The sequence below is a fragment of the Rattus norvegicus genome, chromosome 20, assembly GCF_021556685.1.
Source record: "Rattus norvegicus strain SHRSP/BbbUtx chromosome 20, alternate assembly SHRSP_T2T, whole genome shotgun sequence".
Classification (NCBI taxonomy): Eukaryota; Metazoa; Chordata; class Mammalia; order Rodentia; family Muridae; genus Rattus; species Rattus norvegicus.
Window position 1 is genome coordinate 17,532,221 of NC_141553.1, and position 144,179 is coordinate 17,676,399.

Sequence of the window (144,179 nt, forward strand, 5' to 3'; positions counted from 1 at the left end):
AGTGAAAGGCTGGAAAACAACTTTCCAAGCAAATGGTCAGAAGAAGCAAGCTGGAGTAGCCATTCTAATATCAAATAAAATCAATTTCCAACTAAAAGTCATCAAAAAAGATAAGGAAGGACACTTCATATTCATCAAAGGAAAAATCCACCAAGATGAACTCTCAATCCTAAATATCTATGCCCCAAATACAAGAGCACCTACATATGTAAAAGAAACCTTACTAAAGCTCAGAAACACACATTGCACCTCACACAATAATAGTGGGAGATTTCAACACCCCACTCTCATCAATGGACAGATCATGGAAACAGAAATTAAACAGTGATGTCGACAGACTAAGAGAAGTCATGAGCCAAATGGACTTAACGGATATTTATAGAACATTCTATCCTAAAGCAATAGGATATACCTTCTTCTCAGCTCCTCATGGTACTTTCTCCAAAATTGACCATATAATTGGTCAAAAAACGGGCCTCAACAGGTACAGAAAGATAGAAATAATCCCATGCGTGCTATCGGACCACCACGGCCTAAAACTGGTCTTCAATAACAATAAGGGAAGAATGCCCACATATACGTGGAAATTGAACAATGCTCTACTCAATGATAACCTGGTCAAGGAAGAAATAAAGAAAGAAATTAAAAACTTTTTAGAATTTAATGAAAATGAAGATACAACATACTCAAACTTATGGGACACAATGAAAGCTGTGCTAAGAGGAAAACTCATAGCGCTGAGTGCCTGCAGAAAGAAACAGGAAAGAGCATATGTCAGCAGCTTGACAGCACACCTAAAAGCTCTAGAACAAAAAGAAGCAAATACACCCAGGAGGAGTAGAAGGCAGGAAATAATCAAACTCAGAGCTGAAATCAACCAAGTAGAAACAAAAAGGACCATAGAAGGAATCAACAGGACCAAAAGTTGGTTCTTTGAGAAAATCAACAAGATAGATAAACCCTTAGCCAGACTAACGAGAGGACACAGAGAGTGCGTCCAAATTAACAAAATCAGAAATGAAAAGGGAGACATAACTACAGATTCAGAGGAAATTCAAAAAATCATCAGATCTTACTATAAAAACCTATATTCAACAAAATTTGAAAATCTTCAGGAAATGGACTATTTCCTAGACAGATACCAGGTATCAAAGTTAAATCAGGAACAGATAAACCAGTTAAACAACCCCATAACTCCTAAGGAAATAGAAGCAGTCATTAAAGGTCTCCCAACCAAAAAGAGCCCAGGTCCAGATGGGTTTAGTGCAGAATTCTATCAAACCTTCATAGAAGACCTCATACCAATATTATCCAAACTATTCCACAAAATTGAAACAGATGGAGCCCTACCGAATTCCTTCTACGAATCTACAATTACTCTTATACCTAAACCACACAAAGACACAACAAAGAAAGAGAACTTCAGACCAATTTCCCTTATGAATATCGACGCAAAAATACTCAATAAAATTCTGGCAAACCGAATTCAAGAGCACATCAAAACAATCATCCACCATGATCAAGTAGGCTTCATCCCAGGCATGCAGGGATGGTTTAATATACGGAAAACCATCAACGTGATCCATTATATAAACAAACTGAAAGAACAGAACCACATGATCATTTCATTAGATGCTGAGAAAGCATTTGACAAAATTCAACACCCCTTCATGATAAAAGTCCTGGAAAGAATAGGAATTCAAGGCCCATACCTAAACATAGTAAAAGCCATATACAGCAAACCAGTTGCTAACATTAAACTAAATGGAGAGAAACTTGAAGCAATCCCACTAAAATCAGGGACTAGACAAGGCTGCCCACTCTCTCCCTACTTATTCAATATAGTTCTTGAAGTTCTAGCCAGAGCAATCAGACAACAAAAGGAGGTCAAGGGGATACAGATCGGAAAAGAAGAAGTCAAAATATCACTATTTGCAGATGATATGATAGTATATTTAAGTGATCCCAAAAGTTCCACCAGAGAACTACTAAAGCTGATAAACAACTTCAGCAAAGTGGCTGGGTATAAAATTAACTCAAATAAGTCAGTTGCCTTCCTCTATACAAAAGAGAAACAAGCCGAGAAAGAAATTAGGGAAACGACACCCTTCATAATAGACCCAAATAATATAAAGTACCTCGGTGTGACTTTAACCAAGCAAGTAAAAGATCTGTACAATAAGAACTTCAAGTCACTGAAGAAAGAAATTGAAGAAGACCTCAGAAGATGGAAAGATCTCCCATGCTCATGGATTGGCAGGATTAATATAGTAAAAATGGCCATTTTACCAAAAGCAATCTACAGATTCAATGCAATCCCCATCAAAATACCAATCCAATTCTTCAAAGAGTTAGACAGAACAATTTGCAAATTCATCTGGAATAACAAAAAACCCAGGATAGCTAAAGCTATCCTCAACAATAAAAGGACTTCAGGGGGAATCACTATCCCTGAACTCAAGCAGTATTACAGAGCAATAGTGATAAAAAACTGCATGGTATTGGTACAGAGACAGACAGATAGACCAATGGAATAGAATTGAAGACCCAGAAATGAACCCACACACCTATGGTCACTTGATTTTTGACAAAGGAGCCAAAACCATCCAACGGAAAAAAGATAGCATTTTCAGCAAATGGTGCTGGTTCAACTGGAGGGCAACATGTAGAAGAATGCAGATCGATCCATGCTTATCACCCTGTACAAAGCTTAAGTCGAAGTGGATCAAGGACCTCCACATCAAACCAGACACACTCAAACTAATAGAAGAAAAACTAGGGAAGCATCTGGAACACATGGGCACTGGAAAAAATTTCCTGAACAAAACACCAATGGCTTATGCTCTAAGATCAAGAATTGACAAATGGGATCTCATAAAACTGCAAAGCTTCTGTAAGGCAAAGGACACTGTGGTTAGGACAAAACGGCAACCAACAGATTGGGAAAAGATCTTTACCAACCCTACAACAGATAGAGGCCTTATATCCAAAATATACAAAGAACTCAAGAAGTTAGACCGCAGGGAAACAAATAACCCTATTAAAAAATGGGGTTCAGAGCTAAAGAAAGAATTCACAGCTGAGGAATGCCGAATGGCTGAGAAACACCTAAAGAAATGTTCAACATCTTTAGTCATAAGGGAAATGCAAATCAAAACAACCCTGAGATTTCACCTCACACCAGTGCGATTGGCTAAGATCAAAAACTCAGGTGACAGCAGATGCTGGCGAGGTTGTGGAGAAAGAGGAACACTCCTCCATTGTTGGTGGGATTGCAGACTGGTAAAACCATTCTGGAAATCAGTCTGGAGGTTCCTCAGAAAATTGGACATTGAACTGCCTGAGGATCCAGCTATACCTCTCTTGGGCATATACCCAAAAGATGCCTCAACATATAAAAGAGACACGTGCTCCACTATGTTCATCGCAGCCTTATTTATAATAGCCAGAAAATGGAAAGAACCCAGATGCCCTTCAACAGAGGAATGGATACAGAAAATGTGGTACATCTACACAATGGAATACTACTCAGCTATCAAAAACAACGAGTTTATGAAATTCGTAGGCAAATGGTTGGAACTGGAAAATATCATCCTGAGTGAACTAACCCAATCACAGAAAGACATACATGGTATGCACTCATTGATAAGTGGCTATTAGCCCAAATGCTTGAATTACCCTAGATCCCTAGAACAAACGAAACTCAAGACGGATGATCAAAATGTGAATGCTTCACTCCTTCTTTAAATGAGGAAAAAGAATACCCTTGGCAGGGAAGGGAGAGGCAAAGATTAAAACAGAGACTGAAGGAACACCCATTCAGAGCCTGTCCCACATTTGGCCCATACATATACAGCCACCCAATTGGACTAGATGGATGAAGCAAAGAAGTGCAGACCGACAGGAGCCGGATGTAGATCGCTCCTGAGAGACACAGCCAGAATACAGCAAATATAGAGGCGAATGCCAGCAGCAAACCACTGAACTGAGAATAGGTCCCCTATTGAAGGAATCAGAGAAAGAACTGGAAGAGCTTGAAGGGGCTCGAGACCCCAAAAGTACAACAATGCCAAGCAACCAGAGCTTCCAGGGACTAAGCCACTACCTAAAGACTATACATGGACTGACCCTGGACTCTGACCCCATAGGTAGCAATGAATATCCTAGTAAGAGCACCAGTGGAAGGGGAAGCCCTGGGTCCTGCTAAGACTGAACCCACAGTGAACTAGTCTATAGGGGGAGGGCGGCAATGGTGGGAGGGTTGGGAGGGGAACACCCATAAGGAAGGGGAGGGGGGAGGGGGATGTTTGCCCGGAAACCGGGAAAGGGAATAACACTCGAAATGTATATAAGAAATACTCAAGTTAATAAAAAAAAAAAAAAAAAGAAATTCAGGGACAAAAATGGAGCAGAGACTGAGGGAATGCCCAATCAATGACTGGCCCAACTTGAGACCCATCCCATAAGCAAGAGCCAATCCCTGACACTGTTAATAATATTCTGTAATGCTTACAAACAGGAGCCTAGCATAACGTTCCTCTAAGAGGCTCCATCTAGCAACTGATCCAAACAGACTCAGTGCCTCAGAGCCAAACGTTAGGCATAGCTCAGGGACTCTTGTAGAAGAGTTAGGGGAAAGGATCGAGGGTCCAGAAGAGGAAAGGAACTCTACAAGAAGACCTACATAGTCAACTCACCTGTACCTTGGGGGCTCCCAGAGACTGAACCATCAACCAAATAGCATATATGATCTGGACCTAGGCCATGCCTCCACCCCTGCACATACACAGCAGAAGTACAGCTTAGTCTTCATGTGAGTCCCCCAACAATGGAGGAGGGCTGTCCCTGATTCTGTTGCCCACCTCTGAACCCTGTTCCCCTAACTTGGCTACCCTGTCTGGCCTCAGTGGGAAAAGATGTGCATACTCCTGCAGTGACTTGAAGTGCCAGGATAGTTTGGTACCCATGGGGCTCTTCCCCTTCTCAGATGAGAAAGAGAGTAGGGATGGAGGAATAGGCAATACATATGTGTGTTCGGGGGCAGACTGGGAAGGGAGCAGGACTGCAGTTGGAATGTAAACTGAATAAGTAAATAAACAAATAGGAAATGTTAAAAAGAAAACAAAAGAATGAACAAAAGAAAGGCAGAAAGGAAAGAAGGAAGGAGGGAAGAAAGGAAAGAAGGGAAGAAGCAAGCAAACAAGCTTGCCTCTGAATTGAACTGCTTCAAATTCAACTGTTCTGCTCTGAACTGAATTGAATTTAATTGACTCTCTCCATAGGTGCTCTTTAGGAACCTCTCTTTCCTCGCCTCCTGAGAGTTAGGCATATCCTATCTCTGACTCATTCTGTCAAATCTTTCTCTGATTCATCACTTTGTCTGTCCCTCATTAGATGTTGCTGTTTGTGGTTAAAGGTGTACACTAAAGGGGTGTCTGTATTCCAGCCACAGGGAGTAAAGGTATATGTTGCAGCTGGATCATGTCTTTGGATGTGATCCGTTTCCATAGCAGCCATGTTGCTGGATTAAAATTTCTCTACAATGAAGAAAGGTTTTTACAAATTCCTTTTAGGTTTACTCAGAGAACTGAGAGGAAGCATAAAATGTCCAGTATACAGATAAGCTGTCAAAAATATTACCAAAAAAAGGGGGGCTGCCTGCCCCCTCCTCCTCCTCTTACTCTTTGTTCATCACTGTTCTTGCCCCATTTCCCCCTCCCTTCCACATGCCCATGGCCAACCACCTTTCCGCTCTTCTACTCTTCTCTCATTAAACCTTTCCACGTGGAAAAAAAATATTACCTGCTATTTATATTACTACTACTACTGTCCACAAGATCTTCCTTCTAGAGAAGCCAAGCTTACTTCTCCTCAGCTTGTCTCCAGAGCAGTGATTCTGGTTTTAATACATCTGTAGACACATCCTCAAACACTCTACCATGGAGAAAAAGTAGATCCAGGGGACTTTAGAATAGCAAAAGAGTTGTAGAATTACAAGAAAATTAAAACAAACTTTCAGACATGGAAAAGAAAAATTGAGCAAAATACTGAAAAATGGAAAGACTCCTCTTTGTATGAATTGGAAGAATCAATTCTGTGAAATAATTATCCTTCTGACCTAAAATACTACAAACTCAGTCCTCTTTAACAACTCAATAAAAATTCGAAGGCAGTTTTTCCTAGACATAGGAAAATAATACTAAAAAGTTTATAGAACCACAAAGGACCAAAGATAACCTTGTTGGAGCCCTAACCTAATAGCCATTTTAGTTCATGCCTGCCAGCTATTTCACATTATTGCTGAAGTTGACCACACTCTGTAACGTTCTGAGGTTTTCTTAAGAAATTTCACAACCATAAGCTCCATTTAGAACCAATCGAAATAAAGGTCAGTTAGAACGGTTTTGTCAAGCCAGCCAAAGAGTTTGAGTCAGATCCAATCACTGGGCGGCACTTCCTGTACCTGTACATGAACTCATTGTGAGTTTTGACTTTACAAACTGTCCCTGGAAAACATTCAGTGACATAGCCTTAGCTCTGGGTCTAAGGCTGTATCAATCATTCTCGGTGTGTGCTCAATAAACTATGCTTGCTTAACTGAAAATAAAAATAGATTTTAAGGAAATAACTTGGAACCTAGGGATGTAGCTCAGTTGGTACAGTACTGGCCTAGCTCAAATGAAGTCTCCCAACTCCTAGAACCCTGTAAATCCAAAAGAAGGATTCATGCCTGCAAACTAAACACTTAGGAGGTGGAGGCAAGAGGGTTACTTGAAACCCTGTCTCAAAAAGAACGAACGAAGGGTTGGGGATTTAGCTCAGTGGTAGAGCGCTTGCCTAGCAACCGCAAGGCCCTGGGTTCGGTCCCCAGCTCCGAAAAAAAAAGAAAAAAAAATAGCATTTGAACAAAATGAATGAACGAAATTGCTCAGCACTTCAGAACAGTAGTTTTAAATCAAGTGCAAAATTTAAAGAGAGTTGACCGTGTTTCCCCGTTGCCTCTCTTTCAACCCTAATATTCAACCACAGACCCTGCACTGCATTTACACACGTCTCCTTTATCTCCAATCTCTGACAGCCTTAGTCTCCTCTGACCTCATCAATAACTTATTACTTTGCACACAGTTTTTTTTTTCCATTTCAGGTTTATCTAATTCCTTTTCATCGTTTCATCGATTGTGTGGTAGTAGAAAAAATACCCTCTTCTCAGAGACACTCACCATGAGGCACACTCTGATTCACATTGTCATCGTCTGGGGTGCTGACTTCAATCATTCAGTAAAGGTGGCCTTAGCTAGGGCTCTCCTTTTACTCGTTTTATTACTAAACATTTCAGGGAAGAAAATATAAGCTGCGGGCTTAGGGTTTTTTTTTTTAATCTACTTTAATAAGGGCTCTTAAATGCTTCAACCTCCCTTATAGCCCACCTACCAAAGGTAGGGGAGGAAGATGGATAAAAGGGTAAGGGAGTGTGGACCTGTTTAGAAGTGATTCCTTGGAGAGATCTCAGTCTTCATTATTAGCATTTCCATTCAATAGGAAACATCAAACATGAATCAGCAGCTGCGGCTCGATCCAGAAGAAACCACAAAGCTCTAACAATTGGCTCAAGTCCATAGAAGCAGCAAGAAGCTTCTAGAATATCACTAGAAGTTCTTTGGTGCATTTCTCTCTATGAAGTCATGACAAGTAAAGCTCAGCCAAGAGAGCAAGGTGAACCATTGCAAGAGCATTGTCAGTGAAGACCAGCATCAGCGAAGTCTGACGAAGACTAGCAAAGAGTAGTAAGAGAAACCAATGCAAGAGCATGGTCCACTGTCTGTTGGGTTATACTTATACCCTTTCTAAACATCACATGTCCTCTCAAGGATCTGCTCCAGCAAAACATCACACGCCCTTTCACCGGACAGCTTCCAGAAAAACAGCCTATGCCTGTTCTCGGAAAAACAGCCTCTCACATGTCTGCTTTAGCAAAACATTCTCTCATAAGACAGCATCCAGAAAAACATCACATGACACAACTGAGTGTCCAAAGAACCAGAAATTTCTACTTCAACAAGCCTCTTCCTATAGTCTGTTTCCTTTTACTTCCCCCTTCTATCCCTTTGTAGATTGTGCTTGTGGCAATACAGAGTACTAAGAGTTTTCTTATACTTACTCATTACTTCTACATAGAGCAGTCAGAGTTTCATTAAAGGATTATATTTTTAACTTCTGTGACAATGCAGTCATCGACATTCCTATGATCTTGGGTACATTAATTTTATTTTTGCTTATATAATACTCTAGTTACTTTATTGCTAATGTTCCTTCAGCTTTGACTCCTGGGAACTCTTTCAGGTTAACTCTTGTACCCTTTAGACATGTCTACACGTTTTAAGCACTTCCTTATGTTCTAGTATTATGAGATGCTTCAAGAACATGCTTGTGTTCCGTGTGGTATCTAGCGTGTATATTGCTGCAGGTAAGTCATTGTTTAAGCCTGTCTCAAAATTCAGTGCCTAGAAGTGTATGTGTGCATCCAAGTTGGTGCATAGATGCATGAATATACTTATTTCCAAGCTGTTTCTACATAACTATTCATTTACTGCCTATAATCTTTTCAAAGACTGTATATGGATCTCTCTAAGTTTGTTCTAATTCTTTCCATAACTTCTTTCTCTAGCAGTGAAAATGTTCTTATTGTCATCTGTATTTATTAATTTGTTCAATTCCTGCATAGAAATGAACTTTTATATCCCCTTTCCTATAGTTCTGAGAAAAAATCAACCTGTACACTTTAATTCATCATTTATATACATTTTTCTATGTCTTTAGCCATGTAGTGCCCAATCAAAGAATTCCTTTCCAAAGTCACTTAAGTTGGTTTCTTTCTGTTTATTTTAATGAGACAATGCAAGTAATTTATAGTGAAATCAGGTCCATTTGTCACAGTCTGACCTCTCCCTTGTCTTTCCTGTGCACATATATCTTAGCTTTATCTTGCATTCTTTTTCCAATTACGGAAATTCATATTTGGTCTTGGACAGGTTTGTTAGCTTTAACAAATATACAGAGTCACATACCAACCAGCTAGACCTATCATCCTCTCCAAATTTTTCAGTGACATATTACCATAGCAACTGGTATAGCAAGCCTTGGAAGCCAAATATCTGTATTTCTGTCCATGGCTTTCCTAACACAGTATTTTCAGAAATGGAATTAGGCCATAGGTAATCTTGTCAAACTGGCAGATACTAAGAAAAGAAATGTCAGTTTATAATGCATGAAATAGAACTACATGTTCTATTTTTCTTCTAAGTCTTCATTGGTGGTTTAGATACAAGCCTGTTTATTCTGAGAAAGAGAAAAGGCATCTCCTGATCTACTGTGCACAGCTGGTCCTTAAGGCTATTACCAATGGAACTTGTTTATAGATGTAAGCCATAGTACCAAAATTTCACTTCATGCCAACTATAATATCTACAAATTTCGCTGTCTCAGTAAGTGAGGAAACAATATTTATTAATTTTAATGTAAGACATGCTTATGGGTGTCCATATATATTTAAGATTTTTGAGATACCCAAATCGCAAAATTTTTTTCCACCTCCCTGCTACATCTATTCCTCTTTAATAGCCTTTCCTCCAAATTACCCAACCAAGTACCAGATTTACATAGATCTTTGTAACGCTCTCTGCTAAGATACCTTTAAGGTCCTCAGAGTGAGCTTCTTCTGACCCGACTTCAATGAACAGACAATATGATTTGTTCATCCACAGGCATATCCACGATAGTCTTAGGTTAAAGGGCATTGACAGCCAGTCACTGGTTGAAAATTACCTGGATCTACAGATACTTTAGAGTGTAGGCAATCTACCAGGGTCCTCCACTCCTAAGAAAAAGGACACTTGTTCCCCTATTATCTGTCAACTGTCAATAGATCTTCAGTTTTGGGTGGGACCTTGTGAGCCCCTCCACCATTCATGGTGGAATATTGACTGGCTTGACCCTCTGCAAATTTTATATAGACAACTGTCGCGCCCACCTCGACCAGCAAGGAAGACACGACACCATTGGATCCTTCTCTAACAGCCTTTATTGCAGGGACACCTTATTGATGATACGGGGACCCCGAGCAACAAAGGCACTTGCCTTATATACAAAACAGACTGTGGCTGTAAATTTGTCCACTGGGGATTGGTGGAGTATGAAATACCTATTTAGCATGAATATCACCCTGGCCTTGTAGGTGCTGGGGGTATGCCAACACATGCGCTGTAGGTGTTTACCACAAACGACCACCGGATGTCGGCGCCATCTTTAGCCGCTCCCTACAGACAACCACCACTTCGATGAGTCCATGAGTATGACAGTCCTGTTACATTTAGAAAACAGCATTGAACAGCTCTTTCCCCCTTTTCCTAGGTCTTTGATCCTTTCTCCCTCATCTTTCGTGATGTTTCCTGATCAATGGGCCATTATATAGATGTCCCACTTAGAGCTGAGCCTTCCACAATCACCTCTCTGCTCTTTGACCAGTTGTGAGTCTCTCCATTAACCTCTACCTAGTGTGAAAAAAGAAGCTTCTTTGATGAGGACTGAGAGCTACACTAATGTGTGGATATAAGAGTAAGGATTCATAAGGAAGTTTGTTATTATTTCTGTTTAGCAAGATAATAGAAGTAGGTTCTCCCTTAGGGCAATAACTTCCTCACCCACTGGTCCTCTGCTGGGTTTATGGTATCAGACACAAGTTCCCTCTTGTGGAATGAGTCTTAAATATGATCATGTAGGGGTTAGTTACTCCCCAAAACATTCATGTCACTTTTTCACCAGTGGTCACACCTTGGTTGTTGAAGATTATGATTAATCTATTTCAATGCCTGAGACTCAAGTACAAAAAGAGGCATTACCAGTACAGCAGAACATCCCAATTACCCCCAATGGCTATTTGTTGCTCTTAAAACACACCAACTCAAATGTTACTGAGATCCTACCCACCATGCTGTCCTAGGTCATGATGTACAAACTTTAGCTCTGATCTGTCATCCATAAATCCCAAGGACACCTTTAATTTTGCCTAGTCCATGTCCCATGGTGGCTTCTTTTTCCCAGACACGGTTTTGATGACCCAGCAAGAAGCACCAGCGTTTCTTCATGTTCATACTGCTTTGCATGTTAATGTCACAGCCCATGGCATCATCCAAAATGACCTCGGTCCTGAAAACTTATCAGTGATTTTCTATGTTCTCTTTTACTCCAGTGAAAAGTTCTCAGGGGAAACATGCCTCCTGATTATTGTGGTGACACCCACACATGACTTGGCACTTGACAAGGTTTACTGAATATGTGATTTAAATGAGATGAAAAAGATATATCCATGTGAATATAGGCTACTCTATCTAATTCTATGAACAGAATTCTAGTTAATAGATACTAGAACACGTGTGGTGTGACCCTTGGTCATAAGAGGTGAGCATCCACATTCCTAGATTTCTTCTATTCAATATGTTTTGTTGTAAAGTAGTAAATTATTCTATAACCAATTAAATGTTAGAACAACAGTCAACACCAACCTAAAGAATGCTGGCACAGACATTTAGCAATGTCTCGGTATGTATAGAGTATTTGAGTATATTTTACTTCCCTTGAACCATGGTTACACTATTCCTCCTAGGTTCTGTAGCTGTCCTAGTAAGAAGCCACAGAATTACAGACAGATGACGTAGTTCATGGACAGCATAACAAGGTTGAGATTCAATTTATTCTTTTGTATAAAAAGATTAAAACATTATCTGTACTACCATGAAAACTTCGTTTAGAAAATGATTATTTAAGGTGCTGGCAAAATAGCATAATGGGTAAATGGATTTCCCACCAAGCCTGAGACCTAACTTCCAGTTCAATATTCAGAGCCAAAACAGTGGAAGGAGAAAAACATCTCCAGTAAATTATCCTCTAACCTCCACATACACATCGTGGTGTAGGTAGCGTGATAGAAAGACAGAACATAGACATAGAAACACAAACACACACACACACACACACACACACACACTAATCAATTTAAACAAATATTATAAATTCTGTTAGAAGTCAACAGACTTATTTTATAAAATTGGCATTTTGTCAATGTTTGTCTCAAGAAACATCTTTGCAACTATACATATATGAGTATATGTGAAGATAATGTGTGTAGTGATAGACATAGTATGTCATATATTCTCTATATGTGTAGTAAACTTTTATTGCATTCTGATTATTGGTGCTGGTCCTAGGAGTAAATAGAACAGTGGACACATTACACAGTAATGTGTATTTATGTACACAGGGTTTGGGGCAAATAGTACCACACCAATTTGTTTGACGTATATCCTAACAATGACCACTATTCAGTCCAGGGTGAATAGCACGGTAAGTGTGGTATCTGAGTTCTATAGGAATATAGAACAGGCTACCATGAGCCATGCTAGGCAGATAACAGCTGAGGCAGAGACTCACTGCTATAGCTATGGGTATGGGCAGGGTAGATGAGGATTCAGAAGTTGATCATACTTAATGAGAAAATGAAGGGTGGGTGCGAGAAGTCTGTCTGTCAATGAGAGAGAAGCTACAGGATCCAAGCGCCCTGAACACATTAGTGTGTACATCGTTTGAGTTCAACTGCTCAGATTTACAGAAACGCTATTTTATGTGCAAACACTTACCTCCACGTCATTCTCTGAGAACTGCTAAGGGGTCAGTTTGCCTATCTCACATCGTTGATCACTACATGCCTAAGAAGTTCAGTGCTCATTAACTAAATTAAATCCTAACGTCATTAGCCTTGACACCCTTACCGTATTTTGCCAACTGCTGAATTTTGTAAGAAGGGGAGCTTTGAGGCTTGTTGCAATAGATAACTTAATCATTCGGGAAAGAAAAACACATCGTCTGCAAGAGAAAAATATGACTCATATTGAACCTCGCCGACAGAATACATCAAACCTTCCTTTAGAGACACAGGTTATCAACAGCATTTAAGGGCTACTCAATGCATAAAACATATTAACAGAGCTCTGAACTAGATAACTTAAGAAATTGAAAAGATGGGAGAAAGTGTTCAATTATTGCTGGGAGTGGTAAGACCAGAACTGCTGCGCCCACCCTGACCCTGTCATTATATTAAAAGGGAGGCAATGACCATTTGCTAAAGGCTACGGGGAGTGGAGGAAGGAAATGGATTTAATACAGAAAAAGAACAGTGCTCAAATGGATTTGTCCTTTTCTTGACTCAGTACAGTGTTCTGCTTTGGTCTCTCTTTGTGGTAAGCATGTAGAACAACTGGAGCCCCCAAACCCCATAAGTGGTAAGAGAAGAGAGGGCCTGTGGGCCTTCCTTGGTAATGAGAGATAATGACATAGGAAGGCCGAGTCGAGCCTCTGGGTCTCCAGCAAGATATTTTAAGTAAAAAGAGATTTTAAAGGGAAGCGAGAGCATGATTATGTAATCTGGATATATTTCTCCTAAGACATATAGAACACACTCGGCATCAGAGGTAGAAAATGCAGGCTGCTTCCACTAGAAACCTTGCTTCTATTTCTTTCCAGGAGATTGCTAAAAATGAGGTGGGGTACTGGGCTCTGGTGTTTGAGTTCAAGCCAGGTCAGCATCCCCTGGCTGTAACTGGTATTGGATGGATATGCTAGATCTTGCTGCTACAGTGGCTGGGCTATTCCCAGCAGGTGCTCTAAAGAGGTGTCATTATGGATGGGCATGGTGACACTAGACTGTGAAAAAGGAGAGAGATTCTAACTATACCCCAGATGAGCTATTTGTCCTGGGGTAAGCCACCTCACTTCTGACATTTGCTGAGACACTGAAATGCAAAACGCCCATCTGGAGCTACAAGTCTATTATTAGATTTGAGGCCATTGACTGTACCTCTTGGCTACCAATCATTAAGGCAGAAGTCCTGGTTAAAACCCCAGACTACAACAACGGGTTTCCACATGGCTCTTTGTTAAGGTCTTCTGTGTTAGTAACCCCCATTCCAGTATTCAGCCTGCCTCACTTGCTGTTAGACCCTTCCTACACCATTATTCTCCTTAAACCCTTCACACCACCATGCTCTATCTCCCTTCCCTCGAATCCTCTCCCTGTGGCCCCTTAGTATTGCCTGACCTCTGAGGATATTCCAAAAGAAACATGTAGATCTGAAGACTTAAATGGAATGTTCACAAATAGAAGGAAACAGGTCTGGGTTACCTCACTCAGGATGGTTGCTTCCAGATCCCTTCTGTGAATGTCTAAATTTTGTTTTGCTTTACAAGTTGAGAACCATATCTGGCACCATTCTCCAGATGAGGAACCTGTGGCTAAACAGGTCATAGATGCTAGAGGAGAGCCTACTACTACCCTATTAAATGAGTGTAATATTAAACCAATGCCTGGATGACTTATCCTTATATTAAAGATTGCTGGATCGCTCAACCTTCATCGTATTTGCTATTTTGTTGCAGTAGATGTCAATTTAAAACAGAAACTCACACCTGGTAAAGGTGCAAATACTAAGAAACCACAGGACTCTTGGCCCTAAATGGAACACCTGTATCACACCTATTCCTTGCAATGCTCAGTAGAAGACGGAAAGGAAAGGTTGTAAGAGCCAAAGTCAGTGGGTGGCTATGAGGAAACAGTGATTTCAGGACATGGTAGGACATGAATATCAATTCCATCATTGCTGAAGCCGCAGTCACAAAACCTGCAGAGACTCAGGCCAGACCATAGTACAGCATAGAGACTGGAGGATAGCTAAGTCCCACCCCTAGCTAGGGAGCTATTGACAGTGAATAATTCTAGAATGATAGTCAGTTTTCTAAAGGCACATGCTTTCTAATGCTCCTTTAGAATGCTCCTTTAGAAGGCCATGCATTCAAAAATTTGGGCAATATCAACTCCATTTGATATATTTTAAGAAAAAGAGGAGACCAAGTTGGGTGAGTAGGTGTATTAGCCAGGGTTCTCTAGAGGATCAGAACAGCAAGAATGAATGAATGAATATATATATGTAAACATACACACAAAGATATACACATATAACATACATACACACACACAAACACACACACACACACACACACACACACACACACACACACACTGGATTATGGTCTGCTTAGTCCTGTCTCCTGACAGAAAGTCCAAGTGTCTAACAATTTTTCAGTCTGCAAGGTTGGATATCTCGGCTAGTCTTCAGAATATATTGGAATTCCAAAACAGTAAGTTCTGCTACCAATGAAGGAATGCCTCAACAATAGGATCAATGAACTTTAAACCACAGAGGAGGGCAAGCAGGTGAAAAATGCTTCCTTCTTCCTTGCCATTTTCCATAGGTTAAGATCAAAAGATGTAAAAAAAAAAAAAAAAGACAGGCTGGAGAGATGGCTCAGTGGTTAAGGGCACTGACTCTCCCAGGGGTCCTGGGTTCAAATCCCAGCAACCACAACCATCCATAATGGGATCCAATGACCTCTGAAAATAGCTACAGTGTACTCATGTAAATAAAATAAATAAATCTTTTAATCCAATCAGGAAAAAAATCTCTCCTGAGTGTGTACATCTACTTGGGTTTTAGTTAACTTCAATGTACTCATGTCGACAACCAAGGCAAGTCTAACCCTTGTCGATCCCATATACAACCATATCACTTATGTCATGCTTTATTTCCAAATGGAAACAATAACCAAGTCATAATTACACCTAATGAGAAACCAGAAACTCATTATGTTTTCACATTCCAAGTGATTTGCACATTAGGCAAAGGAAAGAATCCAGGAGGAATGGGAACAGGGTGAATATGATCAATATGTGGTGAATGAAATTCTCAAAGAAGTAATAAAAGAGAAAAATTAAAACTGCAGACTAATTTTTTTAGAAGACATCACATTCCCTTTTTCTATTAAATAGATCGTCAGAGAAGAGAGTTGAAGGGAGGATGAACATTCTGACTCGTGATTTGATATAGCAAAGCTGCCTTGTGGCAAATGATTTAATTGTCAGCGGGGCTGTCTGACAGGCTGAGGAGAAGAATAATGAAAGCCCTCTGGTTCCAAAATTCCATCATCTCAAAAGATGGGGTTTTCAGTGTTCAGTGAATTGAGCCCAGTTACAATTGAACAAGGATGCAAAGACTGGTCCATCACCGGAGAGGTAACCTCTCTGCTCATAGCCACCTAGCACGGAGGTAAAGACAAGTAGGGAGCCCAGAATAAACAGGAACCTTTGGTTTAGATGGTCAGATAGAACATCTTTTGTCTGACAGCTTGTCCTTCATACAGGATGACTGTTGCCTTCTCTCTCTCTCTCTCTCTCTCTCTCTCTCTCTCTCTCTCTCTCTCTCCCTCTCTCTCCCTCTCTCTCCCTCTCTCTCCCTCTCTCTCCCTCTCGCTCTCTCGCTCTCTCTCCCTCTCGCTCTCTCGCTCTCTCGCTCTCGCTCTCATTCTTACCTTCTTCCAATCCATTGATTACCCTCTCTAGGTAAAGCCAACTATTTTATGTCATCATTTTTATTTCACCACATATTGTCCCTATTTCTCCTCCCTTTCCTTCCAAGATTGCAAGATTGTTCACTCTAAATGTTAAATGTCTAAATACATTTCACAATTAATCTGTGGCAATAGGATAGAGTTAGAGCCTTGATTTTAGATCAGAACTTAAGGATGTTCTAGACAGTTTGAGTGCCTATCACATTAGGTAGCATGTGTGCTTGTGTGCATGAACACACACACACACACACACACACACACACACACACACACATCTTCCTGCTTACAAGGGTAACAAGGGAAAAGAGGGGTAAGAGAGGGAGAAAGAAATGGAAAAGGTAAAAAAGCAGCCATGTGGCTTCGCTCAAGATAAATAAGATAAATCTAAGGCCCAATCTATATTAAAGTCACTTCCTATATCGCTTTGGACCAATTAACGCTCAGCATTTTAAACTTCATAGCAACAGCTTCATAACCTGTCTATAAATCCACTTTAAATGACAATTTCTATTGAATGCATTCCATAGCCTAGTCATTCCCCATTTAAGACTCTACTCAGAGGATATAATACAATTTATGAAGAAGCCTTTACATAAAAGTATGTTCATTTTAGCATTGTGTTTGTTAGCGCAGTAAGTTAGATTTAAAAAAAAAAGTCTATCTTTCCATGAGCAAAATAAAATCAAGTGATGAAATTATATTTTCAAAAAAGGTTAATGGCATAAAAGATACTCATGGGGTTTAAACTGAATTAGTAACTTAGGGAAAAATTATAAATAAAAAATAGGCAGTGGGGGTTAGGGCAGCCCAGCACTCTGGAAGTAGACAATGGCCACTCATTCCTAGCCAAGGTTGTTCTTGAACTCCTGGCTATGTAGCGAGCTTCAGGCCAGTCTATGCTAATGAGACTCTATCTCAAGAAAACAGAAAGAGAGGAAACCAGAAACCAGAAAGCCCACCCCAACATAATGGACAAGTTTTTTTTTTTAAATTGCATTCTTATTACATTAGAATTGGATTTGTATTGCATCCCTGGGGATATTTTAAAGATAAGGAGTATATTGGGCTTCCTCAATAAAGGATGGGTGAAGGATGAGGGGGGTAGGTTTGGGGATGGATATCAAAGCCTTACCACTGGAAAGTGTGTACACTTCCCATGGAAGGTGGCTCTCCCATAACAGATATATGTAATTCCCGCCTCTCAGTCTTCCTCAGTCTATACATTCTGGTCCTTCCAAAGACCACATATGTCATTAGGAGAGAATTCCATACAGCTTGCCTGGGAGGAGGGGTGACATAACTCATAAGAAAGTTCCATGGCCCTTTCTTCCCTACCCTTCTATGAGGTAAAGTCAACACTCAACAAACCCAGCTGGGATGATCAGGTAAAAGCAAACTGATCTGATCTTATGAAGAGGGCAGATGCCCATGAATGAAACCACAGCACTGGAAATCCAACATAGCCACTTCTCATATTATAATGACTGAGTACCACTGCCTACCCTAGTCAAACGTCGCTGTCTTCTAGGAACTGAGCCCTTCTTTCAAAGGAACTTGAGACTTTGTTAGAGGTTAATTACAAAATACCTTAAAATGAATTTAAAAGATTTAATATCGGGTTGGGGATTTAGCTCAGTGGTAGAGCGCTTGCCTAGCAAGCGCAAGGCCCTGGGTTCGGTCCCCAGCTCCGAAAAAAAAAAAAAAAGAAAAAAGAAAAAAAAGATTTAATATTTCTATTGTCATATATACTTTGAGAAAATGAAAACCTCTATCAAAGGTAAAATTTTCAAATACTCCTATGTGGTTTAACCTCTAAAAATGAACTTACAGCACTGTAAACACGGGAGTTTTCCTAGAGCCATGGAGAGTCTCACTTTGACTACTCACTGTGTCTAATGTCTCAGTGTAGGACTTCTAGAAAACAGAAGAAAAAAGCTGAAGTTTTCTCACTAGGAACTCAAGAACCAACCTGGCAGAAAGATGGGATCGTAAAAGAGGAGTTTCCAGTCTCCTGCGGGGACACTCCCAAACACTCTGTAGTTAACTATTCATATGATATGCCCATGTCGAACACAAGGAGAAATATGAAATCCTGATGTTTGCTCTCCAAGGCAGAGTGCCGACAAATTCCATTCAGGAAAAAAACAAATTAGATGTTCCAGGTATTCTGTTATCTGTTATCTTCTTCCCATGAGTTTCCCATATTTAATATTGTATTAAAATACAGTGTTCAGGCACAGAGCTAATAAAGCACATAGCTGATGAACACACCAGGTGTATATATTCCTAATCACTGTATCTTCATGAAGAATATTCATGAAGAAAGTTTTTAATCCTGGACAATATCTCTGTGCCTCACTTGACACTATTTGGAGTTGAAATCTATTTTATACAGCCACATACTCAGAACCGAATTGTGCTGACATTGTGAACTTCATTTTCCAGGCCCCAGAACTGTGGCAAAATACACGTGTAACGTAAGACACCCAGAAGATCCCCGATGTTCTATTTCATGTGATAAGCCAGTGGATCCTTTTTCTATTAAATCTGGTAACCTGAGAAGGATAGCATAATGGTTGAAACCACTTAGTTAATATTAGAACAGTATAGATGATATGTAATTCCCAACGCAAAAAAAAAAAAAGAAAAGAAAAAGAAACAAACAGCTTGCCAGCATCCATAGACTCTACCCAATCCTTTATCTGACTGTCAGTTTAAATGCTGAAGTGTCTAACATGCATCACACTAATTGAGAGAGCTGTGGCCTCAGCTGGAATGCTCTTACAGTGCAGCGAGATACAGAAGGCTTGCAATTAAAATGATATGTTAAGTTAAAGTAGAGAATACGTACATACAAAAGGAGTAGCTGACCTTGACCTACAAGTGACATCAGTTAATGACTAATAGCAGAAATGGAAGAGATAGGGGTGGGCGAATTGAAAGCAAAAACTGCAGAATCATAGAAAAGGAGAGAGACTAGATCAAGTATTACTCTGAGAAGAAATACAAGGAGTACCTTGAGCCGTGATATCTCAACATATACACGAGTTTAGACTTACATGTGAGTGGATAGGAAATAGCAAGGAGGTGAAGAGAAGGTGCTTGAATTTTATTAGAGAGATCCATCTAGTTAAGGTGGCAGAATACTCCACATGTCACCAACATGAGAGATAAGGAAGCTGAACCAGAGGGCAAAGAGACAGCGGAAGGCTTTCAACAGACTTAGGAAGGCTCATTTTTAATTTTTCAGCTTACTTAGTTACTGGTTTTTATGGACTATGTGTATTGAGTGACTTCTGTGAGCCAGTAGTGGAGTGTTGAAGATGACCAGAGATTTCACACAAGTAGAATAGGATCTGAACTTTGACTTGAAATTTAAGTAGCTGTTTTTGACATCTAGATGATGGGGAGTTCTGAGCTCAAAACTGGTGACCACTGTGACTCTAATTTTGCCAGAAAATAATTTGAAAAGGTTTCCCTGATGAGCACATGCTAGTATTAACATACTTTAATAATATGTTAATATTATGTTAATAATATATTAAACTACATCCATCTCCCATCATCACGGAAGATTGTTTTAGCTGCATACAGTCCAATATTTTAGATATAAATTATCCTCCCATATTCCTCACGATTTTGGCCATTTGGCCTCAGAAGTAGCTTACCATCATGGCATAAATGTAATTGTATTGTGAACACCCATATGGAGACCCAATAAGAAAACTCAACAGGAAGGGCAATTAAAGGAGACATAAAATTTTATATGTTTATCCTCCCCTTCAGTGCACATGAGAACACTAAGCCACAATAAAATGGTACTCTGTTCACCTCTGCCCCAGATAACAACAATTCATTTCTTTTAAAGCCATGCACAAGACTTTGGTAGCACTTACAGTATGACCAACATTAGGGTAGTATTGAAGGGAAGAAAAAACCTTTATATTTTATCTAGGCAGCAGACAACTGGACAACTCAGGTTCTAAAGAATTGTTATCTTAGTGACTTCTCAAGTAGGAGCCACACCTGGATGCAGTCAAAACCACATACATGGTAAACAGTCCTGATAAATTGTTGCATCAAAAAGAATAGGGTGATACCCTGGGGGACAGTTGGGTGATATGCCTGAAGGATGTCTAGCAGGTGTGGGCTCATGCTCTGCTTCCACAGACTCTTTGATATCAAATTAAATTGGCCTGGCCCATCCTTGTAGTGAAGGAAAACAGAAAGCAGGAAGCAAATTAGAGTCTCAAGTGTCTTAGCTTCTTGACCTCTCACTTAAACTTTCAGGGCACAGAAAACCCAAGTTGTGGGAAAAATAAGGATATTTCCATTTTGGTCATTTGTCTGACTTATTTTAATTTTATACAATAAATGCATGCTCCTTCCATAAGTGGAATACACTAATTCATTGAAGGCACCCTCTTTCAATTTGGATACATCAGTATTTCAACTGACTCAAATTCATTCACAAGTCTTTTCAGAATATTGTAATGATAGTAAAAAAAATATCATAAGAAACCATACTTTACTTGTTTCTGATGTTTCTTTTTATTTACCTAATTTTAGTTATTTCATTTACTTATGAGATTTTGATATAATTACACAATTTCCCCTTCCCTGTCTCGCTCCAAATCCCTCCTTACCATTCTCCTTTAAATTCATGGCCTCTCTTTTCATTCATAACCACCACATCTGCATGTTATTCATATGAATGTTTCTGGGGCTTATCACTTTGTATTAGATAAATAGTGTGCTGGCCCCTGGGGAAGTCCATTTCTCCCACTCTCGGTATTCTTTAGTCGCCTGTAGCTCTCTCTGCAGGCTTGACATCTTCAAAGATTTTTTTCCCAAGCCACCAGCTTAGCATGTCTATTGTTGTCGTTACTCAACTCATATTTGGACAGTCCTGTTGGTAAGACTTTATAAGTAGAGCTTCTGACACAGTCTCACAGCAAACAGCCTTAGCCTCGGGTTCTTACAATCCTCATATGCTTGTATATATACAGGTGTATGTGTGTGTGTGTGTGTGTGTGTGTGCATATGTGTATGCATTTATGTATTTTTAACACTTCCACATATGTTGCCTTTACTTACTAATCACTCTAATACCTCACCTTCATGTTTGTCTTCCCCCTCCTACTCCCTCAAGTTTGTCTCATACCCATCCCCTACTCATTTCTTCCTTGACCCACCAAGATTGGCCAGGGTCATCTGTGTGACTGTGGGTTGGTAGCGGTCTTTCGGAACCGGGCAGGCTCATCAGAAAGAACGCAACTAAAGACAGCGATTCCCCACTCCTACCCGTTCCCTGACTGTTAATAGGGCCACTCTTATGTGGGTCCAATTCAGGTATCCATGGTTAGTGTCAGTTAATGATTACAGTAACTGTACTAAGTCTGGGCTGAGGACAGCAGCAGTGGCATTTTGAAGCCCTTCACCCTGTCTCCAGGCTCTTAAACTTCAAATTGTACTCTAGACAGAGTTGATCATGACTAATGGAGGTGAAATTAAAAGTGCTTTGGAAGCATTATGAGCGCATCTTTTATCTGAGGGAGAAAAAAATGTCTCACAAAAAAAATAATTGACATCATCCTAGAATTATTGAAACTAGAACTCTCCATGTGATTTAACATTCTGAAATTTTATTGTGCTCTGACATATGATACATTATCTTAATGTACAGAGCCCAGGCAAACCGTGCCATAAAACAGTCACTAGACAATAATCTCGACGACTGAATAGGATAAATGATGTATTTTCAGATGCTCAATGGAAAAAAGAAATGGTAACAGCAGTCTTTACATTCATAATGAAAAAAGTATTAAAATCTAACATTGGGTTGAGTTCATGATTGACGCGTGAGTTGTCAAAGACACAGCTTCTCCAGGGCGTCTCATTTTATTTCTCCTGCAACCATTTGAAAAAAAGATTAGCCTGCTTCCTAGCTCACAAACATAGAAGCTGAAGCCTGGGGAAGGAGGGTAACTTATTCAAGCTTTAAAGGAGCTCAACCAGTCCTGCATATCCTTGACCCTGGTAGCAGTCAAGTTTATACAAGATGTTGACAATTCACATCTAGGCTTGATTTGCTACTGGCTGTGATAAGGAAAAGGAATAAATTCATAACTACATTGGTAAGATTTCAATGGCTAGTTCATTGAATGTCTAAAAATCTCATGTCGATGAGACTCTTAGCAACATATATACCCCCACGCGAACGAGTCGGTTGCCGCATTAGACATTTACCACACTCCTTCCTACTAGTCATAGTTCCCAGGTGATCTTCTCTGCTATTTGCCTACGTCTCTTGATCACAGAGTAGCCCAAGACAAGAGCTCTTATCCTCCCCTTGGAAACGTACTGATTTGCCAAACTACACAAAGAGCTGGCTCATCTCCGCTGACCTTAAATGCGGGTGCCAGCATAGAGCGCGTTGGAGTTTGGAAGGCTGGAAGAGGGCACTAGGACCCAAGGGCTGCAGTGTATCCTGTCTGAAACATAAATTAAAGGACTGCTGGAGGCAGGGTGCTTGCTGCTCTTGTGTCAGACCTGGGTCTAGGTCCTACTATCCCTGTCAAGTAGCTTACAGTCACCTGTAAGTCTAGCTCTAGGGAGCTCAAGCCCTTTTCTGGCTTCTGCAGACACCAGGATGCATGAGTACACACACACACACACACACACACACACACACACACACACATACACACATACACATACACACACACATAAACACACACATACATACACACACATACACACACAAACACACACACATACACACACACAAACACACACACATACATACACACACACATACACACACACATACATACACACACAAACACACATACACATACATACACACACACAAACACACACACATACATACACACATACATACACACACACATACACACACACACACAAACCCAAACACACACTAAAAGTTAGAACAAAATCAAAGCATTAAAACAATAGATTATATAGGTTCTTTCCCAGAAAACTCTTGTTGTTTAAAATATGGGAGTCCACGGTGCGTTTTGTTTCCCTTCTTAGTAAAGATTGTGTGTTTTCCATGTTATCATCGACCATCGATGCAAGGCAATGACATTAATAGTGAGCAAACATCGGTGAGTCAAAAGCTGAACAGCTAAAATCAATTCCTTTGTTACCAGACTCTTTTTTAGATTGGTGCCGCACCCCACTGATTTTATAAATGTCTTAATACTATGGGCTGTATTGTCCATCTCCAAAACTCATGTGCTGCCTCCGAAACTCCAGTAGCTCCACTAGGAGAAAGAAGTCATTTGCTGTTCAACATTAGTGCTGAAATGTAAAATTTCACCACTTTAATATTATAACTCTAATAATATACTATATAACAGTATATATTTAATACATTAACTCTACTAAACCTCACTATATGTTATATATAATATACTAACTCTACCTAACTTCATACATTATATATAATACATATTATATATTATATATATATATCTCCCTAGTAAATCTCACTCTAATATTACTAGATAGTTCTACAACAAATGCCTATTATGTGTTGACTGCTCAACACTGTATGAAGTTGTGTGATCATGTGCGCTAATTAACAAAATAGTGCTGTCTACACATGGTTTGCCTAAGTTTGATTAGACAGTGTTGTCTGTATGTGCATGTGTATGAGATCATTTCCTGTGTCATGGGCAGCCCCTAAATTCCCACACTCTTGTAAACACTGGCCCTTTCTCCACAATAGTCATCTGTTACCACTCTTGAAGGCAAAGAGTTTGCTCAACCAAGGTTTTAATTGTCTGATTCTCTATGCAAATTAAAAGAAACTGAGGTAACAGAGTTTTGTCGAGCGCGTAATACTAATTACAAAATAATAATGATTATCCCTACATCAGATTTTATATCCCATGCTATATTCAAAGTATTTATGATACTGCCCTGCCTAAACCTCCCAACAGGCATGATGAATAACTGTCACTATCCTTTTCAAAATGAGGAACCCGAGGCCCAGAATGGCTAAAGAGCTAAAGACGCTCGCCCACGTTCACAGAGCTAATGAACACAGAAGCAAAGCTCATCCCTGCTCTAAAATCACCTATCACCCAGTCCTCTGCTGATCTGAACGAGGCCTGCGGTGAAACTCACCCAGCAGGACCTCAGGATCCCCGTGTTATTAAAGCAGCCTCAATCATAGGATGAACCCATGAAGCTTGTAGGAAGCTTGTGGGAAAATGGAGAACACAGACCGCAGGTGTTTGATGCAGATATTTAAATACTTATTTTAGTTTAAAGTGTGTGTGTGTTTGTGTGTGTGTGTGTGTGTGTGTGTGTTCGCGTGTGTGCATTCGTGTGCGCACATGTATGTGTGCACAAGTGTAAATGCCAAGGAGTCCAGAGACATTGGATACATGCTGGAGCTGGACTTACAGGTTGTTGTGACCCACCCAGTGTGGGTACGAAAGCTGAACTTGAGTCCTCTGCAAGAACAGCTGGGCACCAACTTCTGAGCCATCTCTCTCGCCCACCCCACCCCAAGCTGCTATTTGTAACAAATCATGGTTTTAGAAACTTCTAGATCCACAAAAATAAAGTGGAAAAAAAAATGGTGTTACACACACATTTCCGAGTTCTTTAAAAAAAAAGACGACGACCACAGAATTATTGTTCTAGCAGTGACTTGAATTAAGCTGCCACCTTACTTACCGGTGAAAGCTCAAAAATCATTCTAGTTTGCTTAGGTCTACCAAAGGCAGAGAAGACAAATCATGAAAGAGAAAGAAGAGAATGGAGAGAGATGACAGCTAAAAAACGCTTTTGTTTCTGAGAAGTGTTACATTTTCAAATTATAGTATCCCATCTTCACAACAAACCTTGAGGACAGCAATGGCGTCTAGGGACTATTGTAGATATGTTCAAAACGGGAACGACATAAAAAAAAAAAAAATCTGTCACACAACTTCAATGTGGCTAAATAAATCCTCGAGCTGTTAAAAAATTTGTCGTTATGTGCTCGGATCTGTTTACAATTAAGCCGATATTTTCCTGTGAATTTTCCAAGTTCTCGGAGCTGTGACTTCACCATCACTGACACATAATGTTGCTGAATTGTGTTGAAACCTCACGTTGCCTGGGGAGCCAACTTGGAGAGCCTGAAGTGGATGTCAGCATCCGTGGACGAGAAACATCTCAGAAAGATCAGTTATTGCTTTGCCCAAGGATTGTTTTTTCATTGTACAGATGAACTTCATCTAAACAGGCCTCTACTCAATGCTTGTCGCTTATAAACAAAAAGGTTTTTACCTCTTATTAAAAGGCTTCATAAATAACGGAGGACCAACCAAAAATCCTGTCAAGTCCTTGTCCTTTCATTTTATTATTATTTGATTTGCATCAGAGGAATGAGAGAGGACCTTCCCTTCCCGCCCCACCCCCCACCCCACCCCCAAAGATTCTCAAGAAGACAGATGAAGGTTAGAAAACAATCACACCAAGTTCTAGCAAGACCTAGCACATATCCTGGCAAAGCCAAAGGTCGCCACCTAGCGGTGAAGGATGTGCACTGTCACCTATTTGCCGAAAAAAAAAATTGTAATGGGGGCATTTGGTAAGCATTACCATGAGAGGAATTGATCACTGAGAAGCTGGTACCGTGCCCAGTTCTGCAAACCGGTGTGAACTCTCACCCTGCTCTGAGGCATTTTAATATCGCGTGAGTACGCTAAGCAAACACTGCTCAATTTATCCACATTTACTTCTTTCTATAGGGTTTCCCAAGACAGCGGAATGGAAGGCTCCAGATCTCCCACCACCGAGCTGTAGACGATAAAAGGCGTTTGTTTATTCTCTAACCTGTGCATCTCTTAACAGGAGACGGACGGAGTGGCTTAACAGAAATATCGTGGGGTCCAGGTCAAATGCAACCTGTGGCTTCGCCAATTACCCTGGAAGAGGTATTCCCCTTCAAACTAAATCTTTGTTTGCTCAGCTGGAAGATTAAAAGATGAAGGTGGCCATAACATCTCCCTCAAGGAGTTGTTAGAGATTAAATGAGAGACCGGTGTGCCGCCCTAACCACGGCAGCTGCCTAATGGAACCCATGCTTGACGGCTGATTGCCTTCTGTTTGTTTGATCCCTCCCAGTCATAACCTTCTAACTGCTCAAATAATCTGCCTAAAACATTACACATGGGTTCTACCCAGCTCTTTTAAATCTATATGGCAATTAGCCGAACAAGTCTACCTTCAGAAATTTGGAATTTTTACTCATTTTCTCCCCTTCGTTGGCTAATTTGAAGTCATGGAAATCCTACCACTACACCTCTTGGGGGACCTATTTAGCTTTGAAGCAAACCTAATTATAAGAACTAAGCTCAACGAAGATGTTCAAGGAAAAGTCCACGTACCTCCAAAGGACCCTGCCCCTTAATTCCATGCAGATTGAGATTTGCATTGGAGATGAGATCAGCGCCCTGTATGTTTTCAGTCCCCAGTACTCAAATTGTGTGTTTCTGTAGATTCCATGTATGCAGCATTTTTAAACAATGATTGTTTGACTATAATAAAAAAGACTCCAAAGTCATTCTCTATGCAGATGTTGCTTTCAATGTTTTTGAATACAAATTCTAACTATGTGGTGAAATATTTTCCTCTCACATTCCTTGGAAAGACTCGTAATCCACCAGTCATCTGTTTTTGTACCTTTATATCTCTAGTCTCATTATTGAAGAAATATTTAGAACCCAATACAAATTGGATAGCTTAAAATATACTAAATCTTTTTGGATCAAAAAAGAGAGAGATGGAGAGGAAGGAGAGAGAGAGACAGAGAGAGAGAGAGAGAGAGAGAGAGAGAGAGAGAAGGGAGAGAGGGGGAGGGAGGGAGGGAGGGAGAAAGGGGGAGGGAGGGAGGGATGGGGAGAGAAAGAAGGGAGAGAGAGGGGGGAGGGAGGGAGGGGGAGGGAGGGAAGGAGGGAGGGAAGAAGGGAGGGAAGGAGAAGGAGAGGGGGGGAGAGAGAGAGAGAGAGAGAATATTCAGGAACTCCTTCTGAGCTATTTGGACATTCTGTGTATCAAGAATATCTTGTGCACTATATGGATGTATCACCTGTCAATTAAAAAAAATCTATGTGCTGCAGGAAAAGATCGAAGAGAAGGAGAGACCTCTGTGGGGCAGAAAGAATTGTGAGATAGAACCAGACAGGAGATGTGCCCTGAATGATGCAAGGAGACGGCACATGGTACCCAAGCACAGGTGTCATGGTTTGAATAGGCTTGGCCCAGTGAATGGCACTATTTGGAGATGTGGCCTTGTTGGAGTGGGTGTGTCACTGTGGGCATGGGCCTTAAGACCCCCATCCTAGCTTCCTGGAAGTCAGTCTTCCACAAGCAGCCTTCAGATGAAGACGTAGAACTCTCATTCTGCCTGCACCCTGCCGGCCTGGATGCTGCCAGGCTCTTGCCTTGACAATACTGGATAGAACTTCTGAACCTGTCAGCCAGCCCAATTAAATACTGTCCTTATAAAATGTGCCTTGGTCATGGTGTCTGTTCACAGCAGTAAAACCCTAACTAAAACAACAGGTAATCTGCCACATGGCAGAATGTAGGCTAAAATAAGTGGGTTATTTTAGTTATGATGGCCAAAGTCTTTGTAAATATATTTTGAGTCTGAGTCTTATTTCTGGGAGCATGGGGCTGGGAGGGAAAACCGGATTCATCTTCTACAATGCTGTCCTTTTGTTTCAGCCCACACAACTGTATGAACTCAGCCTTGACTGAGCAAGGGCTGAACTGAGGTGCAGGGATCTAGGCAAGGATAACTGTTCATAAGCATAGATTTCCTTTAAAAGGCAAAGAAGTGAAAACCAACAGGAAATGTTGCTATTTTTTCTTTCCCGTTGAACTTGCTATTTAAAGCAGACTTTATGATCACAATTTACTCAGAAACCTGGAGACCTCCTGTCATCTTTCAAAGTACATAAGAAAAAACTGTTCTTGCTTTTGTTTTGTTTTTAATGAATTAAAAACAGAGACAAAAGGACAGTGTGTCTGTTAGAAGACAAGGGCTCTGTGAATCTGTAAGGCTGATGAACTATACCCAATTTCAGACCCTACATAAAGAAAAAAAATTGACAAGATCTAAAACACTGAAAACATCAGAGATACAGGGGTTGTTTGTTTTCAATGAATTATTTCATATCTTTTTCCCAAAATAGTCCTCTGAACTAAGTGTACAGCAAAGACGTGAGACCAGATGAAACCATTATCTGGCAAGGAATCCTGAGATCTAGGAAGTGATTGCATACACGTGTGATCTCAGAGAGGCAGAGGACCAGGAATTCAAGGCCAGTGTCTGCTACACAGAAAGCTTTAGGCCAAGAGAGGGAGAAGGGGAGGGAGTGGAGACAGAAAATGAGAGAGAGAGAGAGAGAGAGAGAGAGAGAGAGAGAGAGAGAGAGAGAGAGAGAGAGAGGGAGGGAGGGAGGGAGAGAGAGCAAGAAATTAAAAATACTAACCATAGCTTGATAGAAAACATATGTAGAAACAACACAGGCTCCTAAGAGCTTCAAGGCAATAATGTGATTGTAGATTGAGAGTCAATAGCTGACTTTTAGGAGACCAGTGGATATCACAAGGGCATCAATCTTAAAATCATGTTAGTAGGGCTGCAATTTTTCACACCCTACTGTAGCTTGCTTTCTGTGACTATGGCAAAACACACTGACCAAACAAAGACCCAGCAAAGGAACCTTTAAAAAAAATTTTTTTTGGTTCTTTCAATTCTCTTATTTTTATGAGTTTCTTTTATACTTTTATATATTTTTATGATCTTCTTTTCCTAATTTATTTTCTGCGGACAGGCTTATATTGCCACAAATGCTATTAAAACCCCATGCAATTGCCCCCATTTGGAACTTCAGAGTGAATATAATTACTTAATCTCAGTGATGTTTATTGCCCTGTTCCAGGCTCCCACTTACCTGAATGACTTTTGTGCCTGAGGTTTTGGGGAGTGATTAGGCTACACCAGTGTAAGTCAACAAATGGTATTCAACCAACGATTACAGAATACAGTAATTTCTCCAGGAAATTTAACGACCCTTAGGTCATCAGGGGAACTTAGTCATCCCCAGAAAGGAAAGCCATGGGCTTCTACACTCAAGTCACACAGGGCAAGGGATATAAATGTATTAGCATGGACTTAGAGGAAACCACTCATTGTAACACAGCCGAGCTGAGAAAAATAACTGTAAGATCTGTGGCTTTTGAAATGGGAACATTAAATCTCCATAAAACACACTGAATTTTACTATGAAATATGAGAATGAGTTACATGGGGGAATAATCTCAAATCGGGTTTGCTTGAAATTATGAACATCCATTTTCTGTCTAAAAAGATCTTTTCTTTATATTATGCACAAAATTAACCACCGGGGGGGAAAAAAGCCCTGTCTTTCTTATCATTAAGGAAACCATAATTTAAGGAGAGACACACAAGTGTTAGTGATACTGTTGCTGTGGTTATTTTGTTTCCTTCCTTTCAGAATAGAAATGTCATACTTCTGGGTGGGGAGACCCCAATACATGCAGCAGCAACAACAACGTGGTTGAATACCAAATGCTCTTAGCCAGTCTGTTACCATGGCAACAAGCACAACAACTGGGACTGGTGTTGCCTTGTTCTCTTGTCCACATTCTTTTATCTTAAGATAAAATATGAGGTCATATTATCTATTTAAAGACCACCAGCAAATGGAACTATTCCCTGAAACCATATTACACACAGTGAAAGCAATGTGGACACAACTGTGTATCTTCCTTTTTCCATCAAGAATTGTCAAAGCTACGTCTTAGCTTGGGTTATACTGCTGTGAACAGACACCATGACCAAGACAACTCTTATAAAGGACAACATTTCATTGGGGCTGGCTTACAGGTTCTGAGATTCAGTCCATTATCATCAAGGCAGGAACATGGCAACATCCAAGCAGGCACGGTACAGGAGGAGCTGAGAGTTCTACATCTTCATCTGAAGGCTGCTAGTAGAATACAGGCTTCCAAGCAGCTAGGATGAGGGTCTTAAAGCCCATGCCCACAGTGACACACCTACTCCAACAAGGTCACGCCCACTCCAACAAGGCCACACCTCCTAAATGTGCCACTCCCTTGGGCCAAGCATAGTCAACCAGCACATTTACCATGTCGACGACAACAAGAACTGCACCCAAGCCATTGCTCCTAAAGTGCACCCCCACAAGACCCTGGGAATTGTTAGCAGCTACAATAGAATCGAAGAATTCAAAGCACGTGTCGGTTTCTTTTTCACACAGTCACATTTATCCTTCCTTGACTGTCACTCACAGAAGACTGAAAAGGCCTTTCAGTTTTAGCGTACACCGTGAAGCAAAAGGTACTTTACACAATCATTTTCATTCCCCCGAGAGCTGTGGGAATAAGTGCTGGATTCATCACACAAATATCGTAAGGACTGTCAGGAATGCCTCGTAATCACAGAGACAGGAAGTGTTCCTCTCAGGAAGGTGTTGGTGAGCAAGAAGTATTCCTCTCGAGGAAGGTGTTGGTGAGCAGGAAGTGTTCCTCTCGAGGAAGGTGTTAGTGAGGCCACTTTTACGGGTAGTCTAGAAGTTATACACTATGTGTATGGAAAGTATTGGTGAGCCTTAGAGAGCTGAGACCCAGTGAGTTTCCTGAGGACATTCAGAAGCACCATGGGGTGTCAGCAGATCCTAGGCTGTCATTTCTCCTGACTGCTAAATTGGAGAGAGAGGGCATCACTACCCATAAAAAATACAATAAAGAACCAGGCTGCACTTGCTCCTGATTTTCCTGAAGACACCAGGCTTGCCTACTCACCTCAGTATCTGTTGAATTCAGCATTCCCTTCTAGCAAGGTACAGACATATTTCTTCTGAGTGTGTCCCAAGCCTCTGCTAAGTCTGTTTCCTATCACCCACATGATAGCTCATAATTATCTATAACTCCTGTTCCAGGGCCTTTTTATGAACTCTGTGGTCACCAGGTATGGGCCAGACATACATGTATGCAAAACACGATTCCGAATAAAATAAAATAAGCAAATCTAAAACAGAATGTTAAACACACATGTGTGCATACACATTTGCACATGCACATAGGCACAAACATACACACATCTATACACCTACATGAGCACTTACCGCATACACACACACACACACACACACACACACACACACACACACACGCACATACACACATTCAAATAAAATATTTTTTCTTTCAAGAGAAAATCAGAAAAAAGGCTCACATCTGTATCATAGAACTCTCCAGAAAATGAGTGTAAGAAGCTAAACCTTCTTAGAGTCAGGCACCACTCAGTCCACCACTGACAAGCTAACCGATGGCGAAGCAACCCTCACTAAGTGTGTCCCTATGAGCCTCTTCTCCCTGACCTTAATTTCTACTCACTTGAAAAAAAATTAACTTTTTCCTCCTATCCACTTTATCCCCAGAAATAATGACCCTGAGACTATTTATTAATAAATGCCTAGGACATAAGCTTCAGCCCGTTCTCCGACTTGCTCTTAACTCATTATCCTTTTTATTCTAACCTGAGTTCAGCTGTGTGACTGGTTTCCTCTCTTCAGCTTCTTCTGTTTTTCTCCTCCGCATCCTGATTGAGTCTACTCTTTATTCCGACGTGAATCCAGCTATCTGCTGGTTCACATCGGTCTCCTCAGCACTCCAGGTGAATCTCCCGTATTTCTATTACCCAGAATCCTCCATCCCTGCCGGATGTACCACCTCCTGTTTCCTACCTCAGCTCATTGGCCATAGGCGTCTTTATTGACAGGTGATGTTTGTAAGAGATTCTCTCTACACTCACTTGTGACTCATTCAACCATCAGACCATCTACATCCATCCACTCAAAGTAAACTGCAGTCTAAACTCAGGGTAGATTATATTGATTCTGAGTTCTGATTCAGTATCAGTTTGTTGTAGAAAATCCCTTTATTGGTAAGGTTTTTTCTTCTTGGAATGACATACTCTCATAACAAATTATTTAGGTCATATCAAAAATGAAGGTAATGACAGTGACGATGACGACGACAATGACGATGATGATGATACTTTTTTCTCATATTCCAGCAACAAAACAAGGACATCGGGTCTCCATGCATAAACTTCCATTTCATTTTAAAGATATTAGGTGCACCTTCAATTCTGCCCTCCAACCCCCAGTTTGGAGCCCTTCTATAGACCTCAGATAATAAACCTGGACCATGGCAGGCTCAGAGAGATCAGATCCCAACATCTCAGAGTATTGAGAGATTACAAATCCAATTTTTTTTGTAAACACACCTTGAAATAATCCTCTTAATATCGGCCTCACCATGACCCTCCATAAAGCTCCCAAAGTTTACTAATTTCTAACTTTGGAGGAGGCGTTGATGGAAAGTTTGCCTTTACCACCAATTGCTCATCATTCCTCTTTTTCTGAATATCCAAGCTTAGGTTCTATTTCCTTTCCCTAATATATCGCTGTCTTTGTCTAAAAACATTCCTAAAATCCTCTGCACATTTCATGTAGTTTCCAATGGAACTGGCATGAATGTGTCTGTTGAAACTACTGTCTATAACCCAAAAGTGTCAACTGTCAAAAAAAAAAAAAAAGGAAAAATAAAAGTCCCACATTGGCCAAAACAGTCAAGGGCTTAAGCTAGGAGAAATGGTAAGACACCAGGCCACTAGACATTTCCCAAGATGCTCAGTTCAAACATCAGCAAATAGAATCAGCTGACAGGAGCCTGATATGGATGTCTTCTGAGAGGCTCTGCCAGAGCCTTACTGATACAGATGAGGATGCTTACAGCCAACCATCGGACTGAGCACGGGGACCCCAATGGAGGAGTTAGAGGAAGGACTGAAGGAGCTAAAGGAGTTTGCAACCCTATAGGAAGAATGACAATATCAACCAACCAGACCCCCACCGGAGCTCCTGGGGCTAAACCACCAACCAATGAGTACACATAGAGGGACCCATGACTCCAGCCACGTATGTGGTAGAGGATGGCATTGTCCAGCATCAATAGGAAGAAAAGCCCTTGGTCCTGGGAAGGCTCATTTCTCCAGTGTAGGGGAATGCCAGGGTATTGACGTGGGAGTGGGTGGGTGGGAGTGGGAGCATCTTCATAGAAGGAAGGGGAGGAGGAATGGGAGGGGAGAAAGCAATGACATTTGAAATGTAAATAATAAAGTATCCAATAAAAAACAGAATCAGCTGAAGGCTGAACCTAAGGACCCACCAGAAGTCCACTCATAGAATCTCTCGGTCAATTTGCCGTATTTCCCAGAAGCCCTAGCAACTGCGAAATCCACACACTAGAAAACGTAAGCTTGGAGAGGGGAGGGGAACAAAACAGCACTAATCATGAACACAGAAACGATGAAGCACTCTATGTTGGCTCTGACTTTATTTCTCCGGAGTTCAAAAGTGTACGTTCATATCCCTGCTTTAAAGAATGCTACAAGTTCTGGCCCAGCGAGGCCTGTGAATATGGATGCATCATCTTAATGTTTTTTCATTTTATCCGCATACATCCTACGAAGTGCATTTGACACATTGCCTAAATAACTTTATGTTGTGGCCAAAGGAATGCTTTGAAGTCACGGGTTTTAGGTAAATTTTCAATATTTCATTAATAGGATTTCTTAGCACGGAACCGAGAAGGGAAACTGGATTCTAGCCGTGTGATCTTTGAAATGTACTTCAGTTCTCTCAAATAGCAGCAGCCACTCGCACAGAACACAGCCCCCAACTTGGCTTGCTGCGCTCAAGCCTGCACCCGTTTGAACTTTTAAATTTTCATTTTGAATCCGTTCCTCTGGCTCTTCGAGAACACCAACCTGCACTTGTTTAAAACCTAGTCCACAGCAGTCAGATTTTGTTAGATGTGTTCTCAGCTACCAGTGAGCAGCCTTCAGGAAAAAGCCGAGAGATGACAGTTGAGGAGTAGGGACGTGACGTTAGACCACTCTTTTCCAGTACGATCCCCTCTTCATAAAAACACATGCTAAGAGAAAAATGCACAGGGATTAGACATAACTTCTGCACCCCTTTAAACAGACTCGGGGAATAAAAGTATAAAGTCTATAAAACACCGGAGATCTGGTAACAGCTGTGATTACAATAAAATTAATGTCAGAAAATTTAGACCCAAATTTAGACTAAAGAGAAGAACTGCAGCTGCAGGATCTGAGAGAGACCCAGGACAGTGAGCGCTTCAGTCCCTGTGAGGGTCACAACAAATCAGGTTCAACTCGATCCAGGATACAGGCAAACGTATCAAACGTTAGTCATTCCTATCATCCAAAACTGTGGCAAAACCATGTCAAGTTCCTATTGTGGATAATACGTTTTAAGGGGGATATTTTTCGACTCTTTAACCACATCAACCTTTCTAGCTCTTCTTGGTCCAGATAGTACCAAGTTCTTTGTGATCTCTTCTGTACTACCCTTTGCTTGGTCCTTGTCTTAGTCTGGGTTACTACTGCTGTGACGAAACACCATGACCAAAGCAACTTGAGGAGGAAAGGGGTTGTCCTACGATTCCCCATCCAAGCCCATCACTGAAGGAAGTCAGGGCGGGAATTCAGAGCAGGATCCTAGAGCCAGGAGCTGAAGCAAGGGTCCTGGAGAAGTGCTACTTAGCCCGATTTCTTATAGGAACAGGACCACCAGCCAAGGGGTGACCCCACCCACAATGGGCTGGGTCTTCTCTCATCAATCGCCAATTAAGAGAATTCCTCACAGGCTTGCACACAGCCGGATCTTATGGAGGTATCTTCTCAATTGAGATTCCCTCCTCTCTGATGACTTTGGCTTGTGTCAAGATGGCATAGAACATAAAACGGTCCTAATATTCACCTTTATAAATTTTATACTGAACTAGTATGTTCTGGACCAAGTACAACTTATGGCCTCATAATCATTTATGGCCTCCCAAATGTTCATATTACCAGCTGGTTTTCCCTATTCTAATTCTTAACCAAAGCAACTAAACAATGGCAATGTTGGATACATGGTGTGTAGAAATCTCAAGACCTATATTCCAAGTGACAAAGGAAAAGAAAGGTTGCCTCATAAAAGAATAGCAGTAAACCATCTCCTTTTTCCTTCTCAAAGGAAAGAGAATGCACCAGTTTCCATGGATGCAAAGCATACCAAAACCTTGTTGATAACTCCTGGCATACACACACTTGCGTGTCCAATGGCATAGAAGCCAATGTTTCCGATGTGGCCCATAAAGGTCTTCAGGACAGAGGTCTGTGAATGCCTCAAAAGTGGGAAAAATATGTCTGACCTGTTCTTGGTGCTGCAGTCACAAACTTGACCAGCCCTGGCTTGTTCTTGCTCCTACAGCCTATGTTTGGTGTGTGGTATTAGAACAGTCCCAACTCCACAGAAACAGAAGTATTTCCTCTGCATCCTCCCCACTGGGTAGCTTCAGTTCTTGACGCTGTGGAGACACTGAGAATCACTGTTAATCAGCCTCAGACAACCCAGGCCTTTCCATATGTCATGAACATCAAATCCTTAACAAAGGATATCTTAATCTAATCAATGAAGGCATCTATTTCTCTAATGCAAGCTCCAGAGTTTAGAAATGAATTTCTAGAAGCAACCAATGAGGCTGCTGAAGAACGTTTCAGACGTCTGCTAGCATGTCAACATCTCCTCGATACTTCTGAATCAAGAAATGTCTTCCTTTCATATTAACTTGACGGTGGCGTGCTTTTCCTTTCCTTTCCTTTTATTACAATTCGCTTATTTCTGATTTTTGTCATAGCTATGACATTTCCATAGCTAACATACCTTCTCTCTAATTAAGACTTGAAGGATTATTTCTGTTCTTGTAGCAGTTCATTTCGTCCTTTTTTTTTTTTTTTGAATTTCTGTGTGTCAAAAAATTGTATTTTCTAAGCTTCATAAAACGTAATTTGCATTTAAATATGATTCATTTTCCTGGGAAAAGACAATCCTTTAAAAGAATGGCTTAGTCCTGCTTCACTGTGGAGACAGAGGCCTGTGTCAGCCACATAAAATGGAGCATTCATATTAAAGGCAATGTATTTCTACACGATGCACTCTACATGCTAATTGAGAGTGATTACTGCTAATTCATAATGTGTCAAACTAAGCCAGATTAATGTTTGAAAAAGACTCTGTGCCAACAATAAAAACCAGTCATATCATTTGTCAAAAGTGTTATATTCCATGTAACAGAGACAATGCTAAATTATAAAAAAAAAATATGGAGAACAATAAATTTTTGGCCTATGATTTGTAAAATTTAATCTATCATAATTTAATTTTTTTGCTTTCTGATTCGGCATTCGAAAACAAGTAAGCCTTAGTGTGAGTTGAATTTGTCTGATCCTCATTCCTTATAAATTAAAATAGTTTAGAGTAAGTTCCGTTATCTAGCCAGGGCGCAAAATCAGAGCAAAAACTATGAGCCCATGGACTGAAGAGATAGATCAATGGTTAATAGTGTTTGATGCTCTGCCAGAGCACCTGGAGTTTGGTTCCCAGCACCCATATGACTGCCCCCAAACATCTATAACTCCTGTTCCAAGGAATCTGGCACCCTCTTCTGACCTCTCTGGGTACTACATGTCATGGTGCATGGACATTCAGGCAGGCAAAACATCCAAACACATAAAAGAAAACAACACGGGCAATCAGAAATCATACCACCCAAAATGAATCCAATGTTAGCATTTGCTATTTTCTCCTAAATCAATGCAGCAGCCCTGTCATTTATAACACTGTGATGGTATCACAATCTCCCGTCCAACACTTGTGTCATAAAATACCCTGACAAAAGCCACTTAAGGGAGAAAGTGCATATTGTGTCTCATACTTTCAGGGTACTATCCACGATGATGGGAAAGTCCTGGCCATAGAGGTTTGAAGCAGCTGATCATGTGATATACCCTGTCAAAAAGGAGAGACCCACAAGTCCTCCTGCTGAGTTAACTTCCTCCTTTGTATCCAGCCCAAGATCCATTCAATTAACCTAGTTACAATAATCCCTCTAAAGCTAGCCCAGAGACAAACCTATCAAAACAACCCTCATATGCGTGCCTGGGAGTTTGTCTTTTAATAGATACCATCAAGTTGGCAAACTATTAACCATTCAGTTTGCTAGGAGGGCATGCGTACGCATGCCTTGGGATAAATGGAGATTATGTGGTGTAGGTCTTGGCTGTTGAGATACAAGGGAGACGAGTCTGTGTCTCTCGGGAAAATAGAAGTGTTTATAGACACATCAGACCTACAATCTCTGCCATCCTGTAACTGTGGTGGGTCAGTAACACCCGGGAGGCTGCCCTCCTCACACAATACCCCACTGCTCCCTGGGCACTCGGTTTGCTAACAAGTCAGTTTGCATCTCAATGAAACCGATTCTTCAATGCTTCTCTCCTTCTCTAAAAGGGGAACAAGAATACCCTTGGCAGGGAATAGGGAGGCAAAGATTAAAACAGAGACAGAAGGAACACCCATTCAGAGCCTGCCCCACATGTGGCCCATACATATACAGCCACCCAATTGGACAAGATGGATGAAGCAAAGAAGTGCAGGCCGACAGGAGCCGGATGTAGATCTCTCCTGAGAGACACAGCCAGAATACAGCAAATACAGAGGCGAATGCCAGCAGCAAACCACTGAACTGAGAACGGGACCCCCGTTGAATCAGAGAAAAGGACTGGAAGAGCTTGAAGGGGCTTAAGACCTCATATGAACAACAGTGCCAACCAACCAGAGCTTCCAGGGACTAAGCCACTACCCAAAGACTCTACATGGACTGACCCTGGACTCTGACCTCATAGGTAACAATGAATAGCCTAGTAAGAGCACCAGTGGAAGGGGAAGCCCTTGGTCCTGCCAAGACTGAATCCTCAGTGAACGTGATTTTTGGGGGGAGGGTGGTAATGGGGGGAGGATGGGGAGGGGAACTCCCATATAGAAGGGGACGGGGAGGGGTTAGGGGGATGTTGGCCCGGAAACTGGGAAAGGGTATAACAATCGAAATGTAAATAAGAAATACTCAAGTTAATAAAGAAAAAAATAAATTAAAATTAAAATTAAAATTAAAAAAAAAAAACCTGTTCTCTGGCCATCAAATGTCGGTGTAAGTTACTTCAGAGCCCTGACAGCTACAATAAACCTTCCAAACCATCAAGGGCAGGCTCATCACCCAACATTTCAGTCTCAACTCACACCAGCCATTTGCTGTAAACCTCTGTACATCTCGAGCACGTGCAGATTCGCTTCACAAATGTCAGCCTTAGGACTGGGATGTTTGGGTAGATCTCCATTCCTAATTCTCCCACAAACAAACCAAAGCACTTTCCAGCTTGGAGCTTTGTTCCTGTCGCCCCAGAACATTCTTGTGCTCGCTCTTCATGAACTCGAAAGTCCCTGTTCCCAAGGCTGCACTCCACACGCCGAGGCATCACTTCCCATAGAATGTCAGGAGGGTTACATATCTTACTCCCTGGAGAACGTAAAATTCTATACCTTTTCTGATTGAGTTTGCCTGCTGAAATCATATACAATAAGGAGAAACTAAATAAGAGTAGGTATGTGTTGATCTAGATTCTAGCAAAGAGCGTACAGCTATGGCCGCTTTCTACAGTGTCTCCAGCTGCCATCAATGGTATCTGCTATATGCTCACAAAGAATAACAAAGCAGCGCCCAGGCTGCATCTCCACATTCCCTGGTTCCACCTCAGCTGTCCTTTCTCTAAGAACCTTTCAATACGGGGCTGGAGAGATGTCTCAGCGTCTAAGGGCACTATCAATACCCACTTGTGATCTTAAGTTCTGTTGCTTGTCCCTACTCCATACAACTTACTTTTTAAACGTTTTCCCCATGCTTTTTTTTTGTCATAATCATTAAGGCACTTCAATGACTTGCTTGTGTACAGTCTGAGAGATTTGAAGTCATTGTGTCCAGTATCACACTCCTTAGATAATGCAATTAGATAGTCCATTTATGAAAGTATTCTAGAAGATATACAATGATCAGACACAATGCTTTAATCTGTACTTTAATTAAACTTTTTACTTTGTGATTCTTAGGGATCCGTGGGTGCTAACACTTGTTTCCTATGAATATTTTTCCACTCCCATTAAACACACTCTCATATGAACACACACACACACACACACACACACATACACTTAATAAAATATCTCTAGACATACAGCAAAACATCAGAACTCAAGAAGAAATAACCAAGTTACATAAGCTACAGAGATATTGTTTGAATGGTGGCCCTGCACTAAGCCCCAACCGAAGAGTCTAAACATCAAGGTGGAGTTACTCATGCTAACATTGCATACAAGAGAGTTGAAGCTAAACTGTTTTTCTGGCTTTTGAAAAACCAAGATTAAAGAGATAAGACCTAAATTCCCTAAATATCCAGTTGTAATGGGCAGTATGACTAAGCTCCTTCTGTTGCACTCAGTACACAAACTGTTTGCCTGATGGGATATTTTCCTATCCATCTGTCTCCTTGCCTCTGCCTTGCAAGAGCAACAACCAACGAGTTTTCCATTTCTTCTTTCTGCTTTCTCCAATAATTTCTCTTCCCTTAACAGAACTTGTTATTTCTTGGGATCATAATACCCTTCTGTATAAGGATATATTTTTTCTTAAAATTATTATAGTCTTTCTGAGTACCAAGTAAGTATATGTGTCAATTAAATTCCCATTACTATAACAAACAAAAATATCTTTAAGAACATCCATGAGTTTTTGCTTTCCATATTTTACCCACTTATTTTCTCATTCACCAAAGACATCTGTTTAAGGATGGAGCTAAGCCAGGGAATTATTCAAGCAGAAGCATAAACAGTCACAGACTGAATAACAAAATTCTAATACACAACATAACGTTGGACTCCTCCGCAAAGCAATGGGCCTGATATTTTTAATCCCCTTCTATCACCTCTGAATCAAGATAGACACAGGAAAGTTAATTTAGAAGTTCTACTCTAGCTCCAGAATCTATGAAGACCACAGAAGTCAGAGGTAGAAAACCTAAAAGCCTCCCCTTGTCTCTCTTTTAGTGAGAAGAATGAGCCAAGACCCCAGGGTCTCTGGTGCTGGTGTGGAGGACAGAGGAGGGGATGAGGTGGTGTTTGATCTGTAGGAAAAATATGTATAGGGAAATCAAGAACAGTGGGTCTGATATCATACTTCTGGATCTAACAGGCAAGCCTATTACCTTTTGGTCCCATATGCCCATTTCCCATAAGGCACTGTTCCAGTATGCAATTGCTGGTAAAGAATCCATTTTTAACTCTCAGTTGCCATAGGGAGAAAGACCAACAAGTGACTAAGTACATTGCCAAAGACCATTTGAAACTGTCATATAGCCATCCTCAACAGGAAAAAAGGTGAATACTGACATAACACCTGTAACGAGACTTTAAAAGCTTGACAGTCACCCTCAGAATTACAATAGCAAAGCTAGAGGGCTGCCTGGATTCAGCCTTTATGTTTATCATTAAAGACCTTAAACTGCCTCCTGGTTCACTATTTAATCACAACCTGAAGCTACACTGTAGAATTTGACCATCCTCAAGCTGAAGGCATGGGAGCTTGAGCCCCTGCCTTCAGAACACGACACTGAATGGAAATTCAAAAGCCATAGGTGCACCCACTGAAGCTTCCTTGTGATAAAAAGATGTCCAGGTTCCAGGAAGGAAACAGGTTGCTAGACTAGAAAACCAGGATCCATATTTAACCTACATTTTCTCCACTCAGTGAGGCAGAGCACACACTGCACTGAGCTCACACAGAATTCTTCAGCCTCTCAGTCCTAGCAAGCAGTGAGAAACTTGTGCAAACCCCATGTGACTCAGGCCCTTAAGTCATGAGAGACAGAAAGAGAACCTGCGTCAGGAAAGGTCTGTGTCTTGCCCACTGCCTTCCTGTGTAAGAGAAACCACAGCTAGGGGAGAACATGGAAGAGCCCAGAGAATAATGTAAGCTTTGTGCTTTTGAGAGAACTCTCAGTGTAAAGGGAAAGCCGAAGGAGAAGTTTGAACTCGCTGCCTTCAGAGGTGTGGGGTGTTATCTTTGAAAGGCTTGCATAATGGGGTAGAGTAAAAACTGACATACAATGTTATCTCAGGACAAAAAGACACTAAGAATTGAATGTGTGGAAAGGCATGTGTATGTATGTGTTTCATGTGCTTGTGCTTCATGAATGAGTATATGCTTGTGTATATTTGTGTGTGCGTAGTCACAAATGTCTATTTCCACTGTAGGCCTTGTCATTGTCCCCATCTTATATCAGATTCAATATAGAGTTATCAGCAGAACTTGTGTTTGTATAGCCTTCAGAATATATTTTTCTCATCCTTCTCTTTCAATGGGTGATATTTGTTTTCCTTTTACAGCAAACAGGTTCTTTTCTCACACAATATATCTGTTTAGAGTTTCCCCTCCCTCTACTCCTCCCACTTTCTGCCCACCTCCTATGCCTCCAAAGCCACTTCCTCTTCTGTCTCTCACTAGAAAATAAAAGGCTTCTGAGAGATAACAACAAAGCATGACAAAACAAAATATAATAAGACTAAAAAAAAATCACATTGAGGCTGGATCAAGCAAGCCAACAGAAGGGAAAAAAGCCCCCGAGATCAAGCACATCATTCAGAGATCCACTCAGTCATCTACTCAAGTCCTGTAAATATACTGAGCTGAAAGCTATAATGTACACACGGAGACCTGGTGCAAACATTCGCAGGCCCTGTGACTACTGCTGCAGTTTCTATGACTTCATATGAGCTGTGCTCAGCTGATTTAGAGGCCCTTCTCCTCCTGGTGTCCTCCATCCCCTATGGCTCTTCCTCTCCTCTCTCTCCTCTTCCATGGGTTACCAGAGCTCTGAGGGGAAGGATTTGATGGACACATCCAACTTAGAGCTGTATGTTCCAAAGACACCCTCTCTCCACATAAGGTCTAGCCATGGGTCTCTGTGTCTTTTCCCCTCTCCTGGAGGAAGAAGCTTCTCTGACAATGGCTGAATAAGGTCTATAGGTCCATGATTCACCTAAGAATGATAGCCCAACTCAAAATAGTATGTAAACACAAAGAGTTTTATTTTGAAGAAGTCCAGCACGCTGGGGTCTCCCATTACCAAGAAAGAGAGACAACCAAGAGAGCTTTCAGGCCTGACTTAAAGCATGGCAGAGCAATTCCAGAAGTAGGTAGGTTTTGTCTTATTCTATCTCTAGGCATTCCAGAACTATTGCCAGGGTGTGGTGGCTGGAAACTGTTGCTAAGGAATCCTTGTCTATATGGGCTTTGTCTTACTATCTCTAAGGACATTCCGTTACTGTGATGGGGGTGATGCCTAAAAACTGCTGACCCATTGTCCTTGCTTCGGGACAGGTGGTGGGGCAATTTCCGACTAACTGCCTGAAGCCTGGGTTTTTAGGCCTAATCTGAACTGCCAACTTGAAGCCTGTCATGGAGTCAGCCTATCTCATCAAAGGAAGGTGACAAAGCCTACGAAGGTAGTATATGGCTGCTGGTGTTATGGGCTAGGATACTCGGATGGGGAGAGGGGTTCTGGAGAAGATCCTTGTGAACCCTTGGGGATAAGATCAGAGAAGAAAGGGAGACTGCAACCTGTTTTCTGTTGCTGAGTTGGGAAGGAGGCTGGGTGGTCATGGCAGGGGTGGACCTAGAGGATCAAAAGGAAAGATTTGAATCCTCAGCCAGCCTACTTGTTGCTGTGTCAGGAGCAACCTGTGTGTTAGTAGTTGGGGAGAAGGGGGGCAGTGAGATAAGGCAGAGTTGGGGGATGGAGGTTAGAAAGGAAGATCTGGGGGGTGGGGATTTAGCTCAGTGGTAGAGTGCTTGGCTAGCAAACGCAAGGCCCTGGGTTCGGTTCTCAGCTCTGGGGGGAAAAAAAAAGGAAGATCTATGTGATCCATAGGAGACTTGAACAGGGGGGCAGGGAAGACTGCGACAGATGTTCTGCTACAGAGTTGGGGATGAGACTGGGTTCAATGGATGAAATTTAAAGTATTAGTAGTGAAAAAAAGTGTAAGCACAGAATGGAAAAGAAAACTGTGAAATAAGATTAACAGTCTGCTTGTTATCCCATCCATTCTTTGACCAGTCAACAGCTGCTCTCTGTTCTGGCCCATCAGCTCCAAGCACCATCTCCTGCATGAACAGGTTTTACCTCTCAAATGGTTTAATCCTATCTGTACATGTCTAGTGGTTTCAAATACATCATTTCATGTAAACATCTAATAAACTATACTGGGGGTTTATGGATTAAATTGCAATGAAGAACAGTGGTGCATAATAAAGAGCAGTGTCTAAGGCTAAAATCATAGCCAAGCATGTTTTGAGTGCTCAGAATCCCAGAATTCAGGGAGCTGGGGTAGAAGGCACTTTGTGGGTTAGAAGCCAGCCTAGACTACAGAGTAAGACCCTGTCTCCAAAAATCCAAGTAAGGGTGCTTGAGAATGTGTACATGTATGTGTTTGTTTTTACATTGGCTAATGTTCTTTAATTGATCAGTTTAAGCTGAGGATATGGTTGAGGGGCAGAGTCCTAGCTCACCATGTGACCTAGGGGCACAGTCCTGGCTTAGAATATGCAAACTCTTGGTTTGAGCTCCAGCATCATAGATACATGCTAACATACTTGGTACAGAACTGCTCTTCAGAATTTTCTTATCTCTATTTCTGTCATTGTGATACCTTCCCAGGCTATTTATTTCTTGAGTTGCCTTTCCAGTTGTGTTTACTTAGAATTACAGACCATGTATTAACCGCAGTCCATAGCCCTCACGATCCTGTCGATTTCCTAACCCCACCCCAGCTTCACTCAAAGCTTTACCATAGGAGCATTTGGGGAATACATTGGATTCACATTCTAACCGATTAAGACCAATACACACAATCCTAAAATCCAGCCATGACCAGATTGAACAGTAGTTAACTCGAAGCACCTACAATGGAGGTCCTGAAGTCTGTATCCATGACAGTCAGGGATACTGGTACAGAAAGACCAACCTTGGGAGAAAGCAAGATAAACTTTGCTTGCTGAGGAAACCCAGGCAATGCAACAGGGAAGCAGCAACCTTAAACTCGAACTGCACGCCAAGCATGATACAGCATAGATGGCCTTTTCAAGACAGAAGAAATAACTGCCCAGGCCATGGAGAAGAAAAAGTGTGAAAACAACACAGAGCTCGCTTCCCAATTTGTTAACGATTCGAAGCAGTGATGGAGCTGTTCCTACAAAACACAAATAGGTAAGAAATCCTCCTTTTAGAAAGCTGTCCTCTGAGCTCATGCAAAGGAAGGGTAGATATAAATGCAGAGCATGATGCTAAGAGCCAGAGCCTAGTCACCAACACCTCTGTCTATATCACCACTACCTCAGCCTGTGTCACCAACATGTCAGTCTTTGCCACCAAGACCTCCATGTTCTGTCACAATATAAAAAATAAGTAACTAAGACACTGACTGATGTTATGGATCTGGGCTCTCCTCATGAGAACCTAAGCCACTGTGACGGAGGTATTTCCTCCCCGGGGCTCACTATTCTATGCCATGACCTCACAAGTAAAGGGGATGCTTCCTATTTCTTAGCTGTGTAATCATGGTAAATCACCCTTACCTGTTGACATCTGTCAACTATGTTTCGAAGAGAGTAGATCCCATGGGTGTAACCCCAGGGTTGTCACAGCCTGTTCTCTCGTTCCCACCTCCTAGGCATCATTCTGTCCTTCTGACCACCCTCACCCACACAGGTGGAAAGTATGAAGGCCTACCACCCACCCCCAGCCTCTTTTAACTAATCTCCTCTCATGTCAGAATGTTTCCCTTTGTCATCTACTTTATCCAGTTGATTGGCTGACAGTGGAAACTGCCTACCTTTTGTCCCCATCAATCAAGTCTAAGTTTTCCCAGTTTGATCCATTGTCTTCTCAGAAGTACCTCCCTTCTGACATCTCACAACCTTTCTCACAGAAATACTCTCACCCACATAAATTCAGGAATTAAGACATAATAAATGCTAGACATAATCTGCAGAGCAAGCATTCTTCACTTCGTGCACAGAGGAAAAAATTATAATCCACGAAAATACTTTCGTTTGGAAAAGACCTTGCTTTGCTGACCCAATGAATTAAATCCAGTGTATTAATCTGTGCTCGGCTCATGGTGCCAGTGTCAGCATGATTCTAACTCAACACTGGTTCCCTGGTAACTGTTCCCTCTGACTAACTTCAAGTTCTTTAGCATGGTTTACAAAAGGTTTAGGTTTTCTGGCACCAGTCTGAGTCGTTTGGCTTCCAGGCTCACTCTCTGTGTGAAATTTGACTGTGACCTGTTCTTTCATACTCAGTGGCTCTGAGGGCAACACTGGTGCTGGCAGGGACTGAACTAAAAGCAGCATTAATTGAGCGTTATACAGTTGGGACCTGGTGTTGAGTGCTAGGACAAAAGAAAAATGACTAGAACCCAAATATATTTATTCCTGTCAGGGACATATCTCACAGTCTACTGGGAAAAATAAGTATCCTGAATATACTATAGAAAGCAATCTGTGTATAAAAATTCTGAGTTTATGAAGGTATGTAGGAAGAGAAGAACTATATTGGTTATGAAAAATATACAAGGAGGTATATATTTAATTCAATGATACAATGCTTACCTAGAAAAATACAAGACCCTGATTTCAGTCCCCAGAACAGGAAGGAAAGATAGGAAGGGAAGAAGAAAGGACAAAGAGAAGGAGATGGGAAAGGAGGTAGGAAGAAAAGAAAAGGAGGCAGAAAGAGAAAAGGAGAGAAGAAAAGGAAAGAAAAGAGGGGAAGAAGAAGAGAGGAAGGGAGGGATGAATAGATGGATGGAAGGAGGGAGGGACTATGATATCCTAATCAGGCCTCCATGGGCACCCAAGCTCACATGTGTATACCCCCCATACACACATTACTTACAAAATACACACACATATAATAAAAAGTAAAAATAAAACTTTAAGTGTTATTTACCTGCTATCAATAAGTGTTTTTCTTTCATAAACTGACTTCTTTGACCCATAGAGGAAGTAGCTAGTAGATTGATCTTACATTAATAGTTTACCACCATCAAATAGTAGAGCAAAATAAGAAAAAAGAGAATTCAATGTATATAGATAGATATGCCTGTTTAGGCTTTAGGCAAAAATATTTTGTCTTAAAACAGAAAATTTGGAGGAAGCGAAATCCAACTCTAGCTCTTACTAGCCATGCAATTTATGAAAAATTTAATACTAACTGAATCTCTTTATAAAATGGGATTAGCTCAAACCACTTTATACAGTTCCTGGGCATATGGGATGCAAAAGACACCTCGCCATGTCTGCCTTAGACAATATTCAGTAATTGCACACTCATTTAATTATCCTCTCTGGGTTTTATTTCTTCTCGTGTCTATAATTTAGAAAGCTGAGCTAAATGGCTCCCTAGGTGGGCACCCCTTCAATTTGTACATTCTAATCACTACTGATAAACTCATTGAGACTGAATAGTCTGCTCCATGGAGTCTCTGAGTTGCCTTGACATCTCTGAAGAGAAGACCTGGGATTAGGTCATTGCTGTTCCACCAGCCTTCTTTCTAGAATTTTCTCACTGGGATAGGGTACTAGGGAGGACAATTGCTGTTTTATTTATGAGAGGGAAAAACGACTGCCTCAATTAGTCTTCAATCATCTGCAAAACATAACTTCCAGCTCTCATCCTTGAGGATTCTTACATCTGGAGGCAGCCAGAGTTGACTCTAACCAGAGACCCTCAACATTCTTTATGATTTCTAATTCCTTACCAGTTTTCTCTATAGGCAGGGGAATAGGGGCTGGATTGACCATTTAACCATATACCTCAAGGATAAATGAGCTGGATCTTTGGCAATGACAGAAAGGTGCAAAATTTATCAGCATGAATCTCTGATTATGGTCATGTCAAACTGAGGAACCCTGGTAAAACAAATGAACCAAAAAATCACCTTCATTGAACTCTTATTTATATAACTTTCTAAGTCCACTTCTGCAGTTAGCCTTGATTTGGCCCAAAGAAGGAAGAATCTTGACTTACAAAAAACTCCTTTGAATCTGTTTTTCCCAGATTTATGTTCTATCACCACAACAAAATACCATGACCAGAAAGCAAGTTGTATGTCTGTGTGTGCACAGGGGTGGGGATATTTGAATTACACTCTACACTGCTGTTCATCACTGAAGGAAGTCAGGACAAGAGCTCAAATATGGCAGCACCTGAGCTGCAGAGGTCATGAAGGGTGATGCTTACTGGATGATTCCCAGGGCTTGCTCAGTCTGACTTCTTATAGAACAGAAGACTACCAAGCCCAGGGAGGCACCACCTACAATGGGCTAAGCCCTCCCACACTGATCACTAATTTGAAAAATGCCTTACAACTGGATCTCACTGAAGTATTTCCTCAACTGAGGCTTCTTCCTCTCCAATTATCCTAGCTTGTGTTCAGTTGACACACAAAACCAGCCACTACAGCTCTTTTAAGTAGTTTATTTCCAGTAGTTGATCAAAGTGATGGGGAAAGTAGCCAGTTCACAAACATTTAGAGTCCTTTCAGAGCCTAGCATATAATACATAAAGCAAAGATTTTCAAGTGTTCCCAAGTGCTACACACTATAAATGTAATTTGAGCTGATACTGCATGAAGTGTTTATAAAAAACAAACAAAAAAGTTGATGAGAATCATGCAAGTTATGATTGTAAGTAGCAGAGAAGGTATTGGGGTTTGGGTGACTGGATATCAGGCTTGCACACTCAGACATTTAACCACACAGATCTCACAGTGTGGAGCTAAGAAAATTAGATGTACCTGGTGCCTTTGCACACTTGCTAATGAGTTAGTATTTAACATTAATTCCTCATCTTTCAAGGTCAAATAATAATGATCAGATTCCTCCCAGAATAAAAATTGTTTGTAGTAGAATTAGAGATAGATAGATAGATAGATAGATAGATAGATAGATAGATAGATAGATAGATAGATGAGGAACAGATGGAGTGATAAGTCTGTAAGTAGGTAGCTACATAGATGACAGGTATTTATAGAAATGCCATACATTGTCAGGAAATTTCCATAAATTCTGCTTATTGTTGCTATTTTCTTTTCTATTGCAATTTATGTTCAGATTGAAGGTTTAGATAGTGTGCAAACTGTCTCCACCAACGAGAAGACTTTACAAGCAGAAAAGGACAATTGTGACTAGGTATTCAAAGCACGTCTTAGAACTTTGGAGTGAGTCCACATGATCCACAGATATAAGCTACACTAAGTAAACGGATAACTGGTCTACCTCAGAACAGCAGTCGCTGACAGGCAGACCTCATTCTCCCCTTTCCTTCTGCTTTTTAACCACTTGACTACTTCTAATAAATGTGGTCAGGGAGAAATATAATAAGAAATTAAATGAGTCAACTCGAGAGTATGATAACTAAAAGATCAAAGCAAAATAAATTATGAATCTGATATAGAAAACCTAATCTCTTAAAATTGAAAATGATCTCAGATAAAAATTAAAGACTGATACTTTTTTTCTGATTGCATTATCTGGTCAATGACAAAGCAGGGACAGAATGTATTCTCTGGACCTCCTTTGGTGTGGTGACACACAAATGTAAGATACAGTTGTTCATAAAATGTTCAGAATATAAGGAAAGAGTAAAGTTTAAGAATCACAGGATCATAAATTAGCAAACTAGTCTCAAAGAAAAATTGGAATCCATTTAGGCTTTAATGCTCTCCATGTCCTGCCCTAGCAGCTCCTTACTAACACACAAATTAACAATTAGATTTCAGGTCAGTGTCTCTCTGTCATTCTGGTTTATGTCCAAGGTAGACATAATTTCCATGTATTTCCCATAAATATTATAGAAAATCACTATTTTTCCCAGAGTTAGTAAGCAAACTATCTTTCTCATTCTAAAAGAGGCCAACTAAATAAAGAGAAAAAAATAGAGGATATTGAGAATATTGAAAAAAAGAGGCCAAATGGAAAGGAAACTGGCAGGAAGTGCAATTAAATAAGGAACGGAAATGTTATTCCATTTCTTAAAAATGAGCTCACATGTTCCTGTTAGGGATTCGGGCTTTCAAAAATCACACTCTGTGAAGCAGCTGAAGTTGGAGACTCTGCAGAAATGACCACCTTTTACCCCATGCACATTAGAGGACTCTGTAGTACAGGCAAGGTCTCAGGGGCATTCTCTTCATCCAGAACATCTGCAGTACTCTATAAAGCAACAGAAGCTTATTAATCATAAACATTCCATCCATACCTCTAGAACTGCCATCTCCAGGACAGAAGGTAGACAGGCCCAGCCTGGGATCCATTCTTGAGCTACAGACTATAGACCTGAATGTGAACATTGCCCATGACCCTAGTCTTTCCTGGTGAAAATCAGCCCTGATCCTAACTGTTGATACTGTGGACTACCACATAACCTGAACATCCAACATTACCAGCCAATCTTTTAGGGAAAAAAATCATATCTCTGTTCATGGCCTCTGCCTGACTTAAATAAATGAAAACAGTTACAATTCAGTGTTCTTCAGTAATGCATATGTTGAGGCTTACTCCTCGACAGTGTCTCAACTGAGAGGTGACATGGACATGAGGCCATTGATTTAATGCATGGATCAATTCATTGATGGATTCATGACTGGAATGCATCATTGGATGGCGGTGGTCACTAGGTTCTGAGTCTTATGTATGAGAGAGTCTTAATTCACTAAAGCAGATGAATCGATCCAATTCTACAGATGGTAGATCTATTCACAGCAAATGTTTCAAGATGTAGTTTTCTCCAAATCCACCAGAAATACTGGTGGAAATACATTTGGAAATGACCCTCCCAGCCACTGTTCACCTCTTTACTTCTTTCCTGTCATGGCAGCTCCAGTCCAGCTTCCTCATCCCCAACTGGTCCATGGTTGTATTGCTTTGTCCACAACTAAGTGCAATGTCTATCTCCATAAATGCTCCCCCAGAGAGTCTGCTGCCTTCAGTGCCACATCCAGTGCCAGGCTATTCAGAAGGAAAGCACTACCTGGTCACTCACTACCCCAACGTTCCTTCCAGTTTGTCTCTGCTTACTATTCTATTGCATATCTAAACCCTTTGCTACTTGATTCTGATGTGTTTGCTGTAGTTTGAGAACCAAGATTATTTTTCTATTGATGATGTCTTTTTTAAATAAAGTCTCCTTTTATTCAGACCCCATGTATTTTTTCTCTTTGGTCATCCTTGGTTACATTGTACTTCCAAAAAAATAAAAGCTTGTCCAACTGGATCCCACACTCCCCAGTATGGTTAAGTTTAGTAACAATAGGTTCATTCTTTCCCACTATATTAAAATAGCCATAGCTTTTCCCTAAGTTGTACAATCACCCTGGAGAATCTGGTCATGGCCTGGCCCAAGGCAAATCAATATGCCAAATATATGGCTGCACTTGTTCCATGGTAATACCCTGAGGTGCTCATACCCTGTGGTTCAGTACAGAATCCACCTCACTACTCCTTATATCTCCTTTCCTCTCCTCCCTCTTATACTTCACTTCTCACCTCTCCTCTTTCCCTCTCCCCTGTCCTCTATATCCCCCCAACTCCCACACTCATACACATTGTGATGATAATATTTACTGAGTTCCGGTTCTCTACAGAAGCCACCTCCCTCCTGGGGCTCTCTACGGAGCTCCAACATGCCATACATCACTGATTCAGACCTTCCTTCATTCAACACTCAACTTGTGTCCAGCGTCCTGATAGGAAACTGCAGATACCATGACAGGTGAGGCAGAGGTTGTGTGGAAGTCCATAATTGCAGCGAGACCTACAGTCTTCATGTTATTCTCTATCTCCTGTATAGCATTTTTTTGAACTTAAGTTTTATTCTTATAGCGATGAAATTACTGAAGTTTCAGAAATGTAAGAAAAAGAACATAGTCAAACTGGTAAATTATTGCCTCACATTCAAACACAGTGCTAACACTGAAGGCATGGGCATTTGCCTTAATGTCTGTTTTCATTTTCTCTGCAACCCCATTTCAAAGACAGAAGTAATCAAAAGCAGAAAACAGGAAGCACAAATAACCTCAAATACATAAAGCTAGTGCACTTACCATAAAAAGATTAACTTTCGGGGCTGGGGATTTAGCTCAGTGGTAGAGCGCTTACCTAGGAAGTGCAAGGCCCTGGGTTCGGTCCCCAGCTCCGAAAAAAAAAGAACCAAAAAAAAAAAAGATTAACTTTCCAACCATAATACTTGGTCTCCTGGGCCCCACCCACATCACCTTAAAAGGTATGTTCCTCCTGTTGGAGAAGTCTAGACCAAGTGATGTAATGTTGAGCTGAGTAGATTATCGGCATGTTAGAGCTGCATAGATTCCATGTGGGAGAAAGATGATTTTCATTAGAAATCTATATTGTTATTAGAAGAGAAAATAAATGCCCAACAACCAACCTTACATTTAATGGAATGAAAATCACTAAGCCAACCACAAATATAGGAACTGGGTATTGTCTGTGTCATGGCAATATGGGGCCAGTCATTCAATAGCATAGAGAGAAACATTAAAAATGTGACAAGTATTTTTCTGCTATGCCAACATAAGGTTTGCACAGATATTGATGATGGAATCTTCATAGAGTGTAACAATGTTGGAAATTGCTGGAGACACGCTCTCTTACATGACTGGAATATGATTTTGTCACAGTTTCAATGCACAGGAAAACTCTGCTGGAAAAGCAAGGTACACCTCTCTTCTCTCCACCTGCCTTTTTATTCACTACCCCTTCCTGGCTTCTTGGCCTCAGTGAACACTGCTTAGATCCTGCAAAGAAAAGGCAGGGCACAGCTACAGCTGCATGCATGCTCACAAGTGTGTGTGCATACACACGTCTGCATATAGATGGATGCTAGCATAGCTTCTTGTCCCAATGGAGCCAGCAATTTGTTCTAAGAGATTTACAGATACATTGAGAGTACATCTAAGAGGTGTAATTCAGTCTACAAATGAATTTTACAGGATTCATTTTAGTTTTAGTTAGGGTTTTACTGCTGTGAAAAGACACCATGACCAAGGCTACTCTTATAAGGATATCATTTAATTGGGGCTGACTTAGAGATTTAGCCCATTATCATCAAGGCAGGAACATGGCAGCATCCAGGCAGACACAGCACAGGAGGAACCGAGAGTTTGACATCTTCATCTGAAGGCTACTAAGAGAAAATTGCCTCCCACGTGGTTAGGAGGAGGTTCTCATTGCCCACCCCCACAGTGACACACTTCCTCCAACAAGGCCACACCTAATAGTACCACACCCTGGGCCAAACATATTCAAACCTCCACAGATAGAGGTCAGGGCAAGGTAGAGACCAAAAGTCAGTCAGAAATGAACTGACCAAAGTAGTCACATTTTGCTTTGGCTGTTTCTGTTTTGCATGCTTTCCCCAAGTGCTCTCCAAACACTGCATGCTGCTGAGCAGAACATTATGGTCCAGCCACCTATCCAGCTCTAGAAAATTCACTGTTAGAATCAACTATTGCTTTTGAAACTTTCCTTAACAGAAACTTGGGGAAAGTCTACCACACAGCCTGCCCGGGTATGATGTAAGTGTTTGAGGACTTTACAAACCCTACCCAGCCTCTCTCCAAGAGTGAGAGAATCTTTTGTTGTTAGGCCCATCTTACCCATTGGCAATAAAGAACTCTTAACCTGACCATTACTGAATGGCATTCTTCCATCCGTAGTGTGGGTATGACAGAAGTACCTAGCAAGTGGGAATATTTGGAAAGTATGTCAAATTTCTAAAATATAAAATTGAACTCAGTATAAAAACAAAGATAGGGAGACAGTATCCACATTAACTGAGTGGAAAAGATAACATGATTTTGCTTGCCCAGAAGTTTTATGCAAGACACTACTAAAGACAATTCTGGAAAAGCAATGTAGGGGAAAATCTGAGGAGATTCTCAAATGGTATTAAGAAGACAAAGTTGGCTTCTGTTGGGTAGAAAGAGTCGCTGACAAGCTCTGACAAGAAGCAACTGTGAGTTGGTGGTAACGGGAAAGTGTGAGCTCAAAGCCAATTAACAGTTTACTGCATCGCTGAGGCCACAGCCAGGGCAGAACAAAAATAGACTGGTTGACAGGGGAATTTTGAAGGCAAATATTAAATACATAGAGAGAAACCTCTGAAGAATTTCAGAACACTCTCTCCTTTTTTTTAAGTAGACGCTTTGCAAAAGAATTTTCTAGTTGGCGCACCCTTTGGGATCTGCAGTGCCTTTATCCACTATAGCTTTGTTGTCATTCATTCTGACTTTATCTATAACTGTTCTTCATTCTGACTTTATCTATAACTGTTCTGTGCTTCACGTCTTGACCTTTCTAATCATATTCACAAAGCTTGTTCACACAGAATGAAGCCCCTACTCCAAATGGTGGAAGAGAGTTCACTTTGAGCTAAATAATGAGTGGCCAGAGTTTGGAAACGTGGTAGTTAGGTTGGCACAGATCCTGTGAGATTCCCCTCTTCTTCTTTAGCATGACTATTAGTGATGCTGTTGTTCAGGTCCTGTTTAATCAGCCACACCACTGAGGTATCATGGGTCTAGCTTCCCCATCATTTCTCAGTTGAGGATCAGTAGACTCCTGATCCTCTGGCTCTTACGACACTTCTGAACCATCTTTCCCAGTGATCCCTGGAACTAAGGTGCAGACATTGCATTATAGATGTATCCACCAGTGCATGGGTTTCTCTTGATCTGTTGATCTCTGAACTATGACTACTTGTTGTTTCTGTTAGGCCCCAGAAAGCAATACCACTGACAGTTGTCTCAAGGTGGCAGTCTGAGCTCAGCCCAGACTGAGCACAAGAGAAACTGCAGGGCAGAGAAATAAAAGTGTACACTCAGTGTTGCTCAGGAACCTAGAAAACGGGTTTCTCTCTGCCAAGAAGAGCTGCTTCTCTTATCTCTCCTTACTTCAGACAGATGGGCCAACTGACTCTCTATTGGCATACACCCATCGCAAATATCAAGGCCCATGCTATCCCCCATGCTTCTTTGCTAACATGTACCTGCGGTACATATCAAAGTCACCATGATGGCCCTAAACTTCTAGGCTGTTCTAGCTTGCAACTTTCTCCATTCCATAACTATACCACTTACTCTTCTCTCTGCCCCCCAAGAGGTAGCCATGGGAGCTTGGGACTCTCCCCAAATGCCTTTGGCTATTCTCTCTCCTCAGGAGAGATAGCCTCATGGTACTTTTATATTTACAATAAACTATGGATCAGCCCTTTGCCTCACCACTGAGGTGTCGGATGCCACTGAGATGCAGTTTGGGGAGGTGAAACACAGGGGCACAGGGACACTAAGCTATATTCCTTCCTCACCACTAGGGTGCCTGGTTCAAGGGATACCAACACACCACTCAGGGGAGACAAAATGCAGCATAGGGCATCCAAGCCCATGTTTCTCTAGGTGAGAAAGAGCAGGGACTGGAACGAAGGCTGTGGTTCTCAAAGCCCTGGGCACACAGGCACCGCTGGGAACTGCAAAGAGTTGAGAATGTGACTCCCATTCTCCTGGGCGCCCAGATGCCAATGCAAACATCGAAGAGTTGGAAATGGGAGGGGAGGTTGAGATGAGCCTGGAGTAGCAGAGGGGCCTTCTGTTGAAAACTTAGGCAAGGCTCTATGTAAGGAAGGCTCCTCCCTCCCACATAGTGGTCCTTGATGAAGGAGACAGTCCCTGCTTGTCCAAACAGTTTATTCATAGTGGATAAGGATGCATACAATTACTTAGTGTAAACCAGAAATTAAGTAAGGATTCCAAGGAAGGGACACTCAGGGCCCATCTAGAGACCTCACTACCATGGAGAACTCTCAGTTTCTATGCTACGTGACCAGTTGTCATGGTCCTCTTAGTGGGGTGTCATGGTCACTTGATCCAGGGCAGGAACCTGGTTGTGAGCCAATTCAAATACCTACCATTCTCAATGATGAGAGTTGCTGAGGGAAGGGAGGGGTTGAATACACTCCATGTTACCAGGTCTTCTGTCTGGTGGCACAGTTGCGCTTGCTCCATGATAAACCTTTTCTTTCTGAGTAAGCATGGAGTGGTCCAGTTCAGTGGTTTCTCTGAACCTTCACTTACACTTTCCTTAATGATCTTTTTTTGCTGTTAAGAGAAACTTCTTGATGATAGGTAAAATCTACACTTGTCTGTGGTTATGGAGATATGTTTTAAAGTGCAGTTAGGAAATATTGGAGTCTAGCAAAATGGAAGCATAGTAGGTTCTTACCTAAGACCCATACCTTCATTATCCCTGAGTAGGCATCTAGGTTTCTAATGTTGGCATGATTTCTCTCCTGTTGGAAGGGCCTTGTGTCCACTTAGACACTTGACTTTGCTCAAGTCAACTTACTCAAGGTTACTATTGCTGTGATGAACACCATGACAAAAAGCAACTTGAGGAAGAAAGGGCCTTTTTGGCTTACTTACACTCCCATAGTCAGGACAGGAACTCAAACAGGGCAGGCACCCGGAGGCAGGAACTGATGCAGAAACTATGGTGGGGTGCTGCTTACTGGCTTGCCCTCTCTGCTCCCATGACTTGCTCAGCTTGCTTTCAAGTAGAACCCAGTATCAACAGCCAAGGAATGGCACCACCCAGAGTGGGCTGGGCCCTTCCCCATCAATTGCTCATTAAGAAAAGGCTCTATGACTGTGTCCTATGGAAACTTCCTTTTCTCAGTTGAGATTCTTTCCTTTCAGATAACTCCAGTTTGTGTCGAATTAAAACAAAAACAAAAAACTATCCAGCACAGTTATTGGTTATTTCCGTGATATGAGTGCCGCTACTGCATTTCTAGATATAGTATGCCATGCTAACATCTACTTCTGTGCTTGAATTCTGAATATTCTCTAAGTTAGAGCCAAAAATTTACTACTACCCAAATCAATTGGTTGTTTTGTACATACTCAAGCTCAAAATTCCATATGGCTAAAAGCACATTTTCATCTTTAAATCAACTTTTAATTAATAAGTTGCTAAATATTTTGTCAACCAGGGGTCAGCATTTCCTTTGGCTGACCTAAAATAAATAAACATATTATATACATAAACATATTACATATTATATATATAAAGAAATGTTCAGGAAGTAAATAAGTACATATAAAATATGTGTAATGTATATAAATATATCTATCATATATTTATTATATAATATATAAATATAATATATTTCAATAATAAATATAAAAATATAGATGTCTTTTATATATTTAATATAACATGTAAATATAAATTGTATAAAACATGTTGTATGTAAATATATTTATGATATATCATAAATATATAACATAAATTATATATACTATATAACATAATGTGTATAAAATATATTATATGTAACATATTACATATAACATTGTATATTTATTTTTATATAATTTATAAATACATAAATTTATATAATTTATAGCTATATAGTATATGTGCATATATGATATGTAAAAAATAATATGAATTATATGAAATTTGTATAAAATATTTTATATTTATATATAAATATTTGTTTTATATGACTATATTATATATATTTACTTTTTGAGAATTTCTTTACATGATATATATATGTGTGTGTGTATATATATATATATATATGTATATATATATATATATATTCTGAGCATTTCTCTAGAATTATCATCCCTATAACGTTTTAACCTGTATCCCAGCACAACCCAGACCAGTACCCTAGAATTGTATTATAGGCTCACCGAACCTTTTTTTTCACACTGATGCCAACTTTATCAATACGGTATCTGTTCATGTGTCCCCTCTGTCTAAACTGTTCGAAGACATGTCACTTCTTTCAGAATAAAAGCCCAAGATCCTTAGTTGAAGGCATACAATCTCTCAGTTCAGTGGTGATTTCTCCATACTCTTGCATTAAAGGCTTATCACTTGAAATTAATGAGATACTAGATGGTCATGAATGGAGGAAGAGCTCACAAAGCCCCAGCTCCAGCTGAGAAACTCTTGGCAGATGGTGGCAGCTGAATGATGGAGTGATTTTATCCTTAGGGTGCGGCACTAGTAGATTGTCCATGCTCCAGTGGCTGGCACCAACGCATACAGGCAGTACCAATTAGACACAGTAGGATATAATTAAAATGTAGAAAGGACATGAAATTGGGCCTAAGACCCATCGTATGGGTCTAAGGAGACTTATATTGGAAAGTAAATGGGGTGATATGATTATAATACATTGTGTGTATGCACATACATATATATATATACATACATACATATGACATACATGCATATATATAGGAAATTCTCAATAAATAATTTTTTAAAAAGTATAAAGCTATTCTTCTGTATCATGTGTATACTGCTTAATATATTAATAGACCATGCAGCTTAAATTTACAATCGCGATATAAATTAGTCTCTTGGTTACTGTCTAGTTTTAAGTTTCGATAAATCCTGCACTGCCAGCTCAAGGAGGTATTTCTCATAAACTTATCCTTCTAATGTGCTTTATCTTGACAGTCGTAATAAAAATACACAACTAATAATTATTCTGAACATAAAATGCACCAATTTCATAATCACCGTCAATTATTGCAGAATTAGACTCTTGTGATTAAACCTATTTTTACTTTAACAAACATAGCTTTTTTATTTATTGTGTGACTCTGAGTGAATCATCAGACTCACAACTGATTGCAGCGGCTCGCTGTGCTCACAATATTATGCTCGCTGTCTACTCACTTGAGTTTGATGCTGCACACTCCGCTCCTGTCCTCCTTTACCGTTTGCAAGGCCAACGAGAGCAGAAACATGGCAACCATCAAGTAATCCAGCCTTCTTTGAGTCTGAAGCTCGAAGAGGCCAAAACTGAAGCCATGTTTAAGACTTCAGCAAAAAAAATAAAATAAAATAAAAATCCTGAGGCTCAATGTTAGGGCATCTATAATATCTTATCAACTCTGGTCAACTCTGCCCACTATTTCTGTGTAATAAGCACTCAGAGATTCTGCCCTGATGGAATCCACGGTGTGATGGAGTAGGTGCCTACAAAAAGCAAATTCCAATTTTGTGTGTCCCATTTTTTTCAGGCTCTCCCTTGTACCGCAATTTCCTCACAATATGTGGTGATAGAGAGATGAAGTGATGGGTAATCAAGAGGCACCTGTAGCTCCAGAGAGCCTGCCAATGAGTCAGAAGACTTCCCATCAAAGAAGTTGTCTTTCAAAGTTAGTACAGCAGATGGAAATGCCAACAGCATTGTGTGCAAAGCCCTAAAGTTAGCCCCATGATGAACCTACTGCTGGCTACGAAGGAACTTACATAACCATCAAATCATCATCATCATCATCATTATCAGCATCATCATCATCATCATCATCACACCACCACCACCACCATCATCATCATATTTATTATTGTTATTGTTGCTGTATTCTTTTTTTTTCTTTTCTTTTTTTTTCTGGTGCTGGGGACCGAACCCAGGGCCTTGCGCTTGCTAGGCAAGTGCTCTACCACTGAGCTAAATCCCCAACCCCTGTTGCTGTATTCTAAAATACAACTGAGTGGTTCTTTTGTCTTTTGAATTGCAGACATGGCTTTGTCAGAGTTTCTATTATAATGAAACAAGACCAAAAGCAACCTGGGGAGGAAGGGATTTATTTCAGGTTATAGCTCCCAGGTCACACTCCTCCACTAAAATAATTGTGACAGGAACTGAAGGAGAGGCCATGGAGGAGTAGCGCTTACAGACTTGTTCCTTTTCCTTGTGGCTTGCTCAGCCTGCTTTCTTTCTTTTTATATTTATTGCGTTTTTTATTTACATTTCAAATGTCATCCCCTTTCCTGGTTTCCCATCCATAAACCCACTATCCCATCCCCCTCCTTCTATGAGGGTGTTCCCCCACCCCAACCACTCCTTCCAGTCTCCTAGCCCTGACTTTCCCCTATGCAGGGGGAGGAGGAGGAGTCCAGCCATGGCAGGACCAAGGGTTTCTCCTCCGATTAGTGCCCAACAAGGCCATCCTCTGCTGCATATGCAGCTGAAACCATAGGTCTGTCCATGTGCAGTCTTTGGATGGTAGTTTAGTCCCTGGGAGTTCTGGCTGGTTGGTATTGTTGTTCTTATGGGGTTACAAACCCCTTCAGCTCCTTCAATTCTTTCTCTAACTCCTCTAATGGGGAACCCGTTCTCAGTTCAATGGTTGACTGCAAGCATCTGCCTCTGTATTTGTCATGCTCTGGCAGAGCCTCTCAGGAGACAGTTATATCAGGTGCTTGTCAGCATGCACTTCTTGGCATCAGCAATAGTGCTGGGTTTGGTGGCTGTATGTGTATAGGCTAAAATCCTCAGGTGGATCAGGCTCTGAATGGCCATTCCTTCAGTCTCTGCTCCAAACTTTGTCTCCATATTTCTTCCTATTAATATGCTTTCTTATACAACTAAGGACCACTTGCCCAAGATGGCACCACACATAATGAGCTGGGAGGTCCCACACCAAACTGTAATAAAGAAAATGCTCACAGGCTTGCCCAAAAGCCAACCTGGTAGAAGCATTTTCTCTCTTGAGGTTCCTTCCCTCTTCCCAGGTAACTCTAGTTTATATGAAGTTATCAAAAACTAACCAGGGCTGAGCTGTTATTAACCTTTGTAGATTTATTTTTTCTTTCCATCCTTTCTTCTTCTACTCCTCCCTTCCCTTCTCCCCCGCTCTCCTCTTCCTCCTCCTCTTCCTCCTCTTCTTTGGACTCAGCAATGGATCAGTGAAAAGGCAGAACTGCTACTGGAGAAAGATGCACAGTGATTCTTTTCATCAACTAGTGACCACACAAACGCCACAATACCTATGTCAAGTACTGTAAAGCACAGCCAACTCCTTTATTTAGAAGAAGCTCCAGGGGCTAAACTCCAATTCCAGGAAGAAAACCACAAAGTCCACTTAAGCAAATATCCTATAGCAAAGCCCCCACCCCCGCAACAGTCAGGCTACAAAAGCAGGGTCAAGGGACACATAGGTAACCTAAGCCATGCTGCAGAAAATAGGTAACGTAGTCATCCTGTTTGTCAGGTGGGTTTGCCTCCATGTTTGGTTCCTGCAGAATACAGCAGAAATGCAGTTTTTAAGATATTAACTTTCTGACCCATATGGACATTCTCCAAGCTTGCTATAACTACACTAAATACCCTGCACCCCTACACTTGAAGCCCTTACTTCTGACCTGCTTCCACAGTGTCTGTGAGAGTTCTTGCTCTTGAGCTCACAATAAAGACCTCTGTGCATTTGCATCAGAATTGGCTTCTTGGTGGTCTTCCGAGTCCCTGCGACTTGGGCATAAAAGTGCATCATCCAAAACCAAACATTGTTAGGAACCCAAATTAGCTGCTATTGATAGAGACTCTTTTTATTGTTTTTATGTTATTATTAATGTCTGTGTGAGTCGCCTATGGACCTCAGAGGTCAATTTTCTGAAGTCAGTTCTCTCCTTGCACCTTGCTGAGGCAGGGTCTCTCTTGGTTTTGCCACTCTGACTAACCCAGTCTGGCTGGGCCATGAGCTTACAGTGGCTCTCCCATCTCCCTCCCATCTCCCTCCTATCTCCTGGCAGGAGTTACAGATGCCTGTCCCCCACACCTGGCATTTTGTAGGTTCCAAGAATAAAACTCAAGTGGCCAGGCTTCCCCAGCAAGGACCTTTGCCATCTCCCTGGCCCGTTATAAACTAAATAAATCTCATATTTAAAACACTAATAGGAAAATATAATTGAAATAATTTTATTACTGGAAAAAACGCATTTAACCCAAACATAAGGTCTTTGATAGCAAATCTTGTAAGGGAATACAAAATCAGGAAGAAGTCATGAAAATACAAACACGGATGCCAATATCCTCAACACAGACAACTTCAGCACTGAACACACCTCCTACCTCCCAGGAGCTGGCAGTTCATTCCAATTCAAATAGGAGTGACCATAGCCTGGGAAGATAGATTCAAACTGCCCCAAGTAGCATGCTTGGAACTGAGCTGTTACAGGGATTTCTCTTCACTTTTGGATTATCTTTGAGAGAATGCACTTCCAAGGTCCTCAGCAGGCACAGGAGAAAAATAGGTCACAAATAAAGTCTTTCTTTAAATTCACTGGTGAGAGCATTACTAGCTGACTTATGGCAAAGTAGAGTATTAAGATGAGCCTTTGCCCTACTCCAGGATATTCCATATTGTATGAAAAAGAGACTCAGCTCATTTCTAAGTTCTCTTGATGCCTGCTGTAGCCTCTTTAACTTATATTCATCCTGTAAACACACACGTGCCTACAGATATAGACACATTTACCATATGCTGTGTGCTGTGAGAGTTAATGTCACCTATTAAAATTGGAATAAGAACTTCATTTGCCATAGCCAGGTGAGCAAGATTATCTGGCAAATTGCTGGCACTGAAACTTGAAGTTTTCCTTTTAAATTCAACCAGTTCAGATAGTATGGAAAGACACAAACATCTTAGATATCATAGGAATTATCTGGCTACAGTTTTAGCCTTAGAGGTGGAGAAAGCCAGTGTTCACCAAATATATACCAAAGGTTTGACCTGAGAGTGGAGAGGCTCTTCCACCAGACACAGAAGTGGGCAAGCTTCAGTTCATTGCTTAAAAGATCACCTGAAATAATTTGACTGTGTATCCACAGCATTCCAACTCTCCAGTCGGAAGTTCTGATCAGTTAACAAGTCTTGCAGAATCTGGAATACAGGCTCTTTTTATGGGAACTCCAATTCACAACCATAACTTTGCCCTACAAGAGGGACCTTGTGGTGCTGTTTGTCACACTTGTCTCACCCTCAAGTCACCAGGCAATGGAATGTGAAACTCTCTGAATGGGCTGATTGGCTTTATCCAAGTGAAAAATCCATTTTTTTCTGTCTTTCTACGAAAATTGTTTGCGATAACATACTTATACAATGGGCTAGGTACAGGGAGAACTACTAAAAGTCACTTCCTTAAGTTTGTATATATATCGTCTCTAATCAGAACTGACTATTCTAAAGCAAAAGAGACTGATTAATGTATATTTAGTTAATATATAAATTATGAAAACAGCACTCAGAAAACAAATGACAACAAATACTGGTGAGGATATGGGAAGAGAAAAACCCTTATTCAATGCTGGTGGGATACTCCTGTAGCTGTCAGTGACTACAGACCCCAAGCTCAAGGCGCATGTCCACACTGTCCCCTGAGCATCCCCTAGAGTTCTCGTCTCTCCACTCAGGCAAAGCCAGGATCGCCAACTTCACCACAGAAAAGAAGTGTAGGATGAGCCAATACGAAGCTGATCTGTAATTTATTAAGGAGAGATTTTTAACTAGGTTTAAGCACAGGGATTATCAGAAAGAAGTGACCTGGGGAAAAAAGAACACCACACATACAACCATGGGTGTGGGTGTCTCAATACTGAACTAAACTTAAGTGTCTCAGCCACAGCCATGGGTACAGTGCCAATGGCCCTTGGAATTACATTATCAAGAAGGGTTTTAAGGGAATTTTCTTTGCCTTGGGGGTAAAGGAGAGCATAGGAGTGGTGGTTCCTAAGGTGCACTGGGAAGGATTACGATCTTATAAAGAAAAACCATGGGCTACAGAAATGGCACAACCCACCTTCCTCTAGAAATGGTGCCTCTTGAGAGATACATAAAAAGTTACAGATTATAGTTGGCAAAGGAGAGAGGCCATAGTTGGCCATATATAAAAGAATAAGGTCATAACGTAGACCATTACGGCCAATTTTGTTCATTGTGCTTCCAATTTCCTCTTCATTTTCCCTTTTCTCTTTCCTGTCTCACAGTGCCTATGGAAATTAGGATAAAGGCTTCTCAAAAAATCAAAAGCAGAATTGCTCTAAATATGGCTCTATTGCTTCTGGGTATATGCTCAAAGAGCTGTTAGTCCTACCACAGAGATACACTGTGGTTACTGCTGCAGAATTGACAACAGCTACAAAATGGGATCAGTCTAGCCATCCAGAAAGGTAAAGAAAATGTATGTAATGGAATGTTATTCAGCTATTTTTTTAGAGACCACGACATTTGCCTGAAAATTATTGGAAGGGGAAGATATTGTTAGATACAATAAGTTAGATTCAGAGAGGCAAATATTGCATAATTGCTCTTGAGAGACCAGAGCTCTTGGGTTCAGACTCCATCTTGGAGACCCTGAGCTAAGGTTGAACTCAAGTTAACTAACAGGCCAGTAACTGGCACCAGTTTCCAGGCTACCCCTCAATAAGACCTGCATCTAACACCAGCTCCCAGGCTACCCCCAACAAAACCTACATCTTGCACCAAGTTTCCAAGTTATTCCCCAACAAATCTGCACCACCAGGTTATAAGTCTGTCCCTAACACTTCGCTTCCTAACAATCACCAATCGGGAGGAAAGCAGAAGTTAAGTTCATGGTTTGGCTCCCAGCACTAACCACTTATCTTAAAGGCCATAATGGCCCCCCAATCAGATGTGTACCTAGCTAGAAACCCCCTTCTTGCCTCTGTAAATGCTTGCCTGAAACTGGGCTCAGAGCCCCTTCCCATTCTCCTGCATCATAGGCAGTGATGTGGCCCAAGCTTGAGCTTGAATAAAGAGATCCTAATGGGATTGTGTCAGGATAGGCTCCTTGGTATCTTTTGGGGTTCATGAACATTTCCTGGTTCAACACTCATATATTTATGAAGTACCATGTGGCATTTCCCTGCATCTAAATATGTAGATACCACAGAGCCAAAGTCAAGATAAACCTGTGTCTTATATTAAGCACATTTACTATCCTTTGTAGTGTTTTGGAATTATCAGCACAAAACCGGTAATGTATGTAAGCAATCCATCACTTTAATCATTTTTAATGCTATACCATAACAACGTATCTGACACCCCTCTGAGCTATAACTTGGTACCTGACACTCATCAACCTCTCCTGTTCCCCCACTCCATCCCCAGGCTCCAGTCACTATGGCAACTACCACTCCACCCATAACTTTCTACAAGATCAACTTCTTTACATCCACGTATGAGTGAAACCGCATGGCACTTGTATTAGCTTTTTTCACTTAACGCAGCAATCTCCAACTGCATAAAATCTAATGTCACAAACAGTAGGAATTTGTCTGAAAAGATACATATTATTTCTTATGTTGCACCTACCATGTTTTCTTCATCCTCTAGCCCTACTCCCTGAATGAATATAGGTGTTTCCATCTCCCGCTTGTTGTAATGGTGCAATGGTGAACATAAGCCTGCCAAGGCCTTGTTAACATACATACCCATTTAATTCCTCTGGATCTAAGTCTAGAAGTGGGATTACCAGATCACGCGGCACTATCTTTGAAGTTTTGAAATTTCCACACTGGGTTTAATAATAGTTGGGCTAGTCTACATTGCAACCAACCATGCTTAAGGGTCCCCTTCTGTACACATCCTCACGGGCACTTGCTAATGTCACCCTTGCAGAAACGCAGTGCTAGTTCATTGTGGTTTTGATTTGCATTTAGGAAAAGTTGCATTTAGAGTTATTTCTCCAGTCCGTTGGATACTTGTATTTTTTCCTTTTCCTTGTGTAGCTGGAATATTAATATTTGTCCTCTATATGTATATATGTCAAGTACTTTCTTCTGTTTTGTAACTGCCTTTCTCACTCTGTTGGTTGTTTCCTTTGTTGAGCAGATTTGTAGTTGGATAAAATCCTGTTTATCTATTTCTTATTTTATTTTTTCTGTCACTTCTCATCCCCGCCCCCCCCAAAAAAATATGCCCTCGCCAGTTATAATTTCCTCAAGTACTCCCACAGCTTTTCTTTTTTATCAGTTTTATAGTTTCTGGCTTCACACTGTCTTCTAACAATTCTGAGTTTATTTTTGTAACTGTAAGAGATAGGATCTAGTTCCTCTCTCCGGAATGTAACATCCAATTTTGCAGGCATTATCCCCAACTGTCTTTTCTCCGACACATGATCTTACCAGTTCCATGGACAGCCAGAGAGATGGGGATAAACACAAAGGTTTATGCCTAGATCACTTCGGGTCACCCAGTTTATGTCAGGTGTTGTTGTTGTTGTTGCTGCTGCTGCTGCTGCTGCTGCTGCTGCTGCTGCTGCTGCTGCTGCTGCTGCTGCTGCTGCTGCTGCTGGGTTATTCTTGCTTGGCTGGTGAGAGATCCTTTAAGCTGCATCCTGTGTCTCTTCAACCTCCACTCACTACTTTTTGGGGACTTCTCACTTCCTTGGTGTGAGATGTATCCAGGTTCCCCTAAATTCCCTGTGCCTCAACCCCAAATTACCCATTTCTCTACGAAAATTTGAGAGTATTTGTTAGAAAGCAGAATTCAGAAAAGAAACTATGAACTCTACCTGTACTCATCAGTCCAAGGATCTGACTATCTATAGGCCTTCCCAGGGCTAAGAGGGGCATATTTACTTACATATTACTATATACTGTACATGAATATTCAAACACATCTATCAATCTACTATATACATGAAACTATTATTTTACCTGGTACATGTAATTTTGATCAGACTCCACAGGATTTATTCAAGCACTTCCATTTTCCTTACTAATTACCATTCATTCATTTGTCCCTCCTCTCCCCATCCCTACTCGCTTCATAGATGAAGAGACTAAAGTATTAAAAAACTGTCCAGTCTCATCTGGCTGTTAAGTGATTTAAAAAAAAAAACAAGCTTCAGATCCAAACTGTATCTCAAATCTCAAGCTCTTCATCACTAGATGAAGCAAATAGAAGCAAAATCAGGATTATTCATACCCAAACTATAATAGAAACAATTTTGCAAACACACATAACTGGCACCAAGTGTCCATCTCAGAGCCCACAGAGAAGCCGCTTGTTAAAAAAATTTTTTTCTCTCCATACATGACTTAGTTATTAGAGAGGATAAGTGAGTTCAAGCACCTTCAGAGCATCTACAGCTCCTTGGAGGGCCACTCAACAGGGACTGGTAGTGTCTCGGTAGGTAGAATGTTTGCTGGGCACATTTGAGAGCCCGAGTTTGCATCTCCAGGATCCATGTAAAACTGGACAAGGTACCATAGGTCTACAACCCCAGTATTTCTACAAAGAAATGGAGACAGTGGTGGGGCAATCACTGAAGTTCACAGGCCAGTGAGAATGCTACCGTGGAGGCAGACAGAAATCCCTGTTTAACACCAAGTAGGGCTTTAACACCTAGTGTGGATGCTACAGGGTACACGCTGTGTTTGAACTAGTGAGAATGCTATGTCCTGTGGTTCCCACACCAGTTTCAACCTTCACATTACTATTCTCTCTCCCGAGGGTCAACTCCACCATGCTTTTAAGAATAGCTTTTAAGGCTATTAACCAGGGTGGACTTACATCTGTCGCTGTCAGAGGAAAGGGCCGTGCAGTTATCGTCACACAGAAGAGAGCACCTGTCAAATTACTGGATTCCAGCACGGTGACTCATTTGTTCAAGATGACTGAAAGCATTGGCTGTGTGGTGACAGGAGTGACAGCTGACGGCAGATCCCAGGTACAGAGGGCACACTATGAGGCAGGTAATTGGAAATACAAATATGGTTATGATATTTCTGTGGATATGCCATGTAAAAGAATTGCTGATACTTCTCAAGTCTACACACAGAATGCTGAAATGAGGCCACTTGGCTGCTGGATGATTTTAATTGGTATCATGAAGAACAAGGCCCTCAGGTGTACGATTGTGATCCCGCAGGCTACGACTTGTGGCTTTAAAGCCACGGCGCCGGGAGTTAGACAAAGTCAGCTTCCTTGAAAAAAAGAAGTGAAGAAGAAATTTGATTGGACATTTGGACAGTGGAAACTGCATTTCTATGCCTGTCTGGTGCTCTGTTGATTGATTTCAAACCTTCAGAAGTAGAAGTTGGAGTAGTTACAGTTGAAAATCCTAAATCCAGGATTCTTACAGAAGCAGAGATAGACGCTCGCCTCGTTGCTCTAGCAGAGAGAGACTGAACACTCTCGTCACCTTACCAGATTCAGGAGGCCACATGCCTGTGTGTTTGATAACAGTAAACTGACATCATAGAGGCCCTGGATTGGAGATGGAACCTCCCCCATTCCTCCTGCCACTGGCTGGTTAGGGCTCTATAAATAAAAATGGTGTTTTTGAAGAAAAAGACAAAGAGCAAATAGAAAGCCTACACGTGTGTGCTGTGTTGTGTTATGTTAAGGCACACTCAAAAGCATGCATGCATATACTGTACACCCATATGCATACATGTACATACACACTAATACCCCTAAATGCAACAGGGTCTCATGTAATTTTTGCATGCCAGTCAGGGAGAGATGGTTGTGTATTTCTGTTTGGTCCTTGGCTGTAAAAGTCTGTAGGGAATAAAGCCAGGCAATGCCAGAAGGTTCCAGTCTAATATCTTAGCTCTTCATGTCTTTCCTCTTCTGATATTTCAGAAAACTATCTCAGGCTAGTAAGTAAAATGAGAAGCTGCCAGGAGTACCCATACCACTCTGTGCCCTTTGGCCTAAAGCAGTGAGGGTTTTGTTGTTGTTTTGGTTTTGGCTGATTTGTTTTGTTTTTAACTAGTAAGATTCTCTCCATTTTTTAAGTAATAAATAAAACCCCCTCTGTTTGGGGTTTTTTGTTTTGCTTTTTAATATATTTTGATAGGCTCTATAACATTTCAAGAAATGTTTTGTCAGGCTGAAGAGATGGCTCAGAGGTTAAGTGCATTGGCTGCTCTTCCAGAGGTCCTGAGTTCAATTCCCAACAACCACATGGTGGCTCACAACCATCTGTAATGAGATCTGGTACCCTCTTCTGGCCTACAGATATATATGCAAGCAGAACACTGTATACATAATAAATAAATCTTTAAAAAAAGAAAGGAAGGAAGGAAGAAAATAAGAAAGAATAATGTTTATCAATGGAAACTGAAAATGTTGACAGAGGAAAAACCTGGGAAATGTCATTTATTTGCTCCAAATGTACATGAAAGTATGTATAAGGCTTACCTAAAACGTGCAGGAAACCATACACTGCACATTCATGAGAGATACACTGCTATGTGACTAAGACAGTAACCCCAAAATGACTTTCAAGAGCAATCCAGTTTCTGACATTCAAACATTCATTGGTGCTAATAAACAACGACAAGTCACTAATCCATTAAAACCACCACTTAAAAAGAAACAATTAAGGTCGTCAAAGCCAACACCGAAACGTAAAAGGGATTATGAAGAGACTGACTTACAACCCTTGACACAATTAATTCTTCATAGAGACACTTCATAAGGAAATGTCAGCCCCGAATCTTCCCACTTTGGAGGAAAAAGAGTATAATTATACCTATTCTCAACAGGGGTTACAGTTATTTTGTCAAAAATTGTTAATAACTGACAAGAAAAGTGGACATAGCCCCCTTAAAGTCTTCAATTTTCTTACATTTAGCTTTAACCAAGTCTTCAGAGAAATATAAAGGGTAGTTTCTCTTCAGATAAGTAAATTCCTGTTATATATATATATATATACATATATATATATATATATATATATATTACATGCTAACTAGAATACAAAATAGAAGGACTTTATAATTCACTATAATAACCAAATCGAAAGTTGACTATGCTAAGCCTTTACTATCCCCCACCCCTAAACAACCACAAACCCACTTTTGTTTACACATCCCCAGAAAAGTCTCCTTCCTCCATACTTTTGTTGATGTAGCCTTTGGAGACTTTTGGTGCCCAAACAGAATTCCAAAAGTGTGAGGCAAACACACAACACCAGAGACCCAGGACTTGAAAGGGAGATCTCTTACTACAGCTTTATTCAATGGTTGATAGTCTTGGAAGGATTTGAAGCTTGAAGGGACCAAATCAAATGTCCGTGTTGGTAAAGAGGGAGAAGAGACACTTCCCTTTGACTTCCCTCTGAGTGATGACATCGATATATCTCAGAGCAAGACTTACTGGAACCAATCTGGTCAATCTGTCAACTCAATACTGAGCCCAGACCAGCTGTTCCGCTGCTAACACAGGAAGGACTCTATAGAAAGCAGACTCTCTTATGGAGGGGTGTGTCAACCCTAATGCATCTCCTTTCCTAAGAGTAGCAAAAGAGTAGAGGCTTTCCACAGCCCACCTCTTCTACTAGGTCAGCAGCTGAATACACTCATGGCTCCTGACTTGTAGTTCTGAAAGAAGAGAGACACACATGCACGCACATGCTATAACTTTGTATCCAAGTCATTAAGATTTGTTGCTAAGGTGAGCAGACTCTCTAACACATATTAACCTGAAAGAATATTGTTTTACCTGTAGATCCTCATTCTCTTTTTGGAAAGGTTCATACATAGGCAATTGACAATTATATAATAGTATATCTTATTATATTCACCATTTATCACTATCTAGTACCCCCTTCTTTTGCCTCTGACCCCTTCTTCTTCAACTACTCCACCAGTGGTGACATCATTAGAGGAAATGACATCCCCTCACCAGCAGAATTATCATTAATAGTCATTAGCTTCTATGGCATTTGGCAGAGCTTCGGGGGTATCTCCTCCAGCCATGGTGGAAAAATGGATGCTAAGTCCTGTGCAGGTACCATGGTTACTTTGTGTTTGTGGTTGCAATGTCAATGCCACATCTGTGTAGCAGCTTTTCATGACCTCCTTCTCTGTCCTTTGACTTTTAAAACACATCCATTCTTCTGTGCTATTCCTGGGGCCTTGCAGAATGTCTTACTTCTGCTTCACTACCTATAAAATGGGGTATCATTTGCTCACTCCCTCCAAAGACGTTTTGAGTAGAAACAGAATCCAAAGATCTTGGGAAAATCCGTATTAACAATCACAGTATTTTATTACCTTCATGGGTTTATTTTTTTCATCTGATACAATGAACATTAATTTTTCAGCCACCCAAACTATTCACTTGGAAAAATCTTGTTTAAAATGATCTGGGATTAGCAAATCTTTCTCTTCAAATAATTACAGAGCTGTGCACAGAGCAATTATTATATACTTCCAGTACCGGCCTTTGGTTCATGCTTCCTATGTCATGTCTTGTCTGTCAGTCACTGTTGGGATTCACTCTGCTCCTGCATTTCTTTTGTCTTTGTTCCAACTAAAACCCAAGGAACTACTTAGCTGTCCCAAGGCCTTTATAGACTGGTACTCGTTTGCTGGAACATGTTATGCTGTCCCTCTGCTTACCTCAGACTAAATAAAATGATTCCATATGAACACAAGTCCATATTCATTGTCAGTAGAGAAAGTAAAATGTATTTCATGAGTTTTGTCTTGTCATCTTCTGTGGCTATCCCCTCACTTTGGAGTAAAATTCAAGATCGTTTACGAAACCATTTTCTCAAAGGAAAGTGGGCAATGTGTATTCATTGAGTAATAAATGATAAAAGTTCTAAGTAATATAGTATGTAAATAAAGTTACAATTAGAAGTGACCTTAGGAGAGGTACAAATATGGCAATAGTATAATGGAGATGAACAATTGGTTGAAATATCTAGGTGTCACCAGAAAGACTGTAGACAAATAAATCATGTCTTCAAGTCTAGTCAATGCCTAGAGAAGACATGGAGGAAGAGGAGATGAGCCTTCAGTCTAGACATTTCTTGCTTATAGAAATTGAACTTCAAAGATCTAGCTATCAGATCAGGATTCAGAAGAAGGGAATAACCATGGACAGAGATATGAAACCAGACCTGGTGTCTCTAGCCCAATATACAGAAGCCCAAATAGTTCTCTACACGTCAAGAATCACCATCCCAATCAGACATGACCTCTGAGATTGGCAAAGGACTAAAGAAACGAGAAAGGGAAAATTCCTTGGCAACTACCCAGATTTGGAAGCCAGATTTGAAAAAAGGGAATCTTTTCCAAAGCACATCATGCTCATGAGTGTGACTATGACAGCAAGAGATGACATCACATGGTGCTCCTAGTAAGTAACTTAAGGTTGGAGAGATCAGTTAGAAAGGGATAGGAAAGCCATAGTAAGAAGCTTGGAGAAAGTAGAAGATATCAATGAAGTTTAGCTCATGGTGGGGACTGTAGGCAAGAGGAGTTTATGAAAAAAAAAATGTGGCTTGATTTCAAGTGTTCTTCTACCTAGATATAGTACAGACCATTTTCCTCAACTGTACACACCAAACCAATATTTGGATTAAAATGCCATTGTAAAAGCTGTCAGAAGACAAATGTGATCATAATCAGTACGGAGCAGTGACCTTCATGTTACAGGAACTCAGTGCAAAGATAAATATTGCAAAGGCTGGCAGCGCTCAATCCTTTGGCAAGGCCCCAACCCCTGTACATAGCTAAGCTTCATATTTTAAAAAGTAATACCCTTTTGAACACAGATTGTGGCTAAGATTTTGTTGTGTCAAACTTAGAGGCTAGTTTGAAACATTTTGTGTGTTTTCCTTTTAATTTGTAACGTACGTCGTAAGAGCTTCACTTGGAATCTATGAAGTAGGCAAGCCACTTTAGAATGAATGTGAAGGAAAGTATATTTTGTTTCTGAACTGGTCATTCAATAAGAAGTTAATATAATTTTGAAGAAAGTATTTTGTCAGTAGCTATAGCTACTGATAAATGAAAATAAAGTTGGTGCATCTTGCCATGAATCTTCTTCCAATCATACTTAGTACTTTTGGATCTACCATTTTTTTTGAGAAATTAAGACACTGTAATTTGAGTCAATCCTATTTAAACTGTGTTCCAAGATAACACAAAATATAATTACATCTATTTCCTTAAACTTCACAATATTTACAAATGTTATCCCTGTCGGTGGAATTGTATCAACACGCTATAATTGCTCCTTAACACATCAGAAATTTATTTTTTTCACCCTGACACGAGGGAACCGCGTCTCATTCTAGGTTCTAGAATAAACTTTAATTGACATTTTCTCTTAGACAAAGAAAACAAATAGTAATTTTCATTTGCTATCTGAAATATGTTTAATTAAAGAGCTCACTTGATTTTTATATGCTGAATATCAAATTATAAGACTTTCCAGCTCCCAAAGATAGTAATTATATCTCAGTAAAAAGTAATAATAAAGACTCTTCTTTTTCCTTTTTTCTTTTTTTTTTTTTTTTTTTTTTTTTTTTTTTTGGAGCTGGGGACCGAACCCAGGGCCTTCCGCTTGCTAGGCAAGCGCTCTACCACTGAGCTAAATCCCCAACCCCAATAATAAAGACTCTTGACTTGGCCACATTTCAATCAGGATTCTGAGACTGAAATAATTAAATGTGCGTACTTTGCTAAATTTGGCTTTAGAATGTAATGGTGCAAAATTAACTCGTCACAACCCTCCCCCAATACTCAAGGTCAAAATAAGTCTCTCATTAATTAATCTTGCCATCTAGTCACCGTGGCCTGCCTTTACTGGGAGCCCTATTAGGTTGCTGCAGCTACACTCATCCCCCTGATCTGACATCTCATTTGAACAATTTTCTATCCACCATCTCCTTGGCCTTAAAGCCCCATTATCCCTAGTATATTGAGACTGGATTCTATTCTATATCACAGTCCGCATTCCCCTATTGCAATAGGACCCAATAAAATTTGTCTCTGCCATTTTAACTTCTGCCTGGCTCTGGTGTTCTTTGTCATGAACAATACTTTCTAGAAAATGGCTATTTTTCACAAAGAAATAGACTTCTAACCACTCTCTGCGCTATCAAGTCAAGTGTTATTGCCTTGATCTTGGGGATGTTTCAAAGAAATATTCATCAAAAAAAGGAGAACAAAAGCCAAGATAAAATAGAATAGATAATCTGAAACAAAACTAATAAAAGGGAGAAAATTGAAATCGTAAGTCAAAGCAAGAAGAATCAAATAATTGGGAATTGACAATTGAAGTATAAAACATGGTGTGAAGTAAGGAAGTTCACACACTATCTACCATCGTACAAAGGGCACCCTCCAGAACTGAGCAGACCAGCAGCATTTTAAGCAATTGCCAAGATGAGCTTTTACATGAAAATATCAAAAACACTACTCAAAAATGGATTAGCTATATTTAAACAAAATTGGCTTTTAAGATGACCTCAAAACTAATTTCCTCCAATTTTGAATGGGGATTTTAAGTACACTAGTCCCAGTTCCAAACACATAAATTGTCTATACCTAGTGGGTGTCTTAGTCAGGGTTTCTATTCCTGCACAAAACATTATGACTAAGAAGCAAGTTGAGAGGAAAGGGTTTATTCAGCTTACACTTCCACATGGCTGTTCATCACCAAAGGAAGTCATGAATGGAACTCAAGCAGGTCAGGAAGCAGGAGCTGATGCAGAGGCCATGGAGGGATGTTTCTTACTGGCTTGCTCCCCCTGACTTGCTCAGCTTGCTCTCTTATAGAACCCAAGACTACCAGCCCAGGGTTGGCAACACCCACAATTGGCCCTTCCACTCTTGGTCGCTAATTGAGAAAATGCCTTACAGCTGGATCTCATGGAGGTATTTCTTCAAGGGAGGCTTCTTTCTCTGTGATGACTCCAGTTTGTGTTAAGTTGACACACAAAACCGGCTAGTACAGCGGGTGATTAATAAATGTGAGATTAGAAAATAACTTTAGATGACAGTTATGTTTTCCACACGTGTTTGAGTAACGAGAGAGCTGTTATCTTCAATCTCCTGATAATACAAGAATCTAAACTTGTGATCTTGAATATGTATTAAATTCTCTTAGGGTTTGATGTAGGCGCTCAAGGAAACACCAACTCACAGTGTCTGTGATAAACCATTTAAAAAGATTTGTTTATTCTTTAAGTGAATGAGGATTTTGCCTGCATGTATGTGTGTGCACTACATCCATGCAGGAGCCTATGGGAGCCAGAAAAAGGTATTATCACTGGAGTTACAGATAATTACGGGCCATGTGGGTGCTGGGAACCAAAGAGGGGTCCTCTACAAGAGCATCCAGTGTTCATGAAGGCTGAGCCATCTCTCCAGTCTGACTGATGATGTAATTAAAGTGTTATATAAGCCATTGTTTCTCTGTGTAGTCACAGGTGAAGTCCCTTCATAGCCTCCTGTTCCTTACTTCATCAAAATGACAATGAGCAAAGCTTTGCTACATAGATAATATTTTGAACAACAACAACAGCAACAAAGAAATACGCAAAACTTTTATAAACATCACACCATGTTTCTGGCATTTATAATTCCATCGTAGTTAAATGAGAATTAGAAAAATAATGCCATAAAAAATAAGCATCAGCTCTAAAGGGTAGTTAATAAATTGTATTAAGTTTATAAAAACAAAAACATTTGTGAAAAGCCCCATTTTTACATGACGACTAAGAGGGGAGCGATAAACTTCAAAGCCTTTAAAATGTTTTAATAAAGAATTTCCTTTTAAAAGAAAAGAATCCTGGTTTTTATGTCACAGTGGCTATCGAATGAAGATGTCACAGTACTGAGTTTTGTGTCCATGGGATAGCTGGAGGTCCTGAGCCTGATCCTCTTCAAGAAACGTGCTGAAATTCTGTGTTCTAACAATGGGTCATGCAAGACCAATGGCTAGAGCTACCTGTAAGGGTTTGTTTGAAACTAAAGGGAGAAAATCATGCAGACATCTCGGTTTGTGAACAAGATAGAATACTGACAAGACCAGTTGTCTCTCTCAGGTGCCTCTCAAATTATATTTTGGCCCAAGCAAGGATTATGCCAGTGTCGTATCCTTGAAGCCTTTGAATCGAGAAGAAGGAACACAGAAAAAAATGGTTAAGAGACGTAGCTCTGCTCCCAAACCCCGTGGGAGAGAGACCTCACCGCCTGGTCAGGTGGGCACTCCTGAGGCTGCAGAGCAGAATAGACCAACAACACTGCCCACCCCTGCCCACATCCCTGCCCAAGAGGAAACTGTATACGGCCTCTGGGTTCCTGTAGAGGAGGGCCCAGGAGCAGCAGGACTGCTGCATCTGAGACACCACCAGAACCTGAAAGGATCTACCGGATAAACAGTTCTCTGCACCCAAATCCCATGGGAGGGAGAGCTAAAACTTCAGAGAGGCAGACACGCCTGGGAAATCAGAAGAGACTGCACTCTGCACACATCTCTGACGCCACAGGAAAACACCAAACGCCATCTGGAACCCTGGTGCACGGAAGCTCGCGGAAAGGGCAGCACAGATCTTCCTGGCTGCTGCCGCTGCGGAGAGCTCGTAAGCAACACCCCACGAGCAAACTTGAGCCTCGGGACCACAGGTAAGACCAACTTTTCTGCTGCAAGTGACCTGCCTAGTAAACTCCAGACACAGGCCCTCAGGAACAGCTGAAGACCTGTAGAGAGGAAAAACTACACGCCCAAAAGCAGAACACTCTGTCCCCATAACTGGCTGGAAAAAAAAGGAAAACAGGTCTACAGCACTCCTGACACACAGGCTTATAGGACAGTCTAGACACTGTCAGAAATAGCAGAACAAAGTAACACTAGAGAAAATCTGATGGCGAGAGGCAAGCAGAGGAACCCAAGCAACAGAAACCAAGACTACATGGCATCATCGCAGCCCAATTCTCCCACCAAAGCAAAAACTGAATATCCAAACACACCAGAAAAGCAGGACCTAGATTTAAAATCATATTTGATCATGATGCTGGAGGACTTCAAGAAAGACGTGAAGAACTCCCTTAGAGAAACACGGGAAAACATTAATAAACAAGTAGAAGCCTACAGGGAGGAAACGCAACAATCCCTGAAAGAATTCCAGGAAATCATAAATAAACAAGTAGAAGCCCATAGAGAAGAGTCACAAAAATCCCTGAAAGAATTCCAGGAAAACACAATCAAACAGTTGAAGGAATTAAAAATGGAAATAGAAGCAAACAAGAAAGAACACATGGAAACAACCCGGGATATAGAAAACCAAAAGAAGAGACAAGAAGCTGTAGATACGAGCTTCACCAACAGAATACAAGAGATGGAAGAGAGAATCTCAGGAGCAGAAGATTCCATAGAAATCATCGACTCAACTATCAAAGATAATGTAAAGCAGAAAAAGCTACTGGTCCAAAACATACAGGAAATCCAGGACTCAATGAGAAGATCAAACCTAAGGATAATAGGTATAGAAGAGAGTGAAGACTCCCAGCTCAAAGGACCAGTAAATATCTTCAACAAAATCATAGAAGAAAACTTCCCTAACCTAAAAAAAAAGAGATACCCATAGGCATACAAGTAGCCTACAGAACTCCAAATAGATTGGACCAGAAAAGAAACACCTCCCGTCACATAAGTCAAAACACCAAACGCACAAAATAAAGAAAGAATATTAAAAGCAGTAAGGGAAAAAGGTCAAGTAACATATAAAGGCAGACCTATCAGAATCACACCAGACTTTTCGCCAGAAACTATGAAAGCCAGAAGATCCTGGACAGATGTCATACAGACCCTAAGAGAACACAAATGCCAGCCCAGATTACTGTATCCTGCAAAACTCTCAATTAACATAGATGGAGAAACCAAGATATCCCATGACAAAACCAAATTTACACAATATCTTTCTACAAATCCAGCACTACAAAGGATAGTAAATGGTAAAGCCCAACATAAGGAGGCAAGCTATACCCTAGAAGAAGCAAGAAACTAATCGTCTTGGCAACAAAACAAAGAGAAGAAAAGCACACAAACATAACCTCACATCCAAATATGAATATAACAGGAAGCAATAATCACTATTCCTTAATATCTCTCAACATCAATGGCCTCAACTCCCCAATAAAAAGACATAGATTAACAAACTGGATATGCAACGAGGACCCTGCATTCTGCTGCCTACAGGAAATACACCTCAGAGACAAATACAGACACTACCTCAGAGTGAAAGGCTGGAAAACAACTTTCCAAGCAAATGGTCAGAAGAAGCAAGCTGGAGTAGCCATTCTAATATCAAATAAAATCAATTTTCAACTAAAAGTCATCAAAAAAGATAAGGAAGGACACTTCATATTCATCAAAGGAAAAATCCACCAAGATGAACTCTCAATCCTAAATATCTATGCCCCAAATACAAGGGCACCTACATACGTAAAAGAAACTTATTAAAGCTCAAAACACACATTGCACCTCACACAATAATAGTAGGAGATTTCAACACCCCACTCTCATCAATGGACAGATCATGGAAACAGAAATTAAACAGAGACGTAGACAGACTAAGAGAAGTCATGAGCCAAATGGACTTAACGGATATTTATAGAACATTCTATCCTAAAGCAAAAGGATATACCTTCTTCTCAGCTCCTCATGGTACTTTCTCCAAAATTGACCATATAATTGGTCAAAAAACGGGCCTCAACAGGTACAAAAAGATAGAAATAATCCCATGTGTGCTATCAGACCACCACGGCCTAAAACTGGTCGTCAATAACAATAAGGGAAGAATGCCCACATATACGTGGAAATTGAACAATGCTCTACTCAATGATAACCTGGTCAAGGAAGAAATAAAGAAAGAAATTAAAGACTTTTTAGAATTTAATGAAAATGAAGGTACAACATACCCAAACTTATGGGACACAATGAAAGCTGTGCTAAGAGGAAAACTCATAGCGCTGAGTGCCTGCAGAAAGAAACAGGAAAGAGCATATGTCAGCAGCTTGACAGCACACCTAAAAGCTCTAGAACAAAAAGACGCAAATACACCCAGGAGGAGTAGAAGGAAGGAAATAATCAAACTCAGAGATGAAATCAACCAAGTAGAAACAAAAAGGACCATAGAAAGAATCAACAGAACCAAAACTTGGTTCTTTGAGAAAATCAACAAGATAGATAAACCCTTAGCCAGACTAACGAGAGGACACAGAGAGTGTGTCCAAATTAACAAAATCAGAAATGAAAAGGGAGACATAACTACAGATTCAGAGGAAATTCAAAAAATCATCAGATCTTACTATAAAAGCCTATATTCAACAAAACTTGAAAATCTGCAGGAAATGGGCAATTTCCTAGACAGATACCAGGTACCGAAGTTAAATCAGGAACAGATAAACCAGTTAAACAACCCCATAACTCCTAAGGAAGTAGAAGCAGTCATTAAAGGTCTCCCAACCAAAAAGATCCCAGGTCCAGACGGGTTTAGTGCAGAATTCTATCAGACCTTCATAGAAGACCTCATACCAATATTATCCAAACTATTCCACAAAATTGAAACAGATGGAGCACTACCGAATTCCTTCTATGAAGCCACAATTACTCTTTTTTTTTGCATATTTTTTTTATTAACTTGAGTATTTCTTATATACATTTCGAGTGTTATTCCCTTTCCCGGTTTCCGGGCAAACATCCCCCTCCCTCCTCCCCTTCCTTATGGGTGTTCCCCTCCCAACCCTCCCCCCATTGCCGCCCTCCCCCCATAGACTAGTTCACTGGGGGTTCAGTCTTAGCAGGACCCAGGGCTTCCCCTTCCACTGGTGCTCTTACTAGGATATTCATTGCTACCTATGGAGTCAGAGTCCAGGGTCAGTCCATGTATAGTCTTTAGGTAGTGGCTTAGTCCCTGGAAGCTCTGGTTGCTTGGCATTGTTGTACTTTTGGGGTCTCGAGCCCCTTCAAGCTCTTCCAGTTCTTTCTCTGATTCCTTCAATAGGGGACCTATTCTCAGTTCAGTGGTTTGCTGCTGGCATTCGCCTCTGTATTTGCTGTATTCTGGCTGTGTCTCTCAGGAGCGATCTACATCCGGCTCCTGTCGGTCTGCACTTCTTTGCTTCATCCATCTTGTCTAATTGGGTGGCTGTATATGTATGGGCCACATGTGGGGCAGGCTCTAAATGGGTGTTCCTTAAGTCTCTGTTTTAATCTCTGCCTCTCCCTTCCCTGCCAAGGGTATTCTTTTTCCTCATTTAAAGAAGGAGTGAAGCATTCACATTTTGATCATCCGTCTTGAGTTTCATTTGTTCTAGGCATCTAGGGTAATTCAAGCATTTGGGCTAATAGCCACTTATCAATGAGTGCATACCATGTATGTCTTTCTGTGATTGGGTTAGCTCACTCAGGATGATATTTTCCAGTTCCAACCATTTGCCTACGAATTTCATAAACTCGTTGTTTTTGATAGCTGAGTAATATTCCATTGTGTAGATGTACCACATTTTCTGTATCCATTCCTCTGTTGAAGGGCATCTGGGTTCTTTCCATTTTATGGCTATTATAAATAAGGCTGCGATGAACATAGTGGAGGACGTGTCTCTTTTATATGTTGAGGCATCTTTTGGGTATATGCCCAAGAGAGGTATAGCTGGATCTCAGGCAGTTCAATGTCCAATTTTCTGAGGAACCTCCAGACTGATTTCCATAATGGTTTTACCAGTCTGCAATCCCACCAACAATGGAGGAGTGTTCCTCTTTCTCCACATCCTCGCCAGCATCTGCTGTCACCTGAGTTTTTGATCTTAGCCAATCGCACTGGTGTGAGGTGAAATCTCAGGGTTGTTTTGATTTGCATTTCCCTTATGACTAAAGATGTTGAACATTTCTTTAGGTGTTTCTCAGCCATTCGGCATTCCTCAGCTGTGAATTCTTTGTTTAGCTCTGAACCCCATTTTTAATAGGGTTATTTGTTTCCCTGCGGTCTAACTTCTTGAGTTCTTTGTATATTTTGGATATAAGGCCTCTATCTGTTGTAGGATTGGTAAAGATCTTTTCCCAATCTGTTGGTTGCCGTTTTGTCCTAACCACAGTGTCCTTTGCCTTACAGAAGCTTTGCAGTTTTATGAGATCCCATTTGTCGATTCTTGATCTTAGAGCATAAGCCATTGGTGTTTTGTTCAGGAAATTTTTTCCAGTGCCCATGTGTTCCAGATGTTTCCCTAGTTTTTCTTCTATTAGTTTGAGTGTGTCTGGTTTGATGTGGAGGTCCTTGATCCACTTGGACTTAAGCTTTGTACAGGGTGATAAGCATGGATCGATCTGCATTCTTCTACATGTTGCCCTCCAGTTGAACCAGCACCATTTGCTGAAAATGCTATCTTTTTTCCATTGGATGGTTTTGGCTCCTTTGTCAAAAATCAAGTGACCATAGGTGTGTGGGTTCATTTCTGGGTCTTCAATTCTATTCCATTGGTCTATCTGTCTGTCCCTGTACCAATACCATGCAGTTTTTATCACTATTGCTCTGTAATACTGCTTGAGTTCAGGGATAGTGATTCCCCCTGAAGTCCTTTTATTGTTGAGGATAGCTTTAGCTATCCTGGGTTTTTTGTTATTCCAGATGAATTTGCAAATTGTTCTGTCTAACTCTTTGAAGAATTGGATTGGTATTTTGATGGGGATTGCATTGAATCTGTAGATTGCTTTTGGTAAAATGGCCATTTTTACTATATTAATCCTGCCAATCCATGAGCATGGGAGATCTTTCCATCTTCTGAGGTCTCCTTCAATTTCTTTCCTCAGTGTCTTGAAGTTCTTATTGTACAGATCTTTTACTTGATTGGTTAAAGTCACACCGAGGTACTTTATATTATTTGGGTCTATTATGAAGGGTGTCGTTTCCCTAATTTCTTTCTCGGCTTGTTTCTCTTTTGTATAGAGGAAGGCAACTGATTTATTTGAGTTAATTTTATACCCAGCCACTTTGCTGAAGTTGTTTATCAGCTTTAGTAGTTCTCTGGTGGAACTTTTGGGATCACTTAAATATACTATCATGTCATCTGCAAATAGTGATATTTTGACCTCTTCTTTTCCGATCTGTATCCCTTTGATCTCCTTTTGTTGTCTGATTGCTCTGGCTAGAACTTCAAGAACTATATTGAATAAGTAGGGAGAGAGTGGGCAGCCTTGTCTAGTCCCTGATTTTAGTGGGATTGCTTCAAGTTTCTCTCCATTTAGTTTAATGTTAGAAACTGGTTTGCTGTATATGGCTTTTACTATGTTTAGGTATGGGCCTTGAATCCCTATTCTTTCCAGGACTTTTATCATGAAGGGGTGTTGAATTTTGTCAAATGCTTTCTCAGCATCTAATGAAATGATCATGTGGTTCTGTTCTTTCAGTTTGTTTATATAATGGATCACGTTGATGGTTTTCCATATATTAAACCATCCCTGCATGCCTGGGATGAAGCCTACTTGATCATGGTGGATGATTGTTTTGATGTGCTCTTGGATTCGGTTTGCCAGAATTTCATTGAGTATTTTTGCGTCGATATTCATAAGGGAAATTGGTCTGAAGTTCTCTTTCTTTGTTGTGTCTTTGTGTGGTTTAGGTATAAGAGTAATTGTGGCTTCGTAGAAGGAATTCGGTAGGGCTCCGTCTGTTTCAATTTTGTGGAATAGTTTGGATAATATTGGTATGAGGTCTTCTATGAAGGTTTGATAGAATTCTGCACTAAACCCGTCTGGACCTGGGCTCTTTTTGGTTGGGAGACCTTTAATGACTGCTTCTATTTCCTTAGGAGTTATGGGGTTGTTTAACTGGTTTATATGTTCCTGATTTAACTGCGATACCTGGTATCTGTCTAGGAAATTGTCCATTTCCTGAAGATTTTCAAATTTTGTTGAATATAGGTTTTTATAGTAAGATCTGATGATTTTTTGAATTTCCTCTGAATCTGTAGTTATGTCTCCCTTTTCATTTCTGATTTGGTTAATTTGGACGCACTCTCTGTGTCCTCTCGTTAGTCTGTCTAAGGGTTTATCTATCTTGTTGATTTTCTCAAAGAACCAACTTTTGGTTCTGTTGATTCTTTCTATGGTCCTTTTTGTTTCTACTTGGTTGATTTCAGCTCTGAGTTTGATTATTTCCTTCCTTCTACTCCTCCTGGGTGTATTTGCTTCTTTTTGTTCTAGAGCTTTTAGGTGTGCTGTCAAGCTGATGACATATGCTCTTTCCTGTTTCTTTCTGCAGGCACTCAGCGCTATGAGTTTTCCTCTTAGCACAGCTTTCATTGTGTCCCATAAGTTTGGGTATGTTGTACCTTCATTTTCATTAAATTCTAAAAAGTTTTTAATTTCTTTCTTTATTTCTTCCTTGACCAGGTTATCATTGAGTAGAGCATTGTTCAATTTCCACGTATATGTGGGCATTCTTCCCTTATTGTTATTGAACACCAGTTTTAGGCCGTGGTGGTCCGATAGCACGCATGGGATTATTTCTATCTTTCTGTACCTGTTGAGGCCCGTTTTTTGACCAATTATATGGTCAATTTTGGAGAAAGTGCCAGGAGGAGCTGAGAAGAAGGTATATCCTTTAGCTTTAGGGTAGAATGTTCTATAAATATCTGTTAAGTCCATTTGGCTCATGACTTCTCTTAGTCTGTCGACATCACTGTTTAATTTCTGTTTCCATGATCTGTCCATTGATGAGAGTGGTGTGTTTAAATCTCCCACTATTATTGTGTGAGGTGCAATGTGTGCTTTGAGCTTTAGTAAGGTTTCTTTTACGTATGTAGGTGCCCTTGTATTTGGGGCATAGATATTTAGGATTGAGAGTTCATCTTGGTGGATTTTTCCTTTGATGAATATGAAGTGTCCTTCCTTATCTTTTTTGATGACTTTTAGTTGGAAATTGATTTTATTTGATATTAGAATGGCTACTCCAGCTTGCTTCTTCTGACCATTTGCTTGGAAAGTTGTTTTCCAGCCTTTCACTCTGAGGTAGTGTCTGTCTTTGTCTCTGAGGTGTGTTTCCTGTAGGCAGCAGAATGCAGGGTCCTCGTTGCGTATCCAGTTTGTTAATCTATGTCTTTTTATTGGGGAGTTGAGGCCATTGATATTGAGAGATATTAAGGAATAGTGATTATTGTTTCCCTTTATATTCATATTTGGATGTGAGGTTATGTTTGTGTGCTTTCATTCTCTTTGTTTTGTTGCCAAGACGATTAGTTTCTTGCTTCTTCTAGGGTATAGCTTGCCTCCTTATGTTGGGCTTTACCATTTATTATCCTTTGTAGTGCTGGATTTGTAGAAAGATATTGTGTAAATTTGGTTTTGTCATGGAATATCTTGGTTTCTCCATCAATGTTAATTGAGAGTTTTGCTGGATACAGTAACCTGGGCTGGCATTTGTGTTCTCTTAGGGTCTGTATGACATCAGTCCAGGATCTTCTGGCCTTAATAGTTTCTGGCGAGAAGTCTGGTGTGATTCTGATAGGTCTCCCTTTATATGTTACTTGACCTTTTTCCCTTACTGCTTTTAATATTCTTTCTTTATTTTGTGCGTTTGGTGTTTTGACAATTATGTGACGGGAGGTGTTTCTTTTCTGGTCCAATCTATTTGGAGTTCTGTAGGCTTCTTGTATGTCTATGGGTATCTCTTTTTTTAGGTTAGGGAAGTTTTCTTCTATGATTTTGTTGAAGATATTTACTGGTCCTTTGAGCTGGGAGTCTTCACTCTCTTCTATACCTATTATCCTTAGGTTTGATCTTCTCATTGAGTCGTGGATTTCCTGTATGTTTTGGACCCGTAGCTTTTTCTGCTTTACATTATCATTGACAGTTGAGTCAATGATTTCTATGGAATCTTCTGCTCCTGAGATTCTCTCTTCCATCTCTTGTATTCTGTTGGTGAAGCTTGTATCTACAGCTCCTTGTCTCTTCTTTTGGTTTTCTATATCCAGGGTTGTTTCCATGTGTTCTTTCTTGATTGCTTCTATTTCCATTTTTAATTCCTTCAACTGTTTGATTGTGTTTTCCTGGAATTCTTTCAGGGATTTTTGCGATTCCTCTCTGTAGGCTTCTACTTGTTTATTAATGTTTTCCTGTGTTTCCCTAAGTGTGTTCATGTCTTACTTGAAGTCCTCCAGCATCATGATCAAATATTATTTTGAAACTAGATCTTGCTTTTCTGGTGTGTTTGAATATTCCATGTGTGTTTTGGTGGGAGAATTGGGCTCCGATGATGGCATGTAGTCTTGGTTTCTGTTGCTTGGGTTCCTGCGCTTGCCTCTCGCCATCAGATTATCTCTAGTGTTACTTTGTTCTGCTATTTCTGACAGTGGCTAGACTGTCCTATAAGCCTGTGTGTCAGGAGTGCTGTAGACCTGTTTTCCTCTCTTTCAGTCAGTTATGGGGACAGAGTGTTCTGCTTTCGGGCGTGTAGTTTTTCCTCTCTACAGGTCTTCAGCTGTTCCTGTGGGCCTGTGTCTTGAGTTCACCAGGCAACTTTCTTGCAGCAGAAAATTTGGTCTTACCTGTGGTCCCGAGGCTCAGGTTCGCTCGTGGGGTGCTGCCCAGGGGCTCTCTGCAGCGGCAGCAACCAGGAAGACCTGTGCCGCCCCTTCCGGGAGCTTCAATGCACCAGGGTTCCAGATGGTCTTTGGCTTTTTCCTCTGGCGTCTGAGATGTGTGTGCAGGGAGCAGTCTCTTCTGGTTTCCCAGGCTTGTCTGCCTCTCTGAAGGTTTAGCTCTCCCTCCCACGGGATTTGGGTGCAGAGAACTGTTTATCCAGTCTGTTTCTTTCCGGTTCCGGTGGTGTCTCAGGCAGGTGTCCTGCTGCTCCTGGGCCCTCCTCCACGGGAGCCCAGAGGCCTTATACAGTTTCCTCTTGGGCCAGGGATGTGGGCAGGGGTGAGCAGTGTTGTTGGTCTCTTCTGCTCTGCAGCCTCAGGAGTGCCCACCTGACCAGGCGGTTGGGTCTCTCTCTCACCGGGTCTGGGAGCAGAGAGCTGCTGCGGGCCGGGATCCGCGGGTGTGGGACTTCCGGTAAACACAGAACGTGCCCGGTCCTAGAGAAATTCTGCTTCCGTGTGTCCCAAGCTCACCAGGCAGCTTTCTTGCAGCAGAAAATTTGGTCTTACCTGTGGTCCCGAGGCTCAGGTTCGCTCGTGGGGTGCTGCCCAGGGGCTCTCTGCAGCGGCAGCAACCAGGAAAACCTGTGCCGCCCCTTCCGGGAGCTTCAGTGCACCAGGGTTCCAGATGGTCTTTGGCTTTTTCCTCTGGCGTCCGAGATGTGTATGCAGGGAGCAGTCTCTTCTGGTTTCCCAGGCTTGTCTGCCTCTCTCCACAATTACTCTTATACCTAAACCACACAAAGACCCAACAAAGAAAGAAAACTTCAGACCAATTTCCCTTATGAATATCGATGTAAAAATACTCAATAAAATTCTGGCAAACCGAATACAAGAGCACATCAGAACAATCATCCACCATGACCAAGTAGGCTTCGTCCCAGGCATGCAGGGATGGTTTAATATATGGAAAACCATCAACATGATCCATTATATAAACAAACTGAAAGAACAAAACCACATGATCATTTCATTAGATGCTGAGAAAGCATTTGACAAAATTCAACACCCCTTCATGATAAAAGTCCTGGAAAGAATAGGAATTCAAGGGCCATACCTAAACATAGTAAAAGCCATATACAGCAAACCAGTTGCTAACATTAAACTAAATGGAGAAAAACTTAAAGCAATCCCACTAAAATCAGGGACTAGACAAGGCTGCCCACTCTCTCCCTAATTATTCAATATAGTTCTTAAAGTTCTAGCCAGAGCAATCAGACAACAAAAGGAGGTCAAGGGGATAGAGATCGGAAAAGAAGAAGTCAAAATATCACTATTTGCAGATGATATGATAGTATATTTAAGTGATCCCAAAAGTTCCACCAGAGAACTACTAAAGCTGATAAACAACTTCAGCAAAGTGGCTGGGTATAAAATTAACTCAAATAAATCAGTAGCCTTCCTCTACACAAAAGAGAAACAAGCCGAGAAAGAAATTAGGGAAACGACACCCTTCATAATAGACCCAAATAATATAAAGTACCTCGGTGTGACTTTAACCAAGCAAGTAAAAGATCTGTACAGTAAGAACTTCAAGACACTGAAGAAAGAAATTGAAGAAGACCTCAGAAGGTGGAAAGATCTCCCATGCTCATGGATTGGCAGGATTAATATAGTAAAAATGGCCATTTTGCCAAAAGCAATCTACAGATTCAATGCAATCCCCATCAAAATACCAATCCAATTCTTCAACGAGTTAGACAGAACAATTTGCAAATTCATCTGGAATAACAAAAAACCCAGGATAGCTAAAACTGTCCTCAACAATAAAAGGACTTCAGGGGGAATCACTATCCCTGAACTCAAGCAGTATTACAGAGCAATAGTGATAAAAACTGCATGGTATTGGTACAGAGACAGACAGATAGACCAATGGAATAGAATTGAAGACCCAGAAATGAACCCACACACCTATGGTCACTTGATTTTTGACAAAGGAGCCAAAACCATCCAATGGAAAAAAGATAGCATTTTCAGCAAATGGTGCTGGTTCAACTGGAGGGCAACATGTAGAAGAATGCAGATCGATCCATGCTTATCACCCTGTACAAAGCTTAAGTCCAAGTGGATCAAGGACCTCCACATCAAACCAGACACACTCAAATTAATAGAAGAAAAACTAGGGAAGCATCTGGAACACATGGGCACTGGAAAAAATTTCCTGAACAAAACACCAATGGCTTATTCTCTAAGATCAAGAATCGACAAATGGGATCTCATAAAACTGCAAAGCTTCTGTAAGGCAAAGGACACTGTGGTTAGGACAAAACGGCAACCAACAGATTGGGAAAAGATCTTTACCAATCCTACAACAGATAGAGGCCTTATATCCAAAATATACAAAGAACTCAGGAAGTTAGACCGCAGGGAGACAAATAACCCTATTAAAAAATGGGGTTCAGAGCTAAACAAAGAATTCACAGCTGAGGAATGCCGAATGGCTGAGAAACACCTAAAGAAATGTTCAACATCTTTAGTCATAAGGGAAATGCAAATCAAAACAACCCTGTGATTTCACCTCACACCAGTGAGAATGGCTAAGATCAAAAACTCAGGTGACAGCAGATGCTGGCGAGGATGTGGAGAAAGAGGAACACTCCTCCATTGTTGGTGGGATTGCAGACTGGTACAACCATTCTGGAAATCAGTCTGGAGGTTCCTCAGAAAATTGGACATTGAACTGCCTGAGGATCCAGCTATACCTCTCTTGGGCATATACCCAAAAGATGCCTCAACATATAAAAAAGACACGTGCTCCACTATGTTCATAGCAGCCTTATTTATAATAGCCAGAAGCTGGAAAGAACCCAGATGCCCTTCAACAGAGGAATGGATACAGAAAATGTGGTACATCTACACAATGGAATATTACTCAGCTATCAAAAACAATGACTTTATGAAATTCGTAGGCAAATGGTTGGAACTGGAAAATATCATCCTGAGTGAGGTAACCCAATCACAGAAAAACACACATGGTATGCACTCATTGATAAGTGGCTATTAGCCCAAATGCTTGAATTACCCTAGATGCCTAGAACAAATGAAACTCAAGACGGATGATCAAAATGTGAATGCTTCACTCCTTCTTTAAAAGGGGAACAAGAATACCCTTGGCAGGGAATAGAGAGGCAAAGATTAAAACAGACACAGAAGGAACACCCATTCAGAGCCTGCCCCACATGTGGCCCATACATATACAGCCATCCAATTAGACAAGATGGATGAAGCAAAGAAGTGCAGGCCGACAGGAGCCAGATGTAGATCGCTCCTGAGAGACACAGCCAGAATACAGCAAACACAGAGGCGAATGCCAGCAGCAAACCACTGAACTGTCAATAGGACCCCCGTTGAAGGAATCAGAGAAAGAACTGGAAGAGCTTTAAGGGGCTCAAGACCCCATATGAACAACAATGCCAAGCAACCAGAGCTTCCAGGGACTAAGCCACTACCTAAAGACTATACATGGACTGACCCTGGACTCTGACCTCATAGGTAGCAATGAATATCCTAGTAAGCGCACCAGTGGAAGGGGCAGCCCTGGGTCCTGCTAAGACTGAATCCCCAGTGAACTAGATTGTTGGGAGGAGGGCGGCAATGGGGGGAGGGGGGGGAGGGGAACACCCATAAAGAAGCGGAAGGGGAGGGATTAGGGGGATGTTTGCCCGGAAACCGGGAAAGGGAATAACACTCGAAATGTAAATAAGAAATACTCAAGTTAATAAAAAAAAAAAGCTCTGCTCCCAGACCCGGTGAGAGAGAGACCCAACCGCCTGGTCAGGTGGGCACTCCTGAGGCTGCAGAGCAGAAGAGACCACCAACACTGCTCACCCCTGCCCACATCCCTGGCCCAAGAGGAAACTGTATAAGGCCTCTGGGCTCCCGTGGGGGAGGGCCCAGGAGCGGCAGGACCCCTGCCAGAGACACCGCTGGAACCTGAAAGAAACAGACCGGATAAACAGTTCTCTGCACCCAAATCCCGTGGGAGGGAGAGCTAAACCTTCAGAGAGGCAGACAAGCCTGGGAAACCAGAAGAGACTTCTCCCTGCACACACATCTCGGACGCCAGAGGAAAAAGCCAAAGACCATCTGGAACCCTGGTGCACTGAAGCTCCCGGAAGGGGCGGCACAGGTTTTCCTGGTTGCTGCCGCTGCAGAGAGCCCCTGGGCAGCACCCCACGAGCGAACCTGAGCCTCGGGACCACAGGTAAGACCAAATTTTCTGCTGCAAGAAAGCTGCCTGGTGAACTCAAGACACAGGCCCACAGGAACAGCTGAAGACCTGTAGAGAGGAAAAACTACACACCCGAAAGCAGAACACTCTGTCCCCATAACGGACTGAAAGAGAGGAAAACAGGTCTACAGCACTCCTGACACACAGGCTTATAGGACAGTCTAGCCACTGTCAGAAATAGCAGAACAAAGTAACACTAGAGATAATCTGATGGCGAGAGGCAAGCGCAGGAACCCAAGCAACAGAAACCAAGACTACATGCCATCATCGGAGCCCAATTCTCCCACCAAAACAAACATGGAATATCCAAACACACCAGAAAAGCAAGATCTAGTTTCAAAATCATATTTGATCATGATGCTGGAGGACTTCAAGAAAGACATGAACACACTTAGGGAAGCACAGGAAAACATTAATAAACAAGTAAAAGCCTACAGAGAGGAATCGCAAAAATCCCTGAAAGAATTCCAGGAAAACACAATCAAACAGTTGAACGAATTAAAAATGGAAATAGAAGCAATCAAGAAAGAACACATGGAAACAACCCTGAATATAGAAAACCAAAAGAAGAGACAAGGAGCTGTAGATACAAGCTTCACCAACAGAATACAAGAGATGGAAGAGAGAATCTCAGGAGCAGAAGATTCCATAGAAATCATTGACTCAACTGTCAAAGATAATATAAAGCGGAAAAAGCTACTGGTCCAAAACATACAGGAAATCCAGGACTCAATGAGAAGATCAAACCTAAGGATAATAGGTATAGAAGAGAGTGAAGACTCCCAGCTCAAAGGACCAGTAAATATCTTCAACAAAATCATAGAAGAAAACTTCCCTAACCTAAAAAAAGAGATACCCATAGACATACAAGAAGCCTATAGAACTCCAAATAGATTGGACCAGAAAAGAAACACCTCCCGTCACATAAGTCAAAACACCAAACGCACAAAATAAAGAAAGAATATTAAAAGCAGTAAGGGAAAAAGGTCAAGTAACATATAAAGGGAGACCTATCAGAATCACACCAGACTTCTCGCCAGAAACTATGAAGGCCAGAAGATCCTGGACTGATGTTATACAGACCCTAAGAGAACACAAATGCCAGCCCAGGTTACTGTATCCAGCAAAACTCTCAATTAACATTGATGGAGAAACCAAGATATTCCATGACAAAACCAAATTTACACAATATCTTTCTACAAATCCAGCACTACAAAGGATAATAAATGGTAAAGCCCAACATAAGGAGGCAAGCTATACCCTAGAAGAAGCAAGAAACTAATCGTCTTGGCAACAAAACAAAGAGAATGAAAGCACACAAACATAACCTCACATCCAAATATGAATATAACAGGAAGCAATAATCACTATTCCTTAATATCTCTCAATATCAATGGCCTCAACTCCCCAATAAAAAGACATAGATTAACAAACTGGATACGCAACGAGGACCCTGCATTCTGCTGCCTACAGGAAACACACCTCAGAGACAAAGACAGACACTACCTCAGAGTGAAAGGCTGGAAAACAACTTTCCAAGCAAATGGTCAGAAGAAGCAAGCTGGAGTAGCCATTCTAATATCAAATAAAATCAATTTCCAACTAAAAGTCATCAAAAAAGATAAGGAAGGACACTTCATATTCATCAAAGGAAAAATCCACCAAGATGAACTCTCAATCCTAAATATCTATGCCCCAAATACAAGGGCACCTACATACGTAAAAGAAACCTTACTAAAGCTCAAAACACACATTGCACCTCACACAATAATAGTGGGAGATTTCAACACCCCACTCTCATCAATGGACAGATCATGGAAACAGAAAATTAACAGTGATGTAGACAGACTAAGAGAAGTCATGAGCCAAATGGACTTAACGGATATTTATAGAACATTCTATCCTAAAGCAAAAGGATATAACTTCTTCTCAGCTCCTCATGGTACTTTCTCCAAAATTGACCATATACTTGGTCAAAAAACGGGCCTCAACAGGTACAGAAAGATAGAAATAATCCCATGCGTGCTATCGGACCACCACGGCCTAAAACTGGTCTTCAATAACAATAAGGGAAGAATGCCCACATATACGTGGAAATTGAACAATGCTCTACTCAATGATAACCTGGTCAAGGAAGAAATAAAGAAAGAAATTAAAAACTTTTTAGAATTTAATGAAAATGAAGATACAACATACTCAAACTTATGGGACACAATGAAAGCTGTGCTAAGAGGAAAACTCATAGCGCTGAGTGCCTGCAGAAAGAAACAGGAAAGAGCATATGTCAGCAGCTTGACAGCACACCTAAAAGCTCTAGAACAAAAAGAAGCAAATACACCCAGGAGGAGTAGAAGGCAGGAAATAATCAAACTCAGAGCTGAAATCAACCAAGTAGAAACAAAAAGGGCCATAGAAAGAATCAACAGAACCAAAAGTTGGTTCTTTGAGAAAATCAACAAGATAGATAAACCCTTAGCCAGACTAACGAGAGGACACAGAGAGTGTGTCCAAATTAACAAAATCAGAAATGAAAAGGGAGACATAACTACAGATTCGGAGGAAATTCAAAAAATCATCAGATCTTACTATAAAAACCTATATTCAACAAAATTTGAAAATCTTCAGGAAATGGACAGTTTCCTAGACAGATACCAGGTATCGAAGTTAAATCAGGAACAGATAAACCAGTTAAACAACCCCATAACTCCTAAGGAAATAGAAGCAGTCATTAAAGGTCTCCCAACCAAAAAGAGCCCAGGTCCAGACGGGTTTAGTGCAGAATTCTATCAAACCTTCATAGAAGACCTCATACCAATATTATCCAAACTATTCCACAAAATTGAAACAGATGGAGCACTACCGAATTCCTTCTACGAATCCACAATTACTCTTATACCTAAACCACACAAAGACACAACAAAGAAAGAGAACTTCAGACCAATTTCCCTTATGAATATCGATGCAAAAATACTCAATAAAATTCTGGCAAACCGAATTCAAGAGCACATCAAAACAATCATCCACCATGATCAAGTAGGCTTCATCCCAGGCATGCAGGGATGGTTTAATATACGGAAAACCATCAACGTTATCCATTATATAAACAAACTGAAAGAACAGAACCACATGATCATTTCATTAGATGCTGAGAAAGCACTTGACAAAATTCAACACCCCTTCATGATAAAAGTCCTGGAAAGAATAGGAATTCAAGGCCCATACCTAAACATAGTAAAAGCCATATACAGCAAACCAGTTGCTAACATTAAACTAAATGGAGAGAAACTTGAAGCAATCCCACTAAAATCAGGGACTAGACAAGGCTGCCCACTCTCTCCCTACTTATTCAATATAGTTCTTGAAGTTCTAGCCAGAGCAATCAGACAACAAAAGGAGATCAAAGGGATACAGATCGGAAAAGAAGAGGTCAAAATATCACTATTTGCAGATGACATGATAGTATATTTAAGTGATCCCAAAAGTTCCACCAGAGAACTACTAAAGCTGATAAACAACTTCAGCAAAGTGGCTGGGTATAAAATTAACTCAAATAAATCAGTTGCCTTCCTCTATACAAAAGAGAAACAAGCCGAGAAAGAAATTAGGGAAACGACACCCTTCATAATAGACCCAAATAATATAAAGTACCTCGGTGTGACTTTAACCAAGCAAGTAAAAGATCTGTACAATAAGAACTTCAAGACACTGAGGAAAGAAATTGAAGAAGACCTCAGAAGATGGAAAGATCTCCCATGCTCATGGATTGGCAGGATTAATATAGTAAAAATGGCCATTTTACCAAAAGCTATCTACAGATTCAATGCAATCCCCATCAAAATACCAATCCAATTCTTCAAAGAGTTAGACAGAACAATTTGCAAATTCATCTGGAATAACAAAAAACCCAGGATAGCTAAAGCTATCCTCAACAATAAAAGGACTTCAGGGGGAATCACTATCCCTGAACTCAAGCAGTATTACAGAGCAATAGTGATAAAAACTGCATGGTATTGGTACAGAGACAGACAGATAGACCAATGGAATAGAATTGAAGACCCAGAAATGAACCCACACACCTATGGTCACTTGATTTTTGACAAAGGAGCCAAAACCATCCAATGGAAAAAAGATAGCATTTTCAGCAAATGGTGCTGGTTCAACTGGAGGGCAACATGTAGAAGAATGCAGATCGATCCATGCCTATCACCCTGTACAAAGCTTAAGTCCAAGTGGATCAAGGACCTCCACATCAAACCAGACACACTCAAACTAATAGAAGAAAAACTAGGGAAGCATCTGGAACACATGGGCACTGGAAAAAATTTCCTGAACAAAACACCAATGGCTTATGCTCTAAGATCAAGAATCGACAAATGGGATCTCATAAAACTGCAAAGCTTCTGTAAGGCAAAGGACACTGTGGTTAGGACAAAACGGCAACCAACAGATTGGGAAAAGATCTTTACCAATCCTACAACAGATAGAGGCCTGATATCCAAAATATACAAAGAACTCAAGAAGTTAGACCGCAGGGAAACAAATAACCCTATTAAAAAATGGGGTTCAGAGCTAAACAAAGAATTCACAGCTGAGGAATGCCGAATGGCTGAGAAACACCTAAAGAAATGTTCAACATCTTTAGTCATAAGGGAAATGCAAATCAAAACAACCCTGAGATTTCACCTCATACCAGTGCGATTGGCTAAGATCAAAAACTCAGGTGACAGCAGATGCTGGCGAGGATGTGGAGAAAGAGGAACACTCCTCCATTGTTGGTGGGATTGCAGACTGGTAAAACCATTCTGGAAATCAGTCTGGAGGTTCCTCAGAAAATTGGACATTGAACTGCCTGAGGATCCAGCTATACCTCTCTTGGGCATATACCCAAAAGATGCCTCAACATATAAAAGAGACACGTGCTCCACTATGTTCATCGCAGCCTTATTTATAATAGCCAGAAACTGGAAAGAACCCAGATGCCCTTCAACAGAGGAATGGATACAGAAAATGTGGTACATCTACACAATGGAATATTACTCAGCTATCAAAAACAACGAGTTTATGAAATTCGTAGGCAAATGGTTGGAACTGGAAAATATCATCCTGAGTGAGCTAACCCAATCACAGAAAGACATACATGGTATGCACTCATTGATAAGTGGCTATTAGCCCAAATGCTTGAATTACCCTAGATCCCTAGAACAAACGAAACTCAAGACGGATGATCAAAATGTGAATGCTTCACTCCTTCTTTAAATGAGGAAAAAGAATACCCTTGGCAGGGAAGGGAGAGGCAAAGATTAAAACAGAGACTGAAGGAACACCCATTCAGAGCCTGCCCCACATGTGGCCCATACATATACAGCCACCCAATTAGACAAGATGGATGAAGCAAAGAAGTGCAGACCGACAGGAGCCGGATGTAGATCGCTCCTGAGAGACACAGCCAGAATACAGCAAATATAGAGGCGAATGCCAGCAGCAAACCACTGAACTGAGAATAGGTCCCCTATTGAAGGAATCAGAGAAAGAACTGGAAGAGCTCGAAGGGGCACGAGACCCCAAAAGTACAACAATGCCAAGCAACCAGAGCTTCCAGGGACTAAGCCACTACCTAAAGACTATACATGGACTGACCCTGAACTCTGACCCCATAGGTAGCAATGAATATCCTAGTAAGAGCACCAGTGGAAGGGGAAGCCCTGGGTCCTGCTAAGACTGAACCCCCAGTGAACTAGTCTATGGGGGGAGGGCGGCAATGGGGGGAGGGTTGGGAAGGGAACACCCATAAGGAAGGGGAGGGGGGAGGGGGATGTTTGCCCGGAAACCGGGAAAGGGAATAACACTCGAAATGTATATAAGAAATACTCAAGTTAATAAAAAAAAAATATTTTAGACAAAAAAAAAAAAAAAAGAGACGTACCTTGATGCCCGTCATGGGCAGCAGCAGAATCCGTTTCCCAGAAACATATTTTCAGGACTGACTGAATCTGGGGGGCCTAGAGACCTATGAGGAGCCACCAACTCCTGGAAATGAGGATGAGACCAGAGATCAGGTGGGGGGGGATGGGGGTTCATAGTGTAAGCAGAGAAGACAAGACCAACAGGGGAGAAAGTGATACCAACGTTGGTTGTAAATGATATACCTTTTGAGATATTCCCAGGCCAAGAAAACAAAATTCAACTCAGATTCTTGAAAAGGGGTGGAAGGTCCAATGTATTCTGTGAAAAGAAGCTGGAGGAAATTGGGCACAGACTTATGCTTCATTTTGACATTCTTCCCAGAGTCACACCTTCATATTCCACGTATTGAAACAGAACAAACCATGTTTTCTTGGGCTCCGGCTGCCAAGAACAGGTTTTGTAATCCACAGACTGGTTTTGTTGTTGTTGTTGTTAGCTCTTGTTTTTGTTTGTTTGTTTGTTTACATTTGTAAAGTACTTGCTTTGACTTTGGAAACTGAAAATAAAACAAACTTGCTTGCGACTTCTCACAGGTCCATTTAGCTATGCCATCTACTTCTCCAAACTAATTGTCTTGACACATAAAGCCCAACTTCTCTCATGCCTGGCAATTCAACGTAATTAATGAATCATTCTTCTACTTCAGCCATTGCCTCATTCCTTTGAGAGAGAACAATTTAGCGTGAGCGATGGAGCCTTTTCTTGGGTGGTTCTTCTTAATATCTGTGCCTGGGTCTGGGCTCTTGCACTTGTCATTTCCACTACAGTAGTCAAATATCTGCAGAAATCTGGTTCCTCTTATGAATTTAACAGGGAGAGAGCTCAGAAAATAAATCAGTCCAGCGAACACATCTTTATTGGATTTTATGACCGGATCCATAACTCTTTCGTGAGACACTCTTCAGGAGATAGAAGAAGTAAGCTGAGAATAAATACACCATTAAAATTCAAAATGCTAGGTGCTGGGTGTATATAAAACATCTAAAGGGCTGCGCGAGTTGCAGAGAAGATGAGAAAAGTCCTCAGAGCAGCACAAGAACAATAAACAATCCGCCAAGGAGACAAGAGAGGGTAGGCAGCAGGGTTAGGAGGACGTTGCCTTTCAACATGCCAAGTTTAAATTTAATGAGACAAGCCAGTGCCTCTGTATAACCTCTGCCTGGAGCTGAAGGAGGATGGTACCCAATCTGGAATATATATAACATGTCTAAAGGGGAAAGGGCTTACATTTGCATACAGATGGTGACGAACATCACACTGGCAGTTTACTTGTAGATTGGAAGAAAGAGGACTGGAGTGCGTGTACCTTTCATTGTGACATGCTCTCGTGCTGTAACAGCTAGGACTTCCTTTCCCAGCTGAGGTGACAGAACAAACTCTGACTGATTGTGCCTGGGGAGTTCCCACTCCAAGCGACAGCTGCAGCTTTCCGACAGGCTCTGATTCCTAGAGAGCTTGGCACTGTCATGTCTCCTGCAGAGTCTGCTCTCCCAAGTAGAAGAAGAGCAACATTTAAATGAAAAATAGCCAGCCTTTCGATGAGCCGAGAGTCATCTTTGCTAGGATTTGTAGTATTCATCTCATGGTGTCCTTTTCAATGCCAGCAAAAGTCACGCCAAGTCCTGTCTACTAACTTCATAACATTAGTTCCTTGAAGCCCATGGTTATAGATCAAGAGTTCTGGACCTGCCTAATGCTGCAACCCTTTACAGTTTCTCTTGTTGTGGTGACCCACAAACACAAAATTTATTTTTATTGCTACTTTACAACTGCAATTTTGCTACTGCTAGTAATTGTGATGTAAATATCTGAAATGCAGGATAGCTGATATGAGACACCTGTGAAAGAGTCTTTTGACCCCTCCCAAAGGGGTCTTGACCCACTGGTTGAGAATCGCTGTTCTAGATGGTATTTCCATCTAGCAGAAGACCAAGTACTCCCTAACTGAAGGTAACCACAGCAAGTTCTCCCATTACTTTGAGTCTCTTCTTCTAGTGTGGTCTTGCTTTCTTTCCCCACCCTGAGTAAGAACTCTCCAGTAAAGAGCAGTAGGCAACTTTCCAGGCTCTGTCACCAAAGTTGCAGAGAGCTAGCCTGTTGACAGTTTCTGTCAAATGTCAGTCTAGTTCACTCAATGCACACATCACTAACTACCTGGTTTCCGGACTGACTCTTACTTTGCCTCTTCTACTGGAGGTGGATATCCTCTTCCACTCAGAAAAGAACACAACATACCTTGAGGGTTTTAGGAGGACCAAATCAGAAGCATAGAACTAAGCTCTAGGAAAAGCTTCCAAAATCTCCAAAAGTCTAATAATCCAATATATATATATATATATATATATATATATATATATATATATATGTATATTCCAATATATAGTGCATGCTTATAATTCTAGAACTTGGGAGGCAGGGACTAGAGGATCAGAAGTTCAAGCTATTGGCACCACTTTGGAGGCCTACAATAGCTCCATGAGAGAGCTCTGTCTTGGAAAAGTTCTCTTCAAATCTCCATATATTTAAAGAGCATAAAATTGAAGCTGTTCCAAGATTGTCTATCTGATAAGGGGATTTTGGTAAATTAGATTTTTTTTTTGCCACCTGAGTTTTAAGCAGACTAAGGATTTGGGGGCGAGCAGCCAGCCTTCCGGGAGTCATAGGAATGTGGGAGAAGCTAATGTGGAGAGAATATTTCTATTCAGAATATATTTATACGCTGTTCTTGGTATCAGACAAAGAGCTCTCATTTCTCCCCAAGTGGAAAAGGGAGCCGACCAATAAGGAGAGAGGAAAGTACTTATCTGGGGAAACACATGAGCCCTACTTACAGCAGAAAAACTGAAGGTGAATGAAAGAGAACATTCATTTAATATATGTTGCTTTTTTATGCATATGAATGCTCTCTCTGCCTACATGGTTGTATGTATCAAGTGGGTACCAAAGTCCTTGTTACCAGAGCTATCGATGGTTGTGAGGCACCAGGTGCATGCTAGAAACCATATCTGCAAGAGTAATAAACACTATTAACCACTAACCCATCTCTCAAATCTCCTTCCATTTTCCCTATAACTTGGTACACAACGTGTTAGCCTCCAAGATCTCCCTTTGTCTTTCAAAATCAAGCAGAGTTCGTTAGACAGTGCCTTCAGCTGGAAGGCAGAAAACCTAACCATCACTCGTAGAACTGTCCTGAGCTGACACACTGTCTGTCTGACCAAGTTGCTCCTTGATCTCTCTATTATCCATGCCCAACTGAATGGCATCTGCAAAGTATCCGGCCAAGGGGACTAAGTGCCTTTTTCAACATTAGATCTTATCTCCAGATGACTTCTATTGTCCTTAGTCAGAAACATGGACGGTAAAACTTGAAACTGAACAATACCTTAAAGGCTGTGAGTGAGGCAACTGTGAAGACATTGTGTCTATGGAAAGGAGAGATTGTAAATAAATAAATAAATAAATAAATAAATAAATAAATAAATAAATGGAGCATCAACGTTTGGAAGCTCTAAACAATACCTTATAAAAGGAAATTTCAGCTACAAACCCTGCTGACAGTTACTAAATAGAAAGAAGACTTAGTTTCCGGTGTTATACATATTAGCAAGAAAAAGAAATACAGGCACTTGTGAAAATTCATCTTCGTTTCCTTTCTACCAGAAGCTCTTGAGGACAATAGGCCAGAGGAGTAGAAACAGAAAGGTAAACAGTGGATATCAAACCATCACTCTAAACTTCAGCTTACGTCAGTGTTTAACTGTGGTTGGCACGTCTAAGCACCATTCATGTGTGCCGTATTTTGAACCTGAGGAGTCTCTATTCCTGCCAAAACTGTCTGACATAAGCACAAAGAAGAGGCAGATGTTCCCTCAATATTCAGCTCATTGGGACCAAGACTCAGTCAGGAAGTACACCTAATCCACTTCAATGAATAGATCTCCAGAATGAGGTCATGGGTGACAGGAGGGCCTGATTTGATTGATCCCAGAACTTGATTTTTGAGGGGCGCAATCAAGACCCTTTTACTCCCGGGACAACTATGCCTTTTGGTACCTGGAACGGGGAGTTCAAGTATCGACACTACCTCCTAGAAAGCTGCAGGTCAGCATATCTGTAGTCTAACAGCGACAGCAAAGGAGCAAATAACAACCCTGAAAGGTCAATATGACAAAAAAAAAAATCGGGCTTCCACATGGAAGTTAGTGAGTAAGAATATGCTGAGAGAAAAACAGACGCAAAAGCAACTACAAACATCATTTTGGTTTGCATAGGGCTGGTAAAGATGGCATCCTCTGAAGTCATCCTTCTACACTCACTACTGCCTCTCCTAAGCCACGGGACACCACTCAACCTTATCACTTTCCCCATAGGATGACTGAGGAGAAACCAAGGAAAAGTCCAAAGATAGGAACAGATGCTATATTAAAATTTAGTCTTCAGTGCGACCCCATGATGCCCTGTAAGTATTCTCTAAGTAAAAAGACAGTAACTGAAGTTAGGGAACACGTGGCTCTGGCCGCACAGTGAATAAGAGCTAGAGTGTGGGTCATGACATGGGTGTGTCTTTCAGTCCAAAGCCTGTGACCTAAGCCCCATTTTTACCAAATCCTCCAACACTGTAAAGCCAATATAGTTTTACTATTGCTCACTAAACAGTGTAAGTAACCATAGGCCCCACAACCTTTTGACATGATTTTTTTTTTTTGTTCTCCAAGATGGTTTGCTTGTGATGGAGGTCTACCTTTCCAGCAAACCCATCACATCCCATCACCATCCAAGACGCGTCTGCTGCCGGGAGCTACAGATTCTGTGGAAACAGAATCGCAGCTGAGCATTTCATCTTCTGAGGAAGACTTACTCCCCACTGCAGTCTTGGCGGTAGTACACCCGACTGTATTTGACTCTAAGAAAACGTCTCCCGCATCTCTTTTCTGGGGAAGGTAGTTAGCACCTCCACCATGGAAAACGACCACCCAGGGAGAAAAGGCAGCTATTTGATCTCCATCTCCAGCAAGAGCTTGCAATCTCAAAGCCCATTACAGACGTCATTTTCTGATCACTTTCTGAGACATTCCTACAGAGGGTTTCCATTTTGGAGCTTTCGATTTTTCCCTTGAAAATCATGGCATGAAGATGGACTTCTGTTCCTAAAAAGATAATAGGAAAATGAAGGAGAGCTGGTACACGGTAAGTTGTTAAAAAAAAATGATTTGGGGTCTTCAACTTTCTGTTTCAGGTCATAAAAGTTTGCTCCTTACCACCAATCGTAGCGCTCAGTTAAGGCGAAAACGAGTGCGCCCTCTCCTGAACATAGCTATTCAAACAGCATTAGAACAAGTCATGTAAACACTGGTACTCTTGCCTCAAGGGTGTGGGCTTTGTTTCTCCTTGATCATACCAGTCCATTCAGATATGGAAAAGATTGGTGAAGAAGATCATATCTGAGTAGACTATGATAAAACCCACAACTCACAATTCAGTCTTGCCAATGCCATTACATCAACAGAAACATAATTTAAATGGACATGATCATTTTTTTTTTTAAAAATCTCCAAGAGATTAGGCCAGGGACTAGGAAAAATCCAACAAGTGGCTACCTGGTTGCCTGATTGGCTGACTGAGTGAGTGATTTGTGCATGCATCTCTTGGGAGGGAGCACATGTGTGTTCATGTGCATGTTTGCATATTCTGGAGATGTCCTAAATACAGAAGCCAAAAGATGATGTCTTCCTCTACGAAGCTTACAATATTCCTTTAAGGCAAGCTCTCCAGGAACCCAAGGCTTATGTTTCTTGGCCAGCCTGGAAGCCAGCAAACCTCAGTGATCTCCCTCCCTAAGATCCAAACATCCATCCCTCTCGCTGCTGCCGAGTAAATGCTCAACCCCAGAGCCATCTCTCTAGACCCTGTAAAACTTTTCCACCATTTTTAGTTTTGCTCAAAGTTTCTTACATCCAGTGTTTGTGGTTAGAACTGTCAGACATGGATTTTTAAAAAATCTCTCATCAGGTTATCTAAAAGCAATTCACAAACCAGGCTGGTCTGAAGTGCTGGTAGTTCCAGATTCCACAAAATAGACATCAGGATGGGGATGATTTAAAGGGACAAATGACGAGCAGCACAGAGTCAATACTCAAGTGAAGGGCTCTTTATTTATACCAACTCAGTGGGAAACCCCTACTTAAATGTAAGCTGCTCCTCTCTAGTTTGTTTAGACAGTTCCCATTGAGCTGGGTCTCCCTGTGCAGACATACAAATACATTGTACATGAGCTCCCTCAGACTACGGGCCGAATTCATCATGTAAAAGACACAAAGGCACAACACACATAAAACCGAATCACTCATCACTTACCACACACTAAAGTAGAAAAAAGAATCTTAAATTATCTCAGTCTTTCTTTAAAAATGAGGGAGACACAGAAAAGAAAAAAAAGCCAAGTTTAAATTATCCTTTAGCGAGTTTGTCATAACTCAGATTCCTAATGTGAAACCCCAACACTTCAATTCTCCAATAGAGCTGTAGAAAAATTTTATGAATCATACTGTTTCCCTCCCTGTTTAGTCCTGGCTTTGAGCAAATGCACACATCTATGTGCGCATCACTTGAGCACCTCTGATCTTTACGACAAGATCTGACTCACTCAGAATTTGAAAGACGCCGATGTCCAATGATTCTTTCTGAATCTGTGTTATTAAATTCATTATGAATGTTTTGATCCCTTCTTAATGTTATCAGTAAAGCTCAAGTTTGTAACCTCCAGGCCGCCTTGTCCTGCTGAGAGGCCAAAGTTGACTGAAGGCAGTAAAAGTTGGGTGGTTTATAAACGACGGCTGCTGAAACTTTAGGATAAAGTTTCCTCTGGTTTTTTTTTTTTTTCTCCCTCTACCTGAGGAGGTTTTTCCCTTTCATCTTAAGACAGAGGCAGACCATATTGATGGGTGTTCTCTTCAACCACCCTCAAAGAGGAATATCTGGGACTCATTTGGGTTTCAAACGCACAGCCTACGCTTTCTGCAGGCTGCGATAGTGTGTCAGAAATAATAACTGTCTCCCTTTCTCAAAGAGAAGCTACCCGTGCAGGTTCTTGACTCTTCTCCCACTCCAACTCTAGTTTTATAGAGTGTGCTGGCGAAGTTTTTATTCTATGGCACTGGATTCAAATCCAATGCTGTTAAGAAACACAACATCAAGGAGCTGTTACCTGTTATGAAAATTATTTAGTCTTGACCTTTCTACCCTGCCTTGATCTTTCAGTTCAGGCATACACAACCTCTATAAGCCTTAAACAGCATGAGAACTGGGCAGATACCTTCACTATTAGAATCTACGTTCCTATTGATAACCCCAAGTTATTACCTACTACTTGCTATATTTCATCTGGGCTACTCATAACTCCAATTGGTCAGCCCTTAAAGTAATATTTTTATGGCTCACCTAATTCATGGCAGCTTCTCCTCCTTTCTCCCGCACCTTTACCTTCTCCTCATCCAAGCCAGAAACCTAAACCCCACCTGTGTCTCTTCTTCCCAGCTATTGGCTCTTGGCATCTTTATTTACCAATCACAATCAGAAAAAATTTTGGGGCAGGGTCATGTAGACCTATGTGCAGATCCCACGTCCAGGGGGCCAGCACTTACCATTACAGTAGACAGCAAAACCAAAGCTCAACAGGTACCAACTCCTGACCTGCAAATTCAGATTAAGAGCTTTATGTGTGTGTTCATAATTGTATGCTGTGTAAGGCAAAAGTCTATTATTTTCATATTATAAGAATAGAAGGGCACCAAGGTCAATACTGCTATTTTATAAACACAGGTAAGTGACAGTATGTCACTCAGATCAGCCAATATGCAGGAAGCTGTGGATGAGTTCATATGAGTCTAGTGTCTGAGTAAAGAGGATAGTTGCATTGTTTGCTTGAGAAGGCAGAAATCAGAAGAAACATGGATTCATGGTTCAGGTGTGAACATGAAATGTTCCCCACACTTTCACATATTTCTGGCTGCTAGGACCATTTCGGGAAGCAGTAAAGAAAGTAGGTAATTGGGTGTCTTGTTTCTAGACTATTCCTCTTCCCTCTCTTCCTCCTCCTTTTTCTTCCTCCATTTCTTCCTTCTCCTCCTCCTCTCCTTCTTCCCCCTCCTCCTCCTCTATCACTTTTCTTCCTTCTTCCCTGCCCCACCCCATGCTTCCCAACCACCATGAAGAAAAAAAACTTTGCTCCACAATACCCTTCAGCCATGATATTGTGCCTCACTAGGGTCCAAAAACACTGGTGTTACCCAACAATGAACCTCTAAAGTCACGGACCAAAATAAATCCTTCTGCCTTTAAACCTTTTCTCTCTGGCATTGGTCAGTCACAGGAGCAAAGGTCTGACAAACACCAAGATCAACAACCATCTGCAAATCCAGACATTTGATAACAATATGAAATTGGTGTTTGCAATGGACAGTAGAAGGTTTGAACTCCACCTTTATGATGACTCTTCCTCTCTTTGTAGTTTTTAATCTGAAAAGAAATCGGATAAAAATTTCTCCTGTACAGATTCAGCTCTGGATTCCAAAACTCCACATGCTCTAACAGCAGAAGGCATGGCTCATTTGGTTGATAGTGATAGCGTATCTTGTTCTTGGAGACTGAAATTGTGCCTAAGTGACATGTCTGTTAAGGGACTTACTGAAGAAGTAATTTGTATAATGCCTTGTGAATGGTGTGTGCAGATGGGGAAAAAGTCACTGGCTCTTCTTCTAATGGTTTGACGTGCCTCCTTCTAAGGTTCAGATTAAATCAGATTAGCCCCTCCATGAAGCAATCGGTAGTTTTTCAACTAACAGCCGGTGTTAGTTCATCTCCATGTAAGAGCCACAGTGCACAGGTAGGACTCCTTTCAGTCATTAGTTCCCATCAATGTATATACGTTAGGGTGTGCCCAGTGTTCCCATCAGTAGTCCATATGCATCAGGGCTATGTCCCCTCTTTCCACACAGTTTCTGTCATCTGTGCATGCATATGGAGGACTGTGCCCATTTTGACTAATTTAAATCAGGGTGCTGTAAACATTAGTGTGAACACTCTTATGCAGACATGGGCTTTCAAGGTCCTGAGTATATGCCTAGTAGAAGTGACAAAATAAAGGTCTAACAATGACATTCAACTCCTAATTTACTCCTTAGAAATATGGTAGAACAAACAGACAGAGGAAGTTAAAAGCATTTGTCAGAGCTTTAAAAATATAGAAATAATCTGAGGCTGTCTATGCAGGCTCAATAAACTCACAAGGGTCTATGAAAGTGGAAGGAATATCAATGATCAAGACATTCAAGGTGAGAAAGGTATAGCCTGCCTTTGAAGATGCAGCCGGAGCTTTCCAAGTTAGAAAGGTCAAGGAATGAGAAATGCAGACTCCTGACATACCTCCAACTTGTAGAACAGTTCGATGATACACAGACACAAGACCACTAGGGCCCCAGTAACCTTCAGCAATAGAAAACAACACCTGGTCCTCTATGATAAGTGGATGTTTAAGCCTTGACGCTGCTAACCTGCTTTTTTTGAAGACTGTATGTCTAGCATATTTTTTTTTAAAAAACATACACATCTCCTGCTCTGGATGGAAGAAACACATAGTTTCTCCCGAGTCTACTACTTTTCTTGTTTCATTATTCTAGTCTCTCTCTTATGCTTGCACAGGTCAGCTGTAAAGTTTCATGAGGGTCCCTGTCCACAAGTGCTCTCTGCAGTGCCCACATAAAGGAAATGTCCCTTGAATTCTCTTGCCATGGGTCCTTCACTTCTCATGGCCGCAAGTAAAACCATCTCAAGCTTTCCCTCCCTCTTTCTTTTTCTATGAAGAGCCCTCGAGTGTGTGAAAACCTCATCAACACAACTTTCCAGAATACTTTGGGACATATAATGTCTTTTTCCCCTACCACTAGGAGAATTTGCCCTGACCCTACTCCCCAGTGGAGACCAGCTTTTAAGCACAGACTGATGCAACAATGTCACAACGGGCTTCTGTGTCAACTCCCATCCTCTTCCCATTATTCCCTCCAGGGCAGCCAGAGAACCCTTGAAGTGCATGGCTCTTTATTCCCTTCCGCTGATAGTTTCTTGCTCTAATGGACTCCAAAACTTTGGCCTTGGTTTGTAAAATCATAGATGTCCCTGTCCCCTTGGACTTACCCCGGCTCACAGTACACCATTTTTTCTCCTCCTCCTTTTGCCCAGCTCACTCATCTTTCCTTAAAAGTGCCCATTTTCTACTTATTTTACTCAAAGATCCCAAATGTCGGAGACCTAGTTGAGTTCTCAGAAAGGACTATGAGAAATAAATTGTTATGGTCCATTTTCAGTATGAGGTGTGCTTAAGAATTCATCGGAATTGCAGGTAAGTAGGAAACACTGGGTCTCTTTACTCCCGAGTTGGTGGCTGACTCCTTCCTATCTCAGAACTCTGAGATCGGAAAAAAACGGGTGCAGTCTCAAACCAAAAACTATTCAATAGGTAAAGCTATACATCTTAAACCAATAGGATAGGGCATTAGGAAGAGAGCAAGCCCTGGCCTATGGGTGAAGAGGATAGAAATTTTTCTCTCCGTCGGGGGACTTTTAACAAACCACCATCTTATATCCAATCAGCAAGCCATCTCCTTCTGCATTTGTGTCTTTCCCCTACAGAACTGCATATTGAAAACCTTTCCTTCATTTCTTAAATTTCTTCTCTTTTTTCTGACAGCATTCAAGATCAAGCAACAAGAAGACAAACCCAACAAGGCCCTGACCAAGGTTTATAAAAACTATTGTGAACATGAGGGAGTCCAGTGTGTGCCTTCCAAGTAAGGTCATCTTAATGCCTTAAAAGACTTGTAATTATTTTCTTTTATATCAAAAACAGCCATTTTCTTTCAAAAGAAAGTATGTACAAGTTACAATGACAAGCACAAGAAGGCAATCTTTCATAGAAAGTAATCAAACCACCTAACCAACTTTCACCATTGGAATTATTGAGCGCCTATGTTCTATGGAAATAGCAGTTAGGATTTCTTGAGCACTGACTCCTTAACTCAGACAGACTGAACACCATAATGGTCATGCTTCTTTCCCCTTTGTATTTAACTTTAATTGCTGTTCAGAGTCATTGTCTGACTCACAGGGAGCACTGTGGCACCTCAGTGCGCCTACAGAGCGCCTACCAGTTGGATCCAGGAAATTGCCGATGTATCATGTCAGGTATCCGTCATTTCTTTGTGTTAGAAACGCTCAAACTCCTCTCGTTTGATGGCTCTGAAATGTTCAGTTAATTGTTGCCGATTGTAGTCACCCTACTGAGCTGTATGTACAACACAAGATGTTATTCTCCCATTCAAATGCGCCGCTGGACCCAACAGCCTTCTCTCTACCCCTCCTCACTCATTTAGGTTACCCAATTTCTATATTCTTTCATAAATTTTATCTTTTAGATTATAATACAATTATACCCTGTCTCTCTTCCCTTTCCTTTCTCTAAACCCTCCCATACATTTTAATTTGACTTTTTAAATTTCCTCTCCATAAGGAAGGGGCTATTTTCTCAAGTTGGGTATATTGGTCTCCATGTGCCTTTCCTACACAATGCGGCAGAGACGGCAGTTACCATTGTCAAACTAATTTCCCTAGAGGCTCTGTGGGTTTCAACTATATCTGCACTGCTGTTACTACTGCAGGAGAGCATATATCCTGGGAAAACAAGGGAAGCCGAACAGAAACAGCAGAGACCAGAAGCTGCTGAACTTATCAATACCCAGATACAAAAGTGCACAGCCTCGTTCTGCTGAGCTGTTCTTCAATTCATGACAGGGAGTAATGTGGGCTGTTTGTAGCCATCGACTCGTATAGCAGCCAGTACTCACTGCTGCAAACAGTGCTGCACTCAGAAACTTATGGGTATTTTCAAATTTCCAAAATGGCTGCGTAAGGTATGATCTGTCCCCATTTTTCAGTTGGAAAACAAAACAAAGGCAGTCACAGGGCAAAGTAAGAATAGAAACACATAGAAATCGAAACACTGGCATCGAGCCTGGGCTCTCTTGTTACAGCACCCATCTCTTCTCATGCACCTATCTACAAGGCAGTGCTCAAAGCCAGTCTTCTCACAGACTTTGCACCTCCACCATGACGTACTCATGGTGGCCGTATCTCCCATTTGAGACCGCTGCCACTGGCTAGGTGTAGGAAGAAATATGTGGTTCTCTGGCTCCAGGGACACATTTTGCAAAGTCTGTTGCTCTAATCATTTCAGAGAATACGCTACTACATTGTGTAAAGAGACTGCTTCTGGGTATCCATTGCCATTCACGGGACTGGCCCAGTCTCTGTTCTGAAAGTGAGTGTTCAAGAACAGCAGGTAACAAGAAAAGGTTCTGCACTGAGCCGTGTTACCACAATCACATTCGTTTCTGTAACGATTTTAATTTTATGTATTTTTATATTTATGTGTACATGTGTATATGTGTGTGTGTAAGCATGTATGTACACCACATATGTTCAGTACCCTCAGAAATAAAAAGATAGAGTCAGACCCCCTGAAACTAACTGTGAGCTGTCCTGTGGGTGCTGGGAATTAAATCCTGGTTCTCTATAACGGCAGCAAGCACTCTTAAGAGCTGCGCCATCTCTCCAGCCTTATGTTCCTGGGAAAGGATTCTCCAACCTCTAGGAAGTTTAAAGGAGAGGCCAAAGTGGCCGCTCGTGTGTTCTCTGCCTCTTCCTGTTATTCTCTTTCCTCTCTGTTCACCCTCATCATCTTCTCTGACATTGGCTCAACCACTTTATTTCTTCCATTTACACTTGCACGCCTACTTAAAATTTCAAACAGACAATGGTTTCAGTATTGAAATTCATCTATATTATTGGTCTACATTTTTAGAATCGGAGCTTCTCTTATCTAATAAGGATATTTGAGGTGGGGGAGTTCCAGTAGCCACACTCCTAGTTTTTGTTTTTGGTTTTTTGTTTTGTTTTTGCAGGAAAAAACATTGTAAGTCTCACAGATATATGTCTAGAAGGTCTCCTAGTGCAGTGAAGAAGCTTGAGTAAGCACCACAGATAGGCTCTGTGGAGACCCTCCTGGTCCAGAGAGGTCAGAGTTCACCATGCGTGAATCTCCGGTGACTCTCAGACTTCGCAGTCTAAAAGTACACTTGATTATTTCTGATTTATTGGGCAGAGGAGATTATTTAAATTGTGGTAACTGATTCTTAAAAGTATTTCCCTATTGCAAAATTAAACAGATGAATATACAACTCGATATTAAAAAAACGAAGAACTTTTTTCTTGTTTTTTGAGAATGAAAAAGAAGTTTTAGCTACAACTGTCCAGATCTTTTTTGTGACATGAGTCCAGCACTCTGTTCTAATGAGAGACGCTAGAGGTTGTCACCTCGATCTCCACACCTTACTCTCCTTGCATAATTGGAATATTCTGGCCCCAGAGTTAGCAGAGAACTTTACTGCAGAGAAATGCCGTTTTCAGAATACATTTCAAAAATATTTCCCAAATTCTAAAAATGCAATGATCCTCTCAAGGTAGACAGAAAGAAAATATAAACCAGCTCTACACCCATCAAGCTATCTCATCCCTCCTGATGGGCATACTGTGAGATCATAACTCGAGAAGACAACACAGACCACTGCCTCTACACTCTGTCATTAGGGTCATGTGGTGCTAATGGTCACAAATAGGAAAAATAAAAATTCAGAGTTAGACCCCTCTAATATAAACACTTGTCTGTCTGTGTATCCCAACAATTATTAGAGCCACGTGGTTTGATGTGAGGGTAGTTCACTCTCTACATCTTTGAAGTGTATTTTGAAGGAAGCAACATTGTATTCCTAAGACTTAGTGTGAAATAGCAAGCTGAGGCACCCTCCATAAACCCACATACATACATCCAAATTTTAGAGATACCACTACCGATGGAATAAGAAGTCAAAAAAATATTAAATGTCAAGGAAGAAAAATCTCAAAATCTGGTGACCAACCACTATAAACTTCTCTCACAATTTCAGGTCAGCCTTTGTCAGCTAATGAGGCAGAAGAAAACATGGCTTCTACTTTTTTTTTTTTAATTTCAGAATTGTGTGTACTGAGTTCTACTGCATTGCATTGCTGTCATTAGCTATGGGGACCCACTGAAACGTAAGCTCAGTGAGGACATAGGCTTGTTTAGAGTTGATGTGTCGCAGATTTAACTTAGAACGTGAAGGAAGAGCCATCCAGGGACTGCCCCTGTCTGGACAGGGGATCCATCCTGTCTGCAGACACCGAACCTGGCACTGTTGTCATTGCCAAGACACACTTGTGCCTGGAACGACTGCTCCTTGGGAGGTTCAGCCAAAAACTGACCAATACGGATGTGGATGGTTGGAGCCAACCATCTGACTGAGCTCAGGGACCCTGGTTGGGGAGCTGGTGGAAGGACCGGAAGAGCTGAGAGGGATTGCAACCCTATAGGAAGAATAACATCAGCTGGCCGGACCACTCAGTGCTCCCAGGGTCTAGCCCAACAACCAATGAGTGTACAGGAAGGAATCCATGGCTCCAGATACATACATAGCAGAGAATGGCCTTGTCTGTCATCATTGGGAAGTGAGGCCCTTGGTCCTGTAGAGGTTTGATGCCCCGGTGTAGGGGGATGCTGGAGGGCTGGGGCAGGAGAGGGTGGGTGAGTGAGGGAGCACCCTCATAGAGGCAAAGGAGAGGGAGAAGAAGGAGGTTGTAGGTTGTGGTGCTTATAAAGAGGTAACTGGGAAGTGGAATAGCATTTGAGACATAAACAAATGGAATGCTTAATAAAAATTGCTTTAAATAAAATAAAATAACTCTGAAAGATCTTTGGTCAGGGTCACAGTTCAGTTCCCAAATCTGGACCATGGTTCTGGTTGAACAGTCCTGGGACATATGCTCAATAAACTATCCCTGTGTGACTGAAAAAACAAAAGTACAGGAGTGAATGAATGATGGTGGAAAGAAGACACGCATAGAGGGCACTAGAGCTCCTTCCCAAAAGCATACCTGAGCACCAACAATAATGAGTGTGTGCAATGCTGGGCTATGACTTGCTCTGGGCTTTCCAGGCCAGCAGGCTGAATAGCAAAGCACTCACATATATTAAAACAAGAGCGGGTGTGCCTACACCTTACAGACAGAGCCCAGAGAATCAGGGAGGGGTAAAAACCACTGGAAAGAGGAAGTAATCTTCTTCATGAAGATGACCTTGTTAAGAGTTCATCTAATACAGGTTGCCTCCTGCCTAGGGACTGACAGTATATGAAGAGAATAGTGTGAACAGTTTATATGGAAAGAATACAGAGAGTGGGAGTCATCTTGATACACAAACAGACACTAAGAGCCCATTTAGCAGAAGATTGGAAAGGAGGGATATGAGGTCTAAATTGCATCAATTTTTAAAGGCATTTCTTAATACAAATAATTGCCGCTTTTCACACACAACATTTCCATCTCACATTGAATGAGGTCTTGGAAAGTCACCAAGTGCTTATACCTAAAGCACCTACAGGGGAAGGAGGAAGAAATAAAGGAGTTAGTTTTTAAAATAATCACTTAAATGGGCACAATTTATGAAATTACACCAACTAACAGTTCCCCGTTTTCCATTAGGATATGTCTGGGAGGGTTGTGTGACGGCTGCTGGGAAGACACAAATGAAGATGGTGGCCTAGTGTTGTCCCCAAACTCCCAGCAGCTTTTGCTTTTTTATATGAAAAGAGACAGACGAGCATTATTACCTGATGGTTTCAAGACATGGCAGAAATAAAGAGTGGAGACCAAGAAATAGCAATGTATTTCTTGGGTTCCTTGGGATGCGATCAGACACATCAGGGCTGTCCGGTGGACACAGGGCTAGACTCTGTGAGAAACTATGATTCGCAGGGAAGATAAAAATGTGTTCAAACCTACCTCAGTGTGATCACGTTGGCAGGGTACCATTACCTGCTCTGAACAGAGTAGATGGAAATATACCTCAGTATGACAAAGGATGGAAAAGTATCATAGCCTGGACTGAATGGATTGCTCATCTCTGATTCCCAATAAAAAGTGGAAAAGGCATTAATACAGGTTATGCACTATCACTCCCCAGCTACCTCCCAGAGGTGGATAGAGCTCCTTACATGTTCAACACCCCTTTCTGAAGAACCAACTTGAAATCTCATAGTCTATTTGCCTGTGTGGTTTTTTTCTAGCCCCTTTGTAGCTTTGATGAGACCAAATGAGGAGCAGCAGATACTGGGTGGCTTTGATGCATAAAATGACATCATTCTTCCCTGCGTAAAACATATTTATAAATACTACCTGTGGTGGCTGAGTCCTCTAGCCTACCTGTCAGGGGAATATTTTCAAATTCTACAGCAGCTGTCCAAGGCTACTGATAAAAGCAAAACCCACATACATGATTGGTTTTCCCCTATACGCGGAAAGGATAGAGTTCGACTTCCAAATGAAGTACAGTAAGATATTAACAGTAATTATCAACGATATATTTAATAAATAGTTGGGCGAGTATAACACTTCTCAAAACACTTTTAATTGATCCCAGTAGGTGAGACATGGAAATGAAGCTGCCATCAAAGGGCCAGACTAGTACATCACCGATATGTTTGACTTCTCTTCATATCCTTGGGGTCATAAAAACCCAAGAAAGGGCATGTGAGGGAACAAGCCAATGTAATGTGGTCAGCATCAACTTCTGAACAACATTTACCAAAACACAGCAGTAGGCAAGTGACCTAGTTCCTCGAAGCCTTGCTGCATTGTATATGATAATTATGAAGTCAATCAAACTCTTAGGGCAGAGTCTGAGATCCAGGGTAAGGTCAGCATGTGTCAATCACTACTGCCGCCATTAACTGCTTATCTTGCCAGTGTCGTTCAAGTGATTAATTTGTAATGATCCATGAACATTTTAAACTACACTCACAATGTTAAGATACTGGAGACAGGACTGTAATCATTGTGTGGTCTTAATAATTAATACAGCCTTACATCATTTTCTGCTTAATAACATGCTTGTTTTTCTACTATGGAGAGCAAAGATGAATGAACTTCTGCCAATCCTTGTTTGCCTGCACGCGGTATGAAGGTGCCTGTTGGCAGAGCGGCCCCCTTCAGTTCAGCCCCTGTGGATGAATACCTGTGGTGTATTTCTGTAGCTCATCAATGTCCGGGACACTCCCTGTGTTTTGTATTCATTTAACAGCAAATGTGGGGGCTGGGGATTTAGCTCAGTGGTAGAGCGCTTGCCTAGGAAGCGCAAGGCCCTGGGTTCGGTCCCCAGCTCTGAAAAAGAAAAAAAAAGAAAAAAGAAAACAGCTGACCTCCGGGGGGGAGGAGGATTTGGGGGGGCGGGGGAACACCAGGGGCATAGTACAGCAACACCGCTATTGGGTCGGGGGCAGGGAGTGGGGCTCAGAGGCCGCCCCGGTTTAGGTTGGAAAAGGCACTGGATTCAAATCACAGCGCAGGCGTGTTGAAGCAAGCACCTAAGAGAACAAACGGAGAGCATCTCTTTCTGGGAACCGCAGCAGTACCAGAGAGAGATCTCAGGTTTCTGGGGAGCATTGGGTTGCAGGGGGCGGCGGGGAGTGGGGGGAGGGGATCTACCGTTAGATGAGGACAAACTCAGGAACAGAGACGAAAGCTCAAGATCTGGCAAATGAGGCAAAATTACAAGGAACCTGGAAGTAACACACACCGTAAGCTCTCTGCCCGTGATGAAATGTTGGTCCGGGGTAAAAGAAAATACCTCAAAGGGGTTGGAGATTTAGCTCAGTGGTAGAGCGCTTGACTAGCAAGCGCAAGGCCCTGGGTTCGGTCCCCAGCTCCGAAAGAAAAAAAAAGAAGCAAAAAAAAAAAAAACAGCAAATGAAGTGGAGGGTGCTGAAACACACACTTGCTTACCCAGTCCTTTGAAAGATCCCAAATGAGGTCTGGGTATTTCTGGTAATAAATACTTTGGTTTTGTTTCTACAACATCTCGATGCTGGAAGATCCAATTTGATCTTCCTTGTGGGTAGCTTTCATGACTTGAAAGTATTGTAGGGTTCTAGAGTTACAACACGTATATAGGGCATGTCTCAACCCATAAAAAGAAAAATGAAATGTTAGAGTACATTTCTTTTTTTTTTTTTCTTTTTTTCTTTTTTTCCTTTTTTCTTTTCTTTTATTGGATATTTTCTTTATTTGCATTTCAAATGTTATCCCCTTTCCTGGTTTCCCCTCTGGAAAACCCACATCCCATCCCCCCACCCCCTGCTCCCAACTGTAAGGGTGCTCCCCAACTGTACTGGCTGGTTTTGTGTGTCAACTTGACACAAGCTGGAGTTATCAAAGAAAATGGAGCCTCAGTTGTGGAAATGCCTTCCTGAGACCCAGCTGTAAGGCATTTTCTCAACTAGTGATCAAACGGGGAGGACCCAGCCCATTGTGGGCGGGGCCATCCCTGGGCTGGTGGTCCTCGGTTCTATAAGAAAGCAAGCTGAGCAAGCCAGGGGAAGCAAGCCACTAAGTAAAGTCCCTCCATGGCCTCTGCATCAGCTCCTGCTTCCTGACTTGTGAGTTCCAGTCCTGACTTCCTTTGGTGATGAACAGCAATGTGGAAGTGTAAGCTGAATTAACCCTTTCCTCCCCAGCTTGCTTCTCGGTCATGATGTTAGTGCAGGAATAGACACCCTGACTGAGACACCCACTCACTCCCTTCTTTCTCCCTAACCCTGATACTTCCCTATACTGGGGCATCAAGCCTTCACAGGACCAAGGGTCCTGCCATTGAAATCAGAGAAGGCATCCTCTGCTACATATGCAGCTGGAGCCATGGGTCACTCCACGTGTACTCTTTGGTGGGTGGTTTAGTCCCTGGGAGCTCTGGGGGTCTGGTTGGTTGATACTGTTGTTCTTCCTATGGGGTTGCAAACCCCATCAGGTCCTTCAGTCCTTTCTCTAACTCCTCCATTGGGGACCCTGTTATCTGCCTCTGTATTTGTCAGGCTCTGGCAGAACCTCTCAGGAGACAGCTATATCAAGCTCCTGTCAGCATGCACTTCTTATCATCCCCGATAGTGACTGGGTTTGGTGACTACATAAGGGATGGATCCCCATGTGTGGCAGTCTCTGGATGGCCTTGCCTTCAGTCCTTGCTCCACACTTTGTTTCCGTATTTCCTCCTGTGAGTATTTTATTCCACCTTCTAATTGCCACAGACAACATATGTCTGATGCTGCCAATAGCTCAGCATAATTATATTGCCTGGGGGTATGCTGATACAAACAGTATGAATATCAACTATCTAATATTTTGTTCATAAATTCCTAATCATGCAGATTGAACCTTGAGACAGAAATCCAGTGATTTTCACCTATTGCAGCATCATATAGAAAGTAAAACTTAATTATATAGGTTATATGTGTAGATAATATAATTTTGTCCTCTACCATGTTAATTAAAGAAACTATTAACCTCCCAAGAATGCAGAAAATCTATAATATGAAGAAAAATGGGGTTTATATGTTTGAGACAACTATTTTCTATATGGCTTAATTTTTCTTAAATATATTAAAAGGAAGGAAAACCAGTGTTTTTAGGATTTTTGTTTATTTTGAAGTTTTTTTTTAGTCTGCAGCCACCTTCCTGTATCTATAGAAACAGCAAATGCCTCTACTGTCACTGTGCAAAGCAACACCAAGGAGCCAAGGGCATCTTGAGTTCTTCACTTTAACCAGAATTCCAGCTTTGGAATTCCCAGAATACAAACTTAACAACCTTTGTTAATATTATAAAGTACATAACATAAATAACAGCTCATATTCTAGGCCACAAAATGCATCTTAGTAAATTGTTTAATATGCAAACCTTAAAATATTCTCAGACCAGTAGAATTAAACTAGAATCAACAGAAAAGTCAAGTGTAAAATCCAAAGATACACAATGATTATTAAGTCACATATTCCTAACAACTCAAGCTCAAGAAGAAAAAAATCCCAAGGGCAATGTAAATATATTTTTAGATATGTTAAAATTAAAACATTACTTATCAAGACTAAAGGGATAGCATAAAAACATTCATGGAATCCAATCACATTCATAACAATTCTCAGTAAGCTAAGAGAGGGAACCTTTCTCCCAGTATATCTGTGGATAGTACAGCAACTTATTAAATCATAAGACCTTGGTTAGTTTCCTGAGCATAAAATATGATTAGAAAGAAATTAATTTTGGAAATCAAGACATAAAATTGTATGGCCTCAGGAAATAGGCTGGTACATAAGCACTTGAGTCATATAACCAAGTCTCAATGTTTTCGTGGACATGGTATGTTCTATAGGGCCCTTTAAATTTAGCGCTCTCACTTCAAAGAACCCACATAGACCTACGATGACAGGTCGACATTGTTGTTCTCTCTGGAAAGGTTACTAGAGCTTATTGTGCCTCGATTTTACATTGTTAGCTTTCAATATTATTGTTCTGATTTGCCACCATGTTCCTACAAGTGACAGTTCCAACCTTCTACCAAGTCAAAAGAACAAATACCATTGCTTTGAGCTAAAATTCACAGTCAAGGTTATACAGCATACATGTGATGTGATGTGCTTATTTATTGAATAAGAAAAAATAAATTGAAAGTGAATAAAAAGACTAAGGTGGCCTCTGTCTTCCACTTCCAGACATGAACCCAACCACAAAACCTTCAACCCAAAATTAGTCATGCCTACAAGATGTGCAGGGACGAAGATGGGGCAGAGACTGAGGGAACAGACAACTAATTACTGCCCCAACTTGAGACCCAACCTATATAAGAGACCCAAGCCCTGATACTATTGGTGATACTCTGCTATGCTTACACACAGGAATCTAGCATAACTGTCTCCTGAGAAGTTTTATCCAACAACATATGGAAAGAGATGCAGAGACCCACAACCAAATGTCAGGTGAAACCTGGGGAGTCTGGTGGAGAAGTGGGGGATAGGGTTGAGCTAGGCAGAAGGGTTAAAGACACCACAAGAAGAACTACAGAGCCAGCTAACCTGGGCCCATAGGGGTTCACCGAGACTAAACCACCAACCCAAGAGCATGCAGACACAGGATCTGGGCCCCCTACATACTTGTAGCAGATATGCAGCTTGGTCTTTATGTGGGTCCCCTAACAATTGAAGCAGGGGCTATCTTGGTCTCTACTTCCTGCCATTGGATCCCTTTCCTCTACCTGGACTTCCTGGCTGAGTCTCAATGGAAGAGAGTGTGCCTAATTTTGCTGGGACTAGATGTCCCAGGGCAGGGTTACCCAGAGGGCTTCCCATTGTATAAGGAGAAGTGGGGAGTAACGGGGGGAAAGGGATTTGTAAGGGCAGGACTTGGAGGAAAGGAGGAAGGGGGAGCTTCGATAGGGATGTAAAGTGAATTTTAAAAAGTAAATTATTAAAAATAATAAATTGAATGTGAACATTGGGCTGCAATTTGGGGTGTGAAAATATTACATGATTGGGATATATCCTCAGATTCAGGTGAACTACAATGCCTAATTTACTTTTTTCTAGTGTACTAAGTATGTGTAACTTTTAGGGATTTGGTTGACCTGTCTGGAATTGGCTAGTATGAGAAATCGGGTGTTGTTAGAACAGGTCTGGGGGCTCTTCCCTGTAACTTTTAATATTCTACCCAGTCTCCTTGCACCTTGTCCAACTCCGAACTGTGCCAGGCAGAAAGCAGGAGGAAGGGGCCGCAGCTGCTCAGAATGGCTGAGCAGCCACACTGGCAGTGAACAGTGAGTGCATTTCCACACAGACTGCCACACCACCGACTGCCCTCCGGGTTCACACAGTTCATGATAATCTTCTAAAATGACTGCTGCTGCTCACGTAGTATTCTCGGAAAATTACAAAGCCGCCAACTTATTTTCTTGCCTTTAAAATCCTATTGCCCATTCCCCTAAGGTGACAGCCTATAATGTCTTAAATCTGCTATGAAGCATATTTCCAATATGCATTAAGTTAGTACTCTTTTCAATTTTACTTGGATAGCTTTTGAGTAAGTAAGTAAGGGTTTCCCATCCTCATTAATAACATTTCTGATTAATTACTCTATTTCATTTGAGGGCCTTTACTGGCAAAAGACCCATCACTTTTGCAGGGGGGGGGATTATTTACATTATTTCAGTTCAAATTCTGTTCCCTTGTGATTTATCATTGAAAGAGAAACAAAAATTCCCTAAAATTTTGAGATCACGGGTTTCTTTCACTAAGTGGGAAAAAAAATAAGCTAATCATATTATCAAGTTTGTAACATAAGCATCTGCCACACACATGCTTCTTGATAAAAACTGTGTTCAAAATGCATTGCCTTCAGGAATCAAGAAAGGGCTCAACTGTTAACGGTATGCACTTCTCTTATTGAAGACACAAGATCAGCTCCCAGCACCCCTTAACTACTGTATCTGCAGCTCCAGGGATCTAATTGCCTCTTCTAGCCTCAAGTAGGTAACTATACAAGCATGTGCACACACACACACAAACACACATGCATACACACACGCACACACACGCACACTCATACACACACATTCATACATACACATACACACATACACACACACGCACACACACACACGCATGCACACACAGACACACAAACATATACACACACATACACATGCACACACACATATACACACATGCACACACATGCACACACACATATACACACATGCACACACACACATGGACACATGGACACACATACACATATGCACACACGCATACACACACATACATACACATACACACATACACACACACATGCACACACAGACACACACATACACACACACATACACATACACACATACACACACACACACACACCCCATTTGAGAAGGAAAACAAATGTTTTGTAGTACAAAAAATTTCAACTATACCAAGTTCAACAACACTTATAAACTTTCATCCCAGAAACTTACATTTTTGAGGGGTTTTTTTTTCTTTTGCCATACTCTCAAGTACAAATTTAATGATATTCAGCTAAATTAAGCTTCATTCCAGAAAGGTGAATGTTTTTCCTTTATCTAAATTGGGTTGGGGGCTGTGAAGGGAGCACGTTGAGAGGTCATGATGCCACTGGAGGATTTGAGACGCTAATGGCGCTTACCCCAAAACTTCATGAAGATGTGTCAGGTAGGTTCCTTTACAATTGTCTTTTCTTCCTCCCATAGAAAGATGCAGAAGCATCCTCTTAGCCAAGTGTTCAATCGCTCAAAAGTCATTTCTTATCTCTCCCTGTAGCTAGGTGGGGCATGCAAGGCCAGTCCATGTAAGCAGAACACTCTTGTGTGGTTTCTAGGAAGAGAAGGCGGCCCTCCTCCCTCTGCATGCTTTCGTGAACTGGGATGGAGCCCAAGCCTATTACCTAGTCATCTGGGTCCTAGCCTAAAGGATAGACTGTAGACAAGCATGTGGCCATTCACAATTTCAGCTAAGACAGATGGTTATGTAAAATGTAGGTACGAGTGGCTACTATGACAACGCGAAGCAGAAAGTTTCTCCTGGCACATCTTACAAGTATGTTTTTTGGAATATACTAAATATTCGTGTATTTCAAACTATAATTCAAAGGGTTATTGGAGAATAAGTTGGTCGTGAGGAAAGTGCATTATCATAGATGAAATATCTAACCAATGCTTATGCCATTTTCTCACACCCAAAAAAGTCTTCACCCACACACAGAGCTTATTGTTCACTACACTGCAGAATAATCTTTTAATATTTATCTTTATTTATGTGCATATGTAGGGGGGTGCACATAGACACCCACACTTGCAGGTGTCTGCAGAGGCCAGAAGAGAGAGCCCCTGGAGCTAGAGTTACAGGTGATTGTGAGCTGCCCGAGGTGGGTCCTGGAACATGAACTCCAGGACTCTGAGAGAGCAGCAAGAGATCTTAAGTACTCAGCCAGCTCCCCAAACTCCAGATGAGTGGTTCTCAACCTACGAGTCACAACCTCTTCGGGGCATGCATACCAAATATCCTACATGTCAGGTATTCATATTATGATTCAAAATTAGTTATAAAGTAGCTATGAAATAATTTTATGGTTGGGGGTCACCGCAACATGAGGAACTGTATTAAAGCATCAGGAAGGTTGGGATAGTAATCTGAAGTGTGTCCAAGAGAGAGGCTCACGATACATTGGTACCAAATGCAGCTACCAATAGCCTGGACATCCAATGTTCCATGGCTCTTCTTCCTTCGACTCCATTAGAATTCTTCTCCCCTAGGGCTAAATCAATCCACACTCATATTTGATTGAGGCTGAATCAGTCTGCACTCACATACTACTGAGGCTGTGTTAGATGCTGATACAGGAAATGAAGCACTGAGAAGTAAGTCTAAAGGGACAAGCTGGATCAGATACAGCAGAGCCACAGGTCAAATGAAGGGCGAGAGACACTCATACCATGTGGTTGGGTGATGAGAGCTGATGAACCATTCACTGCCATTAACCTCGGTGGTGTATAGTGTCACAGTCCTCATCTCTCTGCCTTACACTAATTAGAACACAGTTTGAGCTCAAAGGAATGCCTGGTGCGTTTTCTCTAGTGCTGTATCCAGAACGCTGTGGAATGCATTTTTTTTCTAAAGCAAATAATTATTGAATGAGTCACAAAGTGCACAGATGTGGGTCAGTCCGAATTTAAAGAAGCTCTGTGAAACACCTAGAAAATAAGAATCAAAATTAAGAACCAGAACCAGATGGCATCCCATTGCTCAATACACACTGGCTCGCTTATCCCCATCAATTATCTCTGAGCTCACCTGGCCCTCACTTCTCAGAGGAGAAAGACAAGAGTTGGAGTAATGACCCAGTAAAGTCTTGGCTGACAAGCATGGGGACCTGAGTTTTAGTACCCTAGAACTCGGCTTGAAGAGAAGTAGAGTGCAGTACATACTGTTAACCTCCCCTGCTGTGGAAGAGGATACATGCAGGTCCCTGGGGGTTTACTGACTAGCTAACCTAGTCTACTTGGTGGGTTCCTGATCAGTGAGGGATCCTGTCTCAAAAGGCAAGGTGGGCAGCATCTGTGAAAGACAGTTAAAGTTGACCTCTGACCTCTGGCCCTTGCATATACTCAAGTATGTTTACACACACACACACACACACACACACACACACACGCTTGCACACACAGAGAGGGCATGAAGTGGGAGGGAGGAAAACCTGAACCGTCACAGAATTATGACTCTCCCTATCCTGACACAGGCCTCCAAAATCACTATCCCTCTTCCATCTCCAATCAGAAGACCACTAAAAAGCAAACACAAGAAACCAGACCAATCCCTTTAATGGCACTTGAAAGGAAGAAGTTTGAGGCCACCTGCATAAATCGCGTAACACAGCTCACAGGGTTTCCAGACTGGACAATAAGACTGAATTCCAATATGACGGAAAGATAGAATTAAATAGATGATTTCATTAAGTGCTTGGCTAAAACAGAAAGGAAAATCACTTCCCTTCTAGGAAACATTCAGAGTATCCAAGTAAGTTAGAGAAATGTGACGAAGGATCCTTTTGAAAAAGATGAAAAAATAATTTCTCCAAAAGCTTAAGACTTAAGAATGGAAGACTTACTACTGACTTACTGGTATTATGTTGTATTTGTCTATTGTTTTATTTCCACTTTGGAAAGAGCATTCCCACCATAGCAGACCCATTCACACAGTGCCCTCTGGGTAGTGATGAGCCCAGACAGTGTTCACAGGGGAAGAATCTGGGATCTGCTACTTGCCCCCTCTATGTCTAAAAAAATGTCACTAAATTTCCTCTACCATGATGGTAATATGAAAGGAGAGAAATGAAGGTAAATAGTCATTGTCCTACAATGTCAAGAGAATTGCTCAAGTTATGATGTGCAAGTTTGGAGCAAGACATGGTGTGTATTGATCTCTCACTCACTTTAGGTTATTTCTGTAGTTATTACCCAATCCAGATATCGTTCACAGTGCACACGGGTGCTCACTAGAAGTTAATATTAAAGTGTAGGAGCTTGGTGCTGCCACAAAGGGAATGATCTTGGCTATTACAGTCCCTCTATCTCTTTCATATTTTGTACAGAAGAGGACAGAGAAAGGAGAGGCTCCAGTTTAAAATTGTTGGTGAGAGATTCAAAGGTTTACATGTTATCTGAATAAGGCACTAACTTCTTGCCTGCTTTGCATTTCTGATGGAATCAAGCCTCTGGCTTCCTTTTGGAAATCACTTTAGAGACAAGTCAAGGTATAGATATTGAGTAATATGTGAGATAAACCACCTTTTGGTTTGTTGAGTGCTGTATCCAAATGCTATTCCTTACCAACCCTGGGCGCCATCACCCAGCCAGGGGCGGAAAGATTTTGGAATGCACTGTCCCCTCTCTGATCCTAGAGCTTTACCCAACATCATCTTCCATATTGCATCAAATTATCACAGGGAAACCCTGGCGAGTCAAGGGGATTCGCTGATGAGAACTGTCCAGCAGACCAGTTAAACTCTGCAACACGGAGAGAAGCTCTGTCCCTCTGTTTGAGAGCTCCTCATTGGCTAACAACTTAAGTTCCAGGACAGTTCAGTTCTTTAGTTTTGGCTGTTGGCAACAGATTGGAGAAGGTATTTCTATGAAGAATATCCTGATATAATTCTAGAAGAAACTAGATATACAAGATATAATTTATGCTTTATAAAATATAGCAAAGGCTGCTCTTGCTTTATTATATTTCCAATCAAAGCGTGTCTCCTGTCCCAGTGTGGACTAGTGTCTTAATTAGAGTTTCCAATGCTGAGAAGAGTTACCAAGACCAAAGACACTCTTTTTTAAAATATTATTATTATTATTATTATTATTATTACTTTACTTATTTGCTTTAAATCCTGTTCACTGTCCCCCTCCCAGTCACCCTCCTCCACAATCCTTCTCTCCATCTCCCCTCCCCTTCTCCTCTGAGCACGTCAGGGCCCCAAAAACCTCTTATAAAGGATATTTAATTGGATCTGGCTTACAATTTCAGAGGTTCAATCCATTTTCATCACAGTGGGAAACATGGCAGTGTGCAGGCAAACATGATGCTGAAGGAACTGAAAATTCTACCTCTTGATCCAAAGGCGGCAGCAGGAGACTAGCTTCCATAGGCTCGCTTCCATAGTCTCTCTTGACACTGGATGATGGGGCTTGAGCATAGAAGCTCAAAGCCCACCCCCACAATGGCACACATCCTCCAACAAGGCCATGCCCACTCCAACATTGCCACACCTCCTAATAGCACCACTCCCTGGGCCAAGCATATTCAAACCACCACAAATGGTAAGTCTGAGTTACAGGGGTGCTGTTGCAATTTGATACTGTGGTAAAAACTAGTTGGCCAGAACAGTACAGCTCTCTAGCACATTCTGAAGTTCACAAAGAACATATATACAGAGCCATAAGATCTTTACAGAAAAAGATGGAGGTTTTATAGCCCTATGAGTGGTGGCAAGAGTGTGCCTGGCAGGACTTCTCAGTAGCATCCAGCAGGATCTTAAGTGGATATAGGTGTTCATGTAGGTAATGAAGAAATGCCTGCATCCCTGACCACTTCTCTCCCTCCCAGCCTCTGAGCTGAAACATAGCCTGCCCTCATCATTTCTACCACAAAAGCACCACAGACAAGCAAGCTCTCCCATGAGAACACTGCAGTTCCCTTCCCGATGGGATCTTGGTGTGTAGGTGCAAGGCATGAAGTTGTGGGAATCGTTGTTCCCAGAGAACATTTCTGTCTCTTAAAATCCCTACCAGCCAGAAACCCACCTCATCCATAGAAAAGGTGCTTCAAATAACTATACAAAGCAAAGTTCTCATTTTAATCCATCTTCTTACTTCCCCTTACTGAACACCTTCATTGACCTGCTAACAAGAAGTCAATGTGCTGCATAACAGAGATTTTATTTAACTCAGAAAGATAAGAGAAAGAGAGAGAGAGCACATGCAAGTGCACGCGCGCGCGCACACACACACACACACACACACACACACAATATGACACCACCACCACCACCACCACCATTACCCAGTAATCCCAACATTGCCATGACCACTAATGCTATCATACCACCACCAATAACATGAACATCACCACTACCACCACTACCAAATGCACCACCACCTCCAGGGCCACCACTACCAGCTCCACCAAAAACAATACCACCAAGAAGAAGAGGAAAGATCACACAACCAGAGACATACTTAAAACGTGAAGATACTCACAAATCAGGCTGCCATTGCCAGGAAATTGTCATCAGCAAAGACTTAGGTCAAGGAGAAAAGAAAGCTCAGACATTCTGAACTTCAAGAATGTCAGTGACCTAAGGAGATGACGTCACCGAGTGTAAATGCCAAAACAGACTAAAACCCTCAGTGATGCGTGAAGGTCAATGACGTAAAACAGAGAATTAAATGTGCTAAGGGTCATGATTTTGTCGACCTCTGAGGCCATTTAAGTAAAATAAAGGTTCCTGAGGGAAGTGACTTACAGGATTTAAAAAAAAAAATTTATAAAAACATTTTTAACGCATTAGCAGGAATGAGAGTGGGAACCTTGAAGACAGTCTTATAATGGCAAAGCAGGGCAGACTGTCCCCTTAGATGTCCCTGGAAAGCAGCTTGATGGGAGTTTTCACCAATTTCAGCCCATTTTATAATGAGAAATTATTTACAAGGTGCACGCTGGGATTTTCAGGCCACCTCACTCACTGCTAATCCTCTGCCTCCACGACTGAGCTCCAGTGAATAGCGTGGGTGGTCCTGTTAATGTCTCTGAGCCTCTGGTTTATGCAGAAAGAGAGATGTTTGTACAAGCTAAATATGTGAAAATTAGATTTTGAATTAGCATAATTTGACCTCCTGACCCATTTCCCTTCCACTTCCTCCTTTAAATAGTGTATCGAGTCTGAAGGCTTAGTGTTAACAACAAAATCACATCCCCGCGTAGCAGTTTCTTGTAATTTTATGCATCTATAATTACAGAAAGGTTTGCAAAGAGACATGTCTTAATGGCTTCATAAAGCAAATCTTTACTTCAGACTCCTAAACATATTTTTTCATCCCCAGAAGAATATCTTTTTAAAAAAAATAAAAAGCAAGCTTTTTCCCAGTATTTTCTCCTTTGTGCCCATTATTTATTATGTTTTTATGTGTGGGTTTGTGTATATGAGTGCTGGTATGCCTGGAGGCCATCAGAAGGTATGGAGTTCCCTGGAACTGTAGTTATGAGTGGTTTTGAGTTGACAAGTGGGTGCTGGGACCTGAAGTCCAGTCCTCTGCAGGAGCAAAGTTACCTTAACTGCTGAGCCAACACTGCAGCCTCAAAGCAGCTTGACTGATATAATTAACATGTGACAGATGTCAAGATTAAGTGTACACACAGTGATAATATTGCTCATGGAATCATCACCTGAGCTAACAATGAACATACATGAAATTTCCACTCATCAGTAACCACTCGGTTCCGTGCAAAAGCAAGCTCCAGTCTGTTCCTAAACACCAGCTTGCAGGCCCCACAATGTACAGAGACGTACTCGTGAAGAGGGTGCTGTGGGTGGACATGTGTGTGAAGGCATCGTTCACTCCTCATAATACCCAAGGTCTTTCTCAGGGCCGTACTTATTCGAAGTCACACTAGCAGCTGAGGACCAAATGGCTCAGAACATGTGCCTACGGGGGACGTTTCAGACCTGAACCATAATCCCTCTCCTCAAGATTCAGCCAGAACAGCACCTGCTCTGTGAGGCTTTCCTACATGGCATAGGTGGTCCCCTACTGCAACAGTGATCACATGTAGCACCAGTGTCATCTTGTGTCATTCTCATTATTAAAGCATCCGGCTAGCTGGTCAATCAAAACTCAGCTTCTCAAAATGAAGGATCTCATACCACTCAACTCCAAATGTCCAGTATTTAGCAGAGAAGTTCCGAGAGCTATTGCCCGTTCCCTACTGACTTTCACGGTCGCTACTGACATCAGAACTCCCCTCAAATTACAGACATAGATGTGTGCTGTGAAGGCATCAATTTTGGTCATGGTGGCCCAACACTCCTACCTAGGGCTATTGCTCAAGACTCTCAGCTATGCCGTCCTGTGCGTTGTACTTCCAATTGTCTTCCCCATTCACTCTTTTTATATCACCGCTCTCTATAAGTTAACATTCTGTAACTTCTAAGTGAAATGAACAATGTATGAATAGCCTTTCCACCAAGGCGCAGGGACCATCACAGAAGAGGAGTGAAGATTCTAAGAGCTGGAGGTTTTGAAAAGGACTGGAGTCCCAGACCCGGTGAGAGAGAGACCCAACTGCCTGGTCAGGTGGGCACTCCTGAGGCTGCAGAGCGGAAGAGACCACCAACACTGCTCACCCCTGCCCACATCCCTGGCCCAAGAGGAAACTGTATAAGGCCTCTGGGCTCCCGTGGGGGAGCGGCAGGACCCCTGCCAGAGACACTGCCGGACCCTGAAGGAAACAGACCGGATAAACAGTTCTCTGCACCCAAATCCCGTGGGAGGGAGAGCTAAACCTTCAGAGAGGCACACAAGCCTGGGAAACCAGAAGAGACTGCTCCCTGCACACACATCTCGGACACCAGAGGAAAAAGCCAAAGACCATCTGGAACCCTGGTGCACTGAAGCTCCCGGAAGGGGCGGCACAGGTCTTCCTGGTTGCTGCCGCTGCAGAGAGCCCCTGGGCAGCACCCCACGAGCAAACCTGAGCCTCGGGACAACAGGTAAGACCAAATTTTCTGCTGAAAGAAAGCTGCCTGGTGAACTCAAGACACAGGCCCACAGGAACAGCTGAAGACCTGTAGAGAGGAAAAACTACACACCCGAAAGCAGAACACTCTGTCCCCATAACTGACTGAAAGAGAGGAAAACAGGTCTACAGCACTCCTGACACACAGGCTTATAGGACAGTCTAGCCACTGTCAGAAATAGCAGAACAAAGTAACACTAGAGATAATCTGATGGCGAGAGGCAAGCGCAGGAACCCAAGCAACAGAAACCAAGACTACATGCCATCATCGGAGCCCAATTCTCCCACCAAAACAAACATGGAATATCCAAACACACCAGAAAAGCAAGATCTAGTTTCAAAATCATATTTGATCATGATGCTGGAGGACTTCAAGAAAGACATGAACACACTTAGGGAAGCACAGGAAAACATTAATAAACAAGTAAAAGCCTACAGAGAGGAATCGCAAAAATCCCTGAAAGAATTCCAGGAAAACACAATCAAACAGTTGAAGGAATTAAAAATGGAAATAGAAGCAATCAAGAAAGAACACATGGAAACAACCCTGGATATAGAAAACCAAAAGAAGAGACAAGGAGCTGTAGATACAAGCTTCACCAACAGAATACAAGAGATGGAAGAGAGAATCTCAGGAGCAGAAGATTCCATAGAAATCATTGACTCAACTGTCAAAGATAATGTAAAGCGGAAAAAGCTACTGGTCCAAAACATACAGGAAATCCAGGACTCAATGAGAAGATCAAACCTAAGGATAATAGGTATAGAAGAGAGTGAAGACTCCCAGCTCAAAGGACCAGTAAATATCTTCAACAAAATCATAGAAGAAAACTTCCCTAACCTAAAAAAAGAGATACCCATAGACATACAAGAAGCCTACAGAACTCCAAATAGATTGGACCAGAAAAGAAACACCTCCCGTCACATAATTGTCAAAACACCAAACGCACAAAATAAAGAAAGAATATTAAAAGCAGTAAGGGAAAAAGGTCAAGTAACATATAAAGGGAGACCTATCAGAATCACACCAGACTTCTCGCCAGAAACTATGAAGGCCAGAAGATCCTGGACTGATGTTATACAGACCCTAAAAGAACACAAATGCCAGCCCAGGTTACTGTATCCAGCAAAACTCTCAATTAACATTGATGGAGAAACCAAGATATTCCATGACAAAACCAAATTTACACAATATCTTTCTACAAATCCAGCACAACAAAGGATAATAAATGGTAAAGCCCAACATAAGGAGGCAAGCTATACCCTAGAAGAAGCAAGAAACTAATCGTCTTGGCAACAAAACAAAGAGAATGAAAGCACACAAACATAACCTCACATCCAAATATGAATATAATGGGAAGCAATAATCACTATTCCTTAATATCTCTCAATATCAATGGCCTCAACTCCCCAATAAAAAGACATAGATTAACAAACTGGATACGCAACGAGGACCCTGCATTCTGCTGCCTACAGGAAACACACCACAGAGACAAAGACAGACACTACCTCAGAGTGAAAGGCTGGAAAACAACTTTCCAAGCAAATGGTCAGAAGAAGCAAGCTGGAGTAGCCATTCTAATATCAAATAAAATCAATTTCCAACTAAAAGTCATCAAAAAAGATAAGGAAGGACACTTCATATTCATCAAAGGAAAAATCCACCAAGATGAACTCTCAATCCTAAATATCTATGCCCCAAATACAAGGGCACCTACATACGTAAAAGAAACCTTACTAAAGCTCAAAACACACATTGCACCTCACACAATAATAGTGGGAGATTTCAACACCCCACTCTCATCAATGGACAGATCATGGAAACAGAAATTAAACAGTGATGTCGACAGACTAAGAGAAGTCATGAGCCAAATGGACTTAACGGATATTTATAGAACATTCTATCCTAAAGCAAAAGGATATACCTTCTTCTCAGCTCCTCATGGTACTTTCTCCAAAATTGACCATATAATTGGTCAAAAAACGGGCCTCAACAGGTACAGAAAGATAGAAATAATCCCATGCGTGCTATCGGACCACCACGGCCTAAAACTGGTCTTCAATAACAATAAGGGAAGAATGCCCACATATACGTGGAAATTGAACAATGCTCTACTCAATGATAACCTGGTCAAGGAAGAAATAAAGAAAGAAATTAAAAACTTTTTAGAATTTAATGAAAATGAAGGTACAACATACCCAAACTTATGGGACACAATGAAAGCTGTGCTAAGAGGAAAACTCATAGCGCTGAGTGCCTGCAGAAAGAAACAGGAAAGAGCATATGTCAGCAGCTTGACAGCACACCTAAAAGCTCTAGAACAAAAAGAAGCAAATACACCCAGGAGGAGTAGAAGGCAGGAAATAATCAAACTCAGAGCTGAAATCAACCAAGTAGAAACAAAAAGGACCATAGAAAGAATCAACAGAACCAAAAGTTGGTTCTTTGAGAAAATCAACAAGATAGATAAACCCTTAGCCAGACTAACGAGAGGACACAGAGAGTGTGTCCAAATTAACAAAATCAGAAATGAAAAGGGAGACATAACTACAGATTCGGAGGAAATTCAAAAAATCATCAGATCTTACTATAAAAACCTATATTCAACAAAATTTGAAAATCTTCAGGAAATGGACAATTTCCTAGACAGATACCAGGTATCGAAGTTAAATCAGGAACAGATAAACCAGTTAAACAACCCCATAACTCCTAAGGAAATAGAAGCAGTCATTAAAGGTCTCCCAACCAAAAAGGGCCCAGGTCCAGACGGGTTTAGTGCAGAATTCTATCAAACCTTCATAGAAGACCTCATACCAATATTATCCAAACTATTCCACAAAATTGAAACAGATGGAGCCCTACCGAATTCCTTCTACGAAGCCACAATTACTCTTATACCTAAACCACACAAAGACACAACAAAGAAAGAGAACTTCAGACCAATTTCCCTTATGAATGTCGACGCAAAAATACTCAATAAAATTCTGGCAAACCGAATTCAAGAGCACATCAAAACAATCATCCACCATGATCAAGTAGGCTTCATCCCAGGCATGCAGGGATGGTTTAATATACGGAAAACCATCAACGTGATCCATTATATAAACAAACTGAAAGAACAGAACCACATGATCATTTCATTAGATGCTGAGAAAGCATTTGACAAAATTCAACACCCCTTCATGATAAAAGTCCTGGAAAGAATAGGAATTCAAGGCCCATACCTAAACATAGTAAAAGCCATATACAGCAAACCAGTTTCTAACATTAAACTAAATGGAGAGAAACTTGAAGCAATCCCACTAAAATCAGGGACTAGACAAGGCTGCCCACTCTCTCCCTACTTATTCAATATAGTTCTTGAAGTTCTAGCCAGAGCAATCAGACAACAAAAGGAGATCAAAGGGATACAGATCGGAAAAGAAGAGGTCAAAATATCACTATTTGCAGATGACATGATAGTATATTTAAGTGATCCCAAAAGTTCCACCAGAGAACTACTAAAGCTGATAAACAACTTCAGCAAAGTGGCTGGGTATAAAATTAACTCAAATAAATCAGTTGCCTTCCTCTATACAAAAGAGAAACAAGCCGAGAAAGAAATTAGGGAAACGACACCCTTCATAATAGACCCAAATAATATAAAGTACCTCGGTGTGACTTTAACCAAGCAAGTAAAAGATCTGTACAATAAGAACTTCAAGACACTGAGGAAAGAAATTGAAGAAGACCTCAGAAGATGGAAAGATCTCCCATGCTCATGGATTGGCAGGATTAATATAGTAAAAATGGCCATTTTACCAAAAGCAATCTACAGATTCAATGCAATCCCCATCAAAATACCAATCCAATTTTTCAAAGAGTTAGACAGAACAATTTGCAAATTCATCTGGAATAACAAAAAACCCAGGATAGCTAAAGCTATCCTCAACAATAAAAGGACTTCAGGGGGAATCACTATCCCTGAACTCAAGCAGTATTACAGAGCAATAGTGATAAAAACTGCATGGTATTGGTACAGAGACAGACAGATAGACCAATGGAATAGAATTGAAGACCCAGAAATGAACCCACACACCTATGGTCACTTGATTTTTGACAAAGGAGCCAAAACCATCCAATGGAAAAAAGATAGCATTTTCAGCAAATGGTGCTGGTTCAACTTGAGGTCAACATGTAGAAGAATGCAGATCGATCCATGCTTATCACCCTGTACAAAGCTTAAGTCCAAGTGGATCAAGGACCTCCACATCAAACCAGACACACTCAAACTAATAGAAGAAAAACTAGGGAAGCATCTGGAACACATGGGCACTGGAAAAAATTTCCTGAACAAAACACCAATGGCTTATGCTCTAAGATCAAGAATCGACAAATGGGATCTCATAAAACTGCAAAGCTTCTGTAAGGCAAAGGACACTGTGGTTAGGACAAAACGGCAACCAACAGATTGGGAAAACATCTTTACCAATCCTACAACAGATAGAGGCCTTATATCCAAAATATACAAAGAACTCAAGAAGTTAGACCGCAGGGAAACAAATAACCCTATTAAAAAATGGGGTTCAGAGCTAAACAAAGAATTCACAGCTGAGGAATGCCGAATGGCTGAGAAACACCTAAAGAAATGTTCAACATCTTTAGTCATAAGGGAAATGCAAATCAAAACAACCCTGAGATTTCACCTCACACCAGTGCGATTGGCTAAGATCAAAAACTCAGGTGACAGCAGATGCTGGCGAGGATGTGGAGAAAGAGGAACACTCCTCCATTGTTGGTGGGATTGCAGACTGGTAAAACCATTCTGGAAATCAGTCTGGAGGTTCCTCAGAAAATTGGACATTGAACTGCCTGAGGATCCAGCTATACCTCTCTTGGGCATATAAAAGAGACACGTGCTCCACTATGTTCATCGCAGCCTTATTTATAATAGCCAGAAAATGGAAAGAACCCAGATGCCCTTCAACAGAGGAATGGATACAGAAAATGTGGTACATCTACACAATGGAATATTACTCAGCTATCAAAAACAACGAGTTTATGAAATTCGTAGGCAAATGGTTGGAACTGGAAAATATCATCCTGAGTGAGCTAACCCAATCACAGAAAGACATACATGGTATGCACTCACTGATAAGTGGCTATTAGCCCAAATGCTTGAATTACCCTAGATCCCTAGAACAAACGAAACTCAAGACAGATGATCAAAATGTGAATGCTTCACTCCTTCTTTAAATGAGGAAAAAGAATACCCTTGGCAGGGAAGGGAGAGGCAAAGATTAAAACAGAGACTGAAGTAACACCCATTCAGAGCCTGCCCCACATGTGGCCCATACATATACAGCCACCCAATTAGACAAGATGGATGAAGCAAAGAAGTGCAGACCGACAGGAGCCGGATGTAGATCGCTCCTGAGAGACACAGCCAGAATACAGCAAATATAGAGGCGAATGCCAGCAGCAAACCACTGAACTGAGAATAGGTCCCCTATTGAAGGAATCAGAGAAAGAACTGGAAGAGCTTGAAGGGGCTCGAGACCCCAAAAGTACAACAATGCCAAGCAACCAGAGCTTCCAGGGACTAAGCCACTACCTAAAGACTATACATGGACTGACCCTGGACTCTGACCCCATAGGTAGCAATGAATATCCTAGTAAGAGCACCAGTGGAAGGGGAAGCCCTGGGTCCTGCTAAGACTGAACCCCCAGTGAACTAGTCTATGGGGGGAGGGCGGCAATGGGGGGAGGGTTGGGAGGGGAACACCCATAAGGAAGGGGAGGGGGGAGGGGGATGTTTGCCCGGAAACCGGGAAAGGGAATAACACTCGAAATGTATATAAGAAATACTCAATTTAATAAAAAAAAAGAAAAAGAAAAAAAAAGAAAAAAAAAGAAAAGGACTGTAATGCTACTCCCCATGAACTTATAACAGCTTCTGTTGCCTCGAAAGAACTGCACAAGTCTAAAACATTCAGTACTCCAGCACAGGCTCGTGATCCTCCACCCCTGGCTGAGTTGATAGCACTGAGGGAAAGGACAGACTATTTTCTTAAGGATATGGCCCTGAACACATTGCCCTTGCGACAGTGGATAGCCCCACACCCAAGAGTATATGGGCAATACAAATTGTTCTATCATAAAAGAGGACAAGAAGTTGGAAGGGGCTAATAGTAGATTAAGGATACATTATGGAGGAACAATAATGTGATCAACATATAGTATATACATCGTGTGCATATATAAAATCTCAGACTTCATCAAAAATTGCATTTGAAAAAGTGTTTATTATAGTAAAAGCCTTCATCAGTCCCCAAACCATTCTTCTTCATGGCAATGAACACAATTTTTAAAAGACTTATGGGAATGCCTATATTATCATCAAAAACCTCCCATCTGGTCTTTTTATACTCAATTTTATCTTGAACAGTGAAGGCATTGTTTTTCTTCAAAGGCTTTGAAGAAGAGGCCAGCTTTGTGTACCGTTCAAACAGCTTCAGGTAGGCGCTTCTAAATCTGTAATTAAGAGACTGAGATGAAAAAAAAAATCTACCATGGAAAAAAATTAGGTCAGACAGAAAATTAACTGGGTGACTCTGCTCTGATGTGGGGGAGTTAAAGAGATGAGATTGCATTGTTTGAGAATAAAATGTAGGGGAAAAATGGGATTTTCGGTTTTTCCTTTAACAACAGTGCTTATATCTTTTTATTATGTCTATAACCAGAACAAACGAATGAAGGAACAAAAGAAAGAAAGAAGAGAAAGAAAGAAGAGAAAGAAAGAAGAGAAAGAAAGAAGAGAAAGAAAGAAAGGAGAGAGAAAGAAAGAAAGGGAAAGAAAAGAAAGGGATGGGGGAGAGGAAGGAAGGGGAAGGGAGGGAGAGAGAGATCGTAGCTTCTTTCTCCACTCCAAAATTAATCTAAACCTTAAGGTTAAAACTTCAAGCAGGTACCCCTTCAAAACTCATAACTATTCAAACATTGGCCATCAGCTGTTTTATTGATCTAGGTGAGGAGCTTTACACTTAAATTTTAATATCCAGTTGACATCAATTAGCCTCTCTTTGATCTATCCACTTCAGTCCCGTTCTTAAGTACACCGGTGAGCCAGTTTTTCAGAACAGCACCTATCGGCTCTACCACTTCAAATAACACTTCTCCTTCCTCTTCTGTTCAGACAGCTTTCTTTCTCTGACAGAGCTGGGGACTAAGAATCCACGTGAAATGCCAAAAGGGCAGTAGCAACGAATCAATTAACAAGTACCTCCACTCTCTCCAGGTATTAACAGAAATTACAGAAGAGGCTAAAGGAATGAGGCAAAAATTAAGACTTTATAAAAAAAAAAAAAACAACTTGAAAGATGGCCCAGTAGGGAAGAAAGGTTCATGCCAGCTGCCTGTGAATACAAGGACCCAAATGGGTGAGATAAAAACAAACTCCACAAACGTGTTACTTGACAGCCACACCTATGCCATGGCACATGTACCTTCCCCCAGTTCCCTCCCTATGCACACACACTAAATACATAAATAATAAGTACATACATACCATACCATACCATAATATAACATAGCATAACTTTACTAAGCGTATTTCCAGAGACAGTAGTGCTGCACCAGCCCCTTGTTTCCCCTCTCCACTTTTCACACCAGATCTGCCCACCACCTCCAATCCCCATTACATTTAGTTTCTGAGACCTCCCCCCTCCTACCTGGATCCTTAAATGCAGTCGGCCTCTCAGGGGCCTTCCCTTCCCATTATGCTATGGCGGGCACAAGCTTTAACAAGGGACATGCTATAAATTAAGTCTCAAGCCACTTATTTAAACTCCTCTCTAACTTTTATTTTTACGACTATCTTGTTCAAACAGCAGCCTTATTTCATTTAATTTCCCTGGGAGCCTTTCATTCAGGGCAACTTCCACTAGGTTTGCACAGAATTCATTCCCTGGCTGCTGCAACTGACGTCTTAAGTATTTATTTTGCCCAGTGGTCTGTTAAACTCGCAGAGCCATTTTTAGCCTACCCTATCTGGATCCACTCGCAGTGTCGCTCCACGTTGAGGAACCGTTTCTAGTGCACTGAGCACACGTTCGGTCTTCGCATCTAAATCAGCGCCTTCCGCCCTTGCCCTTCATCTTCATCCACCCCAACTACTTCTTGTGATGGTAGTTTTAAAAAAATATGTATTTAGCGTCCTTTGCGGAGAGAAGAAACATTCGTTTGCTGGACGTAGGCTTCCAGCAATCCTTCTGGGAGAATGACAGCAACACACAGAGAAACTGAAAGCTGAAATGAACGCAAATGGCCTGACATTTGAAGGACACACACCCTGTTAAAACTGACAGAGAAATAAATCATTGCGCAAGTCATCAAAGCCCTGCAATATTTAATTTGTATTACATGCAAACTGACTTTGACGCCGTCTTCTACGCAGAAGATGGTTCGGTGACTTTTTTTGAATATTTAGAATTTGTGTGAATGCATCTTTGTAGTGGTTTCTTTAATGTCTCTAAGTGAGAACTCCGTGCAGGTCGGTGCCTGTTCATGACCTCCATAGATGTTTTAACTCCCATACTTTCCGTTTGCTGGGGTAATATGGACCACAGAGTTAAATCTGCACCGGAAGTGGCCCTTCTCTTTCATGGCGGATGTGCATCCGTTTGCTCTTCAATTTTCTAGTGACTTCCCAGGAACAGAGTGGCCACCACATCCCTCAATAGCCTTTTTTTTTTTTTTTTGCTTCCGCTGCTGTTTATTGACATTCAGGTGGGCACTATAGCAACAGGCCTGGAGACGCTGCAGAGTACGAGGTGGAGAGTGGAACATCTGCAGGGACAGCAGTGGAGTGCACGAGGAGGAGAGAGGCCAAAGCTGTTGGGAAAGCAAGTCAGGGACAGGGCCAAAAGTCATCTACATGGGAACCCTGGGCCCCCAGCCTCTGTTCTTGCTGTCTCCTGATTCCAGGCCAGGGCTGGGAATTCTCTGGAAAACTTTCTACAGGAGCAAAGAACACAGAGATAATGCTGCCCTTCTGTGATAAAGTCAGAGGGTTTCCAATCCTGCATTCCTCCTTCACCCCTGGCTCAAGTAGGGCCATGAAAAATAGCTGGGCTCTATTGCATGTTTCAGAGGCATTAATTTTTCCTGGTGTCCCAGCCCACCAGCGCCACACTATGGCCCAGAGTGAGCACTACAAGCGTTGCTGGCCTAATGGATAGGATAGGGGAGGGGAAGGGACAGGGGCTAGAAGAGAAGCTCCAGAGGATCATCGTGGTACAGGCACTACACGCATGGTGTTGGTGAAGCCAGAGCCAGGGCGCCATCCGGTCAGCACAATGACCACATCTCCCTTCTTGAAGAAGCCTCGGGCCTTGCCAACATTCATGGCCAAGTTCACACGAAGATCAACGTCCTCAGCCCAGGCATCCAGTACGGCATCCTTACACAGCACAGGGAAGATGCCACGGTACAGATGGGCCTGGCGGGCTGTCTGGGGATTGCGTGTCACAGCAATGATAGGAGCCCTTGGGCGGTACCGGGCCACTTGGTGAGCACTCCTGCCAGACTTGGTGAGCACGATAATGGCCCCACTGCAGCACTTGAAGGAGGCCTCCACGGCACCCACGGCGGCAGCTTCTGTGGGGTCGCTGGTAATGGGCGCCAGGCGGCGGAGTTCCTCGAAAAACTGCAAGTGGTAGATGGCAGCCTCTGCCTCTCGGGCAATCAGGTGCTGCATGCGAACAGCCTCCAGAGGGTAGTCCCCTTTGGCTGTTTCTCCGGACAGCATGATGCAGTCAGCTCCATCTAGGACTGCATTGGCCACGTCACTGCCTTCAGCACGGGTGGGGCGTGGCTTCTTGATCATGCTCTCCAGCATCTGGTTGGCACAGATGACCGGCTTCCCAGCTCGGTTGCATCGTCCAATCATCATCTTCTGAGCTAGGAAGACCTTCTCTGCCGGAATCTCAATGCCCAGGTCACCACGAGCTACCATGATTCCATCGCCTCCAAAATCTCATCAAACCTGCGGACACCTTCATGGTTCTCGATTTTGCTGATGATCTTGATGTTCTTGCCCTTCTCTCCCAGGACCTTCCTAACCTCATGCACGTCAGCCGCCTTGCGGATGAAAGACGCAAACACCATGTCCACGTCCTGCTCCACCCCAAACTTCAGGTCCTGGATGTCCTTTTCTGACACAGCAGGGAGGTCCACAGCAGCACCAGGCAGGTTCACGCCCTTCTTGCTGCCCAAGGAGCCACCATTTTCCACTTCTGTCACCAGGTAGTCAGCACCTTTCTCCTTCACCTGCAGGGAGATGAGCCCATCGTCCACGTAGATCTTGCTGCCCACCTCCACCACCTTGCAGATGTTCTTATAGTCCAGCCACAGGATGTTCTCGTCGCACTTCTCCATGTAGGCGTTGTCCAGGGTGATCTTCAGTGTGGCTCCCTTCTTCAGCTCCACCTCTGCGGTGCCGCTGCCCTTGATGAGTCCAGTCCGGATCTCAGGTCCCTTTGTATCCAGAGCCACCGCAACGGGTCGGTAGAGAATGGGATCAGATGCAAAGCTTTCTGTGGCTGCACGGACATTCTTGATAGTCTCTGCATGGTACTCATGGGTTCCATGAGAGAAATTCAGCCGAGCCACATTCATCCCAGACTTAATCATCTCCTTCAGCATCTCCACAGATCGGGAAGCAGGGCCAATGGTACAGATGATCCCAGTGTTGCGGGCCGTGATGGGTGCAGAGTCAATGTCCAGGCGGCACATGTGTTCCAGGAAGGTGTCAGCCATGGCTGCATGGAGCTGCTGGGTCTGAATGAAGGCAGTCCCTGCTTCGCTGTCTGGCTTGGGCATGGTTTCTGAGATCCTCGGGCGTACTTCAGATCCTGTTGCAATACCTAAAGAGGACGTCTGTCGACTTAGGACGGGTCGCTGCTGTGCCCTCAATAGCCTTTAAATAATACGTCTGTGGGTGCACAAAATAGGGTGACTGATGCTAATAACAATGTGCGATACAATCCTACAAAGCTAGGAGTAAGGGCTTTTGCACTAGGAAGAAATGAGCTCCCCTTCCTTCCACGTCAGTTTGTCTCTTGGTGTCTTCCTTATCTGAATCATGCCTAAGCACTCATGATGGTGATACTTTGTAGGCGTGGCTTCTGACATTTCTGGGGGACACGGTCTCACAGCAAACTCCCTGATCCACTGGCTGTTACGGTCTTGCTGCCTTCCTCTTCCCCAGTGATCTCTGAGCCTTAGCTGGGGCAATTGGGTTGTAGATGTATGTGTTGGGATGGGGATTCACAGCCTTCCATCTCCATGGTTGTGGCTTTCTATAGCGGTCTCCGCCTGTTGCAAGAAGAAATTTTCTTAGAACTGGAAGAGCTTGAAGGGGCTGGAGACCCCAAAAGTACAACAATGTCAAGCAACCAGAGCTTCCAGGGACTAAGCCACTACCTAAAGACTATACATGGACTGACCCTGGACTCTGACCCCATAGGTAGCAATGAATATCTTAGTAAGAGCACCAGTGGAAGGGGAAGCCCTGGGTCCTGCTAAGACTGAACCCCCAGTGAACTAGACTATGGGGGGAGGGCGGCAATGAGGGGAGGGTGGGGAGGGGAACACCGATAAGGAAGGGGAGGGGGGAGGGGGATGTTTGCCCGGAAACCGGGAAAGGGAATAACACTCGAAATGTATATAAGAAATACTCAAGTTAATAAAAAAAAAAGAAGAAGAAGAAATTTTCTTGACGAGGGTTAAACATTATACTTATCTGCATAAGTTTTTAGAATGCAGGTAAGCATCATTCTGATTCAGTAAAGTGATAGCCCCTAGGTTCTCCTCCAGGATCCATGTCTTCACTAGTTAACTAGGTTTCCAGTGCCAGGCATGAATTTCCATTTCTTGAGGGTATTCTAAGTCCAGTTAAATAGCTGTTGGTCACTACCACTGCACCCTTAAGGTTGCTATGCCATGACGGTTATTGTTGTGGTCCCTGGGCATTGTAACGGGGTAGGACTGTTGGTCGCTTCCCTCCTTTGGAAGCTTTGCACGGCACCTTCTGGTACCATGAAAGCTAGTTTTTTTAAGGAAGGGGCTTTCAGGTGGGTTCCAAATTACGGGCCTCTGAGTCCTGGGTCTGAAGAGCTCAGTGTCTTCAGCAACAGAAACATTACCTAACACTTCTGGGGTGCGGGTTGGGGTCTGACAAAAGGCAGTCACAATGACCTATAATGTTTGGGGAGTCTCTCAAGGTATCTCTGCCCAACAACTCAAAAGAGAAAGTTTCTCACGCCTGGTGGTAGGGGTTTTGATAGACGGTCCACAGCTCTTGTGGGGAACCTTGTAAGCTCAAATGAGAATTCTTCATGTAAATTATATATGCATATTGATGCAGTTGTGTGAGTATTATGGGTATTTTAGGGAGTTGATGGTATGATTCCTCGTGACATTTTTTAGACACCCTTTTCAGCTGTAGTTATCTCCCTCTCCAGTCTTCATTAGAGTCCCTGCTGATTTTTCCAATTTCCCCAGACAGATTACCTTTACCCTGCTATTCCCAGCTCTATAGCTCCCCCAGCCCTCTACCCCAGTAATGATCTCTTTCTGCTGTCCTGGTTGTTGTAGTTACTAAAGGATGTGTACTCATATCTGTAGATTTGTATCTAAGAGTCTCTTGCGAGAAACCAGGAGAAGAAACACTTGTCTTTCTCTGTCTGAGCATCATCATTCAACATGATCTTTTCCAGTTCCACCCATCTCTCTGGAAACTTGGTGATTTCCTTTTTCTTTTTCTCTACAACTGAATAGTATATCATGGTGTGTCTATACCACAATTTTCTTACTCATCATCGGTTAAAGGACATTTAGGATGTTCCCACTCTCTAGTTATTGTGAATAGATCAACATTGAAAATGACTGGAAAGGATTCTGTGAAACAGGATGTCAAGTTCTTTGTGCACGTGCCAAGGAGGGGTACAGCTGGGCTACAAGGCTTTCTTCTTGGCCATCCCTCACACTCTTATTCTCTTTAATTTCATTGAGTTGTTTCTTTGCGTCTTCTTCATAGTCCTTAAAATCTTGACGTTTAAGATTGTTGTTTTAAATACTGTGCCCTGGGGTTCAACTAGGTAATTCTGATTGGCAAACATTTCTATAAGACAGGTAGGTTTGAGAGGGAGATACTGGCTTGATTTTGCATATTTTTTGTATGTTTTGTGATAAGATCTGGGTATGTGGACTTCCCCCATGTGTCTTATGGGGACAGGTAAACTCCAGGAAGAAACAGGAATGTACAGCTAAGATAGGTGGGCCCTCTAGGTTGGAAATGGTTTAGGAGGGACGAAGTCACGTAGACAGAGGGGACCTGCCTCAAGCCTGGAGTGTGGTGGTAGATCTGGCTGGGTAGAGAGGTTGAATGTAGTATGAGGATGGGGCTTTGGTTTGGGGTCAGGCATGGCATATCCTGGTAGAAGCCTAGAGGTCGGTTGTTGTATAAACAAGGTTGGCCAGACTATGCTGGAGCATTGGATTTGGGACAAAAACCTAGATCTGGTAGGTTAAGAAGGGAGAGTAGAAAGGATGGTCAGACAGACTCACCAGACTAGACCCTGGAAAAAAATGGAAAGGATCTCCGAGATGGAGGCAACAGAAAAGTACTATGGATCCTGACCCCACTATGTGGGAAGAAATAATTGCTCTCTCCACATCCTCCACAAGCCCCGCCCTGTCACTTTGGATGCTTTCTGTAAGTCAGATCCACCGTAAGGCAAGAGGCACAATCTTCTAGTTGCAGTGACCATGTCCTAATATGATTTCCCTCATCCTTAAAGTGCCCTCTTTCTTCTCTGGCCAGGGATAGCTGAAGCCATCCTGCATTTTGAGATATTCCCAGAACCGTGGGCCTTTCCCATGATTCAGTGCTATACGCTATGGCTGCTTCCAGGATGGTCATTTGACAAGAAGAAGTCATCCAACCTTTCTGTCAAAACAGGTCCACTGATGGCTTGCTATGAACCAGGAATGTCTCTGAGAAGTCAAAATGCTTGCCTTACGCCTCCTATTCTCAGTTTACTAAATCACGACTATCAATGTGTGGATCTACTAAGATTCGTTGACGTTCCAACTGCCTGTGCAAGCTGAAGTCAATATCAAATTCAATACAAAACTGTAATTTACAGATACAACCTGAGGCTAGCAACAAGCACATTTGGAAGACGATCTTCGAATCATTTTTGCTTACTTTTAAATTCAAAACTTCTCAAATGCCAACAAGTTGTACTTCACTGACGGAATCTCATCAGGACCCCTCCATAGAACCTCGGCTGTCTCAACTGATTTCATTGTAGCAAAGTATTTCCCAATGGTGAATGCCTCGACCAAAACATTCTGCAAAACTTGGTGATAGAAGAGCATAAGGGCTAGTGGAACACCATCAGAAGCTGATTTATTAAATGCATGCTTGGTACCATGGTGACTATCCAACATACAGAAGCATTACTAAGGAAGTGTGTTTCTAGAGCCAGGTTTCTCTACTCTTTTAAATTCAGTCTCACTGGGACCTGAGTTTCTAGAGTAGGAGAAAAAAATTATCATTGGTCAGCCACTGACATGACATGCTGGAAAGGGAAGATACAGAATTATGTGTGCTCCATCAATATGTTATGGGAGAGGGGGGATAGACACAAGGGTTTCAGTGGGAGAAGATAGGACCTCATCTTCTGCATTTAACCACAAGCTGTGAAGACCAATGCCTTCTTCTCTTTCCCCTTCTTGATTTAGTATAAGACTAGACAGAAAGCTCTTAGTGGGTCATTTGTGAAGCTTCTGATCTATTCAGAGGAGAAAAAAATATTTATAAACAGCCACATAAGCTCAAAAGGCATGCAAAAGCCAGATGAGACAGATGACACATCTAGCTCTCCTGTCTGATGTCAGCTTATATCCAAAAGGATTTAGTGTCTTAAAATGATTCCAGGGCAAAGGGCTTCTTTAATATTAATAATTCTCCAACAATTCATCAACAATCCTATGCCCCTAGGAGTTACAAGATTTCCCTACAACTTGGATAATTCTGTCTTCCCATTGCCCTCAGCAGTATCTTACGTAACAGGATGTGGACAGATCTGAATAAACAGGGCACAAGCGATGGAGTACAGGACACCCCCATAACAAGCCTGAATGTCCACAGTTAAGGGGAGATGCTTAAAGATCCTCAGAAGACAATAGGCTTCCTTGGTGACCGCTCCCATCTCAGAGAAGCAATAGGTTAGGTCCTCACAGTTCTTTCTCATAATTTCTTACATCAGTCTCAATTCACTCGAGTCAGGATAAACGTAACTTTGAAAAAAAAAAAAAAAGCATGTTTCATTCATAACATTCCTAGGAAAGGCATTTAAGGCCTCAGTCTTTGCACAAGTAAAACATGCTTTTCGGTGTCATGATCAAAAGCACAAGAATCTCTAATGGAATCGGTCACTGGAAATAGCTTGCACACATCTTCTACTGGGTCTTTTTGAGATCATATCCCGGTAGGAATTCATAAAGAAGCAAGAGGACAGATACAAGCGAACTGAAGGGCTTGAGGAAGAGGGTGTTCCCGTCCTGATCAGTAGCCCACTAGCAGGCTCAGCCATCAGTCTTTCTGTCTGATTGGATAGTAGCCGGTTTTCCCAAAATGAATAGCACTATTTGTTGGGAGAGACAGGTGTCCCAGACTAAACATTTTGAGTACTGTTGTTTTACATATGAAACACGAGCTAAAATGTTTAAACATTTGGCTCCTAACTGGTGGTGAAGGTTGTAGAATCTCCAAGAAGCAGTCTCACTCAGGGAAGTAGGTCACTGTTGGGGAGTGGGGTGGTTGTGGTTTTTATAGCTCACCCTACTTCCTGTCCATGACAATCCCTAACTACCTATGCAATGTGGCTGATGGTGCACATTCTTGCTCTGAGACACCTTTCCCAGCATGGTGAACTACCTCCCCTAGGCAAACCCTTTCTCTCCAAACTTCTGATATTTTGTTACAGCAAATGAGAACAGTAACTAAGGCAAACACAGCCATTGTGTCTGACAGAATAACTTATACTAATGGCTATAATACACAAAAAAGAACACAAGTTTCTAAGAGTTAACACAATTAAAAAGTTACAGGTGTCCCTTCAATAACTCTAACCAAGGGAAATCCCCCTGTCTATCTTGTAGTTATGCCATTTTAGCAGCATCTCCCCCTCTTACTCTGAAAGTGATAATTTTGCTCTGTTTATAAGCCACTGGTTTTGTCTAAAATTCATCATCAGGCCCTGTTGGGAGGTATAAAATCCTGGGGAAGACCACAGGTATTGAGAGAACACCTGTTCTCACCACAAGTTGGGATTCATTTGTTTTAAGTAGTTTCCTAATCTAATGAGCAAGATCCAGGAAAAAGAACTGATCATTTTATACATATGTTAATAGCAAACTGGGGGGTTTTGAGTTTGTCCAGTAAGTAAACTTCATTAGAGATTATAATGACCCAGAAGGCATTGCAAATTGGAGCACACCAGGCTTCACGTGCCATATGCCAGGTTATAACAAGAAAGCTGAATGACCCATCACTTCTCCTATTTTGTTTCTTCAAGTCCTTCATTTGCTATCCTTTTTGGTTCTTCACATCAAATGTGTGTGTGTGTGTGTGTGTGTGTGTGTGTGTGTCTGTGTGTGTGTGTGTGTGTGCGTGTGCGTGCATATGTGTGCACGCTACTATATGCTGGCCAGGGCACCCGATGTTCAACATATATTGTAGACTTGGTTAGGGTCTTAATGTACACCCTTGAAAAAGAGACAAAAACTTGCCTGATATAAATGGGGAGTTGTCTAATTTTTATATCCTTAATCACTGATACGTCAAAGATACTGCACACCTACGTGAATGTTTCTACAGTGTTCCCAGATTTAGCCCAGATGTTTGTGGCTTTCGCAAAGCAAACAAGCAAGGCAAAAACAAAAATTCTCAGTATAAACAGTGTATTTTTAATGTACTTTATGTTTAATTGTGTTTATGCATGTGTACACATATGTAGTTATGTGCCTCTGGGTTTAGATGCCCTTAGAGACGGGAGGCACTGGACCCCTCAAGCTGGAGTTTACAGGTAATTATGGGCCTGCCACATGTAGGTGCTGGAAATTAAGCCTCTGCAAAAAGAATGCACACTCTGAACACTGCCATCTCTCCATCCTCGAGTACATATGCTTCTTAAATAAAGATTATTAGAAGCAAATATTACTGGGCAAAATCTACTAGTAGTTGAAACAACTAGTATCGACCAAGGATCACATTTAAAACAATCTACTGGAGTAGGGGGGCTTGGTGGAAAAGCACTTGACTGATGTGCCTGAAGAAAGATACCCAATACTGCAAATCAACAAGGGGAAGGGGGGATCTGTTCCTTAAAAATGTTGATTTAAACTCTTAGTGACTGATAATGTCAAGAGAGAGAGAGAGAAAGAGAGCCCAGAAACAAAGTTATACTTCGAATGACTTAGTCTTTTTTTTTCTTGATGAATCAAGAAAAGGGCACTTAAAAAAAAACAAAAGGGACTTGAGACCCCATATGAACAACAATGCCAAGCAACCAGAGCTTCCAGGGACTAAGCCACTACCCAAAGACTATACATGGACTGACCCTGGGCTCCAACCTCATAGGTAGCAATGACTAGCCTAGTAAGAGCACCAGTGGAAGGGGAAGCCCTTGGTCCTGCCAAGACTGAGCCCTCAGTGAATGGGATTGTTGGGGGGAGGATGGTAATTGGGGAGGATGGGGAGGGGAACTCCCATAGAGAAGGGGAGGGGGAGGGGTTGGGGGATGTTGGCCCGGAAACAGGGAAGGGGAATAACAATCGAAATGTAAAGAAGAAATACTCAAGTTAATAAAGATAAAACAAAAACAACAAAAAACAAAAAACAAAAACAAAACAAAACAAAAAAAACAAAAAAACAACGAGTTGATGCAGTTCAGGGGTCATAGACAGAGTCAGGGTTGCCATGAGACTGGAGAAGTGGTAGAGGGTTGGTAAAACGTAAACCAAAAATAGAGTTGATATAATAAGGATTGTGCCACACCTTGGCTACCATGTGGGCATAGG

General features: G+C 41.6%; 2 long non-coding RNA genes and 2 pseudogenes across 3 annotated transcripts; 3 read left to right on the forward strand and 1 right to left on the reverse strand.

The window, feature by feature from the left end:
* Positions 1-26,105: 26,105 nt before the first annotated feature.
* On the forward strand, positions 26,106-27,114 carry LOC147998588 (uncharacterized). The gene is made up of 2 exons (XR_015646004.1): positions 26,106-26,233; positions 26,392-27,114. It is a non-coding gene; the product is annotated as an uncharacterized LOC147998588 (long non-coding RNA).
* Positions 27,115-42,913: 15,799 nt separating this feature from the next.
* Positions 42,914-106,178, forward strand: LOC147998589 (uncharacterized). Of its 2 annotated transcripts, XR_015645158.1 has the most exons (4): positions 42,914-43,127; positions 43,739-44,887; positions 51,330-51,457; positions 58,812-59,311. It is a non-coding gene; the product is annotated as an uncharacterized LOC147998589 (long non-coding RNA). The 2 variants fall into 2 exon arrangements; XR_015645159.1 differs by lacking the exons at positions 43,739-44,887; positions 51,330-51,457; positions 58,812-59,311 and adding exons at positions 99,908-100,379; positions 105,934-106,178 and having other exon boundaries at positions 42,949-43,127.
* Positions 66,948-67,886, forward strand: Psma6-ps1 (proteasome 20S subunit alpha 6, pseudogene 1; annotated as a pseudogene).
* On the reverse strand, positions 135,023-136,989 carry Pkm-ps20 (pyruvate kinase M1/2, pseudogene 20; annotated as a pseudogene).